The sequence below is a fragment of the Medicago truncatula genome, chromosome 2 (assembly GCF_003473485.1).
Source record: "Medicago truncatula cultivar Jemalong A17 chromosome 2, MtrunA17r5.0-ANR, whole genome shotgun sequence".
Lineage (NCBI taxonomy): Eukaryota > Viridiplantae > Streptophyta > Magnoliopsida > Fabales > Fabaceae > Medicago > Medicago truncatula.
Window position 1 is genome coordinate 1,612,253 of NC_053043.1, and position 142,383 is coordinate 1,754,635.

Sequence of the window (142,383 nt, forward strand, 5' to 3'; positions counted from 1 at the left end):
ATAATAAAAATGGCAAAAAAAATCTTCATAACTTTAAGCATGAAGCATAGCTAATAAATATTACTAGGTTCAAGCAACTTCAACTTACAACATAGGCCTGTTTGGATAACCAACTTATAAAGTTAAAATGCTTTTGTATAAGCTATAAGCTTTTTATGATAATAAGCTGAAAACAACTTCTTTCATAAGTTCTCACCAAAAAAAAAAAGTTAACAGTCTAGCAAATGTTTATAGCATTAAATAACCTCAAATAAGTTAAACCAAATACGCGCATAAATTAATTGATGTTAAAAATTATTTAGAAAATAAAATGAGCAAAGAAACAAACAAAAATTTAAGATCCAAAATATTGGAAATTCATTTTCACCGTTTCCTTATTATCCAAACACTACATCAACCAGATTTCTACGTTCTAATCAAATCAAAATTTACAAAAATTAAAAAAGAGTGAAAATCACAGCAACTAAAATAAAATTAAAGCATGAACAAATAACTACTAACTTATTTAACTAGTAATTAGTAATAATAACACAATAAAAGCAAGTGAATCTCATAGATATAAATAGAGTGAATTAGAAGCTCTTAAGTATAATTAATCATAAATTAAACTTAAAAAAATAGTACAAAGAAGCTGAGTTAGAAGATAGTTTTGTTCAAAGAAGAAGGAAGTGAAGTTAGTTACCAAAACGTGATTTGAGCAAGAAGTGATTATTGGAAGCTTTTTTTTTCGCGTTGTTTGGGATGGGATTTGTTTTTGATTCCAGAAGACTCTTCTTACTTCAACTTGCACGAACAATTTTATTTTTATATTTTTTATTTAATTTATTTAGGTATGACGGAGAAACCGACACGTGGCATGGAAATATTGTTCGTGGTTGGGAGGTGAGTGTTTAAGATCCGATCAGTTACTGTATTTCTATTGGTCCACAATCAGTTTTGCTTTTAGGGACTGACACGTGTCCGGTTGCATTTAGTTCTACCCTACGCACGTGCCTAACCAATATTTCTGGTTTGTGTTGCTTTTTTTTTTTAAGTCCTCTTCTTTTCTTGTCCATAGAAATGTTTGTCATGTGAATGGTACCCATGTACTATCTTGTCTTGATAATCTTGAGGGAGTACGGTAGCTTCTAATATATCATAATTTATACCTAAACTTAACTCAGTTGTTAAGGATATTGCATTATACTTTATTTGTCTTTAATTATAAAAAAAAATTAAAAAGAAGTTTTGTCTTCATATAAATTATTAGATGTATTTATTATTATTTTCTAAACATACCTCTAATTATTCCTACTAATTTGTCTTCAGATATAAAAAGTCAAATTAAATACGCGTACAAACAAAGGACAAATTAATAAAATTCACACATAAATTAGACATATTAACTACACTGCCAATTTTTCTTAGTGTGTGTGAAATTAGTCAAATGAGCTTATAACAAAGGATAGAGGGAGTATATGTAGGGATTAATGTTCGAACTCGAATCCCACTTATTCATTTTAAAAGTGAAATTTTAATCACTAAACTATTTGACAAAAAAAATCATAAGTTAGAATTGTATGTTCGTGCAAAATGGTGGAGCTTGAACAAATATCTTTTGATGTGTGAAAGTGAAGATAAAAACTTAAGTTGAAAATAAAAACAAAAAAAAACATTTTATTAATGTATAATAATATAAGTATGAATTAATGCTTCATTGGGTCTGCGATGGTTGAGCATTGTGGATTTTGAGTTTGATTACAAAACTATGGTAGATAGTATTTATGGTGGTAAGAGTGATGTCTCTAATTAAAGTGCATTGATCAATGATTGTTGATGTGTGCTAGCTTCTGATTTAGTAACATCTGATATTAGGTTTATTAGGAGACAAATCAACAAAGTCGTTCATAGTTTCGCTAGAGTGGATTAGTGTCATGTTAGTTTTCGTATTCATATTAGATTCCATCTTTTATATCTCTTATTATTATAAATGAAACGCAATAAGTTTCTTCTTGTAAAAAAAATAATATATGTATGACTACATGTACAATCGGTCAAAGTAAAGAACAACATATGCATATAAATATGATATCTCTTATTATTATAAATAAAATGCAATAAGTTTCTTCTTGTAAAAAAAATAATATATGTATGACTACATGTACAATCGGTCAAAGTAAAGAACAACATATGCATATAAATCTGATTTTCAAATAAAAATCAACCAAACCTTGATAAATGCATGCAGAAAAGATAAAAACACAATGAATATATTATTCATTTTAAATTTAAAAAAATCATTTTGAATATTAGATGAATCATGCATAGTTGATTTTCTTTTGTTCTCATATATTCAACATGACTTTTGATGTCATGCATCTCAATCACCAATAATGGCATTAGTTACATCTAAGAACCACCAATATAGTTTGCATACAATACATATTTCATGAGTTATGCATATCATATTAGAATAAATATTATAGATGTTAGAAATACAAAGTGGTCGTAAATTTTAAGTCTTAATAAATTTATGTATTATGTTTCTATTATCCATCAAATACTTGATTTTTTTTTTTAAATAATTGCATAATATTTTCTAACGTTCTATTATTTTATGGACAAACTATAAATTATATCATTGAAAACTTTGAAACGATATGAGGAGCATAAAAAAAAAAAAGCTATCTTTCATTTATTTTTATCTACTTGTATTTTCTTATTTTTGCACAAAGACATAAAATAAAAGAGACGTGTTTCTATTATCGTCGTTTTGATTTTGAATGTATAATTTGTTAATTATACTCTTTCTTTTTTGAAAGAAAATTATACCTTTTTTTTTTTTTAGTCAGGTAGCCTAATGGCTGAAATTCACCTTATAAGATGAATAAGTGGGGTTTACCAACTGAGGTATGCTCACGGGACATTATGCTCTTCTTAATTACTCGTACTCATTTTCAATAAAACTAATCATGTGTATTTGGAAAATTCAAGTTAGCAAAAAACCAATTTTTTTATGGATTCAATTAAAGATCTAAAGTGTTCTAATTTATTTTTTTAAAACTAAAATTGGGTTCTAAATTTTTTGTCAAGGACCAAAATAGATCTTCACTCTTATTTATTTGATAAACAGAGGGTCGAAGCCAGTGGTGGAGAATCACATAAGCGTGTCAACATCCTTGTTGTTGTTATATACATGAGTAATGATATTTATATATAACATGATAGATAGGAGTCTTTCTCTCACTTATTAATGGTGAAAAACAATAGAGTGAATATAAGAGAAATGTTTTCAAAAGTTGTCACAAAATGATTTTACGAATATATGTCTCATATAACATAATTTCAATATGTTGTCCACTTGCATATCTTTTTGTCTGCCCTCGGCCGGCGCACCCTCTAATCAGAAGAGCAGAAATGACATGACTTTAACTCACATACTAATTCTAAATTAAATAACAAGACAGGGAAGCATGGAAAAATGCAAATGCAATTAATGAACCAACATCATTCATTCCATATTGCACAAAACAAAAGAAGCCGAGAAGTTTTTACAATGACAACAAAACACCCTATCACTACACACCGTCCATTCTCAGTCAATGAGAATATCTAATTAACCTGATAATAAAATCCAACAGCTTACAAGACAACAAAATAGTACAACAACTTTTTTAATTTAAATGAGAGCAAAATTGTCTAATCCTTGATTTTTATCAAAAACAATTGGCTGAGCAGATAGATAGATACATGACCAATTCTAATTAGATTGGCTAATTGGTATGGTTATTAGCATCCAAATTACAGTTAAATAACATGCAAATAATTGTAGTAGCATACTCCAAAATGATCAATGCCAAGGGATAATTTACATCATTTCTTCAAAAGCTTATGTGAGAAAATCTTCTTGGAATACGGGCTATTTCGACAAATTGCTTTGTAGGACTCAATCTTTTCAACCAGTAAATTATACACATGACCCTAGTTTAGAAGTAAATAGAAAACATATCAGAAAAGAAAAAAAAACACAAATATCAAACCTATATGATAAAGATTTCGCTGCTCTAAAACAAGCAGAGAGTAAAGTAAGGAAATCGATAGTTGATATTTCAACACTGAACACACCATCACTTATTATAAATGTGCATACACATACATATATTTATCTTTGATTTGTAAATGAACGGATAATACACACTTTATACTCTAAAACTCTAAAATAGGTTGCTCACTTTAGATGAGTCAAATCTAGATAAGAGAAACCATAATGTTCATTGATCAAGCCCCAAAATGCTAAGACATGCACATGCACTTGTTAGAGATATGAAGTAGGAAATGAAGAGTGTGAACAAACCTCGGAATGCCGAAGAGCTTTCTGAATAACATAATTTGCATGTGGATCTTGAAGCAATAGGTCAAAGTGAGGATCAGAAAGCAGTTCATGAATGATTTTCGCCCGATTCTCATCGTTGAATACAACCAGACATTTTTCAACCACGCGACTACTAAACTTCTGCATTGACATATGCACATAATTGCCTTCAAACTGCCGAGTCAAAGTTGTGGCAGCAGATGGAATTCTGAAGTCCAAGACATATTGAACAACATAGTTTCTGAACAATCAAGAGATCAAAGGGTGAAAAAAGTAAATAGACTTTATCCCATAGTCTGAAAGTATAACATGAATTCAAAATGACAATAAAAATGATCAACGAGAATTGATTTGTCAACTAAAATTCCCAAAATATACAAAAAAAAAAACATGAATATTGTTTCGTAAAATGGTTTAAGGAATTTCATAATTTGGATCCTCTAAAGTGAGTAAAGGGTAAAATGAGAAATTCAATGATTGTTATTTCAACAGATCTATGATTTGTTATGATTTACCTACAATATCTACTTTTAATTGTAAAGTGAGTTGTGTTTCTCACTTTAAAGGAGCCGGATCCCAATAATTTAATAACACATGTGATAACTATGGACCATACTCTATTAAAGTGAATAATTCACTTTAGAAAATAGGTAAGATATCTCTACCATTTGACCATTATCAAAATAAATTATGGATGTAATATTAAAATATCAATACTTGATTTTTTTCAGCCAACGATTGAAATATGTAATATTTTATTCTATAAACTATGAGTTTACTTTAGAGACCCCATAAAACTGAGATTCTTTCTTCTGAAAAAAATATGTTTGTAGACAAATAGTGGATATTCTTAAAAGCAAAAATTAAGTAACAAATTTATATTTTTAAGAAACATGCTTTCGATAATTACCCATATTTATCTTGAGCTAGCAAAAGTGCATTAGCAGATATTTCTGCAACCAGTCTTTGTCTATGCTCCCCACTTGAATAGCGAATGCATTTTGGTAAAACACAACATCCATGTTGATGAGTTGCAATGTCGATGCAATGTCGTGCAGCAGCAACAAAGATAAACTGTCAATGCAAAGAACAGGAGAAGTTTAACTTTTTTGCAACAAAATATCAAATTTTGCACAGATATATTCTTTCTGACTTCATCAAACTCCAATTTTGAGTAGTAAAGAAAATACATTTGTGACAAACATACATGCCTAAATCAACTAAACCACATAAGCCCTTTACCCTAGAATTTAATTTGAATCATCACAAACTATCATAAGCAAAATGAGCTAAAATGTTGAACCTTTATGCATTGGAAGCCGGTAACCATAGCATTGTCACTTACACCATCACTGCTATGACTAACCATCACTAAGGGAATAGAAAAGGTAGGAGATAATGATTAAGAGGAATAAGAAGTTTATTAGCTTTGATAAAGTTATTGAAGAGTGAAGATTGTTGTGATCTGGTCTTTGAAATTGTTTTTCATGATTTAGTGAGAAATGAGTTTTTATGAGATTTTGTAAAGTTTGAAATTTGCAGAGTAATTAAATTGAAATTTGGTAAAGTTTGAAGGTTTTACTATTTGTGAGACACTTTTCTTTTTCCTCGCTATGGTCAATGAATTATAGGAAAATGTGCTTTTTCCTTTCCGTTTTTCTCTTTTGTTTTCTGAACTTTCATTGTCCCTGCACTTTTTTTATCATGAGTTTAATCACTACGTAAGGTTAAGCCTAACTCCCATGTTTTTTTTGCATTCAACAATTATAGTAAGGTGCAAAACATTTTCAAAAAGGATATTAAAACTGAAGCTAATGAGAGATCCATTCAATAGTAATTGGTTTGGAATTTCAAGACTTAAAAAGATATTAAATTAGTATGCTTTTGACCTTTAGGATATTCTTTAGTGCGTTTAATCTTTTATTGAAGGTCATGTTGGTGCTTTAGTGACAAACTGATAAGCAATACTTTTTAACTCATAAATTGTAAGTTTTCTTAGCTTATATTATGTATCTTCTTTTTAACTCCTTAATGTATTTAACTCTTTTGCATTGAAAGGTTTATGACAGATATGGTAAATACAAGAATTGTGGTCTGTATAGCTTTGAATGGTTGTTGTGTTTGATAAAATCTTATTTATTTTGCATGCATTTGTTGATTTCTTCAATTTGAAAATTAATCTACACTAAATGTGGTAATACTTATAGGTTCTCAGTCAGCTTCCATAACCATTGAAAGGGGAAAAGCTATCATTAAAAAAACATGTTATGTTGCTTTCCTCCTCACTCGGGTGTTTTTCCCTATCTATGTTGTTTGATTTTTGTAGTCTTTTCTTATTTATGATTTGAACATTAAAAGCAAGTTAATCAAGGTCATGCTTTTCTTGCGAGAGATATTGAGAGCATTTTATGACTTAGGACGTTGTGTTTAGTAGGAATGAAGCGTACTTTAGTTGTTTATAATGTGTATGTGTTATGTTGGAATATTTGTTATGGAGTTTTTGCAATAGTTATGGTGGGACATTATATATTGAATTTAGTGTAATTTTCTTCTCATATAGTTGTGGTTAGTAGACAGAACTTTCAGACAATACGTAACTGCAGGTGGAGGGTGATTGGATGGTAATTTGGAGACTTGCAGTGCAGCCAAAGGTGAGAAATTTTGTCTGGAAAGTGAAAGTGGCCGAAAATTGTCTACTAACACGTGTAAAACTAACTAATAAAGAAATGCATGATGGGACTAAACAAGTCATAAATAGAATAGTGTATAACCATAATGCAGGTGACACCTATCCTTTTCAAAAAAAGACTTAAAAAAACAAGTCATACCTTGTTATCTCCATTTCTTAGGTATTCCAAACAATGTTGAACAACATGATTTCCATTATTGTCTTTTATGAGAATCAAGAATCCTGGTTCAAGAGCTGATACGACTAATGAAACTTGTTGCTTAGTTTTGAGAGTCTCGATCAGCTTCTGCACAACACGAGTGCTGTGGGAAGGAGAGAACAATGAGGTCAAGTTCAACATTAGATAATAAGTACATTATTTCATATTAGTTATAAAATAGTTGCATGACTACCCGTGAGTATTTAACGAGATTCTGACAAGCTGCCCCGGCTCCTGGATAACCATCAGTATGATCTGCATCCTCTGCTCTTCACTACATACATCCAACAACTTCCGTATAAGATAATTTCCAAAAGGACTCATCATAAGTTCGACCACATGACCAATGATCTCATTAAATATCATTTGAATATCTTCCATTCTACCCTCATCAAACATTCTCTGCAAGAACCTGCCGCCATTTTGATCTTTGGCCATTAAATATATGCACCCTCGAGCTTCCATCAGGGAATTATACTTAGGTTGCATAGTGAATGGTGAACCAGTCCTAGAACTTCTAGGATTTTCACATGCTCCCACAACCTGCTGTTGAATGTCTAGTTCTGGCCTATGTGGATACTTAGCAAAGCCAAATTCACGCGCGGCATTTTGAAACCTCAATCGATCCGAACCTCTTGCACCAACATAAATTAATCCTTCACCCTGTAAGATGAAGCTCCCCTCACTTGTAACGGAATCCATATCTATATTTTCTTGTGGGATTCTAGCATTTGAAGGTGGCACAGCTCTAGGATTAATCCTAGAATTACCACGAAGGGAATCGAAAGGCAATCTTGACATTGAAACTTCATGCAAGAAATCCATTCCAAGTGAAGCATCGCTAACAGCTGAATTTCTTCTCAAGGATGGTGTAACAATCTCAGGTGTCAAACTTCCTCTACAATAGTAATCATTCATCATCTCTCTTCTATGATAAGGAGAATCCATTGAACCACCAAAACCATTCAATTGAGAGTACGTAATGTCTCGCAAGCGCAACCCACGGACAAGTCCTACTGATCCAAATGAATTAGCTACTTCGTAATCTCGGCTTAATGCCGAATTCCTTTCAGCTCCATGATGATTGATAGGGCTTCTCAACATAGAGGACTGAAACCCCACATAATCAGAATCCAAAAAACCTCTCTTATAACCATCAAAATCCACATACTTATCATGATTATTAAAATTATCAACATTGATTGGATTCAAAAAAGTAAAATCATTAACATTACTAGCATTCTCTTGATGTTGATTGCCATTACTACCACCAATGTGCATTTTACTGAAATTGCCACATAGATCAACAAACCTCTTTGACTCAGTGTTGTCCTTAGAATCCAACCAGAATGTGTTGTTATTGGGGCTACAGCCATACGATGTTCCCGTTCCAGTTCCAGTTCCAGAAGACATGGTGGATTTAAGATCCTCCATAAAAGATGGTGTTGTTGGTGAACCATTATCAGAAAACAAGCTTGAGGATGAACCATGATCAGATTGAATAGAAAAACCACTTCCAGTAGTGACAGTTGATGAAGACCTTGAAAAATTCATCTGATTCAAATTCTCTTCATCATAATAAAAATTCATCACACCATTACCAAAACCATGATTTTCCTGTTTCATTAAATGATCATGAACAAGATTGTGTGATGATGATGCATGAGGGATCTCATTCAACAACATTTCAAACTCTTTTCCATCATCTTTCACGTTTTCTATAACCTTTTTCACCATATCAAACAAACAACAATGGTTTCTTTCACACAAAACAGAGAAATTCAGTCTTGAGATAGTGATTGAAGAAGAGTGAATGACAGAAAAAGCTTGAATGGATTGATCGTAGGATTAGGGATTGAAGAATTGAATTGGATTTGATGCATTTGAAAAAAGTAATGATCTCATTTTGGGGTTTGTTTTTAAGGAGTTTGGTGAAGCATGTAAAGATTGAATACACACCGTAACACACAACACAGAGAATAAAAACAAACAAACCAAACACTTACGTTGGCAGCATGTGTGTTAAGTATTCAGAAACACTTTTTGTGCCAAGTAGATAACTTCTCTGCACAACTACAAATACTAATCTCAATCTCTTGAATCCGATATTTACCATTTTAGATACACGTTCGTTTCATATATATCCAAAAAAAAAAAAAAAACTCATACGTGTGTGGAGAAATCCGCGTTTGAAATTCAATCACAACGTCCGACTTAAATTTTTTGGTATTTTTATCGGTTGAAATCAGACTTCTTGACCGTTCCAAAGACACTTTATTACTTTTTTTTACGAATATTATTTGAAATTTCTATTGGGTTTTTAATTTTTTTAATGATAACTAATTAAGATGAAACTTTAAGCGTATTGGGCACGCTTTAAATGATTATTGTTTTTTATGAAAGTTGTTTAATTGTTATGGTTGATATTATTAAATAAAATTGAAAAAGGAAAATAAATATAATCCAAAAAGAATTTATGTTGCTTGATACTAACTTACCGACCTCCAAAATATTTTTTAGGATTTGTTTATTAAAATATTTCTTTTTATAATATCTATAAAAAAAATGCCCTTCTTTTTTTTGTACAAAATAAACACTCTCCTTTAATTCCCCTAAGAACAATATACTCTCCTTTAATCATTTTTCTTCAAAACAAACCCCTCCTTTAATGATTTGTATTTTTTTACGTATTGATCACTCTTTTTGCTACTTTACGTATTTATCATTCTGGTAATTAAAATTAGATTTACCTCCCTTCAAAAAATTAGATTTACCTTTTGTGCTTTGCTTTTTTTTTCTTTACCAAAATAAAAAATATATTTCTTTTTCAATTTTACTAATCGGATAATAAATTACAACCAATAGTACTTTTGACAAAATAGTACTATCACTGTGAATTCAGATAAAATATATTTATAATAAAGACTAGTTTAGTTAACAAAAAACTAGTACTTTTATCCGTACTACCGCCCGGAACATTAACAATTGAGAAGTTGATATATTGCAATATGATCTATTACATCGAAAATAAAACGATTCAATATTTTATGTGTGCGTCGTACGGGCGAGATATATGTAAAATATATTACTGTCATGAATTGATATAGATAAAATTACCATTAAGAATTCAATTCAAAAACAATGTATAGTAAATAACACATAAAAACACTATTAAGATAACTAACGTGATCCATAATTCGATAGAAGTTCAGATTGTGAAATCTCACTCTAAATTTGTATCTAAGTGAGTTTGAAGAGTTGGTACGTTTGGATAGAAGCTAGCGTTAAGGCTTTTTGTTTTCTAAAAAAATTGACTTTTTATCATCCAGTTAAGGCTCTTTGTAGAGTGGATGTTGGATGCAAGAATATGAAATCTCAAAAATCATACACTTTAGAAATTTCTTATGAAGCTTTATGTTTACCTCATCCTTGTACGTTTGCGTTTGTTTGATTGTAAAAAAATAATCAAGTTTGCATTCAAATCTGGCTATTTAATGAAAAATTAACATTACTAATGAAAGAAGTATGGAGACAGCATAATTGTGCCAACACTACCAATTACAATACTCATTATAACTTTTCACAAATTGCCATACTACAAACCTTTGTCATAGTAAATATCAACATAAGTCCCCTAAGCTGTTTTAACGATCATCAAATCTCTACCACTTCTATCAACATGTGCCATAAAGTGTACTTTCTTGTCTGATGAAGTGTTTAGCGCTTCCAATTCCTTCATGCATATTCTTGGTTGAGATACCTATAATTTTGAAGGCATGTTGGCGCCACATCTGCCAAATCATGTGCAACAAAAGAATAGCTCTATCAACGATTCGATATACAAAATCAATTTAAATTAGCTACACAATGCTCCTTGAAAAATCATAAAACCAAGCAAAGAAAGAACTTTCAAACAGTTGATACCTTACAAATTGATCAAAATGGCCAAAATAGACTCAAAATCCCAATATTTACTTTTTACTTTCAACTCAAAACAAACTGATATAGTTGCAACTTGCAATCAACATACATTTATAGCGCGCTGCAGAATATGTGATCCTTGATTTTACAAAGACTTTAATTGTTAGATTGATAAATTGTCTTCTTGCTGTTCAATTTCACATTTCTACAACATTTAAAATAACTACCAACAGGGGCACATTTATTTCAATTAAGCATAGAAAAATAAAAGACACTTGTAGTCTTAAATTGATATGGAATGAGCCATGCTTGGTCCAACTGAGTTGTTCAAAATCCATAGCATATGATCTTTGATAAATCTATGAAGTGATGAATAACCTTTATAAAAAATAAAAAAATTGTAGACGAAAGAGAGGATTATTATTAACCTTTATCAGTTGACTTACACTGATAAAATTACAATCAACAAATAGTTCCCAACTTATACTCACAAATTAAGCATGCAATTAGCAGCCCCAAGCAGTTCTTCAATGGCCGTGTACTATGTCCTAGATTTGCTTTCTTGACATGTTGCACACAAACAATTAACCCACTAAGGTTTTTAATTTATTTTTGTAAGGATTACCTATAGTTGACACCACATAAAATTTAAATGAACATTATAAAAAGACAACATGAAATACAATAGTTATGAAGTAGCAGTAATAGAAACCCAAGAAAATAAGAACCAAGAGAACATAAGAAACAATCTCAAAGAAAACAAAGCAAAATCAACTACACTAAAGAGCCAAACTACAACAACCTATTCTGAAAAAGCAACAGGAGAACAATACAAACAGCCGGTTAAAAAGACAATATTTTTTTTGTAAATTGAGACAAAACGCATGAAGACAAAGGCAAAGAGAAGAAAATAAAACCGATACGGTGCAGTTGAAACATAAAGAGAAAAATCAGAACACGGGGAAGAAAAAATGCCACTACATAGCAGCTGCAATACCAAAACACTGCTGCTGCACTACATTAGTCCACATGTAGAAAACCAGCTCTAAATTATGCAGAAAATCACCTCGATCTCTCTCCAAACTATGCATATATAGTCATTCTTCTTTCAAGCTTCACAATGTTGAATTTGCCTACCAAAAACAGAATGAGACAAAATGAAATGCCTAACATAAACTCACAACAAAATGATCAAAAATGAAATCATAACAACAAAAATAAATACGTGGAGGGAAAAGAAACCTGTCCAATTTTCATCTTCTCATCAAAGCATCACTCTTCATCATCTTCAGCGTATGAATTCAAACCTAGCCACACCACCATCCATAAAATAAGGGGGAAAAAATAACATAAGATTGCAACCTGCAACCACAGTGACTGTGACATCGTAAGATTTTTTCCCATCAAACAATACTTGATTTTGATACTCTGCTTCATGCTATGTTGGTGGTGTTAAATTTGTTTAAAATAGAAAACTAAACTGTTAGAAGAACCAAAAAGCAAGATAATTCAATACAAACAACCAACATAAATATAATTTAAAAATAATTTTTCTGAACTATAGAACTTGCAGACCAGAGCAAATAGTAGAATAAAAGCCGCTAAGCTGCAACTGGATTAAGTGGAGACGAATCAAAACCCAAGAAAAAACCATTTAGGTGTATATTTACACTATAAGCTATATTGGAATTTGGTGTATAGGAAATATACATCAAATTTGAAAGTTTGACTCAAATTAGATCAAAGGATGAGATGCATGCTTAGCCAAATGATGCGATCCAACGATCTCCCTTGTTTGGAGCAAAAACCATTTAGATTTAATGGTTACAAAGTCATTAACAATGTTAACAAAGATTGGATATAAGGATGATTGAATACTGTAACATAACATCGTAACCATGACCATGATTTACCTCCTTAGCCTAACTCATCAAAACTTTTATTTATAAAAAAGAAAAACATGAATAAATAAATAAATGACATCCTTTAATGATTGTAGTTTTTTAATATTTAGTATTTGTTTATAAAGATCAGTTTTTATACTGTTTTTGAATAAATGCCCTCATATTTAGTATTTATGAATTTATTTATCGGAAAGTCCCTAAAGGACTCATTGATTTGATTATTTATGATGAATGATACGTTTTTATTGAATTACTTAATGCTTAATTAAAAAATTCCTTTTCAGAAAAAGAAAGAAGTGCCGAATTTTAGAAATCTCCCCTTATACAAGGGATTTGATTGATAAGAATTAATGCACCAAACTTTACTTGATGCATAATTATTTTATTTTTTAGGGAACTTAATACATAAATTTTTAAGATTTGGCCTCAAAATACTTATAAAATACAATAAGTATAAGTACCTCTCAAAAAAACTAATATGAGTAACGTAAAACAAGCGTTTGTCAACATTTTTGTCAAATAATATTCTTGGGAGATAGGAGTAACAACCGTAACGTTTAAAAAAAAAAGTAATAATATATAGAAAATCAGATAAGTACAAAGGCACTCGAACCCAAAACATGGAAACAGAAACAAAAGATAAAAAGAGAAACAAGCCAAAAAAACCAAATTGCATATCTTATAATCCTCTTTTGATAATAGAGGTTAATATAACCCAAAGAAACTAAAAATGCTTCACATAATAGTGCACGAACATGGTGTCCAAAATGGGTGAACCGATGCTGGAGGTGGTGGTTGAGGGAATGGCAATAATGGTGTCTCATAGTAAGCTTGATAGCTAGTGTAAGGATCAACTCTCCCATGGAAAGAATACCTTGAATCATAAAAAGGATAAGGCCTTCCATAACGATCATATCCAACTTGACCAGCTCCCATAGGATGACTAGGTTCCACCATTCTTCTATCAAAATATGAACCATCAAATGGATATGGTTGATGATGATGATGATATGGATATTGTGGTTGTGGGTAATAGTACCTGTGATTAGGCTGCACCATCAAGTATATCAAACAATTAATCATTCGTGATATAAAAAATCAAACAATTTATAGATAAACAACCTAATAAAACCTATGAAGCATAAACACTTTTATAACAAAACATATGAAGCACAAACACTTTTATCGGATTTATGTATACATAATTATACCGATGTTTGAGTGTTACAACTTACCCCCCTACCCGCTGGATGTGGATACATATATTATAAAGACAGGAACCAAAGTGTTTCACTGTCATATCTTTCATTGTAAATCAGTGTTACATATATACAGAGTTTTCCTATCAAAATCCCTAAAGTCAAGCCTAGCTGATCCCAAACAACAAAGGAGAATTAATGACAATAAACTAGGACTTAAATACAATAAACTATATAAGGCAATATGTACAGAAAGAGGGTTATATGAAGTCAAACTCTGATCTGCTATCTCTTAAACATACTAAATCAGAATCTGCTAAAATGATGTGATTCTCTTTTACCCCCCCTCAAGTAGGAGCATGAAGATTTCGAATGCCCAACTTGGCAAGTAGGAATTGAAATGGAGCACGACCCAATGCTTTAGTAAGTATGTCTGCGAGTTGAGCATGAGTGGAAACATAAGAAGGTTGAAGCTGACCATGAAGTATTTCATTACGAACGAAATGACAGTCCACTTCAATGTGTTTGGTACGTTCATGGAAGACGGGATTCTTTGCAATGTGAAGCGCAGACTGACTATCACAATAGAGTTGCATAGGCATAGAATGAGAGATATCTAGACTGCAAAGAATACTCTTCACCCACTTTAACTCGCAAGTTGTATTAGCCATCGAACGGTATTCGGATTCAGCAGATGACCGAGACACAACTTGCTGCTTCTTGGTCTTCCAAGAGATAGGCGAGTTCCCCAAGAAGATGACCCAACCTGTGAGTGATCTGCGAGTGATAGGGCAAGCTGCCCAGTCAGCATCACACCACCCGTGCAGCTTCATATCACTTGTACTGTCAAGAAATATACCTTGGCCTGGATTCCCTTTAAGATACCGCACCACCCTTAGCGCAGCAGTCCAATGGTCTTCTCGTGGTTGCTGCATAAACTGAGAGAGAATATGGACACTATACGACAACTCAGGTCGAGTAAAACAAAGATAGATAAGGCGTCCAACAAGCCTACGGTACCTTTCAGGATTTTCAAGAAACTCCCCTTGAGCAAGACTGAGATTATGGTTCTGCTCGAGTGGAGTCGGCATAGGCTTTGCTCCAAGTAGCCCGGCTTCACTAATAATATCCAAAGCATACTTTCTTTGGCAGAGAAAAATCCCAGAAGGCGATCTCGCCACTTCCACCCCCAAGAAATATTTCAACAATCCTAAATCTTTCATATGGAAACAACGACTCAAGTATTCCTTGAACCGTTCAATCGAATCATGATTATTTCCACAAATGATCAAATCATCAACGTAAACTAAAACCACAAGCTGCACAGTTTTATCAAACAAGGTAAACAAAGAGTAATCAGAATATGATTGATGAAATCCGTATTGTTTGAGGGCTGAGGAAAGCTTAGCAAACCAACAACGGGGAGCTTGTTTTAATCCGTACAGTGACTTCCCAAGCTTGCATACCATCTCTGGTTGAGAGGGACGAAAACCAGGGGGCAGTTTCATGAACACCTCCTCTTGCAATTCTCCGTGTAAGAAGGCGTTATGAACATCCATTTGATGGAGTTCCCACTTCTTGGCTGCAGCAACTGCTAGCACAATTCGAACTGTAACCATTTTAGCTACAGGAGCGAATGTTTCATTGTAATCTATCCCCTCCACTTGATGATTTCCAAGGATCACGAGTCGAGCTTTAAACCGTTCTACGGTCCCATCGGAACGATGCTTGATCTTGTATACCCATTTACACCCCAAGGCCTTTTTATTTGCTGGGAGAGAGCATATAGTCCATGTGTGATTATCTTCAAGCGCTTGTATCTCCTGCTGCATAGCTGTACGCCATCTAGGATCTTTAACGGCCGTAGAATAATTTTTCGGCTCTTTCTCTGCACTTACAGCAGCAAGAAACCTGCGGTGCTGCACTGAAAAATTATCACAACTCACATAATGCATTATGGGATAGGGCGCACCTGATTTCGGCTGTAGAGGGAGTGAACTCGTAGATGGGCTCATAACCATTTTTTTGTACATTATATGTCACATAACCATTCAGCTTTACAGAGGGATTCTTCACGCGTTTACCTCGACCAAGATCTTCTTCACTAATTTCTTCATGTTCATCATCTTGTTGTAGCACTTGTGATGTCCCAACTTCTTGCACATTCTCTTCATCAGTACCCCCCCTTAATTCAGAAATTTCCACTTCCAAAGGTAGCTCCTGATGTTCACTCACTGCACTTTGAGTTTCATAGTTCTCATTTTCGATAATTTGTGTTGGCTCACTCGAAATTTTATCAATAGAGGCAAAAGGGAACTCATTCTCAAAGAATGCTACATCTCTTGACACAAAATAATTTTTGTTGTCTAGATCAAACAACTTCCATCCTTTCTTCCCGGGAGGGTATCCTACAAATACACACTTCTTGCTTCGGCTGGTAAACTTATCACCTTTCCTTCCTTGATTATGTGCATAACATAAAGATCCAAAAACCTTCAAATGTTCATATGAAGGTAGCTGCCCATTTAGCATCTCATATGGGGTTTTTCCATCTAACAGAGGTGTTGGAGTCCTATTTATGAGGTATCCTGCTGTTAAAACACACTCACCCCAGAAAGAAATAGGCAAATTGCTTTGAAATCTCAGTGCTCGGGCAATGTTTAGGATATGTCTGTGCTTTCTTTCGACCCGTCCATTTTGTTGTGGCGTTCCCACACAAGATGTTTGGAAAATGATCCCACGCTTGATAAATTCTGTTTTTAAACATGTAAACTCAGTTCCATTATCACTGCGAATTATTTTAATTTGCTTCTCATATTGTCTATCTACCAAAGCAATAAAACTTAATATAGTTTGTGAAACTTCTCTTTTATCAAGCAATAAATAGATCCAAACAGCTCGAGAAAAATCATCTACTATTGTTAAGAAATAATACGCTCCACATGAAGAAGGAGTTTTGTAAGGCCCCCACAAATCACAGTGAACTAGTTCAAAACTACTACTAGCTTTGTGATCACTTAAAGGAAAACTATCCCTAGTTTGCTTTGCCCTTTGACAAACATCACAGGCTTTATTTTCAATCACACTCTTATTTTTACCAACATTTGAAATTAACTGACTAATCTTCATGGAAGGATGTCCCATGCGTTTATGCCAAAGATGCAACAAAGACATGTCTCCTACTTTGCAGACTTTCTCATGTCGAATCCCTCTAAAATGGTAGAGCCCATCTCTTCGTTCACCCACTCCAATCAGCGTCTTCGAAGTGCGGTCCTGCATAATACATAGAGAGTTAGTGAACTGACAAACACAATCCATATCATCTATCAATTGGGATACAGATATCAAGTTGCAATTTAATCCGGGCACATATAGAACGTTGTTAAGTTGCAGGCCCCCTTCAAGAATTACACTTCCTTCTTGAGTAGCAGCAGCTTGTTCTCCATTTGGCAGACCCACCGGGCATCCTTGCACGCTCTTCATTTTGTGCAAAAATCTCACATTTCCAGTCATGTGATTAGAAGCGCCTGTATCAACAATCCATATTGTATTTTTACCTGTCATTCTTTCCGTATTGCTTCCCTTATGAGTGTTTAGAAGCTCTACCAAAGTCTGCCACTGCTCACTACTTAAACCTGTCAACCCGCTTGCATCTGCATTTGTCACGACCGGGCCTCCTTCATTTGTTTGGACAGCATTTGCACGAATAATTGTGCTTCTCCCACGTCCTTGATTAGAACCTCTGGTTTGTTGTTGTCCTTTTCCTCGACCTGCACCCATCTTAGTTTCATTTCGTGGCCTATCTCCCCACCAATCAGGGTATCCAACTACCTGAAAACAGCTTAATGCATCATGTCCTGTTCGATTGCAGTATGAACATACCGCATTCTTCTCCTTCATATCACCACGTCCTCTAGCCCTTCCAGCAGTTTGCACGGCCAGGCCAACGACCTCTCCTCGTTCTTCCTTGGTCCTAGCAATTGATTTCACACGCTCCTCTTGTATCAAAGTAGCATATATTCTGTTCAGCGATGGCAGCGGATCAGTAGCAAGCAAATTAGAGCGGACTGTTCCATACAACACATCATCTAGTCCCATCAAGAACTGATGCACTCTTTCTTCTTCTCTTTGCTTCTCTAATTTCGACTTGATGCCGCATTTGCATCCTGAGCACGTGCAGATTGGGATTTGTTGGTAATTTGCCAACTCATCCCAAAGCATCTTGAGTTTTCCATAGTAATTCACCATGGCCATTCCTTCTTGTTTACATTGTGCCAGATCCGATTTCAATTGTTGGATCCTAGGTCCATTCACAATTGAGAATCGTTCTTTGATGTCTTCCCACAATTCCTTTGCATTCTCCATATAAGAGATGGTCGATCGCAAAGTTGGATCTATAGTGTTCAGGATCCAAGACACGAGCATAGATTGTACGGTCCACCAATCCTCCATTTCTGTCGATCCTTCTTCAGGTTGTTTTATGTTTCCTTCGACAAACCCCCATTTACGTCGTGCCCGTAATGAGGTCTTCATCGCCTTAGCCCATTCATCGTAGTTTTCACCACGTAATTGGACTTGGGTGATAACGCTTCCTGGATTGTCGTGCGAACTCAGATCATACGGAGAAGGTGTCTTCTTCCCAGCTATTTTTGTTTCTGCATTTCGATCTCCTTTGATCCCACCTTCTATGGTGGAATCATTTTTGTCCGCCATTTTCAGCAAACATTTCTAATTTAGGATCAGAATTGCTCTGATGCCATATAAAGACAGGAACCAAAGTGTTTCACTGTCATATCTTTCATTGTAAATCAGTGTTACATATATACAGAGTTTTCCTATCAAAATCCCTAAAGTCAAGCCTAGCTGATCCCAAACAACAAAGGAGAATTAATGACAATAAACTAGGACTTAAATACAATAAACTATATAAGGCAATATGTACAGAAAGAGGGTTATATGAAGTCAAACTCTGATCTGCTATCTCTTAAACATACTAAATCAGAATCTGCTAAAATGATGTGATTCTCTTTTATATATCTATGTGAAACAAGATAGTAACTTATATATAACTTATCAAAACCAAAACGCTAAAGAATTGAAATGATGGAGGAACAATTTTGAACTGAAATGAGAATGTTGTAGCCTATGGTGTCTATATATAAGCAGAGAAATGTCGGTGTGTATGTATGGGCCGGGTTTGAAACAAATGTTACGGTTAGCAATCATACTATTTCCAAATATAATTTCTTTTTTGATTTATTACTTTTTTCATGAGCCAATAAAATCTTTACATATCATTTCTTTCTTTTTTAAGTTACATGTTACCGATATGAATTAACCTTTCAAACAAAAAATGTAACTGATGTGAAAATTTTCACTATAGAAAGCAATCACGCATACAAGGTTAATTCTCCTATATTAAAGACGAATTTCCTCTGTACACCAGAGTTGGAGATTGTACTCATGCTCACTTATTTAAATGATCAAAGTCTTTTTAACAATTGAACCAATCCTATTTTTAGTATTTATCACATATTGAAAAATATGGAGTATTTGATATACTTCGTGTTATAAGACATATAGAAACAAAACAATATATTAAGGGAAAACAAACAATAAAATTATATACTGCAGATTTTGAAAAATAATCATGAGAGATCAAATGATCTTTTCTACAAGAGATTAAATGAAAATTTTAATGCGTATAATACTGGCAAATTTTCCTTTTTGAAGGCAATGCACGAATTAAAGATTATGAAATATTAGTGTCATTTGAAATGTCACGTTATTAAAAAAATTAAAATCTTTTTTGTGTTTGTTTCAATTTTACTAAATTTATTCCTAGTAATAACATTTCTTGGAATATAAAGATGAGAATTTTATTTCAAGTATTTAGAAAATATATGTTTGGTTAACTTTATTTTGTCAAAAAAAAAAGGTTTGATTAACTTTATATTATTCGTAGGAACCATAAAAATAGAGATTATAATTGGTAACTACATATGAATTTATTCTCATATTCATTGAAACTTTATTCCCGCCATGTTCTTTGGAAAAATTTCTCTGTACTCAGGAACATTTTATAACCGGGAATCAAATTTAATAAACTCGTAACAACATAGACATATATATTTCTATTATTTTACTCTTAGGAATCAACAAATATAATTTAAAACAAACATACCCTTTAATTTTTCCACCAACAATGTATTGCTCAGAGTATTATAAGATTTAAATCCCCTTAAATAAAGTCTTTATGATTGGTCTATTAGTGTGAGGGGTTTGGATAGTATGCATGAGATCTTAGGTTTAAAGCTCGTTATCTCTATTGTATACATAAAAATTCTCTTAAGTTTAGGAGGCCACGTGAAATATGCTTTTGGAATTTTTATGGACATGATCTATAATATGTGGATGGACCTCCGACTGGTAATTCATATCCAGACCGTCAAGCGAATAGTTCTTCCATTCTTTTAGGGACCAGACACCAATCAATTTCTCTTTTTGGCAACAAATTGCGTCAATTATGAGTCAGGCAGGATGCATATAAACAACCGGTGGCTCCCATCAACTATTGGTGCACTCAAGATTTGATACATGCCATAACCTAACTTCGTTAGCTAAAGACTTAGGGGTAATTAATTGTTGTAGACTAGGCTAAAGTCCATTTCCTTAACAACCCAGATCATTTTGGCCAATAGTGTACACACGAAGTACTGTATAGACTTTCCCTAAATATTGTTTGCATGTACACTATCCCACCTCATTAGCAGAGAAATGAGCTTTTGCTACAATCCACCATCATGTTGTAGATCTTAGATATTGCCGAATTTAAATCTAAAACGTGTAGTTATTATGTATTCTCTAACTACCGATATTCGATCTTTTTGCTTTAGTCCTCTTGAAAGTTCTATTCCATTCTTAATTTCTTGTAAGTTTTTTTTATCATTACTTTTGATATTATTTTTAAGTCAATTCTCATGTATCATTTGAGATCTTATAAAAACTCATTAAAAAATCTAAAATGTACATATGACTTATTTAAAAAAATACATAAATCAAAGTTAGAAACAGAGATTAAAAGTTAGAAGTTTTTTTTTTTTTTTTTTATAAATTAAATCGAAATGTTAAAATATTTACAGAAGAAAAAATATGTAACCATTATTAATGTTCATTTCAGATTAGACAATCCTAAGTCTAGAGGGGATCTTGAAATTCGGACAGCTCGTGCTTCAAATATATCTATTATAGACAAATATGTTTGGGAATTGATCCATAATCCTGATAAGTTTTGGGTCAACCTTCTTTCTTCTAAATATCTTCGTGGTATCTCTGTTTTAGAGGCGACAAATTATCAGGGTTCTTCTTGTGTTTGGAAGGCTATTACCAAGACAGTTGAAGTTTTGAAATCCGGTTTCAAGACTAGAATTGGAAGAGGAGAGGTTTTTCTTTGGTATGACAAATGGTTGGAGGATGGTTATCTTTGTAATCTTGTACCTTATGTCCACATTAGTGAAACTAATTTGAGACCGTGGGACATTTACTATCACGGCCGCTGGAATTTCTCTCATCTCACAACTCAGATACCTCTCAATATTCAACTCCAAATTCAAAGTATCTTCATCGACGAGTCTCAATTCAAATCTAACCATTGATCACAAATCTTAAATGACATGTGGACAAAGGTTAATAATTTTTGAAAAAAATTAACGGAGAAGACCAAAATAGTAAATGGCATAAGATTTATAGGACCAAATTGAGACACTTTATAGTTAGAGATCAAAATGAAATCCAAAAATAAGTTAAGGAACCAAAAACATGTACTATTTAGTAAAAAAAATAAAAAAATAATATACAATGAGCAATTAACCCATGATTTGAATTGAATAATCTAATTCCATTTTTCCTTTATTTCCAAAAAGAAGAAAATTCAAGAGAATAAGTAGAAGCTGAAAGTTTTGTCAAAAAAAAAAAGTAGAAGCTGAAAGTGTTGAACCGCTTCTTCTCTCTGGAAGGAAGCTTCAATGTCAGGTGAAGGTTCATCTCGTAGCCGCGGTAAACGTCCTCTTCCCGAAGACAATGACGATTCCGCCAAAAATCCACCGTAATTCTTCTTCTTCTTCTTCTTCTTCTTCTTCTTCTTCTTCTTCTTTTTCAATCTAAAACCCTAATTCGATTCCATTATTTATATTATGAGTTTGTTGAACTGAATTTTATCATAATTGATTTGAATTTATGCATGAATTTATTATACAGAGCAAAGAGGGTTAGGTTTCCGAAGGGGAAGAAAGGGAAACCAGTTGAAGTAATAGTGGAGAAAGTAATTGCTAAGGAGGATGTGAATGATTTGTCGAACCCGGCCGTTGCTGCGAAAGAGCGTGTGAAACGGAGGAATCAAATTACTGCTGAGCTTATCAGTGACGAAAATGGAGGTATCTCCAAGGTTGCTGAAGTTACATATAAGGTTTGTTTTTTGTTTTTTAAGTTTTTCTTTGTGTTTTTGTGTTGATAGATAATGGTACAAACAAACTATTTGCAGCTTATAGTACACACACTTATTATGATAAGCACTTAAGTATAAGCTATTTGCAAAAGATGAATGAAATAAAGTTAAATTGTTTTCGTATAAGTTATAAGTTGTTTTCATAAGCTATCTTGGAGAACTTACGAAAATCAGCTGAAAACATCTTATGAACATTGTCATAAGCTACTTTCATAAGTTCTCTCAAATAGTCTTACAAAACTTATGTCAGGGGATAAGCTCAAATAAAACCAATTCATCGTCAAATAGGCCCAATGTTCAGAACATGAGATTTAAATTAACTTCATGCAGAATGCATTATTTGAACAAGTGAATAAAAAAAGGTATTGTGAGTGGTAAATAATCAATTTGTAACATTTTTCTGTTAATGGAAGGTATTGTGAGTGGTAAATAATCAATTTGTAACATTTTTCTGTTAATGGAATTAAGAATGTTCTAGAGTGGATTTTTGTTATAAGAATATGCTTATATGGCGTGCGAGATGGAGGGTAGTCAAATCACTACACTAGAGGTAGAGTAAGGCCTAAAATTACTATAAGAGAAACTATTAAGAAAGATCTAGAGATTAATGAGTTGTATAAAAATATGATATATAATAGAACATTGCAACGTTGTTTGATCCATGTGGCCGATCCTACTTAGTGGTATAACATGGCTTGGTTGGTTGTTGCTGTTGTTGCACTTGCTGTTACTTGGGAATTTGAATTTACTCCATTGTATACAGCTTGTTGATATATTTCAGTTTTCAGCACTTGGAACATTTCATTAATTGGCAATGCTTGGATATAAATTTTTTTTTTTTTGTAAAGTAATTTGTATTTGTTGTATGGAGTGTTTGTAATGGATTATAGTAGCGTAAATTATATGCTTGTGAAGTTTAGAGCCAGTTGGGTTTAGTTCAAATGCATTTTCGTACCATGATTCTTTTGTAAATTGGCAGTATTTTTATAGTCAATTTGTTCAAATGAACATTTCATTGGGTTCATTTTAAGGATAGGCAGGCAAGCAGATTAATAATGTGTGTTGGCAGGAAAATGAGAATTTTGTTGAAGACGGGATTCAGATTGAGCCTTTCAACCTAGATAAAGAAAGGGAAGAAGGTTATTTTGATGCTTCCGGAAACTTTGTTGAATATGTAAGAGATAATGAGATTAAGGTGAGGTATTTCTATTTTCTAGTATTTTCATTTTTTATTCATGATTATTTAATTTTTATTCAATTAATAAGTTGTCAAGGATTCTTGCAGGATGCATGGCTTGATAATGTTGAGGTTGATCCTAGATATGCTGGATTAAGCTCTGTGGCAACAAATGATGAAGAGGAGGTCCAAGAGCTTTCTTCTAAAGATGTGGCAATCATGAAGAGGCGCATTGCAAATGTTCTTGAACCAGAGGAAACAGTAAGTCCTATGTTTTATCATTTGATTCATTCTTATGTCTGATTGATTTGAGAAAACAAAATAATGCTAATTTGTAATTAGTGACAATAGGAAATGAAAACAAAAATTATTTTCTCTAACCAAGCAAACCTTTAAATTATTCTTTTGGTAAACATTGTTGAGGGAATTGATACCCTTTAAACATTTATTGGTTTGTTCATCCTCTTAATGTGTAAAGAATGGGTAATTTTGAAGTTGGAACTAGGAACCGCCGAAAATTAAAAAGTGAAATTTGCTGTTAATTCCATAGTAGGCTATTCTGTGTTACTTTAGACCTGACATGTAACTGTTTTCCTCTCCCTCGTGGTTGGCAGAGAAAAACCAGGTAATCGGTAATCCCCAATTTGGCTTAAAAAGGGGGTTCCAAATTTTCTTAAAAATAAAAGAAGCAAAGTATTGTTGTAGGAAGTTATATTAGCTTGGAACTAACTACCATTGTTAATTTTATATAATATTTAAATGTGTTCTCTTAAAGTCTTGCCATTGGAAATCACTTTAATTGACGGTAGAATTTACGTACATACTTATTTTGTTAAGGGATGTTGAAGGTCATTTGTTGGTTTGTGATGATTGGTATCTTTTCCAATAGGTCTTACAAGGCTTGAGAAGGTTAAAAGGCAGCGGTGATAGAAAGACAAAAATGTCTGGTGAGACTAAGATTGTATTTGACCAGCTAACTGAGGATGCTATGAAACTTATGGAGAATGGTGAATTCAGTTAAGTCATTCTCATTGGGCTTTGTAGCTATTGTCCATGGCTAAGACATGTATTTATTATGACAGCCTGATGGTACCTTTGTCTTTGTGTTGTCCAGCTTGCTGTGCTTCTAGATTTGTTTTTACCACATGATGCTTAATATTGACTTCTTTCTGTTTGTCTGTTTGTGTTTATTGCAGATGTTTATCATGAACATAAAGAGGTTTTTGAGCGTGAAGCAGGTCAGTGTATTACATCATGCCTTTGCTTTATTTTTATTATGTTTAATTGCTGTATTCACACCTTTACTTTTATGTTTTGTGACTCACAAAACATTGTGATATGAGTTACTTTATTAACACGATGGAATATGCTGGTTAATTTATAACTTAGCCAGGTCTTTTAATGACATGATTCTATTCCACTTGTGTTGGTATTATGGTCGAGATGTGAAATGAAAGACGTTGCCGTATCATCATGGTGTTATAATAAGAAAACTATTTTTTGGACCATCACATTAAGCTTTAAACTTCGGGGAAGTTGGTCCTAGGCATTATTTAATCTCAATATTTTTCTTGTCTCATCTTCCATGAATAATGATATCAACGTATAGATTTACAAGGACTGAAGAGCAAGGAATGCTACATGTTTTTGTAGGAGCACCAGTTACTAATGCTTTTGTGTTTTACATTCTCTCTCTTTCAGATGGATATGAGAAATTGGTCAGGGCAAGAGAAGAAGGCATATCTGGGAACTCGGATGATTTTGATATGTTTGCTGATGATGATGGACAAGCTGCCACTAAGCCATCTACAGCTGAAAATAATGCAGTTAGTGAACCATCATCAGATGCCACTAATTCTGGTACAGAGGGTAAAAACATTGCCTCTATAACTTTGGCATCTGAAATGGCAAGTTTGTTGCTGTATTTCATCTTTAATGTTTTTAATCGGTTCTATTTTTCTTTCCAGGCGGAGCTTTGCAAAGTGACTATGTGTATGATGAATCTTCTGGGTATGACTTTTTTTCCATATACTTTTTTTTTAAAATTAATCTAAAGTGATCTACAATACTCGCCTATGATTTAATGCTGTAAAAGTTCATTTAGTACTCATCTGTTCTTTATCTTTATGAACTCTTATAAAAAAAATCTGTTGAAAACTTGATCTGACATCAGTTATTTATTGGTCCAGGTATTATTACAGCAGCAGTTTGGGCTATTACTATGATCCAAATACAGGGCTTTATTGCTCTGCAGCATCAGGGAAATGGTATTACGAAATCATGATTCATCTTAGTCATGTGTCATTTTTATGTTTTTAATTGTAGTTTCTTTATCCTTCTCAAAAAAATTGTAGTTTCTTTATTAGCCTTCTTAAAACATCAACATGCCTTTAGATGTGAGTTCTTTGTTGTTTAAATCTTAATCCTATTCTGGTTAGATAGATATTTCTTATATGAAAACTCTACCTAGAACCATGCATTATTCGTACTTTGCTTGAAGCTTGATCTTGGGTGAAAGTAAAAAGACCGATGTATGATTGTGCTTGTGCTAGTCTAAGATAAGAATATGCCAGTAGTTAGAGGGAGAAGAAGATTAGGTAAAGTTATAGCTCAAACCATTGAAAACGAGACACCTTCTGTGTCATGACACCTTTTGCCAACCCTACCTAATGGAAAAATGTCCTACTAGTTGTATGTTTGTTGCTGATTGATAGACAATGTTATTTTTATATGAACAAGAGAATCCTAGAAAAGAGGTAGCGGTTGAATTTACTCTTGTTTATGGATAACTTAGTCTCTTGAATTTTTGGGATTCCATGTTGGATGGACCTTGTTAAAATAGCTGGATAATTTTTCTTTATATAAAAGATTAGGTATTGCAACCCAACCCTCAAGCCCTGTAAGAATCACATGAGGGGCAAAGCTCTCCCTCTAGAGTTTTAACGTTGTAGTTCCTGTATTCAAACTTGAGAACTCTGGTTAAACTGTAAGAAACCAATGTCATCTCATTCAATCGCTCTTGAGTAGTATCTGTATAGTTTATTTTCTGCATTTAGTGATCGGTTCATTCTTGGTCTTACTGATAATTGTCTTTGTAGCTCACTGGGATTGTTTATTTTTGATTAAACACAGGTACTCCTTTAATGAAGAGACTGGCACCTATGATGAAGTTAATGAGGTTGCATCCAATTTGAGTTGATGGGCATGTCTCGGGAGTATAGACAGTTCATTAACATATCCACAATCATTGTCTTCCAGTGGCATATGTACAGACAGAAACATTATTCTTTTTTTTTTCCCCACACTTTCTACTTGTTTAGGTGCTGCAAGTTTTTCTTCTGCCTTAACACACATACTCTTTCGACCTGCAAGTTCCAATAGCATGTTTCTGTGTTGATATTGCGAAGAAAACTTGTGATCGTGCTGAGCAAGCCGTTACAGCAGAAACAAACACAGCAGTCGTCAGTTTACGCTCCAAATTTCAAATTTATTTCTGCTTGTGCAATTGGATAGCTGTTTACTTTGGCGCCAAATTTAGGACGTTCCTAATGTGTTGCTTGCTGTGAGTACTAGTGGCTTTTTTTTCTCAAGGTAGTCACTTTTTTTTTTTACAATAGTACTAGTCACACTTTATTAATGAAAATATTTTATATTTTTATATATGTGCTGTAAAAATATTATGCATCAGTACATCGTTTATTCTCTTATTGACATAGTTATGGTTCTCAATCCACAAATTATGCGACAAATTCTGAAATTTGCACTCCTTTTGTGCAGTTAGGATTGTGAATTGAATCACGTACGTATAATTTAGTGTGTTCAGGCTTGAGGGTTGAATCACATACACATTTTATTTATTATATATATAATTTTGAATACTATGAAAACAAACATATAGTATTGTGTCGTATTAACAAGTTAATAAAGCTATATTAGTGGTATAGACTGCACAAATAGTAGTATATTGTAATATTTTTACTTTTGTATACTTTAAACTTAACGCAGCTTTTTATATTACCTTTTATATTATAGAAGTACAATCCTAATCTAACCGATATATACAAAGATTATTTTACTAAACAAGAAATTATTTAAACAAGTAATAATGAAGTGAAGAAACAGGAAAATAATAACACCACTTTTTATCGGCTCATGTCAATAGAGGAGGAGGTAATGTTATAAGACTAATACTTTGTTTTGCTTTTGCAGCTTAGTTTATTTGTTCATTTTTTTCTCGAAGTCCCATTTTATGGTAGCTGCTCGAGCATTATAGGACTGTTTATTGATCCACACAATTCATAAAACTCATTTTCAGGATAACAGGAGTAGAATACAAAAGGAATGATGTTTTGACATTGAAATTTTCATGAAAAATAAGATACTTTTCATTGTTGTGCAAGTTTTTTTTTTTTTTTTTAAGGGATTGTTGTGCAAGTATTTAAAACGCATGTCCATTGTAAAATAGAAAAAGTAAACGAGATATAGATAAAATTATACGCTATCACATTACATGATATAGGTATTTTTGATGCTCAAATAACATAAACGTATTGAAAAGGAATCAACACACGTGTTGTGAATCCGGGATTCAAATTTCACATCAATACAAACTATATGATGTGTGGAGTAAGTATCAATGACAACCAACAACCAAATATAAATAAACCACAAGCAATAACAACAATATATAGACTTAGTCTGTAATCAAGTGTATAGCAAAACCACAATCCAAAAGGAATAAACAAGATAAAGAGAGCAAGGAAAAGATAACAACACTAAGAAATATTCACTCAGTTCGGTCCAACTTGACCTACTCTGGAGGAGAGATTGATTTCTCCAATCCACTATCAATGAGTTCTTACAAAGAGATACAAATGGGTTACAAGATATTAGCTTCAACAAGCTCACAAAGAACAATCCTAATTTCTACCCATTTTTCCAATCTCACCAATGAACAAGACACTCATGATTTTCACTCTCTCAAGGTGTTTACAATTGTTTCCCAACTCTAGAATCTAACCCCCAAAAGAGAACCAACCCTTAGCCTTTGATTTCACTAAGGATCTTCTCTTTTGGTTTCACAAGACTCACCCAAGTTGCTCACAAAAGACTCTCCACTCATGTGTTTCCCAACCCCATGAATCTTCCCCAAAAGACACCAACCCTTTTCACAAGAGCCCCCTCTTTTGGTTCCCCAAGATTCACATCTTGAAGCTTTGAACCTCACTCAAAGACCCTCAACCTTTAGTATCTAAAACCCTAAAAGTTCCCTCCTTTGGTTTCCATGAGATTCACCAAGCTTACACAACAAATAGGTCATGGAGTGCTTAAAACGTGTTTTAGATCTGTCAAAATCGTGTCACGTTTTCCAAAATCGTGTCACGTTTTGCCTTCAGAATCAAACATTCATTCGGCATCAGAAATCGTGACACGGTTGCCAAAACGTGTCACGATTCTTCACTTTTATGAAGACTCAATTTTGAGTCATATACCAACAACACGTAAAAAAAAAAAGGTGTAGAATAAAGACATTATACCACTATAGTGACACAAACGACAGTTATTTGAGTTTTTTAATCATTTGATCCAAGGTTCAATCATTTTTCATGATTCTACTTTATCATATTGATATATGAAATAAAATATTTATATAAATCTAGATTTAATTGAATTTTTGAGAGGATGTGTAATTGGACGTGCCTATAAAGAATTATTTGTATATAATTTAGCAAAATAGATTATCTTTTTCAATAAAAATTGATTTAATTGAGGTCGTAAGTTCAACATATCATCAAAACTTTTTATTTTATAAAAAAGAAAATAAATTTCCTTTGTTATGATCATGATCAAATAATAATAATAATATCATGTACAAAAAAAAAATGTAATAAATTTCATAAATAAAATGTAATAATATGAGACTTGATTTTATATGAGATAATTTAATTCAAGTAATTTTCCATTGGTGTATGTCTCTCACTCTCACACATGATCAGACACACACACCCCAGAGAGTAACTAACTGTTGTTGAAATCTATGGCAGAAGAGAGTGGTGATGAAATCAACGGTGGATTCTCAATGGACTCAACTGAATCACGTTGGGTTTTTCATGAAGACGATGAAGATGAAGACGCATCTGATATTGAAGAATACGACACCGATTTGAGATTCAGAGGACGTGTTAATGTACATGATTCAGAAGAAGAAGAAGATGAAGATAACGCTGAACAAAAACTCATTCGTACTGGTCCTCGAATCGATTCCTTTGATGTTGAAGCTCTTGATGTTCCTGGTGCTCACAGAAATGACTATGAGGTTCTTTCTTTTTCTCTGCTTATTGGAATTTTGTTTTTAGATTCTGTTACTTATTTTAGAGTTGAATGTTGAAGATTTGTTGCAATGCTTATTTATGAGGTATTTTGTTTTTAGATATGCTAACTGAAATCGAGTGAAGTTGTACTTGGGCGCTATTTGGATTTACTTATTTGAGTTTATCTACTAGCATAAGTTTTGTTATACTGTTAGGGAGAACTTATGAAAACACAATTTTCACTAGCCTTTTTCAGCTTATTTTCATAAGTTCTCCAATATTTCACAAGTTTTTTTCGGCTTATTTTCCTAAGTTCTACAATATACTAGCTTTTAAAATCGGCTTATAGCATATAAAAAAAATCTAACTTTATTTTATCTTTGTTTTTTTAAATTTATAAAAACAGCCTATGTAAGCTCAAACATAAGATCTTATCATGATAAGCACTTCTGCTATAAGCTGCAAATAAGCTGTTTATCCAAACAGGCCCCAACTCAACTGACAATTGGCGATATTGTTAGGTTGGACACTTTCACTGAGGTTTGAAATTTGAACCCAGGACCTCACAGTTGCGTGCGAGTTTACGTGCGTGACCAAAAAAAGAAATAGAGTGGAGTTTATTTATTTTTTTTTTTTTGGTACATAGGTGGAATGACAATAACCACTTGAAAACTCACACACAAGTGGAGGATCCCTGGTTGGAACCCGAGTCACGGCGTCCAACCTAACAATTTTGGTATTTGCCAGTGGAGCTATGACTTGTTGACAAATAGATTGGAGTTTAGTTTAGTAGTTGTAGTTGCTTGAGAATATTTTGTTTTCAATTTTATTTATAATCATGTATAAGTTGAAATTTCAGAATGGAAAAATACGTAAGTCAATCTTAAATTTAGTGTTACTAATTCATGTTCAATCTTTCTTTCCATGTATGTGTGTTTTTGCGAAGCCTTATAAATTGTTAATTGAATATTATGAGTTGGTCATAATTCATAAATGGAAATAAAGAGAAAAATAAGTATGAAATTTAACATGGTTTAACCTACAGGCTAAAAAGAGAGATAATTTACTATGATCGGTGAAGATTAAACAAGTACCAAGTATCTTCCAATGTACCGAATAATGAATTCAGATTCACTACAGTACACGTTATCTCTCACAAATTTTATAACTTATCTAATGATTTTACAACACAAGCTACTTTATAATGTATAGTGTCTATAGATGCTTATTTTTGTTGTTGTTCAACTTCTATTATTTTGGATGTTGATAACTTTATTTAGTTTATGGATTGTATGAAACCTACTCCACAATTCACTGGTGCATTATATAAGGCTTGTGCTCACCCTTTAAAATCTGGTGCTGCTCATTGTAAGAACATGAAATTATAAACTGTAGTGAAACATAAAAAATCTGTATATAACTGTTTTATGATTGTTGTCTTCATAATAATTTATTGCAGGATATCGGCGTAGGAAGGAAAATTGTATTGGCTTTTCAGACTCTTGGTGTTGTCTTCGGTGATGTTGGAACCAGTCCATTATATACATTCAGTGTTATGTTTAGAAAGGCTCCTATAAATGATAATGAAGACATTCTTGGAGCATTATCACTTGTGTTGTATACTTTAATCTTGATTCCTTTGGTTAAGTATATCCTGATTGTTTTGTGGGCCAATGATAATGGGGAAGGTATATTAAGTTAAATATTCTAAAATGGATTTAATTTGTATGCACCGTAAAACATTTTTACACATGCATCCAATCAAATCACACCATAGTGCCCACATGAAGATATTTGTGGAGACATTTTAGGAACCAACTTAAGAAAGTGGCACTATCGTGTGATTTAATTGGATACATTGTATAAAAAGTTTTACACCGTCTTAGTGTTCCGACAGTTACGTCCTCAATTTCTAGATGATTTTGGACCAGTGCAGGTGGTACTTTTGCCTTGTACTCCTTGATTTGTCGTCATGCTAAGGTGAGTCTTCTCCCCAATCAGTTACCATCAGATGCCCGTATATCAAGCTTTAGGCTAAAGGTGCCATCCCCTGAGCTTGAAAGGTCATTAAAAATCAAGGAAAGACTGGAGTCTTCTCTGACTCTGAAGAAGGCGCTACTAATATTTGTGCTTGCTGGTACTTCTATGGTGATCGCTAACGGTGTTGTAACACCAGCAATGTCAGGTTATTAACTGCTATTACTTTGTGTATTTTTGAAATTTCTTCGGACTTGCCTTGGTCATGTGTTTGGAATGATACTCATAACATACCTGTAATGATATCTTGTTACATGTGTTCGTGGACAACTGGTCTTTTCATCACCATTTGGCTACTGTTTAGTGTTTTTTTTTTTTTGTATAATAATTCTCACTTTCTATCCATGTCTTGCTGCAGTATTGTCATCTGTTGGTGGTTTAAAAGTCGGGATAGATTCAATCAAGCAAGGTATTACATTAACCAATAAATCAATTCTTTTGTCTGTAACCTGTGCTTGTCAAAAGGCAGTGAAGTTAGGGCTTTAGGCCTGAACACTTTTTTTGCTTAGTATCATTCTCTAGTTTTTTGTAGAAAAAAAATAAATGCCTTTTATTACAGAAAAGGCCCAATTTTAAGCTGTCTCCTTTCAGATGCCTCTCAGAATTTGCTTTATGTCTCACTCACTGTTGGGCAACGCTGCCTGTAATAGTTATGGATGCGTTTGACATTGTTACCATCAAGACCAATTTTAGATGTAAAGATCCGCTGACATCCAACAATCAACTTCCGTGGAGGAAGAGGAACATGGTCTGAAATCCCATACTTTTTAAGTGCGCATGTTTCTTCTGCAATATCCTGGCATTACCCGGGGAAGGAAAAAACTCCACATGCAGTCTTAGGAATGAATAAAGAATTCAAGGACGCTAGGTGTTAGAAAAGACTAAGTAGGTTTAGCTCGATTAGGAAAAATGAACTACAAGCATGTTTCCTATGTTGACACAACTCACAAGACAGTGGATAAATTGGGCAAGTTTGGCACCAATTTATGTCACTTTGCAAGACTGGGGTTACACAATTGAGCATTTATTAGAAGGGGAAATTTGTGTTACTGCAACTATGAGGATGCGTACCGACTTGGTAGAGGTCATTAGACTCGCATATGATGCCAATCATCGAACCTAAACTCCAGTTCTACAGTATTTACTATATTTACATGATAGCGCACAAGCAGAACTGTCCTATATACACAATTTCTAACTATTTAAACAAATATTTGCTACTGAAGTCTATTGACTTGGTTTGAGAGAATGGAAAGCCTTTCATGTTTTAGTTTTGTTTATGAGGGGGTTAGACAGGTGGACATATTAATAAGTTGAGCTGATTTATAAGCTTATGATTTGGTCATCTCTATAGTTGCTTTAATCTTCTCTCAATGTTTAACTATGCAGATGAAGTGGTGATGATTTCAGTTGCCTGCCTGATTGTTTTGTTCAGTGTACAAAAGTATGGAACAAGTAAAGTGGGACTTGCAGTAGGACCTGCTTTGTTCATATGGTTTTGTTCTCTTGCCGGTATCGGGATATACAATCTTCTCAAATATGACAGAAGTGTCTTGAGGGCATTCAATCCCATTCATATCTACTATTTCTTCAAGAGGAACTCAACTAAAGCATGGTATTCTCTCGGGGGTTGTCTTCTGTGTGCAACCGGTAAACAAAATATGCAGGATCTTGAAACTGTGATTGTAATAATAGCATATATTTTTATCTGCCCACAATAACTTCTTTTTTGTGGTAAATATGCAATATAAATGTTACCATTGCAGTACACAACCAGTACAACTATATTAAAATTCTTACTGAACTATGTTGCAGGTTCTGAAGCCATGTTTGCAGATCTTTGCTATTTTTCTGTACGATCAGTGCAGGTAAAGTCGTATTTAGTAGAGTATCATGCTTCTTTCGTAACTTCTTTTGTACTAATATGTGACCCTCAATGGTGCTAATTTGCAGCTTACCTTTGTCTTTCTTGTTTTGCCGTGCCTGCTATTGGGTTATTTGGGTCAAGCTGCATACCTTATGGAAAACCATGCTGATGCTGGTCGGGCCTTTTATTCTTCTGTTCCGAGTAAGTATTGACAAATCATTTTAACCCTGGGTTGTCGTTGCAATTATCTTTCTTTACAGTTGGCTGTTTCAGCAAATTGCAGGATTTTCAAGTAATACTATTCTCTGTTTGCAGGTGGCGCATTTTGGCCAACCTTCCTCATTGCTAACATTGCGGCACTGATTGCAAGTCGGGCTATGACAACAGCAACATTTTCATGTATAAAACAATCAACTGCACTTGGTTGTTTCCCTCGTCTTAAAATCATTCACACCTCCCGAAAATTTATGGGCCAGATCTATATCCCTGTCCTAAACTGGTTTCTCCTGGCTGCTTCGCTGGTGCTTGTCTGCTCTATATCCAGCATAGATGAGATTGGAAATGCCTATGGTAATGATTGTTTTAATGTTTTTTTATGTCTGCAGATAATCTGTAAAATTTATCAGCAATATTTCATTGCTTTGTGAAATTGAAATTTGGTGATAATGTTAATATCACATTTTTGTTGATATCAACATTCAGACCAGAATGCTTTGCATCAAAAGCATGTCTTACTGTAATTATGTGGAAGAGCATTGACCTCCCGCTCATATTTATTTTGAGTGGAGAATCAATAATACAACCAGAGCCTTGTAAAAGAAGACCTGGTTTGCTTAGAGAACTCCATGCATGAGACCCTAAACCCTATTGTTGCCCTGTTTTTTTTCTTTCAAAAAAACTGGCTGTAAGCTCGGAACAAGGCCAAATTGTCAATCTATGTATATGTTTTTCCATCAGCAAGACTTTTATGTTGAACATCTTGAACTTTGAATTTTTGAAATGAATACATCCTGATCGACAATAATTTGCATCTGCAATCTAGATAGAGGGATCATGGCTGGAGAGTTTAGCTTTCTTTGACTTTTGGGCACTGAATTCAGTTCATTATTACTATGTTATTAATTATTAATGAACTCATATCACACCTTTTCCTTTTTCCACTTTCAGGAATTGCTGAGCTGGGGGTGATGACGACGACCACTGTCTTAGTAACCCTTGTTATGCTTCTTATATGGCAAGTACACATCATCATAGTGTTGTGTTTTGCAGTATTCTTCTTGGGATTGGAGTTAACTTTCTTTTCATCTGTTCTGTGGAGTGTGACAGATGGAAGTTGGATAATATTGGTCTTTGCTGTAATAATGTTTCTTATAATGTATGTGTGGAATTATGGAAGTAATCTCAAGTATGAAACTGAAGTCAAGCAAAAATTGTCTATGGATTTGATGCGGGAATTAGGGTCTAATCTTGGGACAATACGTGCTCCTGGAATTGGTTTGCTTTATAATGAATTGGTCAAAGGAATACCAGCAATTCTTGGACATTTTCTGACTACACTTCCTGCAATTCACTCCATGATCATATTTGTGAGCATCAAGTATGTTCCGGTTCCTGTGGTGCCTCAAAGTGAAAGGTTCCTTTTCCGGCGAGTCTGCCTCAAAAGTTATCATATATTTCGTTGTATTGCCAGGTAACCAGATCCTTTTATTATTTACATTTTTGCCTGTGTATTAATAAGAGGGGATGTTAATTTTTACACCCCAGCAAAGTTGCTTAACCTTGGAAAAGTTAAATAGATTATCAAAATTTTACAAACTCACAAGCAAATTAACTGAGGAATGTAGTGAAAGAGAACAAATTTGTAAGGGTTGATTGGAAATGTCTCTAGAAAAGGGAGAGAATTCTCTCTTTCCAAAGGGTTTTTATTCCACAAAGGGTTTACCCTTTTTCAAGAGTGTTAATAGTCAGTTTTTCTATTCTATCAATTCAGATTTCAGAACCAAATATTCTTCTACTATTTAAGTTAACCACCAACCCAGTTATGCTGCTCTAACACTTCACTACCAAAGTAATTTTCTAACTATTTGCTTTGCGTCTGCCGCTTTCATTTTTGTCATGTCTTCTACCAGAAATGGAGCTCCTAAATATTTCATTTAGACATAACTTGTGCAATAGCTTCATGTGAATATCACTTTAAGCGGATCGTTTATTGAAACAATTAATAATATAAGCTGTTATCATTTAATAAAAAGTATTTCTATCTGTGCTTTTATGTCAACAGATATGGTTACAAAGATGTTCGAAAAGAAAATCACCAGACTTTTGAGCAGCTGCTGATTGAAAGTCTAGAGAAGTTTATACGCCGTGAGGCTCAAGAGAGATCACTAGAGAGTGATGGGGATGACGATATTGATTCAGAGAATGAGTACTCAAGTTCTAGAGTTCTAATTGCCCCCAATGGGAGTGTTTACTCACTTGGGGTTCCTCTTCTTGCTGACTTTCAGGATACAAGCGCCTCTGTTTTAGAAGCAAGCACATCAGAGGTTTTAAGTTCCACAACCTCCGATTCCCTGTTGTTTGATGCTGAACAGAGCCTGGAGAGGGAGTTGTCTTTTATTCACAAGGCTAAAGAATCTGGAGTTGTTTATCTTCTTGGTCACGGAGATATAAGAGCAAGGAAGGACTCTTGGTTTATCAAAAAGCTAGTAATAAACTATTTCTATGCTTTCTTGAGAAAGAATTGCAGGAGGGGGATCACAACTTTAAGCGTGCCTCATTCACATCTGATGCAAGTTAGCATGACTTACATGGTTTGAAAACCAATTTTACTGCCCAATGGAACAACAATTTACTTGGAAACCACCATCTGATGGCGTTAGCAGGTCCTCGAAAGGTTTTAATTTGGAGTACACAGTTCAATTTGTTTGCTTGATCCCTTCTAGTTGTTTGGTCTTGTCTAGCTCATCATCAGAAATCGTGCCGATGTTTATTGCGGTTGTGTGTCTGCCATCATCATCGAAATAGGCTGATAACAAAAAGAACAAATATGTTAAAAAAAATCAACACAGCATTATGTATACACATCTGTGAACAATTCCACTTCAACACGAATGTACAACTATATGGACACTGAGTATTGTACAGTGGCATTGAATTGCCTTTACTATAATATATTCCTGTCTTCATGAAAAATTTACTTGGCTGAAATTCCATTGAAATCATTTACTTTTCGTCTATGTTGTGTCTAATGTATTTAGGTTTTTTATTTCACTAATTCTGGAGCGAAGTATTCATGCCTGTGATCCATGAATCACTGTGTCAAAAAAAATAAGGTTGGGCGATAACTCTCAAGATGAATGGTTTAATTCAAGTTGCAACTGGAGCTTACTACATCCCTGAGTTGAAGAATAACCTCCTGAGTATAGGATAACTTAAATAAAAGAATTTAACTATAGTTTTCAAGAGGATTTGACAACACATGCAAAGGAGGAATGGCACTTAAAATACCACCAGACCAAAATTTGTTATTCAACTTTTTGTGCAATTTTCAGGACTCAGCACTTCTATGTAAATGAATATTCATGTTTGGCTCTTGTTGTGGGTCTATTGTCATATAGTAGTCCCAAAAATGGATACAAAGCTTCTTCTTTTTTAATGGCAAAGATTTCATTGATACGGAAAATGAAAAGAGTACTACTTCCACTAACGATAAAAAAATAATATTGACATCCGCCTATCTAAGCTAAGCACACAATCAATCGGTTCACAAACCACTCATAGAATACACATGTAGCTCCCGAGTTTTTTTTTTCAAAAGCCACCGCCAAGAAATACTTTTGATTGTATCTGCCACCTTTAATAATGACAAAGTTTTATCATGTATCCCCAAAATGACGTGTTTACACAGTTTCTAAATTTTCTACGGAACAAGTCTTTGACTCAATCATATTCTGATTCGCCATTTGACCACAAAGAACAAATATCATTCCACCAAGTTCAAAGATTGATTTGCCTAGTTATATCTTGATAATGTCGGAGATTCCAACAATACTTTCCTATGTATTTTGTATGTGTTTTTGACTGTTGACACATGGTTCATAAGGAAGTGAGACGTTAATAATTTGGAGTTTGGTTGGAAGTTAATACTACAAGTTCTACAATATTTAAAAATTTAGGTAACATTAATTATATAAGTAAAGTCTAAATAAGAATTGTTGCAAACATATTTTATACGGTGAGAAAATAGTGAAGTAGGTTGTTTGTCCATTTCATTGTTAATTATTCTTTTTTTTTTTACTCATTTATAAAATTAATTTAGAAAATCTGAACTTAAAACTAACTCACCAAGTCCAAGAACCGATATGATTTGATTCTGAATAAATAAAACTAATTCAAATTATATTTTTTTTTTTATGCTCATAAATTGGCACCCTTGCGATTTATTAAAGTGTTAAAATGGTGAAACTAAATGTAAAATACTGTACAAATAGAGGAAAAGCAAAAACGGAGAAATAACAGCACAAAAATTAGAGAGACTAAACTAACACTTTACAAAGTTCAATTAATCGTCCTTTCTTGTTGGATTGCAAATGTTTCTTCCATCCAACGTTGTCAAGTGAATCCTTTCATGTTAGAACATCCACAAATAGAATTTTACTAGATTATGTCCATTCCTTGGTCTAGCCGTCAATTACCGTTTCACCTATTTTTCTTTGCAGTTTCTTCTGAAGCACGTAACCTATTTTACAGTCATATTTTTTCGGATGTATGATTTTATTTTGGGTAAGTAAATCATTCACAATAATATTCTTTTGTACCCCCATATTTTTTTCTATTTTAACCATACAATAAAAGCAGAGCACCTCTATTTTGTTTTGAAGCAAAAAACCACATCAGAGAGGAGTTAAACCCTATCATCTTCATGGCATCAAAGTTTTCACTCATTCTCAGCATTATTGTCATCTGCACTTGCTAAGTGCTCCGTCTTGTCTCTGCGAGGCTTTCAAAAGTAGTAATGGAGTTGTTTGGAATGTTTCAGAAGCTTCAGCTCTTGCTTCTGTTTGCAAAGTCTCTGCTCTCTCTCTCTAATTGCGGATGTGAGTTTTTTTTTTTTTTTTTTTATTTCTTTATCCCCTGTTTGAGTTTTCTCAGATTTGTATCCCTAGTTTTATTTTTTAGGGTATTATTTTTTACTATAAATTTGGATTACTTGATCTGGTACATGCTCCCTCTCTCTCTAATGATGGGGTACATGATCTGATGATGTAGAAATATCAACTTCGATAAAATAATAAATTTCCTTAAAAGCTTCTTTAAAAAATGTTATATCATCATATTTTAGACCAAATATTTGATGAAGCAATTAAAACTATCAAATTTTAAAATAGAAAATCTAATTCCACAAGATAGTGAAAATGAGATCAAAATTACAGTTAAACCTATCTTTTAGTTTGACAAATATAAGAAATAAATAAAATCAAACGATTTACTTTGAAAAATACAAAACCAAAATCTTTAGAGAATTTATTTTCACACTAACATCTCACACATCCTTCACATTTCAGTTTTTCACATATTCAAATTATATAATCCAAATTATATATATCAGCAGAACTAGACACCCTCAATCATTTCAACAATTACAAATTTTTCCCCGAATTTATCCCAAACCACCACACATTGTGTGGTTCTTGAAGTATTTTTGGTCATATTCATCACATTTTAAGCCTTTTCGACCACCGAACATAAGGTAAGGTCACATTTCTTCAGTCATTTGTTCCTTAATTTAATTTTTTCTTATGTGGGTCTTGAACTAATTCAAATTATATAATGCAAAACAATTTATTCATCATTTCGAATTATATAATTCGAACCAGTTTAGGATGTGCCTAAAACATTTTTTTAAAACTTTTGTGTATTTTTGTTGATTTGTATATGTGATTTTGATTATTTTATATATGGACCAACGTTCAGACGTGTTAGAGGCGGCAATACTACAATGACTGCATCAACCAGACGAGAGCGGTTATAGCAAGCATATGCGGAGGGTTGGATCTGGATCATCTCAGGGGCCACGGGCCTGAGTCAAAACCCTAAGTTTAGGAGGAGGGACCACAAACATCAAGAGTATTTGGAGCATGACGAGGCTGAGGATGCTCAAGATGATGAATTTCCATACGTTGAGAAGGAGGAGGAGGCACCCGAGCTAGATTCATATCCTTGTGGGCCATCACACATGTATGTCCTCCCCCGAGTGTGTGTACCATGTGGAAGGGAGATTTAAGATACTCCGGCTTATATATTGTTGTTATTTTTGTACTAATTTTTGATTATGTATTATCAGACGTGTATTATTTTTGGTTATATTGTTGTCCAACCATATCATAATGTGGATTGTGATGTTATAAGCAAGGTTTAGACAGTTTGCGGTGGATTAATTGAATTTTATGCAAGATACATGTTTCCTTTGACTGTAGGTATAGTCTAGGAACGTTTTATAGCTATAAAAAGTCTTGCATACTTCAATAATTTCATTCACTCTTCACTTTTCATTCATTTTAAAATTTTATTTCTCATTTTTCATTTGGGTGTGATTCATGATATCATGGTCACTGTTGGCAATTTATGTTATTCTCGAAATTGTTGTGTAGTTTTTGTGGGATAATACGACAATCAGCAATGAAGTTTTAATGATAGCAAAGTATAAAAGAAGCTCATAAGGTTTATTCTTTAGAAAATGGAGTATAGCCTTAATGTTTGAGGTCCTTTCATCTTGTTTAGCTTCCATGGACTCTTGCTTGATGATCACACTTGCTATCCGAGCTTCTATATATTCCTGCCTGATAATTACACTTCCAAGTTGAACTTCGAGAGCCTATTGCTTTTTCCTTTGAGCAGCAAGCTTCTCTTTGATCTCAGATTTGAAAACTTCTAGAGCAAAGGTCTCAAAGACCTCTCTCCTAATAAATAACATACCAAACACTAAATTTTTAGCAAGCATCCACATTGCCTAGTGCGAGGTCACAACTCTCAAGCTAGTAAATATGTTTTTTTTTTTTTTAAAAAAAAAAATTTGTAAATGATGTGATAAACATCGTTCACCACTCATACATCCAATTATAAAGTTTCAAGTGTCCGGATAAATATATATAATTGTTTTTTTGTTCAAGTGCAAGACCACCTTAAAAATTTTACTTATGGTGAATAAACAAGGTGTAAGAGGTTCGAGCCGTGATCTATATATATGTAATGCAATGTTTTTATCAACAAAGTTAAACGTAGTAGGATATGAAATCCAATTTAAAAAGTAAATATTCAATATAGTCATTAAACTATCACTATCTCACCAATCAACGTCGACCCTTTAAATTTAGATGCCTTGGGCGAATCAAGAGAGTGGTGCCCTATAAAAAAAAATCCACAAAAAAATGATAAGATTAAGAGAAATAAATGGAAAGACTATTAAACATTTCATTTGACATTGTGCAAGAAGAGCATAGGTATGAATCTTTGAAATGTGAACAAATTAGCTCTAAGCTAGGATCCATGTTTCAGAGTCTAGACTTCGCTCGACAAGTTTAATTAACTAAAGACAACATGTTTATCAAAACAGCACACATGGATCATATTTCAATGTTTATATCATCACAACATTTCATAATTCAATGTTGATTCCTCAAAAGTGAAAATTCGTTTGACTATTAAATAATAAATAAATTGTTTGACAATTGCAATTGACACATACTCCTATCTTATGAAGATATAATCAATGGTATACGACACCTATGCTCTTGGCAATTAATTGATCGTTCTTGTGTTAATAGTTGCATAATTGAGATGGAGAGATGTTTTTATTGGTTAAGTAATTCATTTTAGTTAGAATTAGTTTTTATCTTTGCTTAATAGTTTGTTATGGTTTGTTTCACTAGTTTGTTACATCACTTGATGTATATATAGCTTCATATACTTTGTAAATAAATATTCCAATTCATTCAATAAAATTATATAAGTCTTTTACTCATATCTCTCTTTCTCTCTCAAAACCATAGAAACCCTATAATCTCAATTCCATCTTCTTCTATTGAACACAGTTTTAAGTGTTGGTTTCATTCAATTTTCATACATTGTTCCATCGGTTTTTTCTTTATAAATTGAGATGGAGAGATTAGTCATAGAAAATAAGAATTAGAAAGAAAAGAGACTCACAAACTAGGTAAAATATTGTGACTTTTTTAATATACAAAAGCAAAAAATCTGACTCTTTATTATTCATAACACTCCTTATCATTATTTCAATTTTAGTACCTCAATTAGATAATTCACTTGCTTTTTACTCATGACTCGTAGGTTAAGTTGCTAAAATTATGAATGTAATTAATATTTTTTTGTACATGTAGTTGAGTAATTTTATTTTATATTTCATTTAGTCACTAACATTTTATATTAGTTTTGACTTTCTACCCCAGTAATTTTGTCAGCAACTAACATTTTATATTTTTTTATGAGATATATATGGGTAATAAAAATATATTTTTTGATTGCCCTAAAATTATGGTGCTCTGAATTACCGCCCCCTCGATCCGTGCTCAGGGCCATCCCTCTCACCAATTTGGTCCATAAACTTTTAAAATCAACTAAAAATCACTAAACTATAAGTAATTCATCAATTTGATTGGTTGACTCATTTAAGGGCCAAATTCATGGACAAGAGCATAGTTTAGGAATTAAATTGATGTACTTCTCAAAATTTAACGATGTTCTAATTGATTTTAGTAGTTTAAAAATCAAATTGATGACAAAACTATAAAAAAATTTAGGAATTAAAAACCAAATTTAGGAACTAAATTGACTATTTAATCAATTTAAAAAATGTGTTGTATAAATTTAAAAAACTTTCATCAATTTAACTAGAAGATGGAGACCGTCCCGGAATTCCAGATATTGGTCTGAAATTGACCCACCTACCCACCACGTGGGACAAAACCATTGGTCTCTTTGTCATCAACAAAACTTTCATCAATTTCCCCCCATACACTAATTTGGACAAACAATTTCACGTAAAAATTAAATAAATAAATTTTGGAGAAATTGATGAAAGTTTTATTTATTTAAATAGTTTTATTTATTTAATTAAATTTTGGAGAAATTGAGAAATTTTGGAGAAATTGCAGCAACCAAGAAACTAAATAAATTTTGTTATTTTTGATGAAAATATGTGTGTTTTCTATAATACCCTTAATCATTTATTATTTCATTTTATTTTTTTCTCTCTCTACAATAAATATGCAAGGGTATTATTGACAAGATAATACTTAATGTTGCATTGAAACTTGAAAGTGATAAGTATTGTGAAACAAAATTATTCTCTAAAATGGACAGGTATTATGAAACGGAGGGAGTAGTAATAAATAAAGACAAATAAATGTCAAAAATACAGCGTCAGTTTTTCACTTTGTCACGTCACTTGAGAGTTGAGAGAAAAAAAGAACGAAAATAATAAAATAACGAAGAAGAAGAAGAAGAAGACGAAGAACATTTCGCGTTGATCTCAGATTCACTCTTCGCCATGGCTGAACCTCCTTCTTTTGGTTTAGGTCCTCGATTAGGTCACTTTTCTATCTATTTCTTTGCTAATTCATTTTTCAATGCTTGGATCTTGTCATTATTTTATGTTAAAATCTAAAATTAGGGTTTGATTACTGTTTTACTTCAATTAGCTTGTCTTGATGTCAGTGACATGAATCATTGATGCGTATTGCTTCACTTTTAGCATCTCTTTTAATAAGTGCTTATGTACAAGCTATTTGTATAGCAAACGATAAAATTAAGTTCAATTGTTTTTTTATAAGCTATAAGCTGTTTTCATAAGTTTGCTTTTATCTGATGAGTAAAGCTGATTACAGTTGCACAGTTCCAGTTTCTTTAACTCCTCTGATGAATTAACTTAGTATTGTCAAATTTGTTACTAAAAACTTGGTTGTTGTTTGGATAAACACCTTATTTTTCAGCTTATAAGATAAGCGCTTATGAATAGGATATTTCTACAATACATGATAAAATTAAGTCAAACTGTTTTTGTTTAATCTATAAGCTATTATAGAGAGCTTATGGAAATAAGCTGAAAACAGCTTATGAGCATGTCATAAGCTGTTTTCATAAGTTCTTCTAAATGGTGTTGCAAGTGATTTTTCCGGTAGATATGTTCAGATAAGCCAATCCAAACAGGTTCTTATTTGGGTCATGAAAGCTTTTTCGTTTAGGCTGCGTAAAGTTGTGTTGTAATACCATAGGGAAGAAAACTTCAGCCTGGTTGTTAGAAACAAGGAATGGAAGATGATGTTTGGTTGATAGAGATGGAAGCCTTAGGAAGGTGGATTTCATCTGCAGTTAGAGGAACTTCAATAACTTCGAAGGCCATGGTGGAAGCCTGAGACTGAAGTGACATATTACTTAATAGCTGAACACCTTGTTATAGTCATTGGATTTTATTTTTTTTGTTTTGAATTTTCACAAAAAGCTGTTTGATTTCTGCGAGTTGCCCAATCACAAGAAGCTATTTAGTTTGCTAGAAGCCATGCTAGGCCATCTGATGGCATGGTTTGCAAGGATCTTTGAAAGAAAAAAGGGTTAGGAACACTGATTGCAGTTATGACAGGACACAATAAGAGGATATGTCTATATAAAAGTGTAGGATATAACTTGGCGGGATAAAAAAAATACAAGATAAAAATATGAATCCTGACAAGAGCGACTATAAGTGTCATTACAAATTTATTTCTTTGAGCAAATTTTAAATGTAATTAAAGTGGCATCAAGTTTTCAAAAGTCATAATTGTTAATATGGAATCCTGCCAAGGCCGGTCCCAAGCCCGGGTAAAAGGAGAGGGTTGTGTTAGGCCTCGACAGCCAACGTAAAACTTTGTCGAATCTCTATGACATGGACCAAATCCCCACTTAGTGGGATAAGGCTTGGTTGTTGTTGTTGTATAATTGTTAATATGGACAAAATAAAACACTAATTTATCATGTTCTCACAACATTTTACCCTTATTTGTACGAAAAAAAGTAGGATTCAAACTAGTGGTATTTTGCAATATCTGATGTGCATATGAATGTAACTTTAGTAAAGCAGCCATACAACAGCATTTTACCCTTATTTGTACAAAAAAAAAAGTAGGATTCAGACAGAATAGTGGTATTTTATACTATCTGACATGAATATATGAATATAACTTTAGTAAGGCAGTCATACAACTAGGGTAAGAAAAATGAATTTAAATAGAGGATACAATGCTTCAAACATAACATAGAAAATGGCCATATCGCTAAATTAGTTCTATTTATGTGACCGCTGAAAGAAGAGTCTATTGGAATTGGTGGTGATGTAGTTCAGTAAATAGCTTATTGGTGAAGATTGCAAATTAGAAATATGCAATTGGTGAAAGCATGTATCAATGATGTGACTTTAATTTCTATGTAGGAAAAGGGATGTTTGGTGTGAAACACTGGTTGTGGAATCATCATTTGTCAAGTTGATTTGAACTCTTGCAAATAGCTAGTTGCTATCGTGGACTTGTAATATAATTTTATATCACTTTTTACATACTCAACACATATGGCAATTCAAAGTGGAAGTTAAACTGAAGGCTTTCATCTATTATGTGATTTTATTAATTTCAAGCAACCCAACACCTTTTTCATGATATAATGTGACGCCTTAACATTTTTGGTGGAGATGCTACTTATTTATCATGTAGATGATTGACATACATCTTTTGTTTTTGTTAGATAGAGAAATGGTTGGGAAGAGGGGGTCTGTCTGACAATACCCACTAACAATCATTAGCATGTTCAGAGAACAAAGATGACTCAGTATCCACTTGCATTCAGTTAATTTTACCAGAAAATCATTTCTGCTAAAAAGTCTCAACATTTTGATTTCAAATTTTTAATGATACTGAACACAAAGTAAGCCAATCCAGACACTCGCTTAAATAGACTAAAGTCGAACAGTTTCTGAAGGAAAGTTTATATTTGGTAGCTAAAGTGGTTTTTTAGAGATAAATGGGTTGCTTAATGTGTGCGTTGACTGGACACTTTGACTTCAATATTCAGCTGATAGCCGACGGCATGTGTTGTTGAGTCGTATATTTCCTTTTTGTAGTAACTAATTATTTTCTTATTGATGCATATGACTTTTGTGGCTATGTTATAGTTCTTTAAGTTTGCTTGAATAAATTTTTATGCGTATGTAATACAATATTACAATTTTATGTGCAGACATTCAGCAATTACAATTTGAAGCCCAACATCGGTGGTTGCGACCGGCAGAAATTTGTGAAATTCTTCGTAATTATCGGATGTTTCATATCACACCAGAACCTCATACAAGGCCACCGAGTACGGTTATTGCATATGTTTCTGATAAATTATTTAGCACTTTTATACACTATCACGGAATTCTTAGATATACGGGTTAACAAATTCACACAAAAGCATAAGCTTAGAAGCTTTTGTTGAATTGTTTTTTCGCTTCTGGGTTTTAACATAATTATTTACTGGAATTAGTAACAGTCTTCTAGGTGTAAAATGTTGTGGTTTGGATATGACTGTCTGCTCTCCTTGGGCCCGTTCAGCTGAATATAGTTCTTTTCAAATCTGTATGAAGTTTTAAACTGCTCATTATACGAACTTCAGGCGTTCCTGTTTCAGTAATCCTATATAGTTCTTTTAAAGGAAAATGTCCACTCTGGCAATTCCTAAGTAATTTTTCATGAAATTTGGTTGCAAAAGAGTACCTCATGCTTATTGCATAACCTTGATAGTTCAATAGTTTTTAGGACATTACTTCTAGTATTTTGCTTCTGGTGAAAATCTTGCTTTATTTGAACTTCAATCCATCTATTAGCTCCTATTACTAGTGCATGCTTCTAAAGACACCAGATAGGTGGCATTTGGCTCAAGGCATATGATTATATTCTTCGTATTGTTTTTCCTGATAATAATAATACCAGGAACATTATTCTGAAAAAAGGTGTTTGGTAAATATTTATCATTTCTAAGAGTGCTTTTTAATTTTTTCAGTTCGAAACTAAATGAATTCATAAATATAATAAAATAAAATAAGGTTGAATGAGGTTAAAATGGGAAGATATGGTTAGAAGAATTAAAAAATAACTTATATTCCTATGGTAATATAAGACTCCCACCCCTTCACACGGGAATCGAAAGTAGGAAAAACATATGTAATCTAGATTTCTGAGAATAACTAACATCCATGAATATTTTTTATTACCTGTACTAAAAAGAAGGAAACTACATTCCCTAGAATAGTTTTTATTTGGCAAAATTACACTAGTCCCTTAACTTAATTTCAGGTAACAGTTTGGTCCTTTATCTTTTTTTCATTTCAATTTGGTTCTTTTTGTCCATTTTCATATGAATTTTTAAGCTTAAAATTCATGATTTTATTTTCTTATGGTCTTTCAATCTTCAAATCTATGATCCGCGTCTATGTTTGCATAAGAATATTAGATTTGAAGCTTGAATATGTATATAAAAATGGACAAAAAGGACCAAATTGAAATGAAAAAAAGATAAAGGACAAAACTGTTACCTGAAATTAAGTTAAGGGACTAAAAGTGTAATTTTGCCTTTTTATTTATACACGGCTTCAAACAAACACACTCTTAATGGTTTGCATTTTACAGGTGGTTCACTTTTTCTTTTTGACCGAAAGGTTTTGAGATACTTTAGAAAGGACGGGCATAATTGGAGAAAGAAAAAAGATGGAAAAACTGTGAAAGAAGCTCATGAAAAATTAAAGGTAACCCAAAATTTGAACGATTGATTAGTTGTTGATGAATCTAGTCTTTGTAGGACCTACAGATAATCAAGTCTTGGTAAAACTTACATAAGTTTTTTTAGTCAGTCTTCTTTAATTGTAAAGCAAGTTTCTATACCATTAAATAATTATTCACTGGGGTTGTTGTATCCTTCAAGCAAATTTAGGTGGGAAGTGTTGATGCGTTACACTGCTACTATGCACATGGAGAAGAAAACGAAAATTTTCAAAGGCGAAGCTATTGGTTGCTTGAACAGTGAGTATGAACTAATTTACTTGAAGATTTTGTACACTAGTATGTCATAGAATATAAAATACAGTGATATTTCACACACATGTTGCTTTGTATTTTCCTTTAAAGTGCATTTCTTCTGTGAATAGATCTACACTTCTTAGCTTTTCTTTGATGTTGTGCACCCTCATGGATACTTCAATGAAGGTGCTAGCTTAGATTTGCTAAGTTGGAAGCGTCACATCATTCTTACTCTTTGCTGTTCTCTTTTGTTTTTAATATTCTCTATTGTATTATCCTCCCCTTGGTTATAATCCAGCTATTTGTCCTTAATAATTTTTTTGTTATATCAAATTTGGTGATAGTAGTTTTTTATTTTAATGCCATTTGGGGTTGTAAGTTTTAAGTTTTCATATACATCTACCAAGTATTAATGTATTATATTCCTTCTTATAATTGATAAGAATATATCTATATATTTTACTGCAGGGATACACACATAGTATTTGTCCATTACTTGGAAGTTAAGGTATTTTCTTTGTTTTTTGTTTTTAAATTCCATCTGCTGTTATTTTTTTTCTTTCGTTTCTTGCTTTAGGATTATATGTTGATGACAAATTATAGACTCCATCTTTGGACTTGGTTGAAACTTGTTATCTACATAAATTTTGAGTTTTTCTGTTTTAGAAAATAAAGTGAAACATTTAAGGAAAAACCAGTGGAATATGAAATCGCCAAAGGGCTAACTAGTGTTGCTAAATGAAAAACCAGTGGAATATGAAATTTTGGTTCTCTTTGTTATTAAATAGCCAAAGCTCTAACTAGTGTTGCTAAATGAATTAATGAGGTATATCAAAACCAGTGGAATATGAAATCGCCATGTTTATGATTAAGGATAAAAAGTCACCAATCTATGTTCTAATGCAGGTTCTATTTGAGTTCTTTATCAATTTCTTGCCTTGAGGATTGTGGAATATGCTTTCTTAGTATCAATGTTTAGCAACCAAGTCTAATTATTACACCTTACAAAATATTGTTGTGATGTTTGAGCTTCAGCTGATATTCTATTTTGTATTGTCATGGGAAGACCCCGTCCATTTCTGTTAAAATCTCAACTGATGATACCAATATAAAGATGAAAGAACTTTTATTTTCATAAGAAAAATAATACTAAAAAATGGTTTTGTGTCTGTTTAAGCTTTTGAAATAAAAAAATAATTTCTGATTATTTTGTGATGTTGTTTCATTCTTTTGAAAGAAAGATGTTGCTATAACTATCTGTTCAAAGAGGGGGATTGGGTAGCTCAACTGGTTTGAGCTAAGGGATAAGAAATTGGAGGTCCTAGGTTCAAACCCGGATGAAGGAGAAAAACTAATCTAACAACTAATTACCAACATTTGCCATTAAAAAAAACAAACTATCTGTTCAAGGAAATGCTTTTTAAAAATATAACCAATTAAAGAGTTTCTGCTCTGAAAAAATAACCATTTACTTACACAAATTTGAAATCACATTTTTTAATTTTTTTAACAAATGGAACCTTCATCATATTAGTCTTAAATCAGACAGAAACAGTTTTAAGCTGTTTGATGTAGAGGGATCCTTGTTTTGTAGTTCTGGTATTGATCGACTTGTATGACATTAATAGATGTATTGTGGATTCTCTATCTTTCAGAGTAACAAGTCAAATATTGGAGGAAACGCTGATAGCAATGAGGTCATATCAGATTCTCAAAAGGTCAACTCTCCGTCGTCTGGCATTCCCGCAACTTATAGTAGTGTGCCTTCTCTAAGTACAGATTCCATGAGCCCAACTAGTAGCTATACATCTTTACGTGAAGATGCTGATTCAGGTGATTCTGTCTAAATTTTGTTCATGGGGTTTCAAAATTTTGCAAATGGAAAAATAAGCGAAGGATTTTAATATCTGTGTACTTTTGCCTGAGATATTTGTGTCAGATTATGGTCCCTTTAAATGCCACGTTGGCCTATGTTTATTGAGCTTTGTTGTCTGACATTATTATTTGTCTAACCTCTCAACTATGTTGTTTTTCTGTACATTGAAAATATTTTCAGGTGATCATGGACAGTCATCAGTTTCTGGAATGGATTATATCCCACCTTTTAGCAGGGATACATTTAGAGGAAATGGTGCTACTTGCATTGATGGCCAGGCATCATGGGACACGGTCTTGCAATCCACCGCTGAGTTGCATGCTGATCCTTCTCTTGTATCTTTTACTTCCATCCCATCTGGTTCACTGTCAAACATCCTTGACCAAGAAGATAACATCTTGGGTGACTTTTCAATGAGCAGAAGTGGCCTCGCTATTGGAGCAGGGAGTTCTCAGCCTCTCCAATCAAATTGGCAGGTATTTTATGTAACTGCCGAATATACATATCAGTATGCAGTAGCATCATCTGTGGCTATTATATATATTTTGGAGTGAGAAGTCATTGTGCAAGAGTCTTAGAGACTGATAGGACACTGTAGTAACTAAGGCGTTGTAAGGAAAACAATGTGCATGCAGGGAATCATGGTCAAGAGGGAGAAAGTGAAAGGTTTCCATTATTTAATTAATTGTTGAGTTGGCAGTAGGGAATGTAGCTGGCGTGTGATTCGGCAGAGGGTGTATACAGTGAGGGAGGAGTTACAGGGGTTATGTTGGGAGAGACTGGATACGTTCTAATTGCATAGGTTATTTTATTTCTAGTTTCTGCATTTTGTATTTCAGAACACAGCCTATAATCATCTTGATACAGATTCGGATTGCCATTAGTCAAACTCAGAGATGAACATTTTTAACTCTTCGGTCTTGAGCTGCATGTGTCACAGTAAATGGTTTATTATTGTTACTACTGTTTTTATTTCTGAAGATTTAGATATGCTGTAATACATTATTTATCACTATTTTTTTTGAGTGACTTGAACCTTGTCCAGAATTATGTATCCATCTTGCTGTTGGGATGAGCTTTTACTAACACGCCCTCTTACTTAATACCTAATTGATGACTTTATTATTTTGGCTTGTTTCAATATCTTTTGATTGCTTGATTTAAAACTTTGATATTTTAATTGAGTTTGTTTGGTTTATTTTATATGGATTTAAATGTTTAAACTACTATTTTTGTTCAAAATAAAATGTTTAAATTGCTATTTATGAGTTTTAAGCAACAAAGTTTAACTATTTTCATATTGTTATTGATTGGACACAGATTCCTTTTGAAGACAACACGGGACATATGCCAACCTTTACCCAATCATTGAGTTTGGAATTTGCATCTGATTATGGAACTGGTTTACTAGGGAACGAATCTGATAATGGAAGTTCTATAATTGATCCTGTCTTGTTTAGTTTTCATGGTGAGCCAAAAGAGAAGCTTGCACAGCAAAACTATTTGGAAGAGAAGGTAGATGGACACCCGCGAGATGACCTTAAGTCTAATTCCACAAAAGAAGTTCCTAGTGAAGAAACTATTAATTATCCCTTACCTGTGAGACGCACATTATTGGATAGGGATGAGAGCTTGAGGAAGGTTGATAGCTTCAATCGGTGGATTACTAAAGCCCTTGGAGAGGTGGACGATTTGAATATGCAATCCTCACCTGGTATTTCATGGAGTGCAGATGATTGTGGGCATGTGATAGATGATACCTCCCTGAGCCCATCTCTGTCTCAGGATCAGCTGTATAGCATAACTGATTTTTCACCTAAATGGGCTTATGCTGAGTCAGACACTGAGGTACTAATTTTAGGGTACTTTCAGTAATAAAGAAAGGCAGCAAATGTTGAGAAGAAAATAAGGACAAAATATCAATTCTTACTATGTTTGCATCCATTATTAAAATTGAATAATTCAACCAATCATTTACTTACTCTTTGGTTTCCGTCTTTTACCCTCTTCTATAATGGGAATAAATATGTATTATATGTGGCATTTTCAGATACCAACAACTCCCCCTCTGGTTAGATGCACACAGTTTTTCTCTCTATATCTTAGTTTTAAGTGTTCTTCATTTTGTATTTTTTTTTTGTTGTATTTCTTTTTACCTCTTGGTATTTTGTAATGGATCCTAACAATATTCCTTCTTTTTCTCCTCCTTTAGTATGCTATATTTGATTATTTGTTGCACTTCTTTTCTATTTGGATTTCCAATGCAAAGATGAATCGGGAAAGACCTAGATTCAGTTTGTTCGATATCTTATCCTTTTCAAAACTGTGCAGGTGTTGATTATTGGATCCTTTTTGAAAAGTCAACCAGATGTTACAGCCTGTAACTGGTCCTGTATGTTTGGGGAAGTTGAGGTTCCTGCTGAGGTTGTAGCTAATGGAATTCTGTGTTGTCAAGCTCCTCCTCACAAGGTTGGGCGGGTCCCTTTCTATGTAACATGTGCCAATAGGTTAGCTTGCAGTGAAGTGCGTGAATTTGATTTCAGAGACGGCTATTCCAGAAATGTAGATTATACAGATTTTTTCAACAGTTCGAATGACATGCTACTTCATTTGCGGCTGGAGGAGTTTCTTTCTTTGAAACCAGTGCACCCTTCAAATCAAACCTTTGAAGGCGATACAGAGAAAAGGAGCTTAATTCTTAAGCTTATTTCACTGAGAGAGGAAGAAGAATATTCAAGTAAGGAAGAGCAGACTGTAGAGATGGATATATCACGACACAAGGTGAAGAAGCATCTGTTTCATAGGCAGTTTAAAGAGAAACTGTACTCATGGCTTCTTCACAAGGTAACTGAGAGTGGTAAAGGGCCAAATGTGTTAGATAAGGACGGGCAGGGCGTGCTACATTTAGCAGCCGGTCTTGGTTATGACTGGGCAATAATCCTAATTTTAGCTGCTGGAGTTAATATCAACTTCCGTGATGTGAATGGTTGGACGGCCTTACATTGGGCGGCATCCTGTGGCAGGTTAGGATAATTGAGAATTGCCCCCCTCTTTTTTGTGTTAAATTGATTCCGCATAACACAAGTTCTGTCCACTAATTTGGTTAGACCTTTACTTTATTACTCTTGTTTTTAGTATTCTTAGACTTTTTGAGCTGTGAATTTGTTTACAAATTCTGCTTGTCCTAGCATACGAAGCTATTTTAAGTTTCTTTCTGCAAAGGAAGTAAGAAAATTCATTTATGTTGCATGAATAAAAAATTTCCCCTCCCCCTTTTAAATTTTTGAACTGTTTGGTGCTAAACATAACAGCTGTTTTCCTTATGCATATAAATTTGCTCGCTTAGAGTTATCCCTGAAGTAAATGATTTGGCCAGTTAAAGGCAGATCAGAGTATTTTCTACAATTTTGCTTTAAGTATTATATTCATCATAACTCAAATTGGTTCATATATCGTCTGTTGTCCTTTGTTCAGAGAGCGGACAGTTGGTGCCCTTGTACATATGGGTGCAGATTGTGGAGCATTGACGGATCCATCTCCAGAATTTCCTTCAGGCAGAACAGCTGCAGATCTCGCCTCTAGCAATGGGAACAAAGGACTCTCTGGTTTTCTAGCAGAGTCTTCGTTAACCAGCCACCTTGAATCCCTCACAGTGGATGATCTACACAAAGGTGGTCAGCAAGAAGTTTCAAGAACAAAAGCAGTGCAGACAGTTTCAGAACGAACTGCAACACCTGTGATCTATAATGATATGCCTGATGCCCTATGCCTTAAAGATTCTCTAACCGCTGTCCGTAATGCGACTCAAGCTGCCGATCGCATACATCAAGTATTCAGAATGCAGTCCTTTCAGAGGAAGCAGTTAACTCAGGATGAGGATGATGATGATGAATTTGGTTTGTTAGATCAGCGGGCTCTTTCTCTTCTAGCTTCTAAGGCACGCAAGTCAGGACAAGGAGATGGCCTAGTCAATGCTGCTGCAACTCAAATACAGAAAAAGTTCCGTGGTTGGAAGAAGAGAAAAGAATTCTTGCTCATTCGTCAAAGAATTGTGAAAATCCAGGTTCAGTGATTCGTTCTATTTACTTCATTCAATTTTAAAATTAGGGACATTATTTTGGCATATATTAGATGTTCTTATTGAAGGTGCAAAATTGATTATATTGGTGAGGAGTTTGTTCAATAAATACTCTGGTTAAGAATGCTAAAATACTTTGGTAGTACTGTTGAGTTTATATAAAGTGGGGATACAAAAAATGAAGACTTTGAACTGTGATTGTAATTTGCAATAATTGTTGATACAAAAGATTAGGCACCAACCCTCATTGATACTGGTACAAACTTATCTTAATTAAAAAGGAAAACAAATTACGATAATAACTCAAATATGAAAACTAATCTTAAGATATAATTTTAGGATATTAGACACTAGATAATAATATATAAGATCTTCTCATATCTTCTAATACATACTTTTTCATCTCTGTTTGCCCCTTCGATAACTTGTGTACATGTGGATCCCACATTGTGATTGTCAAGTTTGAGAAGGCAATGTGAAGAGAGCATGCGTCAAAAAGTTCATATTGGGTTCATTTTTCAATAAAACCCCCTCATCAGATCACATGCTTGGGCACCAAGTGGAGGCCTTAAAAGTGATCCTATATCATGGATGTTCCAGGGCAATTAAGAACCATTGAAAGGAGTGGTATTTTACTTTAAACTGAAGTATACCATTGAATAATATCAATATATCATACGGATCACAATTACATTGAAGTCTTTCCTTGATTACCCTACTGCCACGACCTGTTAAGGAGAAAAGTTAAAATCTTCAAACTGGTGAGATACAACTAACATTCTCAAAATAGTATTTTAAAGCTACTAGATAAAATATTCAGGGACTACCAACGAGCTTGTAGTTCAATTACCTCTAGCCCAAGTTTTAGGTGTGATGTTGATGTTTGTGAAGCCAACTTTGCCGCTATCGTATTGCTTTGCACCTTTTTTGTACCCCAAAAGTAACAGACCTCTTGTACTCGTTGTTTCCTTTTTGGTATCTATTATATTTGACTATCCCTGTGCATTTGTGACTTGCTTCCACTGACTGTTTATAATTTTGTGGTTTTAAGGCCCATGTAAGAGGTCACCAGGTAAGGAAGCAGTATAAAACTGTCATCTGGTCTGTGGGAATCCTGGAGAAGATTATATTACGCTGGAGACGCAAGGGTAGTGGTCTACGTGGGTTTCGACCAGAAGCCCTTAATAAAGCCCCCAGTCAACAAAATGATTCTCTGAAAGAGGATGATTACGATTATTTAAAGGAAGGACGAAAACAAAAAGAGGAAAAGATCCAAAAGGCCCTTTCTAGGGTGAAGTCCATGGTTCAGTATCCGGAGGCGCGGGCTCAATACCGGCGGGTGCTAAATGTTGTTGAAGACTTCCGTCAAAAGAAGGTAAATTTTCTAACATCTGCAAATTGTCTAAACCTCTGTTGTCAATAGCGGCCTAACGCGGCGCGGAGCGGCTGAAAACAGCCTAGCGCGTCAGAACGCGACCGCATCGCGCGTTAGGCAAAAGCGGCTGAAAACCGGGTTTCGCGGCCGCTTTTCGTGGAGCGGGAGCGGGTCTAACGCGGCGCGTTTCCGGGTCGAAGCGAAATTACAGAATTACCCCTCACTTAAGTGACATTAGAAGGGTTAATTTTGTAATTTTCAAAGCCCTATTTCTTCACTTCATTCCATCGTACAGAGAACAGCCGCTTCTTCTCCTCTTCTCCCAATTCAATCGTACAGCACAAAGTTCTTCTCCTCTTCTCCCAATTCAATCGTACAACACTATTAGGTTTTCACTTCATCTCTTCACTTCATTCCATCATCTCTTCGCTTCATCTCTCAGCTGCTCAGATCTTTCACCTCATCCATCATTCCATATCTCAGCTGCTCATGATTATTGAATTCGAAGTTTTATTTCATGTTTAGTACTTTTGTTACTTTAAGCTTTAGAGGTTTAAAGTGTTTGCTACCTTGAATTTTATTAGTATTTCTTGCAAGTATGTTCTTATGTATGTTTTGCCTAAGACATGTTTTATTTCAAATTATGAATTGAGTAATATTTAAGTTGTTTTAGTATTTCTTTTTCAACAGTATAGTATTTTAGTATTAAATATATTAGTGTCCGCGTCATGTAATAGCGCCCGCGTCGCGCCCGCATACCGCGCCGCGTCAATTTTTGGGGTGGCCGCGTCGCGCCGCGTTTCCGCTTTGACAACAGAGGTCTAAACTCGTTAAAATATTATGCTTAATGATATGCTCACAATAACTTTTTCTGACCAAGCTCACTATAATTTTATATCTGGCAGGATTGTAATATGGGGATGAGTTCTGAAGAGACAGTTGATGGTGTGGAGGATTTGATTGATATTGATATGCTTTTAGATGATGAAAATTTCAACCCTATAGCATTTGATTGATTATCTGCAGGTTAATCCTATTGTCCCCGCTGTTAATATATGTCCAGTTGGCTTTGTTTGGCATAGGGGAAGTCCTAACATCATCTTGATGTAAATATTTCTAATCCAAATTACTTGGACCGAAGGCTGAATATAATATATACATAGGTTTTAATAGCTAGCATGCATTTTGATTGGACATTTCAGATACTGTAATCTAATGAGACATGGTTTGATTTTATTTGTGGTAATTTTATTATGACTGGATAAGATTATATTTATAATTGGTTAGGGTTGTAACATAATGGTGTAACTTAGCTTGCTTACTAAAATTTGTACAAAAGTCGACTGTGGCCGAGGAATTATAACTAAGTGCTAATTATTATCTGGCTTGTTTTATTGCTTACATTTTTTTTCTTTAACCTTTTCCATTTCACCCTATCATGAAATGCTTTTTCAGCTTCATGTATGTATATGTGTATATAATAATAATAGAATGAGTTGGAAAACACAACACAAGTACTAATTTGAACTCATCCCTAATCTGATGCTTAGGCTTTGTTAGACAAGAAATAGCATGTAGCTGATGATAAACTTATATTGAATAGCTTGTAAGCTTTCTTATAGCGGATGAGATAGTTGATTGAATTTGTAGTGTTTGGTGGAATTAAGGGTTGAACTTGTTTATAAATATGAAATAACATAACAATTTAATATTTCAATTTTTCCAAGCCAAGGAAGATGACACGGGTGAAATTGAGAGAAAAGGGATAAGTTAGTAAAAATAAGCTTTAAATTTGTGATAAAAAATATTATCTTGCATATCTTATTTTTTTATTTTTTTTCTTATACGTTATAAGCTCAAAATTTGTCATTGCCAAACAAAGCTTAAAGTGGTTATAAAATGAAGCTATTTTTTGAGGGAGGTAGATTGTGTTGAATTAGGCCACTGAGCTGAACCAGATAAAAAGAAGTCATTGAATTATTTACTAAGTGATATAAAGATACACTAGTTTCATTTTCCCTGTGAACCCAATTGAGACATTGCAGGGGAAGGGAAGTAAGTTCCCGTGTTAATCATGTGAGGGGACATTTACATGTGCTTGGAGAATCCTTGATAGTAATAATACTTTATGACTATTTTAACGCGTGTAAACTCGTGGCATGATGAATGCTGATTATTGTGATGATGTTGACCATGCGTTAACTCATTGCACCACATTTTCCTTTTCCTTTTTCTATACCTTTATGAGATTTTGACTTGGCTTCCTTCCACCAGGCAAAAATTCATGCAATGCAACCAAGGGGTGTTGACCCTTTTCATATTTACAATATCATAAGCAAGAAAGTCTTACACAACACCAAAAATTGAATTGTATTTATTTTTATGCAAGAAAGTTTTATATCTTATATTCATCATCAATCGTTTGTTCTTAATATCAACAAAACAAGTTCAAATGTATGGTATTCAATTACATATACCTGTTGGGCGTGGAGTCTGACTCGTCTATTAAAAAGTAGATATTTTTTAAAAGAATTAATTCCTTGATAGAATCAATAAATTTACATTCATTATTGAAATTGTTTGAATATTTCTTTGAATAAAAATTGTTCACCATTTCATAAAGTAGTTGACATTGGTGTTGTAAGTACAAGTACCATTCATATAATAATAACATCAAAAGACATTGGATATACTCAGATGCGGAAGTGAACATGCAATTTTTCATTTCTCAACGTTTTGTCAGGGTAAATTTCGACATTATACTCTTTTAAATCAAAAAAGTAGTCGATAATGTTTGATTTATGATAATTAGTTAATTAATAAAAAATGCTAACAGACACCCTTAAAATATTGTTTAAGTAATCGAAAAGATAATTACTACATAAAAAACTTTCAAAAACATTTGCCTTGTATTTTAAAAACATAATTTCGTTTTTTAGGTTTTTTAAACAATGCTCTTAAGATACTATATGTTAACATCACCTTAATTAATTATAGTCAAGTATTATATTGAGAAATAAGTAAAATTCATCGGTCTAAAGTATATTTCATAAATTTTTTTTTTATTGAAATAAGTGTCATTCATAATTAGTATACAATTTTTATGAATATGTATCATAATGTATCACAAATAAAAATTCTAATTGAGTTCAACATCGTTTTTAAGACTAAACAGTAACATTGCCATTGTAATTTGACCATTTATCTTTTACTGGTATATAAACACTAGTGTATGGATTTAGAACAAAAAACAAAAGCTAGACTGCTAGAGAAGGAAACTTTTTGACTTTCTGAGACACTGTCAGCAAAGTCCATTAGAGTCGCACGAGATTCCTTGCCTTCAAAGTACTCTAGCAAATTTCTTGTATTCTTCCTTCTCACATTTGGCATTTATTGTCTTGTTTGAAAAAAGTTAAAAAAAAATTCAAGATTAAACCCATGACACTTTTTTGTCCATACTCAAAGATGACAAGAGAGTTTTAATGACTTACCTGAAAAAACTATACCAGCAGGGTTGACTTACTGAATGCAGTTCAATTATTAATACTCTTAAAACAAATTAGTCCTGCAAACCCAATGTGCAAACCAAATGTACAGTTAGTTCGAAAAAACTCAATTGGATTTCTCGTTCAAACGATTTTTTTTAAACTTTTACTTACTTTCTCATAGAACTTCGTATAAATAGATCATTTTCTCTTAGAGCACCTATATCCATGCCACCCATATGAGTGGTATAAGAATCTTAAAATAGAAAAGATAACTTTTTAAGCTTTTGAGGTATTGAAAGCACAATTTCCAAAGTTAAATTTTTTTATTTAGTTTTTTATCTTGTGCTCTTAGAATACAAGTTAACAAGACCCTAAAAGTAATATAAAAACACACCTATTATTAAAAAATAATAAAAGTGAGCAAAAATAAGAAATGGAAGCTAAGACACCGTAGAAATGCAGTGCCACCATGAAAAAGTAAAGACACGGTACTAATGAGTAATGTCAATTATCCATGCTACATCGACAAGATTGTATTTGGCTATGTTATACCACGGTGCAAAAGCACCAATAATTATGCTCTTAAGAACCCGAATAAGTGAGATTAATTAATGAATATATTTCGAGACGATCGGTTCTTTCTTATCGAGTTCTGCATAAACAAAGAAGTGCGATTCAGATGAATCCAGCTTAAATTTTTGGTTAAAACAATTTTTAGTCATTTTTTATTTACTTTGTATTCGTATCAAATTTTAAAATAGCAAGATTTTTGAGTTAAACATAAAAGAAAAATGCTAAGGAATGTCTTTGAAACGTCGGTTTAAGTTCTAAACTAGGTAATTTCACATTAAAAAGTGACGTGATTATTGATAAAACAAAAGTAAAAACTTTATGTTTCTAAGATAGACTTTACCTAAGGTTTCTTTAATCAAATTCCTTTAGAGCACTCATTAGTAGATAAAAAATAAAGGTCATGCTAACCAGTGTTCGGGACATGGACTAAAGAAGACAAAAGAAAAAAATTTAGACTAAAAAAGAAATTTGTTAAACTTTTAATTTGACTCCTTAACCGATGCTCAAAACACCGGTTAACATTTGGAAAAAAAAAAAAATCCAAAGTGCTGTTGGGGTCAGCACATCAAATAAAGATTAAAATACAAAAACAGCAAAAAGTCAACAAGGGCAACCTCTTCCTTATTTGTGTTTTGCAGCCATTGAAAAAACAAGACTTTCTCAATTCTCAACAATAATTTTTTTCATGGTTTCTTAATTCTCAATAATAAACAAAACCAGATGCTTACAAATTCTTTCCTATTAATAACCTCTTTTGTAGTTTCTATCAGAAATTCAGAATAAGCTTTTCTCTTCTGTTCTCAGTGATTGTTTTGTCTTTTTCTCTTCATTTCCGCAAGAGAACGGCAAAGTCCGTGACCACCCACTTCCTATAAAGATCTTACCTCTCATTTTTCAGGAAAAAGTTTAAATTTTTTGATTGGTTAGTGAGTTTTTCACTGAATTGATCATCTGGGTCTTGAAAATTATCATCTGAGTGAAAAAAATTCAGAGGTGTTTGAGAGTTGTGGATTTTTTGTTTTTGTTTTGAAAATTTTGGTTTTGAAGATTAGCTGAAGAAGTAGATGTTGAGACAGAGTTGAATTAAATGGATAGTCTCTGTTGCTTCAACTCTTCCCGAAAGGTGATGATTTTTTTACTTTTATTTTGTGTTTTTTTTTGTAGATTATTTTGTGTGTTTTGTTCTTAGTTTTGTGTTTGGAATATATATAAACATTTTCTTAACGTTGAATTAAGTTTTGGTGATTTGAGGATTGTCCCAAATTTAGTTTTAATTAGCTTACTTGATGAACAAAATTGAAACTTAGGATTGTTTTATGCTTTTGTGGGCATCAGCAACTACATAACAGTAGTGGATACTGTGTGAGGTTAACAATTAACATGGATATGAGCTTATGTAGCACGATCACTTTAGATTGAAGGTGTGTCTGGTGCGCGACATGACACTGACACATGAGGCACATTCAAACTACCGGTGTCGGCGTGTCTGTAAGTGACATGGCCGGTGTCCACGTCTGTGTTTATGCTTCATAGGTTGGTTATGCTAACTAAATTTAAGCATTTTATGTTTGTCTAATTTTCAGCTATGTTGTACTTTCATCTTGGATTGGCTCCATATATTATATTTTGGTTGTTGTACTGGTGTGGTGGCATTTTATGTTGGAGACTTAACCAACATTGACTACCTAGGGTATTTCTGTGTTTCATTTAATGAATGTGGTATCTATTGACATTTCTTGTAATGCTAATAATTTGTTAAAAGTGGTATATTCTTTTGTTGTTTTTGTATTTTAACTTGCAAAATTTTAGGGAGTTGGAGGACGTTCTTTATGCGGCTCTGGCAAAGGAAAGAGCCTTCAATGCCCTCTTAAGTATGGCTTTTGCTTAGTTGAAGGGACACAAGACCACACAATGGAGGACTTTCACGTTGCGAAAATCGTCCAGTTCAACGGGCGAGAGTTGGGACTTTTTGCTATATTTGATGGACACTCGGGTGACACTGTGCCTGCCTATTTACAAAAACATCTCTTTTCTAATATCTTGAAGGAAGTGAGTTATTCCATTCTTTTTTGTTATATGTTGTAATGTTTTTTGGAACAATTTTACTTTTGAATTGAAAATCTAACTCTTAAGTTATGATTGGTTATGGTAGGAGGATTTCTGGACTGATCCAAACAGTTCGATCATCGAAGCTTATGAGGCAACTGATCAGGCTATTCTTTCTCACAGTCCTGATTTGGGGCGAGGAGGATCAACTGCAGTGACTGCCATTCTAGTAAATAATCAGAAATTATGGATTGCAAACGTTGGAGATTCACGGGCAGTTCTGTCGAGGAAAGGCGTGGCTATACAGATGAGTATTGATCATGAGCCCAATACTGAAAGACGCATCATCGAGAATAAAGGCGGTTTTGTCTCAAACCTTCCAGGTTCTTTAATAAACCTTAATGTCTAATGAGATGTTGCTTACGTACATGTTCAATGTTTGATTTATCTTGTCATTCATGAAGTGTCACAGCTTACTTTGTTTATAAAATAATTTTCTACCATCAAATTGAAGTCTTATGCTACAACAGAGATTACCTTTCCATTGTTTATGAAAACCTGTGGATGTATTTGTTGATAACTTGATATTCATTCTTTGTACATCTTTATGGTTCATAAGGTGTGCACTTAAATAACAAACTTTAAAGTAAAATTACCGCCTATGACATAAAGTGTTGAATCGTCTTGAGAAGTCATGGATCATGTAGGAATCCATGTTTAGTCCCAGTTTAATCATGCTCTGATTTATGACATACCCTGAGCTTCACTTATTTAGAAAATTGGCCTGGGTCTATTGTGTTGCCTCAAAAAGCCCAACTTGATAATAACTATATGCTAGAGAATAAAGGGTGCTATAGTTTGACAAATTTAAGCAAAATTGTCACTAACAAATAACCATAACTTCCTAATCTTATTGATTTGATTCCTGCGTTGGATGCTATAAGGCCCAAAACAATTTTTTGTAATTGGGAGGTATCTCGCACCTTACAAGTCGGTTTTGTGAATTCTAAGTTGATACCAGAGCCTACCTTTGATCTATTGGACTATCTGTTATCAACCACTTGGGTCACGCTTCTGATATTGAGTCCTAGCATGAGGGGGAGTATTATTGAGTCTCACATTAGATATGATATGACCTAAAATATATTTACAAGTGGGAGATATCATTCACTGTAATTTTTTGAAGTTGAATTAGACTCGACCCAAATTTTGAAACTTATGATAAGATTTATTTAGGTGGTAGAGACCCAACATCAAACCCAAGTTTTGGCTTGTCAATGTAGAGGTACATTGGCACACATTGATGCTAAATCCTTCTTGGCCGAGTGTTTTGAACTTTCTCACTTGTGGATGTTATATCAGGAGATGTTGCAAGAGTGAATGGACAGCTTGCAGTTGCTCGGGCATTCGGAGACAGAAACCTGAAGTCACACTTGCGATCTGATCCAGACGTAAAACCCGACGATATCGACCAAGATACCGAGCTCTTGATACTTGCTAGTGATGGTCTATGGAAGGTAAGTAAAACCTTGAATTTATCTTGTGTCCGTAACTGTTTCTAAAATTATTATTCATCTTTGCACTTGAGTTTGAGTCTCAATTCATTACAATACTCAGGTAATGGCAAACCAAGAGGCAGTTGATATTGCATTGAAGATAAAAGATCCACAAAAGGCAGCTAAACAACTAATTGCAGAGGCATTGAAAAGAGAGAGCAGGGATGACATTTCCTGCATTGTAGTTCGTTTCAAGTGATTATACAAGTCCTTGCATTTGTTTGAAAATCTCATGAAATCAATTTATCAGTTTGGAATTTTATGCAACATATGTTTGCCCTTTTTTCCTATTTAAAATTCAATTTGAAGCTCTTCAATCCCATTAGGTGGTACCATTCAGTATTTCTTGATTTCTTATGTGTAGATTGACACAGTCATTTTTCTTTGTAATTTGCATTATAACATGAAGCAGTGTGAAGATGAACATTGGTTTTTATATTGACAATGGGAATTGGAATACATGAGTGGCTTTAGCTTGAGTAACTTGATCCTCGGCTATAATATACTCCCTCCGTCCCAAATTGTATGACGTTTTAGGCATTTCACACATATTAAGAAATGCAATTAATATTGTGTGGAAATGAGATATTATAAGTTGTTTTACAAAATTGTCCTTAATAAATAATATGGGAAAGATAAATGAAAGAATTGAAAGAAGAGAGAGTAATAAATAGCTAAGGTTATAATAGGAAAAGTAACATTAATGTTGCATTGGTATTGTAAAGCGGCATATAATTTGGGACAAATTTTTTTCCCTAAAGCGACATACAATTTGGGACGGAGGGAGTAAGTGACTATGTTTCTAATATTTCATGCGTGTGTTGTGTTGTGTATTTAAAAGTTATTTATAACTTGATTTCTGTTTAGTGTCATTCAACTATGCAAATGGCATTTGAACATGCATTCTATTATTTAGAACTAGTAACTATATTATGCATTCTATGAGTTGTTGCAGTGATGAGTTTTAGATAAAATCGTGTTATAACAATAACATACAACCAAAAAAAAAAACAAATAGTTGCTAAACCAGAATTTCCATTTAGTGTTAGCTTCAACCCAAATAAGAAAATTTATTTAGCAGCAACAAATAGAATTGTCAAAGAACAGAGAAAATCAGCAGGAGCAGAAGCACAAAAGCAGAGCAGGTGTTAGCAAACGTTCCTCGCTTCCATTTCATGTCCCTTGGCCTCGAATGACACACAAACACGTGAACTAGATTATAAATAAGAGATGCAACAACGGTAAATATTCAGTGCGTTCAGCATATTTTCACATCATGGAAGTGCTTATAGATAACACACACCTTAAAGAGGAAGGGGGGTTGGAAATCTCTCTGGAGTTTAGGGATTCCAAACCGTGTAAAAAAGTTTCTATGGAGAGTTGCGTAAAGTACTACCTGTACGAGAGAGATTAAATCAAAGACGAGGTACAATGTATTCCTCGATGCCCTTGTTTTGATCGACATTGTTTTATGGGATGTTCACTAGCACAAGAGATTTTGATAGGGTCATGTTTATGGCCGATACTAGAACCATTAGTTCATGTTGCAGAAGGTTTTGCTAAGATCATGTTTTGCCTATTGGACATGCTTGACAAAGGCAGTATGGCACAACTATCTATGACGGTGTGGATGACCTGGTGGAGGAGAAACAAAAAGTACCGGGAGGATCAACTGCCGTCGACGTTTAAAGTTTAATAAGCGTGCAAAGGAAGTCTTGGATGACTGGATTCGGTGCAGAAATAAAGTTGGGACTCCACCTCAGAATGTTGCACACAATTCAAATCATATCTAGCTGAAACCGAGACGCGGTACAGTCAAGTGTAATATTGATGCAACATGTTATTACGAGGATAATTTCTTCTGCATATCAGTGTGTGTTCACAATGACAAAGGTAACTTCGTAGCAGCGTTTACAAAGGAATTGAAAGGCAAATCTGATGTTCAGGAAGCAGAGGCCGCAGGCTTACTAGAGACATTGAAATGGCTGCAGGACTTGCATCTCACACCAGTGCAAATTGAGACTTGTTGCTTACAGATGGTCCAGAGCTTACGATTGCAAAGTTATGTAAGGAGATTTCCATTGCTATTACTAATTATGAGGTTAGTTTTATTAGTATATACAAGTTAAATCGAGTTGCACACGAGCTAGCTTGGCATAACGCTTCTTTGCCATCGATGAAGCACAATCGAATTAGGCATGTCTCAGTGTCAGACATGCGTTGGTGTCCAACACCGATATGACACCAACACTTATAACATTTAATTATGTGATTTTTTAAAATTATTATCGATGTTAGTGTACAATGTCTGTGTCGTGTCTAATATTTGTATTCGTGTTTCATAGCCCCTAAACATAGAACGAAATACACGACGTTTTCTAAAAAACAAATTAACTAGTAAATAGCATAAAGAAATAGAAGGAAAAACAAGCAAAAATATATATTTTTATTGTGGAAAGACTTTCAGAGATGCAAAGATTAACTAAACTGGTACAATGCTGCATGAAGGATCAAATTACTATTACGTAAAAAATCCTACATCCGAATAACGTGTACAAGAAGGTTGGAGGGTGAGATAAGAAATACTGTGTGCGTTATGAAGAGTGAGTTAAACAGAGAAGTGAGCCCACATTATTATCGGGGCGGGTCAGCCCACAAACATAACCGGGAGCTTACAATTCTATTTCATTTTGCCAAACAAACAAACAAACTATCTTATTTCTTTTATACCAAACAGTTTTAGGGTTTAGGTTAACTCTGAAATTGAACCAGAAAGAAAATGGAGATTGAGATGGAAGCCAAGAATTCTTCATTCGAGGTTGACCTCGGTAACCTAATGGCCTTAGACTCTCATCATTCCTACTACCCTTCTCAACAATCCAGGTACCACTTTCTAGCGCCGCCGCCGCCACTTCAATTTTCATTTTTCATATTTCAATCTTTGATACATGTTATGTTATTAATCTATTAGGGTTGAACTGGTGAAAGAGTGTTTACAAAAAGGCACTGAGTTAGTTCAAGCTATCGCTGATTCTCTCTTTATTTTACCCTCTACTCAAGATGTTGAAGGTCCTCTTGTTCAATTGCCTGCTCCATCCACCAGATTACCCAGAGAAAAACATGTATTTTATTAACCCTCCCTTCTTATCTCGTTCAATTCTTATGTTTACTTTCAATTATTTGCTCAAAGTTCTATAATGTTTTCAGCTTCCAAGGCCAAAACCTCCTACTAAATGGGACGAGTTTGCCAAAAAGAAAGGTTAGCTGTGCTGTGCTTTTTTTATTTTTATTTTGTTTTTTAATTATTTTACTACTTACTGAACTTAGTTTTGTTATGCAGGCATTATTAACCGGAACAAGGACAAACAAGTTTATGATGACCAATCTGGAACCTGGAAACGCAGACATGGCTATGATCGTGCTAACGATGAAGAAGCTATTCCTATTATTGAGGCTAAACCTACTGATGGTAAGTAATTCCACACGCAATCCCTAATCTTGAGCCTGTGCTGGTATTAATTTTTTTCTGGGTGGTTGTTGAGAAATGATATGTGGATACCCTTTTTTTGAACCTTTGGTTATCGCTATTGGGGGCAACTAGGAAATAGGTTTCAATTTTAACTTTGGATACTTCATGCGAGGCAAACCTATTTAACATGTGTGTACTAAAACAGTACAAATTAAAATAGACATTGAGTTAGATCTCCTTTGGCATGTTTAAAGATCCAACATCTAAATTAGGAACCGTAAAAGTGTCAGATCGTCCACAATGCTTGATCATAATGACCTTTCTAGAGCAGTATTCATGCCATTCCATGATTTACCCATCAGTTAGGACTTCAAAACTTGATAGAAGTTACTTTTGTTATTATTGTTTTTGGGTAATTTGTCGATTTTGTATTTGATTCTGTGCGTGATAATCTAGATCAAGTACTTTTATTGAAGTTTACATGTGTTGAATTCAAACTATTTATAAATGTTACAGGAACCTCTTGTTATATTCTTATGATTTTTCAGACTTATTTTAACATTAAATGTTTTCACGACTGAATACAAAATTCATACTTGAAATTCACATATTTACAGTTTTCTATGTAGTGCTATATCGCTAAAGACATTGTTACATTTTGCAGATCCAGATGAGGATCCTTTTGCCAAGAGAAAAGAAAACAAAAGGGGAAGAGTTGATAAAAATGAGAAAAATCGGATACAGAATTTGAAAAATGCTGCAAAGTTTGGGGCTTTACCTAGGTGACTCTCTTAACCATTTCCAATAACTAGCCTTGAGGTTTTCGTTGCATGGTTGCATTCTATTTATTTCTATCCATCATACATCATCTGCTCGTGCTTGGTGTCATTTATCTATTGCAAGTGTTAACTGTTTTACAAGTTTGTTGGAGAGTTTTGATATATTGCTATTTGTATACTTACATATATATTTGGTCTTTTTCCCTACCTTGCACATATTCATGCATTGTTTTCTGTCGATCACTTTGTCTGAGCTAGTTGTATCTGCAATGTTATTAATAATGAGTTTCTAGGAGCTATCAATTACTTTGTACAGGGTCCACTTAATTGCAGTTTAGCCTATATCGGGTGAAGATATCATAAAATGCGGTTGAACATACATTAAGCTTATCCAATCTATAGATTTGTTAATAATCACATGATTTTGTTTCTGTTTGTAATAATTCTCCATAAAGAAATTACAATTTTTTCCTCTGAACTATGTGAAAACTCCTTAGTCTGTTTAACAGTTTTGTAGAAATACCAGTTATGAGTCGCTATACGTCTACTTTAGACATTTTAACTTTATCCATAAGGGTACTATGCTTTAGTGATTTGGTAGTGCGTAAATATGTTAATTAGTTCCTTTATTAATTAGATTTGCAAATAATCACATGATTGTTTCTTTTGTAAGAATTCTCCATAAAGAATTTTCAATTTTTTCTCTGAACAATGCGAAAAGTCCTTAGTCTGTTCAAAGGTTTTGTATATATCAATGCTAGAAATACCAATTATGAGTAACCATGCGTCCACTACACATTTTAACTTTATCCATAAGGTTTCTTTGCTTCATTAATTCGTAAGTGCATAACTATGTTAATTAGATCCTTTGTTGTCTCATATTATGCTGCAAACAGTCACAGAAGAAGTTTAAAAGAATTGTGTTAATCGTCTAAATAACTACCAACAGTTATCTACTGTTGTGCAACTAGTTGTGACATACTCTGATTTCTTTGCATTCATTTACACCTGTAACAATTACAGTGGAATTGGGCTCTAAGTCTAAACAATTTACCATGCAGCCATGTTCAGCTGGCCGCGACATCTTTGCCTATAACAGGAACCCATGTACCACAAAAGAAGGTTACCAAGGATGAATTAGGCAGTGTAGCAGGTTTTGCCTCAACTGCCACAGCTAGTGGTGGGAAGTTTGACAAAAAATTGCCAGGCGAAAAGCCTCCAAAACATAAAGGAAAGAATCGAAAGGTGTGTACTGTACTCTTACAGAAATCAGTTTATCTTAACCTTTTAAATAATTATTTGTCTATAACTTTCATGTTATTGACTGATTAGCTTCCTTTGTTATCTTTTCGTCCAGTTCCTGCCGGTAGCAGAAGGAACAGGGGTAGGATCAAAGGAGAGGGAGCAAACTGAAAATATATTGAACAAGATCATGTCCAAGAATAATCATGATATACTCAATGTTAACAAGGTACATTCAAGTTATCAAGTATTTAGTGACATTGATTTCAATTGTTATAAAGTTTTACTAGTTGTTATTTTTTCTTTTCATAATTGTACCCTCTGCATTCTAGGCTGTCACAGTAACCAATGTGAAGATGGAGAAAAACCGAAGGAATGATAAATCGAAGGCTTCATCAACTAACAGCAAATTTAAAACTCAGAAGAAGCCTTTTAAAAAGGGAGGTGCCAAGAAAGGCAACCCAAAAGCACAGTAATTTTGATTTTTTATGGAATCTTGTAGTTTTTTGAAAACACTTTTCAGTGGTTTAATGTTTTGTAGAAGATTATTTAAAATATCTATTGTTATCCACTTTATATTGTCATTTAAGGCTTTCATCACAACATCAGGTACAACAAGTGATTATACTAGAAATTACTTATATTAATAGAGTAAACTTTTTATTTTTGAGCAATTAACTTTTTAACAGAGTAAACTTTTTATTTGAGCAATTTCATAGAGTAAACTTATTGTCATAACTTTTACTAAATAATAATGATATCTTAACACATTTATAATTTATTATCTGTGTGTACCCAATAGGATCTATAGTTTTTTTTTTGCATCCTTTTCAAAATAATATCAGCTTTTTTTATTTATTTTTTTATTATTTATTTTTTTTATCAATGATTGATATGATATTTTTTGTCTTGATTTTGGTATCGAGGTGGAAAGAACTTGATAGTTTAAAAGGTAAAAATATAAAAATATTGTCTTAGAAAATATGTATTCAATATTTTAAGTTTAAAAATTAATCTTTTCAATGCAAAATTTCTGTTTTAAGCTCCTTAAATTATGTCAGTTTAATCCAAAGGTAAATAAGTTGAACACGATTTAGTGAGCGTCGAATTTGAGTACTCTCCTTAAATTTTGTCGCAACATTAAGCATTTTTCTTATTAATATTACCAACTATTATACTCATCTCACTAGACTTGAGGTGTTATCTCTACTTTCTTTTTTCGGATAAATAAATGTAGGTAAGCTAATAGCTATGTTTGTCTATCTTTGGATGTGATGCTAGATTAGCAAAATCACTGATCTTTCGTATATTTCTTTCTTAATACTACTTCCGTGTTCTTTGGCTCCAAGTAGCCACACATGTGGGTGCGATTTTTATTTTTCTTTAAAATTCGAGATCATCCATGTTAGGTTTCAATATAACATATTTAGCGCACTTCACACTTGCTGGAACAATCTATCTTTCAAACATAAGTTCAACATATCACTTACCATCCGCTCTTTTGGTCGATAGACGTGATGACAACAAATATTGAAAATTCACACACAAGGTGTCTGATCAATTTTTTTTTTGGACATTTTTGCTAATTGAATTAGGACTTAGGACACTTACCATCTCTAATACCATTGTTGGAGAGTCCGAGAAAGTGTCAAGAATATGTCAATACATCAAGAATATTAGAGAGGAAGATGTAATATCTTCACCTGCAACCTTGAGACATTGGACACATGAGTTAATGCTGTCAACATTAAGCGAAAAAAACCATCGTTTATAAATAATATCAGAGTCCTAGTTCGACTTGATGGAAAAGCAGGGGAAGCGGGAACTTGGCTTTAGAAGTTTATAGACGCCACATCTATAATTTATTATGTTGGTTTTGGGACAGGTGTTTTATCTAACCTTGAAAGTTTAAATTAGAGATGTGAGATGTCCATGTTATTCTTGTTTTTGTTTTTATACGTTTTGTATTTACTTAATTAATAAAAAAAATGGAACATAGAAGAAGATGCATCATGTAACCGCTTCATGAATAGACAATCCGCAAACATTGCATTCCAAATCCATGTTGTGTTGAGTTGGCCTTATCTTGTCATCTTTGCTCACCGTCTTCATTTTCCATATTCATATCCATCTGAATACATAATGCAAAATTAAAAATTACCAAAAATACTTTTTCTCATCATCATATAAAAATAACACACCCATTTGAATTTCTTCAAAACCCATTTCAAATTCTTCATAAACATTCACATTAATCATACAAAGTTTCATTTTTGTTATTATATATTTTTCTTTCTATGTTGTCTAAGTTTTCAAAATGCGTCAGTTTTGCCGCTTCAAGAGACTGGTTATACCGTCATTCCTTCACCGTCGCCGGTCTCCGGTCCGTTGTGACCGATCTCGGCGACGGAACCACCATGCATTGTTGGGTGCCTAAGTTACACAACCCATGTAAACCATCTCTTGTTCTTGTTCATGGTTTTGGCGCCAATGCAATGTGGCAATATGGTGAACATCTTCATCATTTCATCAGACAGTTCAATTTATATGTGCCTGATCTTCTCTTCTTTGGTGGATCATTCACTTCAAGGCCAGAGAGGACAGAGTCTTTTCAAGCTTTGTGTTTGAAGAAGCTCATGGAGGCTCATGGTGTGAATAGATTGAGCTTGGTTGGTATAAGCTATGGAGGGTTTGTAGGGTATAGTTTGGCTGCTCAGTTTCCTGAGGTGGTGGAGAAGTTGGCTTTGTGTTGTGCTGGTGTTTGTTTGGAGGAGATTGATATGAAAAATGGTTTGTTTAGGGTTTCTTCTTTAGAGGAAGCTTGTAGTATTTTGTTGCCACAAACTCCTGATAGGCTTAGGGAATTGATGAGGTTGTCTTTTGTTAGGCCTGCTAGGGCTGTGCCTTCTTGGTTCCTTGAAGATTTCATTCGTGTATGTACAAATGCTTTTCTCTCTTTTATGATAATCGAGATCTATATGTAGCACTGACACTTTTGATTGAAGACATGTTTTGATAATCAAGATCTATATGTAGCACTGACACTTCTGATTGGAGACGTGTTAGGTGTATGTTTGACACCTGCACATTTTATTACATTCCATTACTTTTATTTTCTCAAATTTGAATGTTGTAGTGTCGTGTCCGGTGTCTGTGTGGCGTGTGCAGTGCTTCATAGATTAAGATCAACTGGTTTATATCACATTACCCCTATGATGATTTTATTCATGTATGTGATTATTAATTTTGACAGGTGATGTGCACAGATCACATTGAACAGAAGAGAGAGTTGCTTGAGGCAATACTAAAAGGTAGACAATTTTCCAACCTTCCAAAGATCAAACAGGTATATATATAATGTTTATTTATGTCCTCTCATTATGTCTTAAAAATATAGCCTTTCTTTATTTTTAAATTAAAACTCTAGCTTTCCAACCTAGTAGATATTGCTCAGTTGTCATTGATGTCGCTGTTTTCGATTGTGTTTGGATTTTTGGTTTGAATGAGGACAAACTTATGTTTGAGTGAATCTATTTCTCCGGGTGAATTGACTCAACAAGTTTCTATCAAACTGAAATCCAAACACATTTTTAGACCTTAATTAGACGAGGAGTTGAGACTCGAGTTACATCAGCAAAAGTAAATTGCCAAATATGAGCTGGACATTGCTCATATATATTATCACTGAACTACCACCTTCACAACCCATAGGTGCCAAAGCATCCACACAAAAATTAGCTTCATGATTTTAAATTTGGATGACACTTTCATTTCCCAATCCTTTTCCAACCAATGAAGAATGTGTTGTATCAACCTGGAACCTCTATCCCTCCCTGCCCTTCTTGAATTGAGGGTATTTGCCCTTGGAATCCATTTGAAGATCAACTCGTTTGAAACCACAAGTCCAAGCCAACTCCAAACAAAGCAACACTCCCCAAAGCTCCGAAATACACACACTACAATTCCCCAAATATTTGGAAAAAACCGCACAACCACTCACCATGCTCCCCTCGTAAGACATCGCCACAGCCTGCACTCGTGGTCCCCTTTGCCGCCCCATCCATGTTCAATTTCACCCAACCCCTTTGTGTGGATACCGCATAATGTTTTCAGTTGCTGCATTATTTTTTAAAGTGGCAACTTTACTACTTGCAATATCATGGCATCTCACCTTCATCTCCACATCAAGCCATGGTCTTAAAGAATAAATGAAGTTTTCATCATGATGACATTTATTCCTCCAAAACCATATTGCACAACAGGCCGTGGCCCAAACACCAGTCCACACCACCTCCTTGTGCCATCCCAATTCTGTCTCCATATTTAAGTTGATCCAAGACATGAGATTGCAATTGAAAAAGTCTTCTCTGCATTCCAATCTCAATAAATTCAGCCAAACTAACATCCTTAGAGGACAGTCTCTTAAGACATGTAATGTAGTTTCCTCAACGTCATTACAATGAAACCAATATGGTTCTCCCAAATGCATGTGATGCTTTCCACTATTAGTCTACGACCGGTCATGCTGCAGTAACCAAATGAAATTGCGAATCTGCTCCGGCACCTGCAGCTGCCAAATTCTCGACCACATCCTTCCAGTACATTGATTGATACACACACACACAAACACACAAACCAGTCAGTAGTACATTACAATTTATATGATTCACCTTTTGAATGTTGACAACATTTTGGTTTTATTGAAGAAACCGACTCTAATCATGTGGGGAGAGCAAGATCAGATATTCCCTCTGGAATTAGGAGCCAGATTAAAAAGGTGAGATTTCAACTCGATGGAAGTTCATGTTTCTGCTTATAATTTCATTGAAAACGTGCTTCGAATTAAACTAGTTAGCATGGACCTGTTTTCTCTTTGGAGCAGGCATATAGGTGAAAATGCTCAAATGGTGGTCATCAAGAATGCAGGGCATGCATTGAACATTGAAAAGTCCAAAGAATTTGCTAGACACTTGAAGTCATTCCTCATCGATGCAGGGTCGCGCCCCTCCTCTCCACCTACTTTGAAGGAGCAAATTCAAAAGACATTTTGGTTTGATTTCAGTAAGTCATAGTACCTGTGTTTTTGGCAAGGGCATCAAGATGATGAATATTTCAAATTCTTTTAGCTTTTACAAAAAGCTAAAACCAATTAACACATCCAATTTTCCAATATATCTTAGTTTGTGAAGGGAATTACTACTTTTACTTGGTTGGTTTATTGCAAGCAAATGCTTAGTTAGACCAAGTTTATTTCTTCCCTTTGTTGGTCATGCTTGGTGGTGGAGGAGCTTCTTTGTATATATTTTTAAATAGAATTTCAGATGATATATATGTATGTATAGGATCTCAATATATAAATAATACTTATTTTGTGCAATTGCAGTCAGGTATAGATCAGGATGGGGTGCATTGGCATGGTGTGTTGCTTTATTATTATTGCAGCCAATATTCGAAACCAAATTATTTGTAATACTTCTCATCATTTTTCTTCTAAATGCCTCTCTCAGTTTCCTCTTCATTCCTAATAAACACTTGAGATGAACCAGTTGCAGAGATACATTATTTGCTGCACCACTTATATTTCAAAAGACAAAATTATGCCCGTGGTACCTTAATTTTTTTTTTAATAGCAAAGAGAACTTTTAATAAGTATAAGATTAGACTAAGTACAAGGAGTACTAGATCCACAGTATAAGATTAAAATTTTAATATTCTTGAATTGAATTTTTCATGTAATATTATGTTTTGTCGGTCTTTTTTAAAAAAAAAAATTTTAATATTGAAAAACTGACATAGAAATGTCAAATACTATATATATATATATAGGGCATATCAAGTGAGAGGAGTAGTTAAAATGAGAGGATGAAAAAAATTAATCTGAACTATTGAATTAAAATCAACGCTTCAGATTTAATTGCTGGTGACTTATGTGCTTTAATATTTGCTCAATTTCTCCATCATCTCTTCCTTTACTCATTTCCAGTTTCAGTTTTCTTCATCTCCTTTTTACTGTATTCTTCTCCACTTGGTTCATCACTAAAATACATTTTTAGCTGTTCTTTCATTAATTTAACAACCAAATAATGCAATTTAAAAGTAATATGAAATTATAATAATCTAGAACATCAAAACATAAATCCAAAAACAAACAGGAACAGCGCCGACAAACTCTGACGATTAGGAACTCCGGCGATAGGAAATGGGATCTAAATAATTTCTGAATAAAATCAAAGCTTTTTGTTTAAAGGAAGGGAATATTTTTTGTTTTTCCACAATCAAAATTCATCATTACCCCCAATTTCTATTAACCCAAATTCTCTTTTATAATTTTATTTAAAAGTCATGATTTTTAATTTAGCAAAGACAATGGAAGGAAGAAGATGAAATGAGAGAGAGAGCGAGAGATCAGAAGCGCGTATGCATCTAACAACTAAATCCATCCGAACTCTTTGATTGGATCTAAGGTAATTCTTAATTTAATTTGTTGATATTGATGAGAGGAAAAAATGTAGAAGCAGAAGAAGATGAGGGTAGGCGAGAGTGGAGAAGATGAAAGGTAGAGGTTGTAGTGCATGACCCTTTTTAAAGAGCAATTAAATTTAAAGCGTTGATTTTGATCAAATGGTTCAGATTAATTCCTCTCATTCTAACAGCTCTTCTCTTTTGATATGCCATATATATATATATATATATGGGAATGCTACAACACACCCTTCAATTTATATGAAGGTGTGTGTTAGCATAGAACACCTTTTTGTTAGGACAAAACTAACCAACATTCCTTTTTGAAAATAAGCCAAGCTGAAGGGCAAATATGTAATTCAGAGATTATTTTTAATATTATTACTATTATTCCAGTTATTCTCTCCCTTCTCGTCCAAAAAAAACAAAAATTATCTTCTTCCTCAATCAACGCAGGTGCAAGGAAAGAAAAAAATTGGGGTTTCTCACCTAGGATCACTGTATTTTAATTCTCTAATCAACACCAAGTTCTCTTATTATTCAATTGTATGTATGCTTTCATTAGACACTTTCCTTTAAACAAAAAAGAAACTATTTTTTTTTTTTTTAATGTTTTCATGGAAGAAAGACCAATCGAACCTAAGAAAAAATATACATAAGATAAGAGAGGTGTTCCTGTTTTGGAGAATTAGACATCAAATTTTTTCTTCAAAATTGTCCTTTTCTTCTATATTCTTTCTCGTTTCTGACTTGTAAGTCTGAAATCCATGAGAGCCTAACGGAGTGATGGTGGAGGGTGGAGAGAGAGAGAGTGAAATTTGCTCCAGGGAAGAAGGGACCTTCAAGAGTGGTTGGAATGGAGCAGTTTGTGAAAGCAAAGAATAGAGGAAGAAGATTGAAAAGGAGAATAACCGGTAATAGAAAATGATAAAAATAATGTGTAAATTACATATGTGCCCTTCATTTTGGCATGTTTTCAAAAAGAAATGTTGGTTAATTTTATCAAAAAAGTCTTCATAATTGTGGTTCGATTCTCTGATTTTTTTTTGTTAATTAAAAATATTTAAAATTTCTATAATTGTTTAAGCAATGTCACATCCAAACACTTCAATTTATGTAGGTACTTTTTAATGTACATATCCAAACATATATAGCTTATAAAGTATGAGAGCTTATGATGTAAGCTCTAATGTTATAAACCCTAATGCTATAAACATCTATATAAGATGTTTATCCAAACGGGACCTTTGTCTATGTAAACTTGTTAGCCGGACCTCTTTTTTCTTATGAAGTGTGTTTGTTGATAATTATTTTTATTGATTGGATCTCTTTTATATTGATTGTAAATTTTACTCTTTTTTTTTTAATTTCTTTTATTGAATTTTGTTGCCTTATAAAAAACACACACATGGACTCAAGCTGATTTGGTAGGCACAACAGAAGTAAAAGTGAATTATTTGCATCCCTGATTGTTTTTGTTGTCGTCGTTGTTTAGTGGCTAATTATAATTTTGTAAAGACATTCTAGTTATCCATAACTTCTATGAAACTCAACAAAACTTCTGACGCTATTAAACGTCATTAAAAAGTAAGAGAAATATAAATTGAAGAGTTTGCAAATGAAAAGTATAATAATATTATGACATGAAAATAAACAACCATTTTTGACCTAACTATTAAAATTAGGGAAATATTAACGGGTGTTTAGGAACACTTCTTAAGATATTTAAATGGTAATTTTTTATAAAAATTATTGTATTTAATGCATTGAAAATTAAAATAATTGATTTTTTGTGTGGATAATTTCTTGAATTAAAGAGTTTAGTTCAACTGCGTAGGAGGTTATTAGCTTAAGAGGAGGAATTGAAGGGTGAATGCCGTGCACTTTTATTACCCATTGTTTTGTCTGTTGATGTAAATGACAAGTGGATTTGGCAACTTCATGTCTATTCAAAATACAACGTTACTTGCGTCTCCAGTTTGACTATAAGGGATTAACCTTAAAACAATGATCACACTACACTCATTTGGCACAAGGAGGTTCCTTTAAAAGTCATAATCTTTGCTTGGCATTTATTACACAATCGCCTTCCAACAATAGACAACTTAATCAAGAGAAGGATTCTTCAACTGAATTCATATTATTGCTCAGGTGGTTGCGATTCTCAAGAAGACATCGATCATCTGTTCTTGACTTAAGATTTTTTTGGTCAAATTTGGTATGCAATTTATACTTGGCTAGGACTGGTTTCAGTCAACTCAGCGCATGTAAAGGACCACATTCTTCAGTTCAGATCGCTGGGGGCTTCTCAAAAAACACTCGTTCTGATTTTTATTTGACATAGCTTTCTTGTGTTTGGACTTTTTGGCATGAGAAGAATGCTAGAGTTTTTCAACAAAAAGGGTACTCCATTAAACAACTCATAGAAAAGGTTAAACTCCAATCCTTCTAGTGATTGAAGACAAATCATCATAGTTTTGATTTCACTTACCACACCTGGTGGTTTAAGCCACTCTCATGTTTAGGAGTTTTTATTTAGTTTCGATTTCTTTTATTCTCTTTAGTGTTTGCATGATTTTTGGCTATATCATTAAGTTTTTGTTCTTGGTTTTCAGATGCGACTGATATTATTTTTCTCTAGTCCTTCTGCGGCATATCTTGTGCTTGAACGACTAAAATTCTGGTTAGTTTATTCAATATTAGTTTCTTCAAAAAAAAAATTCTTGAATTCGAATGCTTAAAAATGTATCGTAGATACCCGTTAACAAGGCCCTAAAAATTATTTTTATAGGTGGTGGAGCTGGAAATAAGGTGTGATATGCCTAAGTTGGATGTCAACATGATTACCTCTAAAATTAAGAGAGAATAAGACAATATAAATAATATTCATTGTTGTCTTACATAATCATAAATGAAAGGTTCCGGAAATTAGGAAAAGAAAAAAAATTAATTATTTGGGTGCCCATACAATATTTAAATGACATATTTTGGAAAAATCTATCATAGGCATATTTCACATTTATTTTTCTAGCACAATAAATCATTCTTCTTTGCCATGCATTTTTGTACTCCCCAGGATCTAGGACTCAAAATAGATCCTCAAATTGAGAAAGATTACTGACAAATTTACATACGTGATCAATGCATTTAATAGCTAATAAGTTGTTCAAGGATTTTGGACAATCATCATCAGTTTCACATTTAATATGTGCTGTAATGAAAAGAGATAATAAAATTAATATGTGCTGTAATGAAAAGAGATAATAAAATAATGTTATCAAAACATGATAAAAGATTGTGTACGAACTTATGAAGCAAAGAAGAAAATGTGAATAAGATAAAAGAAAAGGCTTACCACCACGAACTTTCGCTGATAAAATAATTAAGAAAATAAATATATTCATAGCATAAAAAAATTTGAGAATTTCAACCATATTTTTTTTCTTTCTACTTTGCATGTATAAAGTAGAATATGGTTTGATATTTATAGTGTATAAAGTTTATGCTGTTTTATAAATAATTAAATAGAGTTTTTTTTTGTTAACCTTGAGATTCTCATAGGAATGTGATCATAGTAGTATGGAGTTTGACATGAGATAAATATAGTATGAATAAGAATTGTTCTACCATGAGTCGAACCAGCGTTCTCCCAAATGATATGTTGTTTGTTGGAGTTCATTAACCACTTGAGTTTAATCACTTGAAATAGATTTTTTAGTCTTTCATGATAGTAAAAAGAACTTTTTCTTTTTTGACCTTTCATCAATTATTCATGATCTTTCAAAAAAAATAAAAAAAATCAATTATTCATGATTTTACTTTAACCGTTCATGATAGTATAGAGATTTTCTTTTTGGACTATGTTAAAGTTATTTGTTGAAATAATTTAGCATTGTGGTGAGAACATGTTTATGTTTGGGTCCTATAATACTCGAGGGATTAGTCTCCGCAGTTGCGCACAGAGGATACCCAATTTATACAAAAAAAAAGAACATGTTTATGCACAAGTGTAACGTTTTGTCGGATCAATTTTTTGTTGATAATTTTTTTTAGAAGAATCTAAAATGGATTAAAAAACCAAAAAACTTAGGGTCTGTCTGAAACACTTCTTGAAAACTCTTAGTTTTTAAAAATTTTAAAATTAAAAACTTGCTTGATTACAATGTTCTGTAATATTGTTTTTAAAAACTGTATTCAATTTTCTGGTTTTTAAAAGCAAAAAATCAAAACAGCCTAAACATGTTTTGCATTCAGTTTTGACTTTTGTAACCAAAATTCAGAATTAAAAAGACACGGAAAATTGTGCAGTTTTCATTAATGGTAGAACCTTAATACAACATCAGTTCATTTTTAATTTTCACAACTTTGTTATTTTTTTCCTTGGATAAAAAACTCCAACATTCATTTTAACGTGATATGATCTTGCTTTGCCAAACAAGTTTTTATTGTCTCTTCTCCAAAATTGTTTTTGAAATTGAGAGTACGAAACAACTTTTTTTATTATTTTCTTTTTGTAAACAGTTTTTTAAAATTGATTTTAAAAATATAATTTAAAAACTAAAAATCAAAATGCATTCAAACAGCCCATACCCATAGTCTGTCGAGCACAAAGAGTGCTAGAGAAGAACTAAGAGGATAAAGTATTTGTTACATCAATATTCCAAAACAAGTAAAGCTAACGCCAAAGCCACAACAAGCTTGCCAAAGAACACAAAAACACTTAAACAAAAAGAAGCCACCATGTGTGGTAACTGCGGAATATTAGGATGGTTTGCCTTCAACCACCAGAAGGATTATAACTTAACTTCAAAAACATGGAGCCAGAAAAATACGCAGCAGCAGCAGCGCAATTGACAAAAACTTCAAAAAAAAAAAATCATGACTATGGTATGAAGTTCATATGAAGATTAAGCAGAAGAAGAAATGTAAGGTGGAAGATGAAGAAAAGGAAAACAAAATTATGAAGATTTCTGGATTTTTGTTTTGTTTTGTAATTTGATTTTGAAGTTTATTTTTTTAATGATTTTGAGTTTTAATTTTTCTAGGCAAGATTATGAATATGAGGATGAAGATGGAGAAGATGATGAGGGAAGAAGAAGATGGAAGAATTTTTATTTTTAAATTTACATTTTTTCAACTTCTCGTTTTCTGTTTGGTCCCTCTTCTTATGCGACTCATCATCTAGTTTGTCACGTCCGCGTCGTCAGCCACGTTATCCTCCGTTAACCACATGTATGTTTTTGTAACAGAAGCTAACAGAAGGGACGAAAAGCAAAACGCTAACAACTTTCAAGGACGGATTTGAAAAAAAAAAAAAAAACAGGAACGAAAAGCAAAAAACATGCCAAATTAAAGAGACGATGTACATATATAAACCTAAAATTAAAATAATAAATATTCAAATGAAGCAATGGGCAAGCCATTGGAAAAAACCGGCGAACAAAAATAAAGTCAGGGGAGGAAGACGATGATAAAGAAAAGAAAAAAAATATAGTTTTTAAAAAAATGTTTTGTTTTGTATTAGGTAAATTAAATAAAAGTGTAAATGATTTGGTTAATTGTGATTGGTGTGTGTTAGAAGGTGTAACCTATAACATTTCTAAAAAAAAAATATGTAGGATTTTGTGGGAATGCGCATTCTCCACCTTCTCACATGAGAATAAACTCATGGAAATAATAGAAGTTATAAGTTACTTCATTCCCAAAAACCTTTATATCTAAATTTTTTTTTTTGTCAAACTTTCAACATATAATCATTCTCAATAATATCATTTTTAAAGTTGAAACAAACACCTCCTTAGTAAAATGATTTTTCAATTAATTGCAAGTGGAAAATCAATGGCATGCAATCCGCCTACATTCGCAGCATTAGTGCAAAAACTTAATTTTTTTTTGTTGGTTACTTGACATTGTTTCTATTGAAATGTAATCACTCTGTCCTAAATTGTATGACGTTTTGATCATTTTACACGTATTAAGAAATGTAATTAATTTTGTGTGGGAAAGAAATATTATGAGTTGTTTTACAAAATTGTCCTTAATAAATGATATGAGAAAGATAAATAAAATTGAATTGAAAGAAGAAAGAGTAATAAATAATTAAAGATATAATAGAAAAAGTAACATTAATGTTTCATTGGTATTGTAAAATGACATACAATTTGGGACAATTTTTTTTCTTCCTAAAGTGACGTACAATTTAGGACGGAGAGAGTATATAAATAGACTTCCCAATTCACATGCATCACCGTTGCATTCCAAAACATTTTACCTATGTTTTAACATTGCCTTCTCTTAAGTGTGAGTGAATGAAATATAATTTCCCTTTTTACCATCAACAGAATAAGAAAATAATATTAAATATATTTTCTTCGAAGAAAATATATTGCCAACATTGGGCTAATTTCTACCTAAAAAAAGCTAATTTCAGTAGTGGATCTATCAACATATACTCTTGCCCTTTTGGTAATTTCAACCCAAGGGTTCTAAAATAAATAAAAATAACTAAACCCTAATTCACACTAACCTTTTCTCGACGAAATGACAACTCCTCTCATTCTCGAAGAAAACAATTTGAGTGCTATGATCTTTGACGACTTGTTCAACGATAAAGTTCAGATGCCCGACATGTTGTTTCAAGGTAACTATTTCCTCCTTATGCGAACTTTATCATGTTTTGAATTTTGTTTGAAACAAGACCTTTTTTGAATTTAACACGGCAAGCCAAGGCAAGTTTACAAAGGGACCCTATTTTTTTATTTTATTTGAGGGTCTATTTTTTATCGTCAAGTGCTGTGCATCATTCTTTCTTTGTATCTGTTTCATGCAAAGCAAAATCGTAACATTCATCTACTTTTTATAAACTTAAAAAATCTTGATACCCTTTTGTGATAATCGATTGGTATCGTAATTAAAGGTGCAAACAAACCCTGTTGTTTATGCATAACTAGTGCAAAAAATCTGAATTTTTTATTTTTAGTCATAGTTTTTGGGTGCCGCATAGGGTTTGTTACTCTCCTCCATAAAAAAAAAAATGAGCATTTTGAGAAAAAATATTCTCCCTACAATTACCTTTAGAATTATTTCCATTTTTTATTTCCTTTCCCATATTCTTGGGATTTTAAATCAACCATGTATAATTTTCCATAATAAAATGTTAAAATGTTTTTTTTTTTTGCTTCAGAACCCAAATCAATCTAACATACCTGTATCTAGCATCTAGGCAAAGAGGAGAACATTAAAGGAAAGAAAGTAAAAAAAAAACAATATGAAAATGAAAGTGAATTATTTTGTTTAGTTGTTTGGTAGTGAAATTAAAATTTGTTGAAGCTTTTCCTCATTTGTGTGATTGTGTAAAAAGTATATTTACAAGATCACATAAACACCACAAATAAAAAATATAATGAGCTGGAGACTTATTGTAAATAAATAAAAAGTTCGAGAGATTGATTGAGATCAATTAAATAAATGTTTAAAAATTAAGATATAAATATATACACAATAGATACTTTATGTATTTGTCAAAAAAAAAAAAAAAAAAAAGGATACTTTATGTAATACAAGCATATTATTGGGAGAAATATACAATAGATATTTTTTTGGTCAAATATTTTTGTACTATATCTTTTCATTTATAAGATATATGATTTATAAGTGTATATTAGCTAAACGATTTTTCAGACATAGTATATTCCCTAAAAAAAATGACATAGTATAATTAGCAAGATTTTTAGTAACGTAGTATTTTGACTTTTTGGTCATTTCAGTCAAAGTGCCATTCTTATTCAGCTAAACAAAAGTACTTAACCTATTTCACAACAACTATATTCTGCAAACCCTAATTCCATGTTGCCACCACAATTTCTCTATCTCTCCCCCGTCTAACAAGTTCCAATTTTGATGTAGAAAACAATTCTGGTGATGTACACAAAATGAGTAGCAGTGACAATTTGTTTAACGATGAAGTTCAGATGCCTTATAACGTTTGGTCTCAAGGTAACTTTTCAGAATTAGAGGCTTAGAGTAATCAAACTGAATTTACAAAATTATGCGCCGTTCTGACTGTTGTGGTATAGCTAGCTTAGGTTCGTGGATGTTACTATTGATGCTTGTGTGGGGATGCCTTTTCTGCCCCCTTGTATTTTCGAGTTCCTTCCACTAGCTTTGTGGATTGTTCTCTCTGTTAAAACCATTATAATGATTTTTCTTCAAGATAAGTGTTGTGTTGTTTACCACTGCCATGCGTTGTTGAATTTGCGGAGAGAGAACTGGAGGTGAAAAGGGTAAGCAGGAAGGAGGCTACCTTAGTTTACCAAAAACGTAGTAAACTAGTGTTTACATTAGTTTCTAATTTGAACCATAGATTTTTAAAACATGTATCTCAACTCACCAATCGAACTTTCTCCTTGAGATAACATAACATATGTTCAAATATTGAACACAATAGGAGGAATATGTTATATTAAAACCTTCACGTTTTTTCTTATGACTATACAGATGAAGATGTTGAATCATGTCAACCGTTGTCGTCAAATAAAAGGAAGCGTAGCCAAAAGGAAGTTAACAATGAGATGCAAAAAAGAGTTAAAAGGAAGAGATATCGGCCTAAAGTGGTTTCTCAATTTCCCAAAGTAGCAAAGAAATTCTCTAAAAGTAGTAACACTCCCAAACCTGTAACTCCGAAGCAGAGGAAAAGTTATGTTAGAAAGAGTGCTAAGACTTGTGAGTGTCAACGACCATTATTTGTTGATGATGGAAATTCCATCTCTTTACCATTTTTGTTAAATTTCAACAATACAAAGATTGAGAAGAGTGGATTTGAGAGTTCAACCATAACTAATGTATCTGCTATCGAATACAATTCACTACAAAGTTACCAAAAAATGACTTCATTGTCATCTTTATGTCTTGTTGAGAATAGAAGAATTGGAGGAAATTTTCCAATAATGTGTAAGAGGAAAAGAGTAAAAAGAGAAAGAATAAATTTGGTAAAACTCTTGAACCCTTTTGCAAAGGGTAGTAGATCAAAAACTTTTATTAGGAAGAGGAAATGTTGGAAAGATTTCTACGTAGAAGGAAATTCTACTACAATCAGCCGAAAAATGAAAACTATAATCAAGAAGATTATTTCCTCAAATAAAAAAATACATCGAAAGGCAAATAAGAGAAATGTCCGTAAAAAATCAGGAGAATTAGTTCTTTATGAACGGCCATTGTTGAAAGTCAATGTAAAGTTTGACGAAGAGACATTACGTGTATGGAACTTGCTCGTTGCTGAAAACAAACATGATGAGAAAGATGAACATAAGAGGAGGTATTGGGAGGAGATAAGAAAAGCCTATCATGAAGCTGTTGAATCATTTTTAACTCGAGTGCATAACGTTCAAGGTATATTTTCATCACTGTTGATATCATATTCCATTATATATTAATGTTGGGAAGTTTCCATTAGTTGAGATATTTAATTTATGTTCAAATTAAAAGGAAACCATCTTTTGTTTTAGCATGACCCATTAATAGGCAATTGACAAATCTGATTAATTGTGAAATTTTATATTGAATTTTTTTTTAGACCAGCCTTAATTTTGGAGTCTTGTATTTCGACATTGTATGTTATACATAATTCCATATCGATTGTTCATTTTTATAATTAATGATGCTTACATGTTCTCATTAATATGTTAATACCAGTCCTTTAATAAATAAGTTTGCTCTTTTAATTTAGGAAAATGCTAACTTGTGGTCCTAATACAATATAAGGATTTAAAAATAAAATTAAAAAATAAAGGTTGCATTGAAAAGATAAGTTTTTAAACTTTTTAAATTATGAATGTACAATTTTTAAAATTAAATTTTTACATTTAGTTTATTATCTAGTGCCCTTAAGGCACAAGTTAGCAAAACCCTTTAATTTATTGCATTATTTATGAACCAATTGCAGATCATGAGTCATTGATAGCCTAATATTAAATCTTTTGCTCAAAATAGATATCAATGGCTTTTTGATTAAATATGACTATATCTTTTAAGTGTTAATTTCTAGTAATAAGTTCTTTTGTTGGGTCAAAATAATTTTAAAATGCATGTACCAATTGTCAAATCATTGTTAATTTTTATAAGTTGTGATTCTAATTAGATTAATAAAATATGTAGGTGATAGACGATTCTTACCATGGAAAGGCTCAGTATTGGATTCTATAGGCGGAGTTTTCTTAACTCAAAATGTATCTGACCATTTGTCAAGGTAAAGTTAAATAAATAATCAATTAATTTATTCAATTTATCTTTGGTGTTGAATAATAATAATACTCATTCTTGTTTCAAAAGCTCTGCATTTATGTCACTTGCTGCGAGGTTCCCTGTCAAATCAGTTAGTTGTGAACAAAGCAACAACATGATTTTTTCAGATCCTAAATCTGATAAAAAAGTTGAAGAAATGGAAGCTCAGAAAGCTAATGAATCTTCCAAAGTTGTCAACAAAGAAACTCAAAATAGTTCATATTTAATAGAGAGAAAATCAAATTCTTCTAGCAATAAGGAAGAAACACATCATGATACAAAAAAAAGTAAGAAGCAAGAGGAAAAAATGATGATACTGAAAAAGAAAAGGCAAAAGTGGGAGGCACTAAGAAAAATCCACAGTAGAAGTGATCGACACATTGACCATGTGGATTCTATTGATTGGGAAGCAGTAAGAAATGCCAAAGTTGGTGAAGTTGCTGAAGCTATTAAAATGCGTGGTCAACATAACATTATTGCTAAAAAAATACAGGTACAAAATATATAGTTTTGTAGTCAATAATATATAACTTTGGACATATTATATTATTTTTACATTGTATATTTGTAGCTTGCATTGAACAAGTTCTTGGAACACCATGGAACCACGGATTTAGAATGGCTGAAATATATTCCACCAAACGAAGCAAAGTAAGTCTAAACATCTTATCTATGACCGTTTTCAACTTTTCTTTTTTTAATTAACTAAAATTTTCATGTTATAGGGAATATCTTTTGAACATATTTGGTTTGGGTTTGAAAAGTGTGGAATGTTTAAGACTTTTAACACTTCAACATATTTCTTTTCCGGTAAGAATATGAAGACACAAATTCTTGTTTTTATGGATGAAGCTATTTTTGTTATAATTAAAAACATGTTCTTTACTTGTTAAATGTCACTTTTGAAAGGTGGATGTAAATGTTGGACGGATTGTTGTAAGATTGGGATGGGTTCCCCTACAACCCTTACCAGAATCAATTCAAATACATAATTTAGAACAGTAAGTCTCTCAAAGTTTTTTTTATTTTTTATTTTTTTACACTACTTTATATATCACTATTCATTCATTAACTACATTGTTTTGTTTTGAAACAGGTTTCCAGATCCAATCAAAATCCAACAATATTTGTGGCCAAGATTATGCAAACTTGATCATCATACATTGTAATTATCAAACATTTTTTAATGTATTTAAGTTTTGTATTTTGTTATATATCTTACCCATATGATATGTTACCTTGTATAGGTATGAATTGCATTATCAGTTGATTACCTTTGGAAAGGTACATATTAACATTCAAAATAATTCATTTACACCTTTCCATTAAGAAAATCAAAATCATTTTAAAACATTTTGCAGGTTTTTTGCACCAAGAGAAACCCAAATTGCAATGCTTGTCCGATGAAGGACAATTGTAAATATTATGCAAGTTCTCTTGCAAGGTATGTGTTGAATTTATTTATTAAATTTGAAGAATATGCTATGGCTTGATGTTGGAGGGAATATCAATAACTTTGACAATGCATAACATAGTCATTTTCATAATTTATTAACCCTTTATTTAGATCTAAAAGCTAATAAATGTTCTAATCATTCTCATATAACATAGTCATTATCACTAGATATGTCCAATATATATACTAGGGGTGGAAAAATGAATTAATATGGATCATAACAATTCATTAATTCTCTACAATCCATAATTTTTTTTTTTGTTAGAAAAAATTCATCCAATCCATCCATTAAGTATAAAATCCATCAAACCCATCTATGATTAGATTATTAATGGATGAATATTCATTCAATTCATCTATTAATGTGTTTTTTTTTTATAATTTTTTTAAAATTATTATTTTGTTAATAAAGTAGTGCAAAACTATTCAACTCAAAATAGTTTTTTTTTTTTTTGCCTAGACCCAAAACAATTTTTTTATTAAGCTCAAAATGCATAAATAACATAAATTTAGTATGTATGTATATGTATATTTAAAGGTATTGGTCCTCCAGCGTTCCCCATGACATCCAAGGTTGTCAAAATCGGGATTTTTGCTTCAGGTTGAAAGAGAAGAGCAAAATCAACAATCGCAACCAAAAGCGAAGGAATTTACTGAACTACTTTTGTTAAATCGATATAAGAATTCGTAAAATCGCAATCAAAATCGATAAATTTTACCAAAAAATAATAATATTAAATATATTTTATAAATGGTATATAGTCATAAAAGACTTAGTTTATAAGAAATCGTAAAATCGCAATCAAAATCAATGGGTTTCGCCTATTTTGGGATTTGCAATCAAAATGGGTTTTGCCTATTTTGGGATTTTACTATGGATCTGAGTCGTCGAAGGTGAAGAAAGTCACAAAATCCTAAATTTTAAGATTTAAGTCGGAGTTTTGACAACAATGGACATAGCTACCTCAGAGAGAGGGGTAGCTTTGGCTACATCAAAAATTATATTTTTATTTGTATTAGTAGTGTATTTTGTGTTTAGCTGCCCCAATAAAATATATTTATCTACCTCAAATAAGTTTCTTTATGCAAAGTTAAGAGAAATAAAATACTAAAAAGAATACCTCAAAAAAAAACTTAAAAGATTACCACTTGTTTAAAAGATTTATTTTGTCTTATTTTTATATTTTCGATATCTTAAGCATCTAAAAAGATAATATTATCATCTACCAAAAAAAAAAAAAGATAATATTATCAGCAATGAAAATTGTAAAGATAAACTAAAAAATAAAATTATCTAATTGTTTAAATTGTAAATATGGAGAAGGTCAATTATAAAGGAATTTGACTCTTTAAAGTGCTGTTGAACTCTTTTTTTTGTTTTTTTTTAAAATAGCTTTTTTAACTTTAACTTACGTTTTATATAAGTAAAATGGTTGTGATTTTTTTCTTATGGATAGCATTTAATATATCAATTTTTTTAAGAAAAACTAGTTACAAACCCGTGCTTCGCACGGGTTGAAGAACATATTTTGTAAAAAAAATTATTTCAAAGAAAAAATGAGCAAATTAAGGAATATTGCACAAACATTAGAAATATTTCTCAAAGCTTTATCGGGTCTTGATTCATAAAAAGAGCATATATTTTGTTCATGAGATTGAGAAAACAACATAATAATTAAGATTAAACTAATTGGAACCGATGAAGGAACCAATAATGTGCAAATTACGATTACATTCGCATGACACAAAATGAACCAAAGAAACAACATTTCCAAGTTAAGATAGTTTTGAATTAGAGTTAAGGGTAAGTCTAAAGTATTATACATTCAGGTACCATACAAGCTAGAGTATAGGAGTTCATGAAGAACAAAATGAGTAGCAGTCAAGTAGGAAAATAAAAGTATCTCTAAATTGACAATGATGAAACGAATACTCATTACCATATTCGTAAACTCTTTCTTCAAACAAAGAAAAACAAAAGAAAAATTAAAACCCTCAAATCTCTACCCATCATTTCTTCAATTCATATAATATTTTTCTTCTTTCTAATACAGCGTTCTTCTTCTTGCTTGAAAATTAGTATTAATTACTTCCTAGCTCTCAAAGCTGTTGTTGAAAACAAAGACGTGTCCTGCTAGCAAGTTACTACACAACCATTTTCTTCTCTCCAGCACAATCTCAAACTCTCCAGCAGAGTTACACTTGATTTTAGCCTTAAGTCCTGATAATTTATACTTCACCATGATCTACATTTTGAACGGGGACAGGACTGATGTTGTCAACATAGAATCTAAAGACCCTGCTATTTCCTAAAACCTGAGGCAATTGAAGATATGAGATCCATATCACTAATAATTCAGGTATTCTTATAAAGTTTTGACCATCTTAAAGATAAGAATCACCTCAAAGCAAAATATACACTCTCTAAGTTTCCAATTCCATTGCTTCATGAACTCGGTATAGATTGCTTCAGATCAAAATTTAGCAACAACAGATCTCGACGCACAGTAGCCTTGCATGGAGTTAAATGACATATATTAGTGAATATATACTCTTAGACATGTATCAATAAATCTAGCAAATACACCGTTAAATTAACAAATTTGTTTGATACATTAAGGCCACATTAAAATAAAGGCTTTTACGAAAGAAGTTAAAGTTGTTGTGGTTTATTTGATTTTTTAGTTTTAAAGCTATTTTTAAGTTAAATGTTGTGTGGCAAAATATTGTACAAACTGTGAATTTTTTTATTTTTTTTATGGTATCCGGGGTTCGAACCCTTGACTTGGCATGTATTTATGCATTGTTCATATCAATTGAGTTAAGCTCACAAGGACAAAACTTTGAATTTATTATGAATTAACATAATAAATAAAAAAAAAGTTTAAAACATTTTTTGAAGGCTAAAAATGTTAAAAAAAAAAGATATTTTTTTTTTTACAAATACTATATTTACTCAATAACATTATTTTGTGTAACATGAATATAAATTTGTATCATCATATAAATGACTTGTTAAATATTTGAATAGAAGAAACAATTTAAAGAGTCTGAAATAATAACATAAATAATATCAAAATAGTTGGTTTTTTTATTTCAATTATATTCTATAACAAATTTCGTTATAAGAATATCATATTTTTGGTGTCTTTGAAAAATATAAGAATTTATATTATATGATATTATATTTGTTACATTGTTGGTATCATGGAAACAAATATGTTTAGTTTTTTTTAATAAGAGAAAAATATGCATAGTTTGTTACAATATAAAAATGCAATATATATATATAAGTATTATTTTTTTAGGCATCTATACCTTTTTTGAAGAAAACAATATTACTTTTAATTAAAATCAAAATTTTATTAAAACAATCATATGCATTATGCAATGCCAAAAAAAAAAATTATACGCATTAGCGTAACAAAAAAACAGACACACATAAAATATTACTCTAAACGCTAATGTGTGTGTATATATTTGCGAGGTTGAAAAAATAAAATAAAATTATTTGGTATTCCTTTGAAAAAAGATAATAAAATTCCTTTGAAAAAAGATAATAAAATTAAATGGAACTTCCTTAAAAAATTAAATGGAACGGTTCAATAAAATAAAATAAAATAAAGTTAAATGGAAGAAAAAACATATTGAAATATAATATTAAAAGAATAAAAGAAAAGATTCCCAATGTGAGTTGAAAAGAGGTGCTTGTGAAATAAATTGTCAATAAGTAGCTTTTTAAAGTAACATTCAAGAACTTTTGGCCAAATCTCATTCCATTCAATTTTAGTAAGCACTTAATTAATACTGTGTTTGGTCTAACTTCTCCTTAAAAATGTAGAGAAGTTGGAAAACAGTCGGGTCATACGATATCTTAATCTTCCACAACGGCAATGTAGAAGCAACTGAATTTGGGAGAAAAAAAAATTGAAAAATAGTTAAAAGTTATTAAAATATAAAAATTAGAAAATAAAAAAAAAATTTGATGAGGGACAAAAATGGAAATTCATGGCATGATTAGTTGGCAGCAATCAAAATCCATAAATTATGGAATTACCAAATTGCCCCTCCTAAGGGCAAAAATGTAAAAACATGATACATTTATTTTAATAGATAGTAAGTAGATACTTATGTTTTGCAACCCGTACAAAATTTAAAATTAGCTAGTTTCGCTGCTGACGAAATCATTCTAACGGTTTCATGGTGGTTGATGGCTAAGCTCCTGTGTTGCCAATAACCATCACTATAATAGCTAAATATTAAGATAATATTTTAATATTAAAAATACCAAGATAATTTTAAATTTTCCTTTCTTTTAAAGTATATATTTTTTGCTTTTATCTTTCAGTTTTTTATTAAATAAATTTTATAAATGAAATATTTTTATTTTATCAAATAGTATTATTATTTTAGGTGATCCATTGGACTTTTATAATAAGATTGATGGATTCAAACCAATCTATTAAAAAAAAGTTAGTTTTCTAAGATTTTTTTTTTGAGGGACAAGAAAGTTTTTTGTTGAATGTAGTTTTATTTGTCTTGGTTAATAAATTGTATATTGTCTAAACCTACCACAAAAAGCTTTGAGAAAATTATAAGCAACAACTTCGTCTCTTAAAGCACCACCATGTTAATTGTAATATGTAATTTTTTTAATCGATAAACTCTTATGGTTAAATAAGTTTTTGATCTCTATAAATATCTCAAATTTAGTTTTTAATATGTTGTAATTTGTAAATCTTATTATCTCAAAACAATAAAATTTGAGAATTATGATATTTGCTCTGAAGCCATGCTTCAACCACAACCCATTTGTATCTATTATATTTTTATGGGGCAAATTACTTCTTGAAACCTAATTTTGGATGTTGTTTGACAAAATATAAAAATATTATGGTCTATACTTAACAATTGTAAGATTATCATTATCACACACACACACATACGCATTGATATTCCATTTACTTTGGTAATAATTAGACTATGCAATATAAAATTGTGCTAATATAATATATGCAGGACAAAACTTGCCTTACCACCAAAACAAACCACAGAACAATCAATAGTGACCCAAATGGATCATGCCAATGCATATTCTTTCCCATACTTTGATTGTTGGAGTAACTCTACATCAACATTATTTACCGAAAAGAGTAAAGAATGTGAACCTATAGTTGAGATGCCTGCATCACCTGAACTTGAAAGCACAGAATTGATTGATGATGAAAAGATGTATTATGATTATGTTGTTGAGAATGATGAAGACATTGAGGATATGATGACACTCAACCTCAGTATTGGTAATTCTTTTAACGAGCTTGACTATGACAACACTAATAATTAACCTCAGTAGTCAAGAATCATCATGCTTTTCAAAGATATGTGATAATTCTTTCCAAGAGTTTGACCATGACATGACTGCACCAACATCTTTAGTTGCATTACATCCAAATGCTACAATCAATCGTTTATCAAAAATGAAAAATGCTAGCCGCCTGAAAACTGAGCGTTTAGTGTAAGTTTCTCACTTTCCTATATTCTTATGTTAATTCTTTATTTGCATCGTTCAATAATATGAAATTATTTGCAACTTTATTGTCTTGTTAACATGCTAACCCATTTGGATTGGTCTGATGATATTGACTTGGGATCTTGGAGTCTCTCATTAGATGAGATATGATTGAACATGTGTTTATATTTGACAGTAATCCTAATATTAAAAGTCAATTTTATATGATTGAGTTAGATCCAACACAGACTCGATTGACTATGCATGCTATTACTTTGTAAATGTTAAAGGCTTATTGATGTGTTTAGCCCTTGCAATTAGGCGGCATTTAAAAATTCGTCCCTGTAATTGCTAATCCTGGCATTTTAACCCTGCAATTGTTAATCATTTAAAATTTGGTCCTTTGACCAAATTAATCACTGCCACGTCACTAATTTGATGACGTGGCAATCACTGTCACACATGAAATTCCAATTTTGCCCTTAAGAAGAGGACAAAATATTGAAGAAAGAATTGGAAACCCAGGGGTAAATTTGGAATTTCATGTGGCGTGACAGTGATTAAGTGGGGAGAGGGACGAAATTTTAAACGATTAACAATTGCAGGGTTAAAATGCCAGGATTAGCAATTACAGGAACGAATTTTTAAATGCCGCCTAATTGCAAGGGCTAAACACATCAAATATGATTTTGGTCCCTACAATGTCTCGTTTTGGTTTTTGTCCCTATAATTTTTTGTTGTTGTTTTTAGTCCCTGCAAATAGTCTCGTTTTGGTTTTGGTCCCTGACCTCACTTTTGTGATGATTTAAACACGTGGCACATGATGACTGAACCTTTTGATTTTTGAAAAGGTCCCTGTAAAATATTTTACTTTTGAAAATACTCCCTGAAGGGACTATTTTAAAAAACAAAATATTTTGCATGGACCAAAAACAACAAATATTTTTTACAGAGATTGAAACCAAAACGAGACATATTTGAAGGGACGAAAATCATATTTTAACCTTATGTAAAATCTTCCCCTACTTATCGTAATTTATACAATAATGACGTCAGAACAACTCACAACTTCAAAAGTTTTAAGTAGATGTGCTTGGAGATGAAGTTTTAGATGTTTGATATTATATTTTTAGGTTGGGAAGTTGATATGAGATGCCATAACATTAGATAGCCATTACTGGTTCTTACATGACCACTGATCTGCTTGAAAAATGAGTTTTTTTTATTTTTTTTAACACAAACCTGCTTGAAACTGTTAATTTTTGGCCTTATAAGCATTTTCTTACACAAACCTGCATGATATGCATGCTCATCAATAAGGGTATTGATGAAATGTACTTAGTAAATAGTTGATATGCATGCAGAATAATCTACAAACTTGTTAACCTATAAACGTTATATTAGATTGTTAGAGAATATTTGTCGAATCACTACAAGAAACATTACCTTTTGCCAGGGATTTTGACAGGGTTTTAAAACCCCTGGTAAATATACCACGGAAAATGCCAAGGACAACCCCTGGGAAAAAGACGTAGGACCCTATGAAGAAAACCAGGGCCAAACTCGTCGTTTTATGTAGACAATCCCTGGTTTTTTTTTGGCGCCACTTTTGAATTCAAAGTGGGAGACAAGAATGCAGACTGTCAGCCCATTGCAGGCCATAACCCAGGGCTTCTGCGACGGACAGCCCGTCGGACTGACATGAATCTCTGCAAAATGCAGATGAGTTGACCGGTGCCTGCAAAAAGCTGATAAAGCTGACGTGTGAGGGATTTAGGCCGTGGTTTTTTGCATGAAATCCCTGGCTTTTTCTCTGAGAAATATGACCGTTCTGAGCTACCTATGCCTAACCTATGATTGCAAAATGAGAGGGGGGATTCCGTCGTAGTACCCCTGGCTTTTCTCTCTCCCTATATAAGCATGCATCGGTGCTCTCATATGCAGTTAACACTTAGAAAAAAAAATTCAACTCATTATATTATATAAACTACTCTTCTCCAGCAGCACTAAACCTCTTAAATTTGTTAATACTCTTTTAACTTATATTTTCATGTTTTAATTTTTTGTTACTACTCCACTAATATTTTTAATTTCATTTGTATCAGTGTCAAAGTTATACCACCTCTTGTGTAGATCCTTGCTAAGCAGCTTGTTCTCTAGATCTGTTATTTGTTAAGTCTCAACAAGTTATTAGTTTCTCTACTTCAAGATATTGTTGTTGTTATACATGCTGATTGTTGTATATGTTTTTTTCGAATTTGTTATTGTTTTTAAATATATGGTACTGTTTATTTTTTATGTATATGATGTTATAATTATTTGCATGGTAGATCTGTTTTTTTTTTTTCCTGCAAATCTGTTACGGATTTTAGGTAATAAAATATTTTTATGGTAGTGAAAAATACTGCAATTAGAGAAAAAATATATATTATTAATTCTGTTATTTTAATTTATGATTTCGAATTTTAAATGCATGTATTTACATATAATATGTATATGTTATTGTTTTTTGGAAATATGTTGTTAAATGAAATTATTTGTAGAAAATATATATGTTTTGATGGTTAGTAATAAATATGTATGATGATTTTGTTTGGAAGATATACATGTTCAATATCTTATTTCTAGGTAGATTTGTTTATTATATGCATATTAATTTATAGTTATAGTAGAATGTAAAAGAAAAAAAATTGTCAACACTAAGCTTTATAGTAGTCTATGTGTGATATTGCTTTATTTATATGCATTTAATTGTGTTTTAAAAATAATTTTATATTTTTTTAAAATATATTTTATTAATTAAAATGATTTTTGAACCATTTAATTGTATTTGAAAAACAACTTTTAAAAAAAATCGAATTTTTAATTTATTTAAATTCATTTTATTAATTAAAACTATTGTAAAATTATTAATTAATTAATAAAAAATTCGGTTTTAAAAAGAATACATTTTTATTTTAAAAAATAATATACATTTTGCCAGGGGTTAAACCCCTCGCAAGTCCCTGGTTTTTTCCCTGACCTGATATGACCTTCCATCAGTCAGTCAGAAGTGTGAAGCGCGACAGTGTGTCGGAAGAGAGCAGACTGCATAGCAACAAAAAGTGAGGGATTTTGCCAGGGGTTATGACAAGAATAAAGCCACGCCATATACCAGGTATTGAGCCCCTCGTTTTTCTCCCAGGGGTGTAACCCTTGGCAAAATGTTTGCGACGAGCGCTTTTGCCATTGCTTCCGCCCCTGGGAAATTCCCTCACAAACGTCCCTTTTCCCAGGGATTCTGACCTTTTGACAAGGGTTTTGCCCCTGGCAAAATGCAATGTTTCTTGTAGTGAATTAAAAATTATAGCTTTGTTTAATCTTTTAATACGTTTTAACAACATGTAGATATTTCAAATTTAAATAAATTACTTACTACTTCATATGCTAAGACATGCATTTTTTTCCTTTATCTATTCAGTTATGTCCTCACGGATAATCATCCTCTCCTAACTGAGGTAGGTATCAAAATAATCACGAAGTAAATTGTTATACACACATGAAAGTTATATATATATATATATATATACATTCATATTTCTCGTTTTTTTTTTACAGTATCCTCCACGAGAACATGATGATCCTTCCCCTTATCTTCTGGTTATATGGCTACCAGGTACTCCCTCCGTCCCTTCATACACACAAATTTTGTTTATAAAAGATTAGGGACAAAGAGATTATATAGTACATATTGTAGGGGTATTACCTAAAAGAAAGTTGTTCTTTGTTGGAAGAACGTATTAAACAAAAATAGCTATGTTTTGTGTATTCTTAAAAAGATGAATTAGAAAGCTCGGACGAATCAAGCAAGACTGACTTGCATGAGGAAGAAAGTAGTCAGACTAAAACAGTTCTTGGAACACTTCTGGTAAGTTAAAGTATAACACTACTAGTTTTGAACACAATATTTTCAAGAGGGCTAATAGATTCAACATTTTATGAAACAGATACCATGCCGAACTGCAATGAAAGCGTGTTTCCCATTGAATGGAACATACTTTCAAGTTAATGAGGTGAATAAATAAAACTATTTTTGCATGTTTGTCTCATAAAGTACATGATGTATTGAAAGATACTTTCCGTATTATCTTTATTATTATTATTATTATTATTATTTATTTTTTTAGGTTTTTGCTGATTATGCTTCAATGATTCAACCAATTAATGTTCCTCGACAATGGATATGGAGTCTAGAGAAACGAATAACATATTTTGGTACTGGAACATCAACAATAACGAGAGGTAAATGAACATGATACACTTTGGAGTACATAAGAAAATTAATGAAGGAAAAAAAACTTACATGTACTTCTTAGGTGTTTTTTTTATAATTCTTAACTAATTTTTTTTTTTTTTTTGTTAGAACAAACTTTGAGAAAAATATAGTTTTGAGGACATCATAATTAATTTAGTTAAGAACTATATAAAAAACACTTAAGAAAATGCACCTTAGTTTTATCCATTAATGAACTTTGTTATTTTTTATAAACTGTTTTTTTTTTTCTTTTTCAAGTGATTCCTTTTTGTTAGACCAACAACAAAATAATCCTAATGTTAAGGATAGTGATCTGTCATACATATCTCTTGTTATTATTTCAAATTTGAATTGCACAGCTGTTTGTAGATAAAGCTGTTACCATAAAATAAGCTAGGTAGTTATCTCTTAATGCCAAGGCATATCGTTGTACTTAAATACATGTATCAGCAATACATAATTAAAAACAATTGCCATTCAAACTCTTATATGGTATCAGATTTTCTTGAAGCTTAACAGCACTACACGATCCTATTTTCAACATGGCCACCAACCCTTCCAACACCAAATCATCTCTTATTCTAAATGCCTCAATCACGTTCAAACTGTCTCGCAAAAATTTCCGTGCTTGGAAACGTCAAGTCACTACCCTGCTTGCTGGTATCGAAGTTATGGGTCACATAGACGGAACCACACCAATTCAAACAGAAACTATTATCAACAACGGTGTCTCTGCTCCCAATCCTGATTACACAAAGTGGTTCACTCTTGATCAGCTAATCATCAATCTTCTTCTCTCCTCCATGACAGAGGCTGACAGCATCTCCTTTGCTTCCTATGAAACTGCTCGAACCTTATGGGTTGCTATTGAATCTCAGTTCAATAACACATCTCGCTCTCATGTCATGTCAGTTACAAATCAAATTCAGCGCTGCACAAAGGGTGATAAGTCCATAACTGATTACTTATTTTCAGTTAAAAGTCTTGCTGACGAACTTGCAGTTATTGATAAGTCTCTTTCTGATGATGATATTACCCTATTTGTTCTCAATGGACTTGGTGCCGAATATAATGATATTGCTGCCTCCATTCGCACACGCCAACACCCTTTTACCTTTGAGGAGCTTCATAGCCATCTTCTCGCACATGATGACTACCTGCGTCGAGAAGCTGTTCAGGTTGACATTCAAGTACCTACAGCGAATTTCGCTCATCACACCTCTCCAAATCAACGCAGCTCAAAGGATGATGGTATCCTTCCAATTCCATCCACAGGACGTGGTAACAATTTCTCTAAACAATCCCAGCACCATGGATCCAATACTCGTGGGTCTAACTATCGTGGTAGAGGTCGAGGTTTCAACTCACGTGGAAATAGACCTCCACCAAGATGTCAACTCTGCTCTTTGCTTGGCCATATTGCTAAGTATTGTCCTCAGCTGCTACAACGCAACAATCAACCAGTGGCAAATTTCGCTTCTGCTTCACATTCGGCTGCTCCTAACTGGGTGTTCGACACAGGAGCCAGTCATCATATAACATCAAATCTGAACAATATGCAGCTGCACTCCGAATATGACGGTCCAGAAGAAGTTCAGATTGGTGATGGTACAGGTTTGAAAATTTCACATGTTGGCTCTATTACCCTCCCTACCCCCAATACTACTTTCAAATTAAATAATGTGCTTTGTGTCCCAAATGCTAAACATAATCTCATATATGTTAAGAAATTCTGCAAGTCTAACAATACATATCTTGAATTTCACCCTACCTTTTTCTGTGTAAAGGATCAGGTCACGGGGGCGACGTTGATGCGCGGTTCAAGTAACAGTGATCTCTACACCTTTCATCCTAAGTCTCAATATCAACCCACTGCTCTTGCTTCCACCTGCTCCGCCTCCCCTTCTTTATGGCATGCTCGTTTCGGTCATCCCTCTTTCAGAGTTCTTGCACAAATGATGTCTACTTGTGGCAATTTTAGGAATTTAGAAAATAAAAAATTTCATTGTAATTCTTGCCATATTAATAAAAGTCATAAGCTTCCTTTTTCTGTTTCTTCTATCAAAACCACAGCTCCTCTTGAACTGTTATTTTCTGATGTTTGGGGACCCTCTCCTATCACTTCAGTTCATGGTTACAAATATTATCTTGTGTTTGTTGATCATTTTACTCGATATTCTTGGATTTATCCGTTAAAAAGTAAAACTGATGTTGTTACTATATTTCCAAATTTTCATTCAAAAGTTGAAACTATGTTTTCATACAAAGTTAAATCCCTCTACACCGATGGTGGCACTGAATACATAAAACTCAAGCCATATCTTAACTCTCATGGTATATCTCACTATATCAGCCCACCGTACACTCCCGAACATATTGGTATTGCAGAACGCAAACATCGTCATATAGTAGAAACATCGCTCACCCTCATGTCTCACTCTCATGTTCCACAAAAATTCTGGTGTTATGCCTTCCAAATGGCGGTGTATTTAATAAATCGCATGCCAACAACACATCTTAAAAACAAATGTCCTCATGAAATTCTGTTTGGTTCCACTCCTAATTATCTTAATCTTCGAGTCTTTGGATGTCTGTGCTACCCATGGCTTCGACCATACTCTCAAAATAAGTTATCCAATCGAAGCATGCCATGTGTTTTCTTTGGCTACTCTACACAACATCATGCCTACCAATGTTATCACCCACCCACTCAAAAGTTGTATCTCTCAAGACACGTCACCTTTCATGAGTCACTCTTTCCATTTTTATTGAATCTTTATGCCTCGTCCACGTCTTCTATTTTAAATTCAAACTCAAACACTAGCAAACACTTTCCTTCTCATCATCCTCTTATTATTCAACACCTTAACCATCCTATTATTCCTCCACCTTCTCCTCAAAATTCAAACTCATCACTTATCCCTACACCTCTTATCTCCCCCACTACACGTACTCCAACTTTATCTCCTCAAATTTCTCAAGTTCCCACTAACTCTTCCACGAGATCACTTACTGGAACTGCATCATCAACACCGCACCCGTCTCCGGAATCTTCTCGCATAGTTACAAGGTCCGTGAACCAAATACACAAGCCTAATCCAAAATATCTCCTTACTACAAAGCATCCAATAGCCTCCTCAATAGAACCAACATGTGTTTCTCAAGCCCTCAAATCTAGTGAATGGCGCAATGCAATGAGTGCAGAATTTGATGCTTTAATCCAACAAGGCACATGGGAGTTGGTACCTCAACCTCAAGCTACAAATCTTATAGGGTGCAAATGGGTTTACAGAATCAAAAGAAAACCCAATGGTGATATTGACAGGTACAAGGCTAGACTCGTGGCCAAAGGCTTTCATCAAAGACCAGGACTAGATTACACACAAACATTCAGCCCTGTTGTCAAGCCAACAACGATAAGACTAGTTCTTTCTTTAGCACTGCAACATAATTGGCCACTCCGTCAACTAGATGTCAATAATGCATTTCTCCATGGCTTCTTGAGTGAAGAGGTTTATATGCAACAACCTCCTGGCTTCATTCACCCAGAAAAACAACATCATGTTTGCCGCCTAAGAAAATCAATCTATGGTCTCAAGCAAGCACCACGAGCTTGGTTTCAAACCTTACAAAAATTCTTATGTGACTATGGATTTGTAAATTCCAAATCTGACTCTTCCTTGTTTATTTTCAGAACTGCAGGCACTATTCTATACACACTAGTATATGTAGATGATATTATCATCACGGGTAATTCCTCCATCAAAGTCAATGAATGTATAGCAGCTCTTGCACACACTTTCTCAATTAAAGATTTGGGCAACTTACATTACTTTCTGGGTGTTGAGGTTATTCCAAGTACTGCTGGATTGTTTCTTAGCCAACACAAATACATTGGAGACCTTCTTGAAAGAACCAAAATGCAAGACGCCAAACCTGTCCTCACTCCAATGTCTACTAGTGCACTGATGTGTAAGGATGATGGTTCTACGAGCACTGACACCACCTTCTACAGAAGCACCATAGGCAGCCTTCAATATTTGTCTCTAACTCGGCCTGACATTGCTTTCACCGTCAACAAGCTTGCTCAATTCATGCAGAGGCCCACAGCGACACATCTTACAGCATTGAAAAGACTTCTTCGATACCTTAAAGGTACCATATTTCATGGCTTACTGCTGCAAAAACCCATGTACTCTTCTCTCACTGCATATAGCGATGCTGATTGGGCTGGAAACAAAGATGATTTCACTTCAACCTCTGCTCATCTTGTATACTATGGGTCTAATTTAATATCATGGAAATCTTCTAAGCAACGGGCTGTTGCTCGATCATCAACCGAGGCTGAATATAGAGCTCTTGCGAATTCTGCAGCAGAAGTTACTTGGATTCATTCTCTACTGACTGAGTTAGGCGTCCCTATTTCACAATCTCCTCTACTTCTCTGTGATAATCTCAGTGCAACCTACCTTACCCATAATCCAGTTTACCACAGTCGAATGAAGCACATCTCAATAGATATCCACTTTGTTCGAGACTTGGTACAGCAAGGAAAACTGAAAGTTCAACATGTTTGTACAGTTGATCAGCTGGCCGATTGTCTCACCAAACCGCTTTCGAAGTCTCGTCATCAACTGTTACGGAACAAGATTGGAGTTACCGACGGAACACCAATCTTGCGGGGGCGTGTTAGACCAACAACAAAATAATCCTAATGTTAAGGATAGTGATCTGTCATACATATCTCTTGTTATTATTTCAAATTTGAATTGCACAGCTGTTTGTAGATAAAGCTGTTACCATAAAATAAGCTAGGTAGTTATCTCTTAATGCCAAGGCATATCGTTGTACTTAAATACATGTATCAGCAATACATAATTAAAAACAATTGCCATTCAAACTCTTATACTTTTACTGTTTGATATTATTTTGTTTTATTTTTCTCTATGCATTAAATAGTTAGAAGTACTTTTGACAAAACAAGAATCATTGTCACTTTGAACTTTAAAAATCAATAATAATAATAGATAAGTAATAATAAAAGAGATCTTGTTAACAAGTAGATGTAGGACAGTCAAATGAGTTAGGGTCAAAAAAATTCGATTGTATTTTGACTAACTTTTTGAGACCCGACTGACCAAATATATAGACTAATGGACCGAGCCATTAGTCCGATTCATTATTTACAGTTCTACTTTTCTATTGAAATATATAATTTTGTATTAGAATTTGACAAATGCTAAATTGTGCCCTCAATGAGACATGTTAAGATACTCATTATAGAAATACATATATCAACCTGTTAAAAGTTGTCATATTGTGTTTTCCAATCCAAAATTGCTCTTTTTAGGTTGCTTAACATGTGCCCTAAGGGCACAAGTTAACACACCCTTAAAATTTAAAAGTAACATTTTCTTAACTTTTAAAATAGACGACTCTTGAGCACTTTCCTAAAAAAAAAAAAATCTAAAAAACCAATATTAAAAAGAAACGGCGAGAATTGTTGGACTTTATCAGCGTAAATAGTAATAACTATTCTATGAAATACCAATGCAGGTTTGTCAATGGAAGAAATTAGAGACTTCTTTTGCAAAGGTAAGAAAACAATATATATCAATTGACTATAATGTATAAATTTTATTTGATGGTAAGATCACAATATGTAATGTTATTTAATGTTTTATAGGGTTCATTTGTGTGAGAGCAATTGATACAATAACAGGAGCTCCAAGACCAATATTATCTATATTGCATCGCAACACAACTAACAGAGCTGTGAGGGAAACAAAGTGTGACGCCAAATGAATTTCAAGCAATTCATGCCGGTACTTAACATTAAGATTCTTCTACTCTAATTATTTTTTTTTTGATGCTTCATTCATTCATATATTCAACAAGTTTTTTTTTTTTTTTTTTTTGAATGTACAATTTTTTATTAAAATTGACGACCCTGTACAAGACCGCAGAATCGGAAAACAAACTAAACGGTGTCGTATCTAAGAGGAACATTTGTAAGAAAGAAGGTCATTATTTGCACACTTGGTTTTAGAGATGAACCAGCCCATAAGGGTAGAATTTGAGCATATGAATGATTGGACAAACATTGGATTCTTGAGCAGTCGAGATATTATATTGGCATAGAATTGTGAGAGTGAGACATGAATGAATTTTTCATCCGCAAGGATGATAAAAGTGAGGTTAGGCATTGTTGGGATATCTCAATGTTCACCAAAAACAACGAATTGAAGTTCTTTTCCATATTGCTCTTGGAGAACAGTTGTGAATTGATGGTAAAAAGCTTTTTTGAAAGTGAGTCTAACCATGTTCGATTCTTAAAGAGTAGTTTTGCTACTAGCTAAAAGAAAAAGTAGCTCACATGCAAGAAGCAAGACAAAAATAGGTTTATAAGAATTAATCATATGACCTTTTACGTAACAAGGTAAATATACTTGTATGGAATTATTTTTGAGTTAAAGTTTCAATTCTTGGGTCATTTTTTAACTAAGGAAAAAAAAAGTTTGGTTCTGTTTGAGTTAGAGCTTCAATTCCCGAGTCATGTTTGAGTTTTTTTATTTTAAAAATCTAAATTGAGTTCTTGCCGTGGAAATGCTCCAAGTGTTCGAATGATATAGGCTCTTTGATTGTCATCAACAAGATGAAATAAGAGTTTTAAGACAACAATAGTTTATAGAGTTAACATGCCTGCTATATAAAACTTTGCTTTCAAGTACTTTGTAGAAAAATTATCTTAGGATTGTATAAAAGTTATCGGAGGACTTTACGAGACTTCGTAAGATTTAAGCCTGGCCTCTCAAAATTTGTAAAGTCTAAGCGTCATCATATACTTATATTTCAGGTTTAAATCTAATATTTGAAAAGCTTGATATGATCTACTAATATGTTTAAAAACCTATATCATATGTACATCTTTACATAATAAGTAAAATTATATAAGTTTAAATATAATAGAACTAATCGATCAATAAAATTTAACTCACTTTTGATATATTTAACATGATTTTATTTAGAGAATTTGACTGTATATAATACATATTTGAATTCTAGTTTAAAATAATAAATTTAAATATGAAAAAATTAATGTATGCTAATAAGCTTAAAGTACTAAAAATGTTAACAAATTTAAATATAAAATACCATATAATAATGTTATTGATAAATAATATTATTCATATTTACTAAAGTAAGTGCAACACCCAAGGCTAACGAGGGCGGGGAGTGGTCGTCGGTGCACAAGGCACGACAATGAGCGGCTCCCGACAATTTCTAGAGGAACCGAATCACATCGGAATGAGAGGATCCTGAGACTGTGTAGGTATGAGACTACATGATTGAAGGAAGACTTATAAGAATTGTTTGGTACTACCTATATCAACAAGATGCATCTTCTTTTTGGTAGCCCATCTCATAAGAACTCCACAGTTAAGAGTGTTTGACTTGAAGTAGTCTTTGGATGGGTGACCTACCAGGAAGTTTCCCGGTAAGCGTGCGAGTGAATACAAAACACGCTAAAAAGATTCGCGTTGATTTATAGGGTCAGTCGGCAATGCTTAAAGTCGTCTGGGATGTTACAGCAAGTAAATCTGATAGACTTAATTAAGAAGTTTTGAGTGGCATGTGACCCAACCTTTTTAGTTAAATAGACTTTTAAAAAAGTATAAGTCTTCTCTAATTAAAAAAAATCCGATCTGACATGATTTGTCGTATTCTAAGCCGCAGGGTCATGTAGACCACCATGACATATTCCCATCCCTAGGACATGAGACAATAACTTAGGGATGGAATCAACAAAGTATATTCCAGCAAAGTATTTCCTCCGTCTAAAAATAACCGAGTTATTTGAATATATATATATATATATATATATATATATATATATATATATATATATATATAAACTCATTTCATTTTTTAATACAATATTAATCATTATTTTTTAATATGTGAAATGAATAAAATAATCAACTATTATGAGATATTAATTCAGTTAGTATAGACAATACATAAAATATGTAAGGTCCGAAGTTTCAACCCCAACCACTAAAAAAAATATTGATCAAAACATTATTCAGTAAAGTACCTATACGGTGGAAGTCACAAAATTCATTCAATAGTCCAAATCACCGTCGTAGTAGTCATCTCATACTTTTTTTTTTTTTAAGGATCTCGTACCATTCCTTGGTCATTTCTGATGGAAAATAGAATATTCTTACTCCACAAAGAAATATCCTGCTTCAAAATAATTTAATAAATTACATAAAAACTGTTTTTTCTTTTTATAGATAAAAGTTTTGATGAGTTGATTATGAAGTACGAAATTCATCAGATTTATTTCTTTTTACCGATGAGTTTCATACTTCATATTCAACTCATCAAAGAGATTTTCATACTAACAACAAGAGTTTAACTTATAACCTTAAGAACAAATTAACTTCTTATCAAATTATATGTAAAGACTAATTTGTCCTAATATTTTCGTTCGTAACTAATTATTTTTTCATCTGTAGTAAGTCAAAATCACTAGAAAAACTAATTTACTCTCTTGTATTATTATATTATTAAATACTAATTTCAGTTTTTTTATGTTTTGAATACTAAATTGGATCATAAGAAAATTGTGATATGTCAAATTGAATCTAAACGAAAATAAAAAATGATACAATAATATAAATCAAATAGTTGATTAAAAAAGACAAATATAAATATATTTTTTCTTACAAGGGCAACTCAAATAAGTTTTGCAACTATTTTTTTTTTCTTGTGAGTAAAAGTTTGGCTTAATAGCAGTTTAAGTTGAGTTTAAGGGTTCATCATTAAACTAAAAGAGAATTTAAGGGTTCACCATTATCATGGAGCAAATCTGAAAGCTAAAAGAGAATTTGTTTATAAAAAGGTTTTAACCAATCACTCACCAAATAAGATTTTTGCATTAACCTAATAGTTTTTTTTTCTTTTTGACAGACCAAGTCAATCTCTATCGATCCATTTTGCACACATTTAAAATTCCCATTATAAAGGTAGAAAAGGCAAAAAAGACAAGAAAAATAGACGACCGCGTACGAAAAGAAAAATAACAAAAATGGGGAAGAACGCGAAAAACATGGACGGCGGCGCCATACCACTACCACTTCCACCACTCTTCCGAACCCTAATCTCTTCCCTCTTCACCACCACCGCCGTTGACAAAACCACCACCTTCCTCTCCTTCTCTGTCAACTACAAACTCATCCAAACCCTCCGTTTCATCATCCTCACTTTCTACCTTTTCCTCCTCCGTTTCATTCCTTCTTTTTTCTTCATTGAAAACTACGAACACTCCGCCATCAAAACGCAGAATAACTTCACACACGATACGCGAAACGACACCGCCATCGGACGTGCTCTTTCTCAGCTTCTTTCTGCATTAAACGATATTCCAGTTAGTTCAAGAAAATACGAAGTTGTTCGATCGTTAACTGAGAAGATTATCGACGATAATCACCTCGATGGTGTTCATTCGTTACGTGAGGTTAACCGTGTTGCTTTGTCTTCAGCGTTTGGGAGGGCGTTGGGGCAGTTGGAAGTGAAGGTTGCGGAGAGAGATCAAGGAGAAGGCGAGGAAGGTGATGGAGGAGAGTGGTATAGGATGGTGAAGAGGAGGGTGTGGAGGGTGGTGGGGTGGAGAGTAAAGGGAGGTGAAGGTGGTGTTCCGGCGGAGAAATTGGCGGCGGAGTTGGTTTGGATGGTGAAGAAGATGGTGGAGTGTGGTTTTGCTGATGAAGCGCTTCGGAGATGGGCGGTGGCGGATAATTTAGGGTTTCTTGCTCTTACTGCTGATCCTCGTTTGCAGGCTTCGCTTGTTAAACTTGCAGGTATTCTTCATATTTTTCTTATGTTATTATTTCAACCGGATGATTAGCAATAATTTTACAATTTTGAACATGGTTTAAATTAATCATATATTCAACTAAATTACCCATTATTTTTCATGTAATTAACCACATAGAATTTTAGTGTCCATAACATCTTTATCAAAGTTACTTGCCCGAGAATATAGGTGGTTTGAAAATATTAATTAGCTTGAGAATGTGGACGTAGGTTGGAAAATTTCTAAGGCAAAAGAGGAAAGATGTTCAAACATTTTGTCAAAGCTGTTTGTGGTTGATATTATATTATTCTTGTAATGCAACACGACAAAAATATTGCTGTCCAACTTGTAATTCTAGCAAGGGCACGTGTCTTGTTCTTATCATCTTTGAGTTTGACATAATCTTCTACCTTTTAGAGATTTTAACACCCTAGTTCTGTGAAATTCACTTTGATTTCAAAATTGCATGATAATAATAATAGTAGATTTTGACACCAAAGGCAACAATTTGTCTTAAAATTAGCTATGAATAGTTTAAGGCTTTGTACTCATTAAACATTAGATTAGACTAGTTGTCCGGGGAAAATAGCCAAAGTTATACATACAATAAGAAAGAGTACATTTTAAAATTTATACTTTTTAAATCATTTAGAATGATCGACAGAAATTAGTTTAATAGATTAGAACAAAAGATGTATTAAATAGATATAATGGCTGCCACAATTTTGATTTGTTCTATTATCTAGCCATTTCATTCCCCCTCCTCCTTGTTAGATAATTATCATGACAATGTTGAAATCCATTTAAAACATTGTTGAATCATTTTTAGTCACAGCAACATTCTGGCTTTGTCTTGTCTCCAAGTTTATAATGGCCAATAAACTTATTATAGGGCTTGAATCAACTTTCTATTCATCAAATAGAGATTAGTACATTAGAAACAGAAAAGAGATATAAGAGAAAATAAGTATGAGAAAACTAGAGTTGTTTACCATTAGATTCTTGATCATAAATAACTTCAAGGAATGTGGTCTCTCTGCACACCTAGAATGATGAGTCACCCCTCATGCAATTTTTAGTTTATGTTTTAAAATGTATTTCTAGCTAGGAAGCACGAACACAGATACATACATCGGACACGGACACGCCGGCACCGATAATTTGAAATTTTTTCATAATTAAGTGTAATCATTTGCGTTGTTAGTGAGTGTCAATGCTTCATAGATTTCTAGTTAAAGTCGGAGATTAAGATGACTCCAATAATTCATAGTGGTACACATTTAGAATGTTTAGGAAAATAAACTCAACACATTTCAAATTTTTTAATTATCATTAATTTTAAATAACACGGTTCAATTGTGACAATTCGGAGTAGTTGAGAACTATATATGTTCTCTAACAGTTGCCTTGAATTTTCCTTGCAGCATTCCTGTTCAAAGAAGCCAAAGATTTTGGCGCAGACGAAATTGAGGAAAGCAAGATGAAGCAATGCATCCAGGTAAAGTTAAAGATGTTACAGACATGGCTGCCATTGTTGTGCAGAGCCAGTAATGGCAGCGATGCTCCAGCGTTAAGCATCAACGAGAGGGCCGAGTTAGAGAGGGTGTTGGAAGGCATTATAGAGAGGTTGGAACAAGAGAAACAAGAACAGGTTCTTTCTCTTTGGCTACACCATTTTACACATTGCTCATCCACTGACTGGCCAAATCTCCAATCATGTTATGCTCGCTGGTGCTGTAAATCTCGCAAGCAGTTGCTGCTTTCGAGTGAAAATTGATATATTTATACACTTTGCTATTCATGTAGAAGCAATTACAATTATCCAACTTCAGCTCTAGTAGTTGTCAAAATTTCTTAGTTATATCAACAGGCCACTGAAATATGTCTTGATTGAATGTCAAAGATTTATAATGGGAATAGATAGAAAATATATATGTAGATACTAATTGTATCATTAAACCGTTATACCATTCATAAATTTGGAAGTGTAGCATATGAAGCCACTATGTTGGTTCTGTCTGTTTAAGTTTAATATGGTTGTTGTGGCCTTTGCTTTTACTTAAGTTTGTCAATTCACAGTTCTATGGGAGTTAATTTAATAACTTTCTGGCGTGGTATAATCAAGCTTGAATCAAATACACTAATGATGATATTATAAATCAACGAAAAAATAGATGATAATGTTATTCATTTTTTGAACACATGACGTAATTCATGAGATATAAGAGAAAACATTCATAAATTGCAGAGGTGTATTTTTAGGATGAAATTCCAGAGCTAGCTCAGTTTTCAACTTTTCATTAGACACTCTTTCAAAGTTACAAATCAATATTTTTCCCTCCTTTTTTTTGGCACAATGAAGTAGTAGTAGTATTACAGAACTTCCCCAATTTGAATGCAAATCTCTCCTATAAACCTTCATTTCCTTTCCCAAATAGACATTATATTTTATTTTCTACAAACAGGACCAACGTCAATTATTCCTCGTATTCATTTTATTTTTCAACGCGACTTCCAGTTATGTTCACATTGCAATAGGCTTTGAATAAATATCAAATTTCTCAGAACATGACAGTTGTGGCTCCTGCAAACAAAATCCATTTTGAATCAGCTTCTTATAGGTTCATATTATATAGTAATGATAATATCAATATGTTTGTATGAGAACTGAGGTAATACATGAGCATACTGCTGCCGATTGTCCATGACATACTGTTGATTATTCGGGCCATATTCTTCTCTAGCCCCACGAATCGTAGAACGCATGGCATTAAGCAATTGGCCATAAGTCAATCTACGTTCAACTTGCATGGCTTGGATGAAACTGTAAGTCAAGGCACCAGCACTTTCCATGCCACTAAAGGCCTAATATAAACCAATCAAAGCCTTGGATCAGAGGATAATTACATTTTAAATCACATAAATCAGTAGCAGGGGAAAGTGATGCATCGACATTACTATTACTATTACTAGTACTAACCGATGTGTCTGCTGCACTTCCATCATCATCACAAGCTGAAATGCAAACTGCTAGCCCACCTCTTGTGCCTTTGTAAGCAGCTCTGGGGTTTCTATGATCTTCCCATCCATAATAACCTTTTCTGTTTTACTCCAAAGAAACAAAATTATATCTAGGTATTTTGAGCAAACGTTTTCTGTCATGTTTTTACTTTTAATTGCAAAATTGTTGCCTTGTTTTCAATATATTTCAAACATTTGTACATGAAATACTTTATAATTAATGACTCATGACAGCATGTATGCATATATAAATACAGTTTTGAATCTAAACTAACCTGTTCACTCTGCACATAAATGGTAAATCAAGAACTGTTCCACTGAAGCATGTATCAATGACAGCATGAAGTTTGGAACCATGAGGTAGAGGCCTAACAATTGTAGCGTTGATTTCATCATCGAGAATTTTCCCCTCACTCTCATAATCAACAGGGCATATAGCTTCATCATACCCATCAACCTCATCCATGCTATAATCTACTTCCCTCGATCCATGTCCTGAGAAGTGAAGCACCAATGAGTCTCCTGGTTGGCAGCCCTCAACCAACCACCTCATTGCCATTCTCATGTTATATTTTGTCGGGATTCTCATCGGATTTCTCTCCCCTGGTTCATCTGCAGGTTCGTTTTTCAATGTTATTGTATAGAATTATTGATAGAACAGAATGGAAGGAATGAGATTGAGACCATTTTTTGGCTGTTCATTTTAGACCTTATCTTATAGTCTGTCTAGTTAAAGCATAATCACCATCTCATAGAACATTAGCATCTAAACTATTACAAGATTAACTTGCAGGTGTATATGAAATATGAATCGCGTAATCATCATTTGCTATACTAAAATGACAACCAAGTCTCCCGATTCCCAACAGGTGCAGTATGTAGGCAGTTTTATCCCCGCAAGCAAGCCAAGATGGTATGAAAAGATTAACTTGCAGGTGTATATTATCTAATAAAAATAAAAGTTAAACAAGAAATTAGTTAGTACCTGTGAGCATGCGAATTGAATCAGTAGGAAAACCTAACTTTTGAGTGAGAAAGTATTTCATGCTGTGAACATCGTTGAGAGAACCTTTAAGGCTGTTAGCATGACTACCATAACTAATACCAAATAAAACAGCCCTCTTGTTACCATATGGAGAAGGAGGTGTCATTGAATATTGTGGGGCCATCGGTGTCTGTGGCCAAGACTGACGTCTCCCATAGGCAGGCGGAGGAGGTGCGTTGTTGTTATTCAGAAAAGGGTAATTGGGTTGTTGGGAGAAACCTTGAGAGTTGCAACCAGAACATATCATGGTTATGGAAGTGGAATAGCCATAATTTTCTAGTTCTATTGGCACTAGTATGGCCCTTCCACACTTGCTGCATCTTGCTCTTCTAGTTGCCATCTTTTGGAGTTTTGGAGAAAGTTTTGTTTAGTAAATTATGAGTGAATAAAAAGAAGTAAATAAACTGAGAAATGTGTTGATGATGAGATTGAGGTAGAGGTGTCTCCATTAAATCAAGTGTGTTGGAACCTTTTTTGGATATGATAATATGGACATATAGAATCACATTCTATTTGCCTTTCCTAGTGGAATGGGAATATATCAAAACTTAACCAATTTTTCAAAATATGCTTTCTATCACATATCATTCACTAATTTATTGACCAATTTTTCAAAACACGCTTTCTATCATATTATTCGCTAATTGGTTGACCAATTTTTCAAAATATGTGTTCTATCGCATATTATTTACTAATTGATTTCTGAGATGAAGATGACATCATGATGACATTGGAGAATACATTTTTTGTACTAAGGATTGAATTAGAGCTTATTAGTAACAATTGGTTTTCAATGATTATGAACTGTAACAGAAAAGAAATAAAGTAGGGAGATTATGAGACTAATATTAATTAAGTTCATATTTGTAGAGCGCTTTTTCTGCCTATTATGGATTTTTGTATCTCGTTCTGGATCAATCTTAGGCATATATTTGGCCAATATCAAACACCAATAGGCCGGCCCATTATCGGTCTCAATGACCAACTGAAAATGGTTAGACCGTTAGAGGTCGTTACTGTCACATCGGAGACAAACAAACCGTTAATCAGTTATCAGACTCACAATCCTCTACATAAAGGATGGCTCATCTCTTCTAAGGGTGACTTTTCATAGTGATACATTTTCACTCATCTCCTTTTCTGACTGACATAAGTATGAAAGTGCTTTTAGGTACATCACCATCCTCTATGTCTTTGCTGTCATTGTGTAGTGTGAGCTCAAAGGCTTCGGCCAAAACCAAAACATGCTACCTGACAACACTTTTATCAGTAGTTGCACCTTCAATTTACAATGGAGTTGCCTCATATTTTTGTTTTTCTCTTGTGTTATCCCATTTGATTGAAAATTTCAAATTTTTCCTTTTTACATATTTTGTTTCTATTGTTACCTCTTAAACCTGCTTGGTGTAACAAAATGTTATTCAACAATATTTTTGCATATTCTTTATTGACACTATTTGGATTGGTACTAACATGTTCGCCACTACATTTTGAAACAATAAACATTCATGCATTGTTATATTTAAGATACAAAAGTGTTAACATATAAAATCATTTGTGTTTTTTTTATTTAGGTGCTTCAGTTTTTGGAACGTTTGATTCTTGACATGGTATCGAGTTAACCATGTAGTTTAGAGTTCAATCCTTATTGCCTTCATGGCAATATTGGATATGTGTGTGCTTAAGCTTAAACTTTTAGAATAGTTAGTTCATGACAAAAAGAACACACATTACCAAACCAGCCTAATCGTCTGTTCTGGTACGAATAGAGGAAAAAGGAAATAACCTTGTTAGTAAAATCTTGGAGATTATTGGATTAGATTTGCTACATTGTCAACTTCCCCTAGACTACATTCTTTGAGATTACACTCATCCTTATTGATAATGCTTTACAACAATTTTATACTGCATTCACTAATTCATCTAAGTAGCTTCTTGGGAAAAGATTTGATCTACCTCAGCAAAGAACGAACGAAAATGGAACCAAAATTTAACAACGTAATTTAGATAACTCGTTCACCTCCTTAAAAATCATAAAAAATACAAATCAGAGAATGGCTTAATTTTCATCAATGTTTCGGTGCAGATTGTGTTTGGAGAGTACAATTGATTAAGTACATACAAGTACTTCCCTTATTGCTAATTGGACATTAGTCTTTTTTCTATTCCGGCACCCAGTTTCTTTTTCCGTGCCGTTATTGATGTGTCAGATTTGAAACAACTTGGTAGAAATATCAAACTTCTCAGTAGAGGATAGTTGTGGCTCCTGCAAAACACATTTAGAATCAACTTTCATGTAAGTCAGTAATCTATAAATAAATAAACAATTGATGAGAGTCTCAGCCATGTATATAACTGATGCATACATGAGTATTTTGTTTCCAAGTGTTCCGGGCAAAATCTTGGCCTTTTAGTTCCAACTTTCCTGCTTTAGCCCATTGGATTGTAAAGAGCATGTCATTGAGCAAGCGACCATATGTCAATTTAGGTACATCTTGCATGATTTGAAGGAAACTGTAAGTCAAGGCCTAATCAACCAGCAAAAATCTTTTGTTACAAGTGACAATTATGTATATTGATTCTAACTGATTTATATCAACCATTGAAATGGAAGGGGAAAAAAGTACGCATAATGCATTACTACAAACCGATTTTCTTCCTGCCTTTCCATCACTATCATCGCAGGCGGAAATACAAACCGCTAGCCCTCCTCTCGTGCCTTTGTTGCCAGCTCTCCGGTGTCTGTGATCTTTCCATCCAAAAGAAGCAATCCTGAATGAACCCAACATAGGCTAATGAATAAGGACATCTTATATCAAATACAATGATTCATATCTAACTAACTAACCGGTTCATCTTGCATACAAATGGTATGTCAAGAATTGTCCCGCTAAAGGATGCATCAACAAGGGCATGTAGTTTGGCACCATGAGGTAGAGGCCTAACAATTGTAGCATTGATTTCATCATCGAGTATCATCCCCTCCTGCTCATAATCGACAGGGCATATTGCTTCATCATACCCATCAACCTCATCCACGTTACGGTCTTTAACCCTTGATGCATGACCACAGAAGTAAAACACCAATGAATCCCCAGGTTTGCAGCCCTCAACCAACCACCTCATGGCCATCCGCATGTTACTTTTTGATGGAATTGTGTTTTTCTCTTCTGAATCATCTACAGGTTATATATAAAAAGTGCTAAATATATAAATATGCACTACTACTAGTAATATCATAAATAATGGTTGAACAGAAAGTACCTGTGAGCATGCAAATGGAATTTCCAGGAAATCCCAACTTGTCAATCAGAAAATGTTTCATGCACCGAGCATTATTCACAGAACCTTTAAGCTTCTTCGCTGTCGCTGTGTTAGCATAACTGATTCCAAATAACACAGCCCTCTTGTTACCAAATGCAGAAGGAGGCCTAAGTGGAGGATAATAGGAATGGACAGGTATTTCGTACGTAGTAGGAGGATATTGCATGCTGTAATTGTGGTTGTAGATGCTAATGAAAATCGATCCATTCCCATTTCCTGAAAGGTTACCAGGTAGGTTGTTTATCAATGTTTTGTCCTTGTGTTCGCCATCATCACCATCCTTTAATCCAGGATTAGCAGATGTAATAGACTGCAATTCCAGGCTAACCAGCTCTTGTTTTGTCTTAGTGTACTTAGCAATAGGATTATCCCTATTGTGCTGACAACTGATATTCAACCTGGTGTTTTTCATGCCAATTTTTAGGCACCTGAATGTTTGCCTGCTATAGTGAATGTGAAACTATGCTGAACCAAAACTGTGCTTAAATCACATTTGTTTGGCAGACCGAAAACAATTAGCCAGGGAAGGAGAATCTTTCTATTGCATCTAAGATAAGATTTAGATTTGTCTTTGAATTATGATCACTTGCCGTCAAGAACCAGATGCTGCAACCTGTTCTTGATTCTCTCTTGCGTTATAGAGAAAGAAGAACCATGTGTTTTATTTTAAGAAGATTATATTCTTTGTATGCAACTTGAAATTGAATGTCATGGAAATTTTGATTTGATTCTTTGCTAATTAATTTTATGGTAGGATATGAGAATGAGAGGAATCTGGTCTGAAAAATGTTCTGCTGTGTTGACGTGCTTGTAGTGACAGTATTCATTTCTTATTTTTCTACCTTCCAAGACCTTTATCACTGATTTGATTGAATGAGGTTCTATTTTAGCCTCTCATGCTCACGTATTCATTTGCTGATATTCTTTGAATTGCAGTTGGAAGATACGTATATAACATGACTTATGGAATTGCAAAGAATGGTTGGATTGGTTTCTTTAGGATTAAAAATGGTTTTTTTAACTTGGAGATTCCCAAATAACTTTAGAAACTTCTTTTTGAACCGAATCATGGTTGCAAAAATCACCCTCAATAAAATTACAATGTTCAAGTAATGCAGTCATATACTCATCTATATAGCTTTTCTGCAAAAGTGCATATAACATTTGATCTATCTTAGCAAAGAACAAACGAGAATAAAACACAAATCTCAACAATGTGACTGAGATATCTATATATATAACCAGGGGTACAAGCATCTATATGAGGAGTTTATTGTCCAAAATGACTTAATCTGCATCAATGCTTGGAACTGCTAGTGTTTAGACAGCACAAATGAGACAATACAATACAATTAAAATATAGTAAGGATCTCAGAACAGACCAAACTTTGAATGGATATCAAACTTCATGTAAGGTATGGTGTATATATATATATAAACAGTGTCTGTGTTAATAAAATTATATTTAGAAGAACTTTGTATAACTGATGTAATATATAGTCCGATGGTGCTCCGAAGTGTCCCTAGAAAGCTTTTGGCTTTTCATTTCAAGCTTTCCTGCTTTAGCTCGATCGGTTGCAGAGTAAATTGCATTGAGCAAGTCGCCATATGTCAATTTAGGCCTTTGTTTTGTTCTGATGTGCATGCTCAAAATGATATTTTCGTATTAACGTCAAATTTCTCCGATGATGATAAAAGAGGATTCTGCAATGCAATGTTCCAAACACTTCATGAATGTACTACATTTGGAACCACCAATTAATATTTATGTGTTTAGTTTTGAATGAGTTGAATATACAATACTGATATTTATGAGTAAAAAAAAATTGTATCGATGTTTCTTCAAACAGACAACATATGTAGCTCCTTTCTTATATCATAGATGAACCATATTTGGGCATAAAATACAAATGATAAATGATAAAATCTCTTTGCTTTAGAAAATTTTAAAAAAAAAAATGGATTTAATCTAAAACAATTTATCATGATTGTTAATACTAGTATGCCTCTACTGCTGTGTGCAGAAAACATCCACAGATATTAAATTCTTTTATGTTTTCACAATGCTATATCTTATGAAACTGTAAAGTCTTACTCAGCTTGCACAATAGGACTTTTGAAGATCATGTTAGATGTTTTAAAGTTTCTCTAAAATCTTTGATATTATTAGGTAAGGTGAAAATGCATTCATTTATAGTGTTATGTGTGAAAGGATAGCTACTTACTTGCTCAATTCTACGGTGAAAAATACGTTTCAAGATCCCATTGAAGTGTTTGCTTCGGTGAACCATTCCAATTTCCTCTTGCAATTTTTCTAGCAAACCGACATATGTAATTCCAGAATGTTCTCGGATTATTTTTGTTAAAAGATAGGTCATAACACCGTTCATCTCTTTTCCTCCAAAAGCCTGCACAGGTTGGTCGCAACTTACAACTCAAAAAACGAAGGAAGTGAAGAAGTATGTCCATTGAATTGCATTGCAAGAACAGATTAAAATTATATCTAAAATTATTCTTACTGCAGTATCGGCAGCCATCTGACAATCTTCACAAGCACTGAAGCAAATGGCCACTCCACCATTTGTACGTTTAGTGACAGGGTCTATGCTAGGGGGAATGTTATTCATCCATTTCCAATTATCACTGCAAGCATATATGCATACAAGTAATAAATTAGCTAACTGACTTTCAAAGTCATCTGATTTCTATCAACAGTTTAGATTGACGGACTGCAAATTATAAGAAATTTGGATCGATGAACTGGAAGCAAAAAATCAAATAGAAGAAGAAAAAAAAGCATTTAATATACATGTACTTACTTGTGTTTCTTATAAACATACATGAGATCAAGAGTTGTTCCACTATGACAAGCATCAATAATAGCATGAAGTTTGACACCTTCCTTGAGTGGCCGAACAATGGTAGAATTGATTTCGTCGTCAGTGATCATTCCTTCTCTAATGAAATCAACAGGGCAAATAGTTTCATCAAACCCGTCAAGTTCATCATCTTTGTCTATTGCCGGTTGTTGCGTACCATGTCCGGAGAAGTAGAACACTAATGAGTCTCCGAACTTGCAGTCCTTCACCAGCCACTTTAAGGATTCCATTATATTCCTCTTAGTTGGTAGGAAATTTAGATCTTTCTGTTCTTCTGCATTTTACAAGTTTCACAATAATATCATTCTCTTATCTTTAATCATTACCACAAAATCTGTTATTAGAGATATAGGAAGTTATAGATTAGGAATTAGTTGGCTATTATAGCATGTTACTAATTCATATTTAAAAAAATACCATGTTTCTAATTGATGCCATGTTTACTAACATTTGTTTCTAGCACTTTCTATGTATCTTTATCACACATGAAAAATTGAAGATATGATGAAATATAACTTGATATCAAAGAATTGACTACTTAATATCCATCTTCTATGACATATTCTAGTAGTATGAATTATCACATTGTAGTTCAGAAGCAGCTTTAAATTCTTTCTTATGTTATTCATTAATTAAAACAAACAGAAAGCATGAAATAAATAAATAAACATTAACCGAATACATGCATCAAATTATCATTGTATGAAAAAAATTTCAATAGCAGATACCTGTGAGGACGCGTATGGATTCTATTGGGAATGCAAAATTATTAGTCAGTAGTTTTTTCATGTTAACAACATCATTAACGGTTCCCTTGAGCATGTACCGTCTTCTTCTGTAAGTAACTCCACATAGAACCGCGCGTTTGTTACCGATTGTAGTTGTAGACAACAACAAAGAGGAATGGCTTGATGCATTTTTACTAGCATTTTGTTGTCGATCTTGGTTGAAGAATTTGGCTCTTAAACTATTTTCTCTGAATTGTTTATAACCTGAAATTGATTTACTAACACCTTCGCATTTGTTGCAACGGTACATAGTTGTTTTTGTAGACACTAAAAACTCTCGTTTGCAATCACTGCAAGCAAGTTTTTTTCCACCAGTATGCATTGAAGTTGAGCTAAGTAACTTATGATAATTTAAGCAAGTACCGTTAGTGTTATTTCTGGTAACACTGTTTTTGTTTCTTTTGGCTTTTAATTTATCACTCATTATTTGATCAGGGCAAGTATATATGCATCTAACAAGAAGAATGTTTAAATAGAGAAGTTTTCAACTCAAGTGTACCATTGGATTTGAGCTGTCTTCAGCTCAAATATGAAAACAAACATTATTTTTGGATTGACAACTTTCACCTTTGTTAATGCATTTTCTTTCAGAAAATTGTGAACCGTTACATAAACAAAGTTACATATTTTTTGTATTAATAAAAAGATGTGAAATGTGGAATCCAATCCCTCAAATTGGAGGATGCATATTGGTTACCTTTTTTTGTTGTTAGACACTAAGACAATTCTGGTGCTGGGCTGGAAACTCAAAAGCAGAATTCATGTAAGAAGGGATGTATTATAATTAAATATAAGAAAACGAGTTATTGGTTGGGGCATCTCATATGTGTTGAAGATATATGCTTTTATCCATTATTCTTGCATTAAATCATCAAGAACCAGATGCTCTTTACTTTAGTTTTTTTTCCTTCCTAATGAGTCTAGATATATAAGTAGGACTCGATAAAAATTGGTTCGGTTCAAAACTCCAACTTGCATTTGATACGAACATATTTTTAGCTCGAGTTAGATTAAGCTCGTTATAGTTCTAATCACATAATTAGAATCAATTTTTTTTAGATCTTTGGGTTAAATATGTTTTTGGTCCCTATAAATATACCAACTTTTCGTTTTAGTCTTTCTAAAATTTTCCTTCAACTTTTAATCCCTATAAAATTTTCAATCACTACTTTTGGTCCCTATTTTTAAGTTTATTTTAGTATTTTTTAATGAAATTGTGCAGATATGTGTAAAATAATGTAAAAATATTTCCCAAAAAAAATAGAATTTTTTAACAAAACATAAATTTAATATGAATTTTTAACCATCAAAAATATAAAAATTAATGTTTTGTTAAAAAATTCTAATTTTTTTTGGGAGAGATTCTTATAATATTATGAATTTTTCTGCAAAATTTTATTTAAAAATATGAATTCTACATGTGAGTTTACTTTAAAGGAGAGACCAAAAGTGAAGACGAAAAATTTTTGCGGGACTAAAAGTTGAAGGAAAATTTTAAAGAGACTAAAACAAAAAGTTGATATATTTATAAGGACCAAAAACATATTTAACCTTGAATCTTTTGACCTTCAAAATTTTTTTTAAGAGGCAAATATGATGGGGTGTTATGTCTGTTTAACATTTGCGTAATTATAAATAAGGGTGACGTTGTACCAAAAGAAAAAATAAATAAGGGTGTGTATAAAAGTACTCTCTCTATCTACCAAAAAAAACAAAAAAAGTACTCTCTCTTCACTTTTTTTTAGGTATTAAAATAAGGGAAATGAGTTTGGTAATATAGAGTTAATAAGGGAAATGAGTTTAATTGAAAGACAGTTACAATACTTTTCTGAAAAAAACTATGACAATACTTGCATGATAATATTGGTTCTCTTACGAATGAACATGATAGTAGTGAGTGATAAATGACAAAAACATACAATGAGTCAAGGAGAAATTATTAATTGAGATCACACTGCAATAAATCAATCAATTTGTGACAAGTAAGACAATAAGCTAACTCAAACAATCAATAATCAACTAAGGATGCCCACGTCAATTGCATCCACATTTAATATAACTCAAAAGTGCTTTCATTGGAAAATCACAATTCACGTCAATAATATCTGCCCTAATCAACTTGCTTAAGCTTTGAAACACTCGAAGTCACGGTACGTGAATACATTGTGTGCCTTCAAATCCTCAAGAGCATGACACCCAGCAAGAAACAACAAAAACGCGGTTCAAATGAAGGGTTTTCAGCAAGGGAAATCCAAATCCAGTAGAAGAAAAAGAAAAGCCTTTTAAGCTAAAAGATTTATAACATATAAGAAATAAACAAAGAAAGAAAGGGTTTATAACATTTTATAACATAGATGTCTAAATCAGAAGAAAGAAAGAAAAAAAGAAAAAATAAATGACGAAAGTGTTGCATAAATTTAAGCTAAAAGATTAATTATGTCATTTTGCTAAAAACTTATAAGAAAATTACGATTTTATTTTTTTCTTCACAAAAAGTAAAGCAATTGGATATTTTCAAAAACAAAATGAATAAAAAGACTTCTTTAAAAAATTATTAGAGTGTGTTTGTTTCAAGTTATGTTTGTATATTTCCATGAATAAAATGATGGAAATATACATTTCAATGTTTGTTACAAGTTTATTAAATTTTATTCTTGGATATAAAAGATTTATGGGAGAGAAAAATATTCCCATAGAAAATGGTCGGAATAAAAGTTTCCACGAAGATCCCCTCAAGAAAAAAAAAACAAAAGTTTCCATGAAGATAGAAATAAATTAGTGTGTAACTACCCATTAAACTTCTTATTGTAATAGTTCCTGAAAATAAATAAATATTAATCAAACATCTTTTTTTTAAACGTCCAAGAATAAAACTTCTTTCTTTATGTTCCGGAACAACATTCCTAGGAATAAATTTAGTACGCTTATAACAAATAGAGATGCGATAAGTCTCACCCTTGGACCAAATGAGATGCGATGGGATTTATTGATCCAGCGGTGGAAAACAAACTTCCTCATGGTGCAAGACTAATTTACTTGTGCACATTAGACAAAGGCCTCATTCTACTCTTATTTTATTTTTAGTTAATTTTCTCATGATTCCATTGAGACTCATGGTGGGGGACCTGCCCATTTAACCATGGGCAGGAAGGATCTCTATACCCTTTGTCTGTCTATTAGTTACTCCCTCCATCTTATTATCATAATGCATAAGTATTGTTTAAGCTAATGCATACTTCATAAGAAAATGATTAGTCATGCTGATTTCCGTGGTAAAATACTGTGGCTGGAAGCATTATTAGTGGAGTAGTTGCGCTGTGTAAACTGTTAAATTTAAGAGAAAAGGTGTAGCAGATTGTTAGATTAGGGAAAAACTGGGGAAATAGTTTTTATTTTGGATCGAAACAGTAGAGAAAGATGATGTGCATGCTTGGTATCTCGGAGGGTTCACCGAGATCGCGATGATACCAAACATGCACAAAGAAAATGGAGAATCTTCTGGCAAGAGGTTACGACGTATGGTGAATGAACTCATGATTGAGAGGTGAAAAATATGAGCAGACGACACTAAAACTATTGATAGGACACCACAGCCCAATAGATTGGATGACTCAATCATTGGGCCCAAGTCACACACTTACAGTTTCTAGAAAGTTGTAGAAGCTTAGTTGGGATATTCCCTGAATTTTAAAAACTTTTCTCTTATAAAAGAGAGGGAAGGGTAGTTGTAAGTCATTCAGAAATCTTGTTAGAAAACAGTTAGAAGATAACACTCTCTGTTTAGTAGAAAAACTGCTCTGGTTTAAGAGTTCTTGGAACTTTAATTGGTTCAGTTTCTTTTCTATTTCCGCCATTGTAAGAGTTTCTAGCTCGTCATTTTCTAATTCAGTAACATACATTGTTACCTTGAGTTTTCTGAGTTCTATCAACTGTTTTAATGCTAAAGAAACAAATTTAATTCCCATAAGGAAGAACACTAACAAATAGAACTTGCAGGGTTCCAAATTGTTCTTTATTTTCAATGGTTGTGTACTAAAAAAATTAAATAGTGTTAAATAAATTTACTCTTTTTTTTATGTTAAATAAATTTACTTAAAATGGCAATCACTTACTCATGGCATTGATAATCTGCATCACGATGTAAAACTGAGTTAACAGTAGAGAATGAAAGTAGTCACTTACAAATATTGAGGGACCAAATGCGAAGCACGTAATAAAGAGGGGGTGGAAATCGGAAAGTGGTATATTTGCATAGACATAATCATATTTAAGCCTTAATTATTTGTTGAACAACCTACCTGACAGTTTTTCACTCAATTTTGGCAAAAGAAGCAAGGTCATTGGTGATCTGTTTAATTTTATTTTTGTCTCGGTGATTTTGAATTTCCATTTTGATGCAAAAATCAGGTGAAAATCGGCCTGAGGTTATTGCGAGGCTGAAGCAAGATCTACGTCTGTTTTGGCCTGTATGTGATATTGTCACCTTCGGATTCATTCCAGTCCATTTACAGGTTTGTAAATTGTACATGTCCACAAATGCCTTTATTAGAATTTAATTTTCTGCTATAACTTTAATTTTAATCATGATCTTCAACTCAGCTGTTACTGCCTAGCTTTTAAGCTAATGTATCATTCTCTTTCATAATTGCTGCAGCCATTGATGAATAGTTGCTGCGCATATTTGTGGATCGTTTATTGCAGTCGCATTGCAAAACGAACAAACTTGACTGAAGCTTAGATCTTGGTTTGTACATAATAAATATTTAGTGTCCTCAATCAATCTTTTATTGCTTAGCATTATCTGGCTGCAAAGATATGTAACTAAGTATCAAAATCATGTTATCTGCAAGTTTATAAATTTTGTATCAATTTGGTATTCGGCTTTATATATGCTTCATTCACAATCTACTACCCTCCTCCCGATCCTAATCCGAGTTACATGTTTGACAACACTGATTTTTGTAGCTTCCCTCTTTAATCTGAATTGATTTCTTTGTTGAAATGCCTTTCTTTCTAAATAATTGCAGGTCTAAACTAAACATTAGTAGTAATTTTATATTTACATTCTTCTTCAGACTAGTTTTAGCTATTCAGGTAAAAATCTTAAGCTTTGTTTGGGAGTTTGAAGGGGAGGGGAGGGGAGGGGAGGGTTTTGGAAAAAAAGGAAGGAGCAAGTGGAAGAAATAGAAAACATTGGGAGGAGGGGGTTTTGGAGGTTAATTTTTTACTCATAATAAAAAATCCCCCTCATCTGGGGGAACTCAAAAATTGTATTGGGGGAGGGTTTTGGGGGTTATAGAGGGTTTATATGAATTTTTCAAATTCAATCTATATTGTTATAATATTCTTAATATATTAATCATAAATATTAGTTTATCATTCTCTAAAAAATTCTTTCAAAAAATGTGAATTTTTTTGTCCATTTTTCTATATATTTCCAACCCCCAAGCCCTCCCCTCCCTTCTCCTCCAAACTCTCAAACAAAGCCTTAGTGTCATGCAATGACTTTGAGGTCCTTGATCCTCTGTTGATGCTGCAGCTTTAACCAGTCCAATCTCAACAATTATTTTAATTTAATGGCTGAGTGATTAATGCTATTAGCCATTGGATCAATCCAAATGCCGAGTATGGCTGGACAGAACTGCAGAGAATCTGGGTTTTCTTTTCAGGTTGCAAATGTGTGTGTGTGTATGTATATATATATAAGAGATTGATTGATCCCACATACAAACCTTTTGATGTTTGGCTGCTATATTGTCTGAGGTCTTAAGGTAACTAAATTATGTATTTGCTTTGTGTATTTGGTGTTATTGAAATTGTGTTCAGTGATAACTTTTAGAACTATTTGTGATATGATCCAGTTTTTTTTGGGTACAACGACATGATCAAGTTTTATTGTAATAATTACTTCACCAACAATGAATAAAAAGTTATTTTGATCATTTCTAACATGTTTTTATTATTGGATCAAAAAGTCACATCATGTTTGATTTAATGATAAGTTTTATTGATTCAATACTAAAAACTAATTTGCGCATGATGCAAGATTTGTTTCACTTGTGCATCATAAAATTGACTTATCTAACAAGTTTTACGCAAAGTATTATTGACCCTCGATTGTATTGCTCTCATTTTAAATTTAAAGACCAAGAGTATTAAAGTTGACAAAAAAATGATTGTTGATTGATGAATGCTAGTTTTTTAAACTTATTGCATTGTAGACGTTTAAAACTCATTTGATGCATTGGATAGGAAGACAAAGTATTATAAAACTTTCTTATCCTACTTCAATCTCTTGTTTTGTGTAGTTATGGAATACAAAATAGTAATAGTTAGGTTATAATAAAAAATTACCAGGGTTTAGATGGCCAGTATTTGGTGATCCACTCTCCAACACATTGATTTGATCATAGATATTTGCCTTGCAAACTGGACACGTTAATCCAACAGAATTTGATTGTATTTTTAGAATTAATTAATAGCATCATGGTTAAACTCTTTTTTAACATAACTTCTTGTTGTGATGCAGACTGAGTTGAGGATGCACATGTCCCATCTTAATAGAACCTGCCCATCCTTTTCATTTATTTTAAATTTAACTATTTATTAATATTAAACTATTTTGTTCCTTTCATTTTAAAATTGTTCATTCTTGGACTTAAAAATGATGATGTGGCATGTCTTAACCAACGTCACATACAATTGTGATGATGTTTAATAACCAACACTGATAAAATTACCTTTGTCAAAACAAAACAAGAAAACACTAATAAAATTCTAAGAAAATCTCATAAAAAAGTCATTCATTTTCTAATTGAAACACTGAAATATAAGTAATTAATCTATTTCAAAACAATCAGGCTTAAATTCCACTTTGGTCCCTAAAGTTATTTTAAAAGTTTAGTTAAATCTCTTAACTTTAAAATGGTTTAATTTGCTCCATTTACTTATCTTTTTTTAAGCAATTTGGTTTTTTTTCTTCTTATGTGAGTCGTTAACTTTGTTTGCTCTTGTTGATGTTGCAAATGATTTGTATGTACCAGTACTTGTTGAAACGTTTTCCCACTTTACTTCTTCCCCAAGTCAATTTAGGGTTCACCAAAACTAAAGTTTTCTTAAAATTTCTCGATGTTTCTGCGAAACAGGTCAAAATGGTGAACAAATTCAGTTTGTCATCTTCCTGACAATCTTGTGAATCTTGAAATTTTGTTCCAAAGAAGGAGTATTTTTGTTCATCAAATCCAGGCGAAAATGAGGCTTTTGGCACAAGTGCTAAACTTAAAATTACAGGCAGGAAGGAGCAAGCTCTAAAATTGATTAACATAGTCATAAAAATTTCAATCAAAATCAGAATATTGCTGCATTTGAAATGAGACTAGAAACTAGCATGACATGGGGAAAAATATCATTGTTGTATTTAACGCAATGTTGAGTTTGATGAACGAAAATGTATTTAAAAAATTTAATTTGGTCCCTTAACTTATTGTGAAAATCCAATTTGGCCTCTAAATTTTTGTTGGAAGTTCAATTTTGTCCTTTAATTTACCTATAAATTTCAGTTTGGTCCTTAATCCAATACAGATGGATATGACAACATAACCTGATTATAACTAAACCAAAACATAACATAACCTGGTAAAAACAATTTATTAGTGATAGGTTAAAAGAGGTTCATAACCAATACATAAGAGTATTAAAAAAAAAATTAACCAAATAGGTTCATAACCAACACAATAATCAAAGAGGTTAAAAATGGTACGAAACAGAACATGAACCATACATAACAGGTCCAAAACATAACATTTTTTTTTTTTGAGCGAAGGTCCAAAATATAACATGAACATGACTACATATGATCCAAAACAGAATATTACAAAATATACCAAAAATATAATATGACCGAAAACATTATATAAAGTCCCCTAATGAGTTGGTTGGCTTTGAGTTTTTATATTTTTGTGCGCTTTCTTGGTGCAGCAGGTGTAGTAGCTTGACTTTGAGACTTAACTGTGTTTTTTGGCATGCATTTGAGTATTGTTGTTCACACATTTTGTTTGACTGAGAAATATGAGTATCCCAAATATCCTTCAGCAGTTAACTTCTGAAATTTTAAAGAACCGGTTGCAGTTAACTGCCGATTGTCGAGGAAAACTTCGGCAGTTGCCGAAGAATTTCAAACCTGAAATTAAATAAGGAAATACACCTAAATTTTTCTTTAATTAAATTTAATTCTTTACTACATGATTCTTTTTATAACGTTGTTGATTTCATTCATATAATTTTGTTGTCATAAATGAAGAAATATGAGATCCTAGAATTACATATGAGATCACGTTTCTTACTAGTAATAGAAAAGAAGTTTTATTTCTGCAAAAAAAAAAAAAAAAAAGAGGTTTTATTAATAGAATAATTACAAATATAATTATTTGAAAGAGAGATGAATAATATCTAAAATATTATAAAGTAATAATAGATTAATCAAACCTATGAATAATGACAGACATCAATGAAATTAATTACAAATATAATTATTCTATCATTTATAATGTTTTTTGTTCTTACATTTTTTTTATTGAATTACCATTTCAGGTCCATTAATTACCGATGACAAACATTTTTCTTTGTTGTTGCATTTTTATTTTTTGATGCACTCTATTGATACTATGGAGTGAGAGAAGTTGCTATTGAAAGTAGTAATTAACAACCATTTGATTAAAATCAACATGTAAGATTATTTTAGCTTTAAAACTTATTAAAATAAGGGTTATGTTATTCGGTGCTCTTGGGACACTGGTTAAGGAAACTAAAAATATTAAGCTTGTATTGAATTCAACAATTTTTTAACTTTTCAAAGTCAAATCTATCATTTTTCACCATTTTTCAATACAACATTTCTAAGTTTGTCCTCTTAACCAATGCCCTAAGAGCACTCTTTAGTTTTTCTTAAAACAATGTGATTAATTTCCCCTTCTTCTCAAGCGTGCTTCTCTTTCTCTTACGATTCCAACACAAAAACTGAATCTTTTCTTCTCTCCCACGGTCAAACGGCATACCATGAATGTTCAAATACAGACGACTAACATAAGAATCATTGTTGTGAATCTTTTATGAAACAAAAATCAAATTAAAGATATAAACTTTTTAAACCCACTTGGGTTGGGCTAGTGGTATTGGCTTGGGACTTGGGAGTGTGCTCCTCCTCTAGGTCTTAGATTTGATTCTCTCTGGTGCCAATTTTTTGGACTAATTTAGCTTCTTCACAAAAAAAAAACTTTTTAAAAGAAAATCAACAACAAATAATCTTAACTATTTATAGTGAGGTGAAAAATTGGTGACAAAAGTTTTTTTTTTATCGTTTTTGATCTCTTATAGTGTGTTTAGATGGGAGAATATTACTTCACCAAAAAAAAAGATGGGAGAATATTTTGAGGGAATTTAAATACTTTGAGATGAATTTCATTGTTTGGATAATAATTTGAAGAATTTTCAAAATGATGGAATTTATGAAGAATTTTGTTCAAGTTAAATTTAGAGAATTTCAAATGACACCTAAAAGTTAAGAATTTCAAATTTCTTCATCGTTATAATTTTTCAAAATTTACATTTTGGTCCTTAAATTTTCAAAAAAAAATCAATTTGACCCCAAACACTTGCAAATTGACCCCTCAAATGTTTCAAAAATTATAATTTGACCCTTCAAAAAATTTAAATTTAAAATTGACCCCAAATTTCAATGTCAAATTTGGCCTCGAAAAATTAAAATTTAAATAATAATTAAAAATAACTATTAGGTCATTAGATCTGTGAAGAAAAAGCAACCCATCTTGTTTCTAGAAAAATCTTGGATTTTGGGGGTTTTGTTACCATAAATTTCAATTAATTTCTATAATGTCATACAATATTTTTTCATACAAATGGTTAATTACATTTAGTCAAAAAATATATTTGACCAACTCAGAAACTTCTTTTTTATTATTATTATTTTTGTTATTAACAACAATATTCTTCGTATAAAAAAAATATGGTCAAATAGCTAATTAATATGAAGAAGAAAAAAAACTAATTAATATTTGTAATTTTTAAAGGAAAAAATATTTTTCTTCATCATGTTCCTCGCTATATATAACAAGAAGTAGATCATATATGTTTCAATACAAATATACCATTTCTCTATTTCTCAAGTACGATGGTTTCAATCTTCAAAATTGCTTTCTCAATTCCAATGTTATTAATATTTTTTGTTGCTTTGGAGTTCACTAATGGTCAAATTCTTCCTCCAATTCTTCCTCCAATCATTTCTCCGATTGTTCCTCCAGTAGGCGGAGTCATTCCTCCGATTTTTCCTCCAATCATTCCTCCGATTGTTCCTCCAGTAGGTGGGGTCATTCCTCCAATCATTCCTCCAATTGTTCCTCCAGTAGGTGTGGTCATTCCTCTAGTAGGCGGGGTCATTCCTCCGATTGTTCCTCCAGTAAGCGGGATCATTCCTCCGATTGTTCCTCTAGTAGGCGGGGTCATTCCTCCGATTGTTCCTCCAGTAGGTGGGGTCATTCCTCCAATTGTTCCTCCAATTTATTTATGAGAATAATACTCTTAACTTATACCTCAATTTATGTTGATTGAATAATAAAAATAAGGATGTAGCGCCTTATTATAACTTTTCTTATAGTAAATCATCTTATATTGATCGCAAGAATTATGAATTTGGTCTTCCTTTCTTCCTCTTTCTCATATATTTCTTATCATTTATTTTGATATAAAAAGTTCCTTTCTTAGTGCAATTTTATTTGTTTTATACAAAAGGTACATGGTCGGCCTAATAGATTAATAGATAGACCTAGAGAAAAAAAATTATTGAGGCCTTTTAAAATATATTTTTTAACCAAGTACTTATAAAAAGACATTAAAAGAAATTCATTTTGTATTGACCAAAGTGTTGACCAAGATTTGAATCTACGATCAAGAGTACTTGAGGCTTTTTCCATAACCAATTAAGCTATGCAATGTCAATAAATTATCTAATATATTATAAATTTATAACCAGATTATTTTTTAACGCCCATTATTTTATCCAAAATTTTAAGGTTAAAGTTATTGCTTGGATTGCTTGACATTTTGGTCGACCCTACTTTAAAATAAATACTTTATCCATTATATTATAACTTTCAATGTGTTCCTTTTTTTTTTAAGTGCACTAATTTTAAAGAGAGGGCAATTATTTTTATGAGAGGGCAATAATTTTTTGTTTATGAGAGGGCAATAGTTATAATATGAAAAGTTTTATTTGATATATACATATTTCAACTTGAAAAAAAAAATACTAAAAGTCAATAACGGATAAATGAGAGATGGTATAACATTAACAAGTCTATATTATTTTATACGAGAATAACCTACCAACTTCAAAAGTAATTTTAAAGAATTCCCCTCAAAATAAATAAAAAGTAATCTAAAGAGTTACTCTTTCTCTTCGCCCTTCATTTATTTAATTTAATGAACTAAATTTAAGTCTTATTAATAATCAATTAGTCTGATTCCATCAATATTTACTTTTTATAAACACAATTAATTAGTGGGAAGTTTAATTCTTTTGCCGTGGATACAAACAATATGTTGAATCTAGATAGTGAGAAGATTGATATGAGAATTTTAGTTTTGAATATAGATATGAGATCACGTCATATTAAGCTCTATTCTTGAATAAGACATTGACACCATCTATGAGAATTGTTCACTATTCCTTACAAATTTTCTCAAATCCACCACCATAAATGTTTTTCACAAATGTAAATGTATCGGTTACGACTTTCTGATGGCCGGTTCTTGGTCTACTCGTGCAAGAGACAACTCAAGCACCACCACAACTCATAGTTATGCGGTACAAATTCTTCAAGGTCGCTCTTATCCGATTCTTTCTCCCGTAACCAAAGGCGAAGCTTCGCAATGCACTTCCACTTTCGGACCCGACATCGGCTCAATCCACTGTGTTTTGAGTCTTTTTGGTAAGAAATCATGTAAATTGACAAAACAAGACATCACATGAAGGATTAAGAATATGAAGATTGAAGATCAATGATTCTTAGAATATATTTGAAGGCAATACAAAATGAATAAAATTTATTTCAAGTTCCAACGCATTGCAAAACCTTATTACACAATAATCATTACATACAGCCTCTTTATATTCACCTAAAGACCTAAACAACTACATATAATTCATTTAATTTAATTAAGCTTCCTTTTTAGTTCATTTTTAGAGCATTTACAAAAATATAATATAAATGAAGGGTAGTTTGTTTAAGGTTTATATTTTACTTGTTTTGGGTATTGTGAACACATTAGTGCATGGACAAGGGACCGTTGATAACAAAGCATCATATGACATTTTAGTTATGTTTTTAGTACTTTTTTTTTCATTTGAAGACAAATGAGATGAGAGTTAGAGGAGTTGTCAATGAGTTGAGAAACAAATTGTATTGTTTTCATTTGAGTCGTTGTAATTCAGTTTTATCCTAGAGCATGAAACTATATAGGTGTTTTGTAGTGAGGAATCATGTAAATCATCAAAGCAAGACATCACGTGAAGGATTAAGGATGAAGAAATGAAGATCAAGAGTTCTTAGAATGTTGTTGAAGATAATACAAAGTGAATAAAATTCATTTTAGATTCCTAGGAGTTTTCAGACGGAAGAACAATCGAAAACAGGAGGTAAATGCAAGAAATCTCTCCTGAGGGGCTACCTCATGCGCCCCTACGTTTGTGCCATGCACCCCTGCGCCTGGGACATAATTCCTTGCTGCCCCAGGCCCCCATGCTTAGAAGCGGGTAAAACCCGCTTTTTGTTTGCTTTGCAACCTGGATCGACAGATAAAGCCCAATTTTCTTCTCTTAATCCCTAAGTAACCTCATGTTATAAATAGAGACCTTTGACACTATTTTATTCATTCAGAAACATTGACGGTTCAGAGCAAGGGTCAAATATCATAGATTCAAGGTGGAATTATACCTTCTTTTATTCTTTCTAGTGTATGTTTTTCTTTTGTTTTGTTATGATGTATGTTGTCATGAGCAACTAAACCTCTTGATTAGGGTTTCACGATGAACCCCCTTCTTATTAGTTGAAATTTATTAATAAAATATTCATTCAGTTTATGCTTTTGATTGTGTTGAGATTTAAATTATATTATGCTCGTTCATTAATGCTTTGTCAATCGGTTAACTGTGAGTGTAAGCTTCGGGTTTGATATGTAGGATTAAAGTAGGCACTGACAACCCAAAATTTTATCAGTTCATTGGCTTTTCTAATTACTACTTCTTATAGAGGTTAGGAAGTTAAGGTTTGAGTCTTTTCCATCATTACTCATTTCTTTAGAAAAACGTAGTACACGACTCCAGTTGGTCCTACACAAGTTATCTAAAGGAACCAGTGTGGGTCTTACTGTTGGGTTTCATAAAATATGTGATGCACCACGTAAGTTATTTGTTTTCATAAAAGATAATTCCAATAAAGAGGAAGATGAATTCAAGAAACTCTAACAGCCGTTAATCTCACGTGACCAAGAGTACTAGGAGAACCGATTTCAGCAGCTCTTCTTCTTATAGGCAACTTGTCTCTAAATATTTGTTGCAGCGGGTTATGAAGTGGGTGGTGCAACCTTACAACTTGATTTGTTATGACATGTTTGTTTGCACATGATTTTGAACACCTTTCTCTTCATTCTATCTCTTTCAATTTCACATTGGTCTTTGATGCTTCCCTTTCACCTTCTTAGTTGTTGCACCATCATTGGCAACAGGTTTTCTCATATCAACAACTTCAGTGGTCGGTTCATCAACTACAAAACTTTCTTCACGTGCAGATCTTTCGTTATCACTCTCATCAAAGTTATTATTAATTGCACTATCCGAAATTTTTTTTTTTCTACCCTTGTTTGTGTCGAAAAATCCAAAAATGCCCCCCTTTTGAAAAAAATTGCATAAATGCCCTACTTTTTCAGTTTTTTTGGTACCTTGCTACCCCCACTTGCGGGGTACCTTTAAATTTTTTTTAAAAAATATTAAGTACCCCGCAAGTCAAACTTGCGTGCTATTTTTTGAATTTTTTTTTTTAAAATTTTTATTACCTCGCAACCCCCACTTGCGGGGTATTTTTTGATTTTTTTTTTAATTCCCGCAAGTCAAAATGACTTGTTTTTTTTTTTGGTTTTTTTTTTAAAAATTTTTAAAATACAAAAAAAATAATAAATAAATTAAATATCATAATATCTACAATTATTATAAATGCCCGGCTGTCCCACACCCTCGTCTTCGACGATTTCTTCCGCGATTTACTTGAGGGTCATGTTGGTCTTCGTCATTGTTATCTGTATCTGATTGTATTTGACTACCATAACCCAATGACAACGACACATCGTGTTCCCTTGTTTGCCATCCAATATCCAGAAATTGTTAATTGTCGTTGAACGAAGCCGGAGAGAAGTGAGATAATAGGTTTGTTGGTGTTGGTGGATGGTTGTAGTTTTGGTTGGTGTACATTGGATATTGTGGGCTGTTGTAGGGGGGGTAATTGGTGTTGGACGGTCCAGCTTGGTTTGGGTCATTATAGGAGAAGTAGTTGTTGTTGGATGTGGTAGCTTGATTTGGGTCATTGTAACCATAATTTGGCATTGAATTTTGTTGGTAAGTTGACTGATATTGGGGCTCATATGCATTTCTCGGGGAGGTATATGGTGGTGGTTGGATGATATTTTGTTGGGGGGTGTCGAGAAATTCATACATTACAGAACCATGAATGTTTTGTGTTGTATGTGGTTGGGATTGATGATCTTGTAGTTGAGAAAAAATGTCTTGATCCCAAAAATCATCATGAATTGGTGTTTGGTTGTTGTGAATTTCAGGTTCATGTTCCGGCTATGGCTCTTCTTGTTCGTCTGGATCTGAATCTGATGGTTTTGTCTCAACTGAAATCCTTAGACGTGGGTTGCATGTGGTTGTCAACCACTCAATATATGCATGACTTGGGGTGAGTGATCTTGGCTGCATGCGAGGTAAAGTATAACTCTGTCGGTTGTCCCAATGTTGGCTCTCTATCGGAAAGCGAAAACCATTTGATTGGTACCACGTCTTGAACCGTTTGTCCACCGTATGGAATTGTCGCATGTCTCTTGGGGCCCCGGGTATTTCTTGTGGCAAACCAAATTGAAGCTTCACCCTATCAGTTGGATGCCATTCAACTTTGTCAAAACAGATAAGGTAAGTTGTTGTTGTCCATTCCCAATAGTCTTCAGGCTGGTTGTATGGAACCTTCTTGTAAGGTCTCCATTTAAACTGGCACAAGAGAGAAGTTGTAGTGTAAGGCTAACAATTTTGATATATATATATATGAACTCATAATTAAAAAATCAATTAAAATATTACATCATGTGGTAGTATGTCATCAAACTTTTTTCTGTAAGATATAGTGTCATGGCTTGGATTCTCGTAGTATCTTGAACCTACACCTGTCCATCTAACAAATGATATAAAGAAATTAGTAGCTAATTTATCAAATAATAATATTAATAAGAAGCGAAAGGCTTTAGCATGGGTCGACAATATTCCCAAACAAAAGTGGACTCAATCACATGACGATGGTCGACGATGGGGCCATATGACAAGTAACTTGGTAGAGTCACAAAACAACGTGTATAAGGGTATTCGAGGACTCCCGATCACAGCTATTGTGAAAGCATCATATTACAGGTTGGCGGCCTTGTTTGCTAAAAGAGGACATGAGGCAGCGGCAAGGGTAAATTCTGGTGAGCCATTCTCAGAAAACAGCATGAAATATCTGAGGAATGAGGTGATTAAATCCAACAGTCATCATGTCACTCAGTTTGATCGGGATCGGTATACCTTTTCCGTCCGTGAAACCATCGACCATAGAGAAGGATTACCAAAGGGAGAATACAAGGTAGACCTGCAAAATAAATGATGTGATTGTGGACGATTCAGAGCGTTACACCTACCATGCTCACATGTCATTGCCGCATGTTCTAGCTTTTGTCATGACTACAAGACTTTTGTCAATAACAAATTCACGAATGAGTGTGTATACGCCGTATACAACATCCACTTCGACGTGGTTCACCACCAGTCATATTGGCCTAATTATGAAGGACTGAAGGTGGTTCCCGACAAGTCTATGCGTAGGGCAAAGAAAGGTCGTCCACCAATTACTCGCATTAGGACCGAAATGGACGATGTGGAAACTGAGAGAAGATGCGGCGTTTGTAGGATGCCTGGTCATTCCTGCAAAGATTGCATTAATATTAGACATCAGTAGAACTCTAGTCTTTATTTCATATTTATTGTATTTCGTATGTTTTTAATTTTGTAAATATTATGATTATTATTATAATTACTTTTTTGTCAACGCCTAGATTTACATTATTAATATAAGTTCAAATGGTATGATAAATTGAAAAATTAAACGAAGTATTTATAGTAGATGAAATAATACATGTAAATATTGTGGTATTTTTTTTGTTTATTATTTTTTTTTTGTCCTTATTAATTTTTTTGTTTAGAGTGGTATTTTAAAAATTAAAAAAAAAACAAGTCATTTTGACTTGCGGGAATTAAAAAAAAATCAAAAAATACCCCGCAAGTGGGGGTTGCGAGGTAATAAAATTTTAAAAAAAAAAATTCAAAAAATAGCACGCAAGTTTGACTTGCGGGGTACTTAATATTTTTTAAAAAAAAAATTAAAGGTACCCCGCAAGTGGGGGTAGCAAGGTACCAAAAAAACTGAAAAAGTAGGGCATTTGTGCAATTTTTTTCAAAAGGGGGGATTTTTGGATTTTTCGACAAAAACAAGGGCAGGAAAAAAAAAAAATCGCACTATCCTCTTTATCGCTTTCATCATCCGTATCATCACCAACTTCTTATTGATAAGACTCATTCACAGTTGGTTCTTGAGCAAACTATAATAGAATTACCACCCACGCATTTGGTTCTTGCACATCATCATCCACAGCAACATTATAATGAGGACCCCAAAACAACAACTAATTTTTTAGGTCAACTGATAATCATCTATTGCATAAATAAATCCTTATAACAATCAACAACAATTTTTTTGTGATCGCTAAAATTATGCTGTGATTCAAACCCGACCAAGACACTAAAATAAACCTAGACTTGAAAACCCCTAAATAAAAATACTTGTAGCTTTGTTCACCTTCATTCGCCGCCTTAATTTGTTTGTTTTCCTTCGTTCGTCTCCATTCACCTTCGACTCGCCATTGTGATCCCTGGCGCTCTCCCCCCTCATGCATCTGTTCGGTGCACTTCTGCTTCTTTTGCGTGTACAAATTAATATTACACTGTTGTTATCTTCTTCTTTCTTCAGTCTTTTTTATTAAATAAACCTAACTATTTATTAATATTAAATCAAACCTAAAATAATTATAAACAAATTAATATTACACCTAAGCGACTCGTAAGATTCTTGTAAGCTGTTAGTTTGAATTTGACTGATAGATCACTGTTAATATGCAATTTAAACTGTCACTATATTCATTGCCTTGTTCATATTTTCACTTGATGTAGCTATCAGATACATTCATTACACACTAGTTGTGTATGGAGTTCCATTGAACGGCCTACAAGGCTAAGACAATTACAACAGTGATACAGACTTCAAAAAACAATACTACATGATCATATCGGTTTTCTTACAAATAAACAGGATTGTGGGTGATAATACAACATACAGCGAGTCAAGGAGAAATAAATTGAGACCACACTTCGATATATCTATGCAGGCCCCATAATTGAGCACTCTATCAACTCCAAAAGCTGGATTTTCTCTTCTACATCAACTCCTGCTACTGATTTTTATAAAGATCATTGAACTGCAAAAGTTCAAAGGAAAAAAAAAAAAACTAAATTTGAGATCGCAAAGAATATGATATTGGAATGACTGCCACTGCAGCTGTGACAAGTAAGACAATAAGATAACTGAAACAAACTAACCAGCTTGTTTTGTTTTCTTGTGTTTTTTAGCATTTGCAGTAAGAGACATTTTTTAGTTCTTAATATAAACAACCAATAATATGACCCATGCCACGATGCACTCAGTTTATCAGAGGTCGCCAATTCAGACACTAGTGCATATTTCAAGATATTGAAATCTCATAACAATACACTATACTCAAAATGAAGTAGTGACTACTATCTATGTCAATTAGGAAGAAAAAATAATAGTAGCAGATAAGGTAACCGAAACCATTGTTATTAAATAATCAATTTATAGAGAATAAACGATTACCAGTCTAAAGATGGCCAGCATTTGGTGATCCACTGTCCAACACATTGATTTGACCAGAGATTTTTGCCTTGCAAACTGGACACATGAATCCAACAGAATCTGATTGTATTTCAGAATTAACAGCATCATGGTTAAACTCTATTCCACACCATACACATGTGGTTGTGAGCTGATTTTTGTAATCCATATTTAACATAACTTCTTGTGATGCAGAATGAGCTGAGGATGTACATGTCCCTTGCACCACTATGTCATTTGCCAATTCAGTTGACACATCAAGAGAACCTGGAACACTTGCAAAATCATACTCGAGAGAACCAATATCTTCTAACCTCAATTCCGGGAACCCCTGTCAATGAGGAATAACAAGAATCATATTTCAAGTAAGATCAGCACTGCCAATCAGCTAAGCGCATAGTGGGTGGGTAGTAGCTAATTGCTGCATAAGAGAATTTGATGTCCATGCCGCTAGATTCCAATAATGATAATTTGCTTTTACAAATAGTTCAAATGAAGAAAGATCAAATACGAAATATAATAGACATGTTTGTTGAAAGTACACAAGCATGTGGCCATAACCTGGCAACTAGCGCCACCCAAATCTCCAAGACACCTAATCTAAGAGTAGGAGAGATGTATAAAGCTGAAGAGCAAGTACGATACCATGCAAGCGTTCTTAATAACAGCATCAATAAAAAATGGTCAGACCTATAATTTCTTCTCCCCAAAAACAAGCATGCCCAAATAAAGAAATAATTTTTTCTTTGTAAGATTTATGTAGAAAACATTCAAGAGGGAGCACTTCAATCCATGGTTCAACATAGGCTTTGTAAATAATGAAAACTTAGAGCAATAGATCAATACAAAATAAAACCTGAATATAATATATTAGAGACATAGTTGAAACTAAGCACAGTAGACCACAAGACATGCATAAAGGGCTTCAAATTAACCACGTTTTAAGAAGACCTTGCTATGATACTTGTAGGAACATTCCCTATATTTTGCAACATATATGAAACCCTGACAATATTGGCAAGGATAAGTTATGCATTATACCTTGTCGGAGCTGAATGCAGAAAAAGAATCCAAAGATTGTTCTGGGGATACCGAGGGGTTAGAAACCTTAGATTGGACCACATTTTCTGTAGAAGTTGGCATTGCTGTCACATGAACATTAGAAACACCAGGTACATCTTTGCAGCTATCTAAACCAATTTTCAAGTCACTCTTATTGCTACTGTCTTCATCAAGTTTAAGATCCCCCCTAGTTTTAGTGCAACCAGAATTTTCACTCTTCTTGGATCCAGGTTTCATGTGATTCCCAGATGAATGAAGCAAGGGACTTTGAGAAGCTCCTTGCAGTTCACTCCCAGAACGATCAAACCCTTCAACAGTCAGCGCCACATCACCTTTACCTTCAGAAGTATCAGGTGCATCGACATTTTTCTTATTTACAGATAACAACCCCATGTTATCTAGAAAACTAACCATCTTTGCATCAACAACTCGGTTATTAGCATCAATTTCCTCTATTGTTCCATCCATGGGTAAACGAGGACTACCTTGCTGATTTAGATCACTAACTACATTTGTGCCAGTCAAGCTCTTTTCCATTTTCTGTTCACCGAATGGAGACTCAGCATTTATATCTTCATCTAAGTCGCCAACCGCAATTTCTGAAACAGGTATCGTATTTAGTGTAGAGGAACAATATGGTTCCCTGACAGAATCCTCTATAATAGAGTTTTGAGCAATTTCGATGAGGGCATCCATCTTCGTGATCCTTGAAGGTGTCTCATCCGTGACCGGAGACTCTTCTGCTCCCAGGACGTTAGGCTGACCCGGCAAATCTTCAGCTCTCCTCAAATAATTCCTAACATGAATCCCAACATGACTATTGTAGCGACGCTTTTCCAAAAACACTTTATGACAGAACTGGCACTCAAACTTTCCATCTTTAATTATAACTCCATCTGAAACAGATGAACCAAGTCGATACCGCCTCGTCGTCTTCTGATGAATAGACAACAGGTGCTGCAAATACGCATCCTTCTCATCAAAGGTCATGCTGCACTTGTGACATTCAAACAAATCACGTATTTGCACATCTGCAAGGTTATCCATCTCCAACAAGGCAATTTCCTTGAATCGTTCATTATAGACGGACAAACCAGACGCATCTGAGTTAGTGGCAACAATCTGTCGTTGGTCCTGCTCCTTGCGGGCAACAGAAGCAGCAGCAGGGTTACTTACATTTTCAGTAGTCACTCTCAGTTCCGGAAGTATATTTTCACTTCTTTGAGTGATTTGTAACTGTGCATCAGCATGACCAAAAAGAGACTGCAGATAGGAAGAAACTTCTTTGCAAGACAGAAACTGCTGTCCATTAGGACTGGAGAATATCAAACAAGAAACATAAGCACAAAAAAGCAAACCAAAACAAACGAGCAAAAACAGATATATTTATGGCATGTTTGGGATGACTTATTTGACCTTATCTATTGACTACTGCATAAACACCTTATGAAATGTCCAAATTTGTTTTCAGCTTATTTCCATAAACTCTTCAGGATAAATTATAAAACAGTTGCAGCTTATATAAAAAAACAGATTGACTATATTTTATCCTTGAGTGAAGACCCATTTTAGTCCCTCACAAATTTCTTGTGGCCAAATTTAGTTCCAAACAAAAAGTAATACCCAAATTTGTTTTAGAAATAGCTTCTACATAACCACAGATATAGTAAGCACTTATACAATGAGCACTTCATTATACTGTTTATCCTAACATGGGCTCACACCAAAGGAAAACTCCTCACTCATGGCCCAATAATAAGCAAGGAACATTAATTCTATTACAAGTTAACAACAAATAAATCACATTAATAATAAATGTTAACTTTCCAATATTGTGATTCAAATAACATAAACAAATCACAGCTATATTTATGGCATGTTTGAGTTGACTTATTTGACCTTACCTATTGACTACTGCATAAGCACCCATGAGACTATTTGGGAGAGCTTATGGAAACAACTTATGACATGTGCATAAGCTATCTTCAACTTATTTCCATAAACTCTTCATGATAGATTATGAAAACAGCTTATATCTTATATATAAAGAGTTTGACTTCATTTTATATTTTGTTATAGAAATAGTTTATGCTATAAGTGCTTAATTAAACTAACTAAACCAGCAAAGCACATTAATGTCCTTCCAAATTAACAAAAAAACAAACATAAATGTATTATCCTAAAATTGAAGAATATAAAATCCAAAACCTTATATATCTGCGGCAATAAATCCAAGCACGACCATCTTTCCTCTTCAAACTAAGAAGAAGCTTCCATCCCAAAGGCAACACATCACCAAAATCAGAAGCATCAACAATCCTCCTCTTCCTCCTTCTACTTCCCCACTGCCCAACCAAATCACTCAAAAACCCTAACAACTCCTCTTCCTCCTTTAACCCTTCCGTCCTTCTCGCAATCTCCGCAGCAAAAGGATGCTCAACCTCCGATAAAGCAGCAAAATCAATCACAACACCGTTTTTATTCACAATCTCTTCCTCCAAATGCGCTTTCACTTTAGGTTTCCTCCCTCTCTTCCTCTTCCTCACTTCACCAGCAGGCAATGCCAATGGAAATTCCTTCACCTCAGGAATTGAAGGATTCCGAAGCTCGACCGTGTCGAACTTGGGATCTTCTCTGATGAACTGTTTGAGGTAATCGATGATGATGCGGTGGTCGGAGGGGAGAGTGGGAGTAGGAAGAAGCGGAGGTGCGACGCGACATCGACGGTGAGGACGGGAGTAGGTGCGGTGGGAGCCAGCGCTGTGGTTGAAGGTTGATGGATCGATTTTAGGAGTGACGATTTCGCGTGTAGAATTGAGGTCGAAGGAGGAGAGAGAAGAGAGAGAAAGTGCTTGAAGCTCTGAATGTGTGAGAGTTGTTGAATCAATTGAAGTTAAACATTCCATTTGAACCGTTGATTCTTCTTCCTTCTTCATCTTCATCTTCATCTTCTTCTTCTTCAGTTTAGCTCACTGTGAAGTTGAAAATGGTTTAAGACAAAAATTTTAGCATTAGATTCTTACATGAATCAACGTGACACCAATGACAGTTTCACCCTTCTTTCAAATGGTATAGCTAAGATTAACAAAAAAGCGAAGATATATATTTCCAAAATGAAGGGTGAATTATCGAGTAGCAATCATAGTTGATTATTAGAGTTTATTAAATGAAATTTAAAGATATTTAATTATTCTCATCATCATTGTTGCAAAATTTTTAATTAGAAAATTTATCAAATTGATAAAAAAAATTGGGATCAACTTAATAATATTAAATTATTGTTTTCATCTTTTATAGTATATATATTATATATAAAGAAAAGTAGTATTTTTTGAAAAGATTTGGAGTTTTTTTTTTTATTTCAATTATAGTCTTAAACAAATTTTTCTATAATAATTTTATATTGTTGTTGTAATTAAAAAAGATAAGAGTTTTTGTTGAGAATCTACATTGTTAGTGCAATAATAAGAACAAAAAGATAGACATGTGAGTGTTCGTCTTTCCACTAATATTAATAAAAAAATTGAAGAAAAAAATTCATTTTATTGAATGATCCTTCTCAGTTTATTGATTTTTTTACGACCCTTGGTTTATGCATTCTAGAAATAATTTTTTTACAATATATTTTAAAAATAAATCCATCAATGCATAGGTTAATTTAGAATATTTATGTCTTTTATGCAAGAGTAGTGATACATCAACCATGGCAAACCTTCCATTCTACACCCCATGCCACATTGTTTGGCGGAAGAGAGAGAAAGGAATGATAAAAGAGAAGAGAAATAAAAAATATCAATATGAGGTGGTTATGAGTGGTATTTTTTTTGGTCCGAGAAGAAAATGGTGTCAACCCATAATTATTGAGTTAATAGGCAAAACAAAAACAAAAAAAACCAAAATCGTTACTTTTGTCAAAAACCCTCTCTTGATTTTTTTTATTTTTTATTTTAGTCTAAACCCTCCTAATTTTTAAGCAAAAGCTTGATTATTATCAATTTTATGGGGTATTTTGCACATAAATGTATTATCAATTATACTTTTACATAGTATAATTATATATCATTGAAGACCTTCAACAAAAATATATTTAATCCTGTTTTCTCTTTAAGGAATTTAACCCTACTTTATATCTATCTATAAGACTAACAACATGGTTTGGTTAGTTGATTTTATTTTTAATGGACGTATTGTGAACGTGTCTCTAAAACTTTTCCTATAAAAATTTTCATTTGACCGTCCTCTAGATTGCACATTGGCTGTGCAGAGATAGTACCAAAAAAGTATAATGTTGCCATGCAAATTTCAAATAGGGACCGGAATCACTCATGTACTTAGGCTAGTTTTGAATAAGACGTGCAAGCTTCAATCACTACTACAAAAAATGATCTTATATAGCGTTTTTTTTTTTACTTTAGATAGCGCTTTTGAAGCGCTACTGTAAATGGCGCTGGAAAAAGTAATACAACGCTTTTTTTATGTATAAAGCGCTAGCTAAAGCATGGTTTATATAGCGCTTTATGTCAAAAAGTGTTAGCAATGGTTCTTCTTCGATAGCGCTTTCTACAAAAAATGCCATCTAAAACAGGTTTAAAGACAGCGCTTTTGTATTAAAAGCGCTATGTAACAATATGTTTAGATAACACTTTATAAAGGAAACAAAGTGCTAGGAGAAGCATTTTATTTTATTTTATCAAAGAATAAAATAAGTTTGTATCAATTAAATTATTTATATTATTCATACACTAATTTTTTAAGGTTGTTATGTTATATTATTAAACCTGTACTCGGACCCATGATATGTTGTTAAATTTATTCTTTGATACTTGAGCGTCCCTTGCAGAGCGAAATACCTGTAGAACTCTACAAAATATAAATGTAAACTTAGATTACATACAACTAACCATATATATATATATATATATATAGTTTTCATATACATCAATATATAAATTTATATATACTTACGTGTCAAACATATTCTTCATTTTTGGATATTTCATATAGTCATTGAGTCATGGATCCAAATAATATATGATTTCCGATATGGGATCAATGACAACTAACAACCAATGTGCACTACACAAATGCCAAAGTTAATTAGAAAATATTTTATAAATGATGGTAACAAGATAGGAAAAAACAATCAAAAACAAAGTTTCAAGGAAAATCTTACATAGGCTTATGTATATAAAATGGTAGAATAAATAACTTGCGCTCATCTTTATATTTCAAGAATTCCTTTACCATGTAAGCTTTGACCAATTCTTGTTCTGCTTCAATTAACATAGAGTGGTTTATGGTGAAGTTTATCTCCCAAGATGTTGTGTACCAT

At 33.1% G+C, this 142,383-nt stretch overlaps 15 protein-coding genes and 1 long non-coding RNA gene across 25 annotated transcripts in view; 9 read left to right on the forward strand and 7 right to left on the reverse strand.

Annotated features, from left to right (window-relative positions):
* LOC11430750 (protein LNK1) overlaps nt 1-803 on the reverse strand; it is a 7,364-nt gene extending 6,561 nt beyond the window's left edge. The window contains exon 1 of one of the 2 annotated variants that reach the window (XM_024777472.2): nt 683-803. The gene's annotated coding sequence lies outside the window, so the exon portion shown is untranslated. The remainder of the gene's footprint in view (nt 1-682) is intronic. The other variant, XM_003593143.4, reaches the window with a different exon arrangement.
* A 2,687-nt stretch (nt 804-3,490) lies between these two features.
* On the reverse strand, nt 3,491-9,344 carry LOC11428532 (pumilio homolog 2). Its single transcript, XM_003593145.4, has 5 exons — nt 7,433-9,344; nt 7,180-7,342; nt 5,262-5,425; nt 4,334-4,592; nt 3,491-3,960 (listed from the first exon to the last, which is right to left on the reverse strand). The coding sequence occupies exons 1-5, from the start codon at nt 8,974-8,976 to the stop codon at nt 3,853-3,855; spliced, it is 2,238 nt and encodes a 745-aa protein (XP_003593193.2). The 5' UTR covers nt 8,977-9,344; the 3' UTR covers nt 3,491-3,852.
* A 12,836-nt stretch (nt 9,345-22,180) lies between these two features.
* LOC11428533 (CD2 antigen cytoplasmic tail-binding protein 2) lies at nt 22,181-27,658 on the forward strand. The gene is made up of 10 exons (XM_003593147.4): nt 22,181-22,367; nt 22,520-22,727; nt 23,836-23,961; nt 24,052-24,204; nt 24,833-24,959; nt 25,140-25,181; nt 25,645-25,812; nt 25,911-25,953; nt 26,133-26,210; nt 27,076-27,658. Exons 1-10 carry the CDS (start codon nt 22,288-22,290, stop codon nt 27,140-27,142), a joined length of 1,092 nt encoding a protein of 363 aa, XP_003593195.1. The 5' UTR covers nt 22,181-22,287; the 3' UTR covers nt 27,143-27,658.
* A 2,221-nt stretch (nt 27,659-29,879) lies between these two features.
* Nucleotides 29,880-37,394, forward strand: LOC11433864 (potassium transporter 7). Its single transcript, XM_003593148.4, has 10 exons — nt 29,880-30,259; nt 31,714-31,942; nt 32,191-32,439; nt 32,650-32,700; nt 33,681-33,941; nt 34,107-34,159; nt 34,245-34,359; nt 34,474-34,728; nt 35,326-35,848; nt 36,440-37,394. The coding sequence occupies exons 1-10, from the start codon at nt 29,981-29,983 to the stop codon at nt 36,972-36,974; spliced, it is 2,550 nt and encodes an 849-aa protein (XP_003593196.2). The 5' UTR covers nt 29,880-29,980; the 3' UTR covers nt 36,975-37,394.
* Nucleotides 37,395-43,605: 6,211 nt separating this feature from the next.
* LOC11433865 (calmodulin-binding transcription activator 2) lies at nt 43,606-56,965 on the forward strand. The gene is made up of 12 exons (XM_003593150.4): nt 43,606-43,763; nt 46,438-46,557; nt 47,868-47,983; nt 48,169-48,257; nt 48,723-48,762; nt 49,910-50,087; nt 50,311-50,606; nt 51,451-51,978; nt 52,462-53,153; nt 53,605-54,193; nt 55,260-55,583; nt 56,489-56,965. The coding sequence occupies exons 1-12, from the start codon at nt 43,724-43,726 to the stop codon at nt 56,597-56,599; spliced, it is 3,123 nt and encodes a 1,040-aa protein (XP_003593198.2). The 5' UTR covers nt 43,606-43,723; the 3' UTR covers nt 56,600-56,965.
* A 3,298-nt stretch (nt 56,966-60,263) lies between these two features.
* Nucleotides 60,264-63,729, forward strand: LOC11434335 (probable protein phosphatase 2C 10). Of its 2 annotated transcripts, none has more exons than XM_003593152.4 (5): nt 60,264-60,767; nt 61,454-61,693; nt 61,797-62,073; nt 63,053-63,207; nt 63,308-63,729. In XM_003593152.4, exons 1-5 carry the CDS (start codon nt 60,732-60,734, stop codon nt 63,443-63,445), a joined length of 846 nt encoding a protein of 281 aa, XP_003593200.1. In that variant the 5' UTR covers nt 60,264-60,731; the 3' UTR covers nt 63,446-63,729. The 2 variants fall into 2 exon arrangements, with proteins under 2 accessions (XP_003593200.1, XP_039686141.1); XM_039830207.1 differs by lacking the exon at nt 60,264-60,767 and adding an exon at nt 60,831-61,177.
* A 2,239-nt stretch (nt 63,730-65,968) lies between these two features.
* LOC11421167 (ribosome biogenesis regulatory protein homolog) lies at nt 65,969-69,383 on the forward strand. Its single transcript, XM_003593154.4, has 8 exons — nt 65,969-66,129; nt 66,218-66,368; nt 66,454-66,505; nt 66,587-66,715; nt 67,380-67,497; nt 68,556-68,739; nt 68,852-68,965; nt 69,069-69,383. The coding sequence occupies exons 1-8, from the start codon at nt 66,026-66,028 to the stop codon at nt 69,210-69,212; spliced, it is 996 nt and encodes a 331-aa protein (XP_003593202.2). The 5' UTR covers nt 65,969-66,025; the 3' UTR covers nt 69,213-69,383.
* A 584-nt stretch (nt 69,384-69,967) lies between these two features.
* Nucleotides 69,968-74,324, forward strand: LOC11418832 (monoacylglycerol lipase ABHD6). Its single transcript, XM_003593156.4, has 5 exons — nt 69,968-71,669; nt 71,990-72,082; nt 73,443-73,513; nt 73,619-73,797; nt 74,120-74,324. Exons 1-5 carry the CDS (start codon nt 71,034-71,036, stop codon nt 74,275-74,277), a joined length of 1,137 nt encoding a protein of 378 aa, XP_003593204.3. The 5' UTR covers nt 69,968-71,033; the 3' UTR covers nt 74,278-74,324.
* Nucleotides 74,325-78,053: 3,729 nt separating this feature from the next.
* Nucleotides 78,054-78,699, reverse strand: LOC120578014 (uncharacterized). The gene is made up of 2 exons (XR_005643974.1): nt 78,554-78,699; nt 78,054-78,409 (listed from the first exon to the last, which is right to left on the reverse strand). It is a non-coding gene; the product is annotated as an uncharacterized lncRNA (long non-coding RNA).
* Nucleotides 78,700-85,544: 6,845 nt separating this feature from the next.
* On the forward strand, nt 85,545-94,672 carry LOC11424215 (DNA glycosylase/AP lyase ROS1). The gene is made up of 9 exons (XM_024777522.2): nt 85,545-85,969; nt 86,048-86,127; nt 86,202-86,286; nt 86,386-86,477; nt 86,573-86,641; nt 86,724-86,760; nt 86,838-86,920; nt 91,952-92,447; nt 94,547-94,672. Exons 1-8 carry the CDS (start codon nt 85,592-85,594, stop codon nt 92,274-92,276), a joined length of 1,149 nt encoding a protein of 382 aa, XP_024633290.2. The 5' UTR covers nt 85,545-85,591; the 3' UTR covers nt 92,277-92,447; nt 94,547-94,672.
* Nucleotides 94,673-95,567: 895 nt separating this feature from the next.
* LOC11434336 (DNA glycosylase/AP lyase ROS1) lies at nt 95,568-96,730 on the forward strand. Its single transcript, XM_039830302.1, has 6 exons — nt 95,568-95,598; nt 95,829-95,938; nt 96,039-96,096; nt 96,260-96,348; nt 96,428-96,493; nt 96,608-96,730. Exons 1-6 carry the CDS (start codon nt 95,568-95,570, stop codon nt 96,728-96,730), a joined length of 477 nt encoding a protein of 158 aa, XP_039686236.1.
* Nucleotides 96,731-105,766: 9,036 nt separating this feature from the next.
* Nucleotides 105,767-108,585, forward strand: LOC11430349 (uncharacterized). The gene is made up of 2 exons (XM_003593162.4): nt 105,767-106,604; nt 108,025-108,585. Exons 1-2 carry the CDS (start codon nt 105,833-105,835, stop codon nt 108,375-108,377), a joined length of 1,125 nt encoding a protein of 374 aa, XP_003593210.1. The 5' UTR covers nt 105,767-105,832; the 3' UTR covers nt 108,378-108,585.
* A 174-nt stretch (nt 108,586-108,759) lies between these two features.
* On the reverse strand, nt 108,760-111,118 carry LOC11429238 (metacaspase-3). Its single transcript, XM_003593163.4, has 5 exons — nt 110,607-111,118; nt 109,897-110,233; nt 109,581-109,701; nt 109,280-109,465; nt 108,760-109,184 (listed from the first exon to the last, which is right to left on the reverse strand). Exons 1-5 carry the CDS (start codon nt 111,004-111,006, stop codon nt 109,125-109,127), a joined length of 1,104 nt encoding a protein of 367 aa, XP_003593211.1. The 5' UTR covers nt 111,007-111,118; the 3' UTR covers nt 108,760-109,124.
* A 1,537-nt stretch (nt 111,119-112,655) lies between these two features.
* Nucleotides 112,656-114,542, reverse strand: LOC11430350 (metacaspase-1). Of its 7 annotated transcripts, none has more exons than XR_003009504.2 (5): nt 113,931-114,542; nt 113,515-113,845; nt 113,315-113,438; nt 113,033-113,160; nt 112,656-112,932 (listed from the first exon to the last, which is right to left on the reverse strand). XR_003009504.2 is itself a non-coding variant. In XM_039830209.1 (5 exons), the coding sequence occupies exons 1-5, from the start codon at nt 114,400-114,402 to the stop codon at nt 112,873-112,875; spliced, it is 1,140 nt and encodes a 379-aa protein (XP_039686143.1). In that variant the 5' UTR covers nt 114,403-114,542; the 3' UTR covers nt 112,656-112,872. The 7 variants fall into 7 exon arrangements, 5 of the variants coding, with proteins under 5 accessions (XP_039686143.1, XP_003593212.1, XP_013462412.1 ...); XM_039830209.1 differs by having other exon boundaries at nt 113,033-113,194; nt 113,515-113,836; XM_003593164.4 differs by having other exon boundaries at nt 113,033-113,194.
* Nucleotides 114,543-115,185: 643 nt separating this feature from the next.
* LOC11428534 (metacaspase-3) lies at nt 115,186-118,334 on the reverse strand. Of its 2 annotated transcripts, none has more exons than XM_024776753.2 (5): nt 117,598-118,334; nt 116,831-117,143; nt 116,510-116,633; nt 116,216-116,398; nt 115,186-115,694 (listed from the first exon to the last, which is right to left on the reverse strand). In XM_024776753.2, the coding sequence occupies exons 1-5, from the start codon at nt 118,079-118,081 to the stop codon at nt 115,638-115,640; spliced, it is 1,161 nt and encodes a 386-aa protein (XP_024632521.1). In that variant the 5' UTR covers nt 118,082-118,334; the 3' UTR covers nt 115,186-115,637. The 2 variants fall into 2 exon arrangements, with proteins under 2 accessions (XP_024632521.1, XP_013462414.2); XM_013606960.3 differs by having other exon boundaries at nt 116,810-117,143; nt 117,598-118,330.
* Nucleotides 118,335-135,186: 16,852 nt separating this feature from the next.
* LOC11421605 (uncharacterized) lies at nt 135,187-140,129 on the reverse strand. The gene is made up of 4 exons (XM_003593170.4): nt 139,260-140,129; nt 137,031-138,366; nt 135,972-136,320; nt 135,187-135,555 (listed from the first exon to the last, which is right to left on the reverse strand). Exons 1-3 carry the CDS (start codon nt 139,997-139,999, stop codon nt 135,976-135,978), a joined length of 2,421 nt encoding a protein of 806 aa, XP_003593218.2. The 5' UTR covers nt 140,000-140,129; the 3' UTR covers nt 135,187-135,555; nt 135,972-135,975.
* Between the last annotated feature and the right edge of the window lie 2,254 nt (nt 140,130-142,383).

Coding starts and splice junctions, on each gene's coding strand:
- LOC11430349 (XM_003593162.4), top strand. CDS start 105,833: ATGGGGAAGAACGCGAAAAACATGGACGGCGGCGCCATACCACTACCA. Junction 106,605..108,024: donor TTCGCTTGTTAAACTTGCAG/GTATTCTTCATA, acceptor TTTTCCTTGCAG/CATTCCTGTTCAAAGAAGCC.
- LOC11430350 (XM_003593164.4), bottom strand. CDS start 114,402: ATGAAAAACACCAGGTTGAATATCAGTTGTCAGCACAATAGGGATAAT. Junction 113,846..113,930: donor TTCCATTTGCATGCTCACAG/GTACTTTCTGTT, acceptor TATAACCTGTAG/ATGATTCAGAAGAGAAAAAC. Junction 112,933..113,032: donor CTTGGAAACAAAATACTCAT/GTATGCATCAGT, acceptor TGTGTTTTGCAG/GAGCCACAACTATCCTCTAC.
- LOC11434335 (XM_003593152.4), top strand. CDS start 60,732: ATGGATAGTCTCTGTTGCTTCAACTCTTCCCGAAAG. Junction 60,768..61,453: donor GCTTCAACTCTTCCCGAAAG/GTGATGATTTTT, acceptor GCAAAATTTTAG/GGAGTTGGAGGACGTTCTTT. Junction 62,074..63,052: donor TTTTGTCTCAAACCTTCCAG/GTTCTTTAATAA, acceptor ATGTTATATCAG/GAGATGTTGCAAGAGTGAAT.
- LOC11433865 (XM_003593150.4), top strand. CDS start 43,724: ATGGCTGAACCTCCTTCTTTTGGTTTAGGTCCTCGATTAG. Junction 47,984..48,168: donor AAGCTCATGAAAAATTAAAG/GTAACCCAAAAT, acceptor AAGCAAATTTAG/GTGGGAAGTGTTGATGCGTT. Junction 55,584..56,488: donor AAGACTTCCGTCAAAAGAAG/GTAAATTTTCTA, acceptor TATATCTGGCAG/GATTGTAATATGGGGATGAG.
- LOC11428533 (XM_003593147.4), top strand. CDS start 22,288: ATGTCAGGTGAAGGTTCATCTCGTAGCCGCGGTAAACGTCCTCTTCCC. Junction 22,368..22,519: donor GATTCCGCCAAAAATCCACC/GTAATTCTTCTT, acceptor TTTATTATACAG/AGCAAAGAGGGTTAGGTTTC. Junction 25,813..25,910: donor CACTAATTCTGGTACAGAGG/GTAAAAACATTG, acceptor TTTTCTTTCCAG/GCGGAGCTTTGCAAAGTGAC.
- LOC11428532 (XM_003593145.4), bottom strand. CDS start 8,976: ATGGTGAAAAAGGTTATAGAAAACGTGAAAGATGATGGAAAAGAGTTT. Junction 5,426..7,179: donor TAAGAAATGGAGATAACAAG/GTATGACTTGTT, acceptor TTGCATTGACAG/TTTATCTTTGTTGCTGCTGC. Junction 3,961..4,333: donor AAGCTCTTCGGCATTCCGAG/GTTTGTTCACAC, acceptor CTTCTAAACTAG/GGTCATGTGTATAATTTACT.
- LOC11424215 (XM_024777522.2), top strand. CDS start 85,592: ATGATTTTTTCAGATCCTAAATCTGATAAAAAAGTTGAAGAAATGGAA. Junction 86,761..86,837: donor AGTTGATTACCTTTGGAAAG/GTACATATTAAC, acceptor AACATTTTGCAG/GTTTTTTGCACCAAGAGAAA. Junction 86,921..91,951: donor TATGCAAGTTCTCTTGCAAG/GTATGTGTTGAA, acceptor TAATATATGCAG/GACAAAACTTGCCTTACCAC.
- LOC11434336 (XM_039830302.1), top strand. CDS start 95,568: ATGACAAGAATAAAGCCACGCCATATACCAG. Junction 95,599..95,828: donor AAAGCCACGCCATATACCAG/GTATTGAGCCCC, acceptor AACAACATGTAG/ATATTTCAAATTTAAATAAA. Junction 96,349..96,427: donor CAGTTCTTGGAACACTTCTG/GTAAGTTAAAGT, acceptor TTTATGAAACAG/ATACCATGCCGAACTGCAAT.
- LOC11418832 (XM_003593156.4), top strand. CDS start 71,034: ATGTTGTCTAAGTTTTCAAAATGCGTCAGTTTTGCCGCTTCAAGAGAC. Junction 72,083..73,442: donor ACCTTCCAAAGATCAAACAG/GTATATATATAA, acceptor GTTTTATTGAAG/AAACCGACTCTAATCATGTG. Junction 73,514..73,618: donor TTAGGAGCCAGATTAAAAAG/GTGAGATTTCAA, acceptor TCTTTGGAGCAG/GCATATAGGTGAAAATGCTC.
- LOC11421605 (XM_003593170.4), bottom strand. CDS start 139,999: ATGAAGATGAAGATGAAGAAGGAAGAAGAATCAACGGTTCAAATGGAA. Junction 138,367..139,259: donor TATTGCCGCAGATATATAAG/GTTTTGGATTTT, acceptor GATATTCTCCAG/TCCTAATGGACAGCAGTTTC. Junction 136,321..137,030: donor CTGCATTCAGCTCCGACAAG/GTATAATGCATA, acceptor CCTCATTGACAG/GGGTTCCCGGAATTGAGGTT.
- LOC11433864 (XM_003593148.4), top strand. CDS start 29,981: ATGGCAGAAGAGAGTGGTGATGAAATCAACGGTGGATTCTCAATGGAC. Junction 31,943..32,190: donor GGCCAATGATAATGGGGAAG/GTATATTAAGTT, acceptor GGACCAGTGCAG/GTGGTACTTTTGCCTTGTAC. Junction 34,160..34,244: donor TTTCTGTACGATCAGTGCAG/GTAAAGTCGTAT, acceptor GCTAATTTGCAG/CTTACCTTTGTCTTTCTTGT.
- LOC11428534 (XM_013606960.3), bottom strand. CDS start 118,081: ATGAGTGATAAATTAAAAGCCAAAAGAAACAAAAACAGTGTTACCAGA. Junction 117,144..117,597: donor ATCCATACGCGTCCTCACAG/GTATCTGCTATT, acceptor TGTAAAATGCAG/AAGAACAGAAAGATCTAAAT. Junction 116,399..116,509: donor AGATGGCTGCCGATACTGCA/GTAAGAATAATT, acceptor CAACCTGTGCAG/GCTTTTGGAGGAAAAGAGAT.
- LOC11429238 (XM_003593163.4), bottom strand. CDS start 111,006: ATGGCAACTAGAAGAGCAAGATGCAGCAAGTGTGGAAGGGCCATACTA. Junction 110,234..110,606: donor TTCAATTCGCATGCTCACAG/GTACTAACTAAT, acceptor ACGAACCTGCAG/ATGAACCAGGGGAGAGAAAT. Junction 109,185..109,279: donor ATCGGCAGCAGTATGCTCAT/GTATTACCTCAG, acceptor TTTTGTTTGCAG/GAGCCACAACTGTCATGTTC.
- LOC11421167 (XM_003593154.4), top strand. CDS start 66,026: ATGGAGATTGAGATGGAAGCCAAGAATTCTTCATTCGAGGTTGACCTC. Junction 66,716..67,379: donor TGAGGCTAAACCTACTGATG/GTAAGTAATTCC, acceptor TACATTTTGCAG/ATCCAGATGAGGATCCTTTT. Junction 68,740..68,851: donor ATAAAGGAAAGAATCGAAAG/GTGTGTACTGTA, acceptor CTTTTCGTCCAG/TTCCTGCCGGTAGCAGAAGG.